This window comes from Dysidea avara, chromosome 5 (assembly GCF_963678975.1).
Source record: "Dysidea avara chromosome 5, odDysAvar1.4, whole genome shotgun sequence".
NCBI classification, from domain to species: Eukaryota; Metazoa; Porifera; class Demospongiae; order Dictyoceratida; family Dysideidae; genus Dysidea; species Dysidea avara.
Window position 1 is genome coordinate 5,645,330 of NC_089276.1, and position 144,179 is coordinate 5,789,508.

The window sequence follows — 144,179 nt, forward strand, 5'->3', positions numbered from 1 at the left end:
TTCTAATTCTGAAAGGAAAAAATGGAATTACCCCTAATGACAATATACCAGCAATGAACGAGTTCTTTGCGAAACTAATAGCGGATAGGAAAATGTTTTATCTAGCAACAATGTGAATGATAATTGGCTTACTTTTAAGAGCATCATACAGTGTATTAGATGTCCCAAGTAAATTTGTTCCCCTTCAGCCTAATATGTCAAGGAACAAACCACCATGGCTTAAGAAGAGTATTCACAAAGAAGAAATTAAGAAGAAGAAACCATTGTCTTAACAGTATGTAATAATAGAATTGAAAACTCAATAATCGACACGTGTTACAACCAAACTCCAATTACAACACACTCTCTCTAATTAAGGCACACAATCAAATTACTAGGTATATGTTACAACAACGATAATCACACATACATTTACAAGATCATGTTACAATTTTATCAATAATAATAATAATAATAGTTCCAGTTCACAATGTTACATTCACCCCCTCCAGATGAAGCTTGACCACAAGCTTATGGTCTATAATACTCAGGTGGTCTTCTATTTCTTTGGGGATAGCGTGGGGTCACAGTTTGTTCAGCTGGAGAGAGTACAATATGGTCAACTGAAGGAGGGGCCCAGTCTGTACACTCATGTCTGTTGTTGATGTCATCTAGTTCAGCGGTGTCAAGTTGGCCTGGAATACAACGATGTTGTAATCGATTAGTATGCACAACTCTAGTACGTCTGCCATCACAAATTTCTGCAGTAATGGGACTTTTCATAGATTTAATAACCCACTCCCCTTCCCATCTAGGATCAAGTTTCCCTGCTGTAGGGATAGACAACCAAACTGGGTTGCCTACAGCAAGTGCAGGTTGCTTGGTACGTTGGTCATAATGGAGCTTTTGTGAACAAGCAGCTTTGGAGATGTTAGTGTGGACAAGGTCTTGTAGTTCTGCAAGTCTGGCTTGAATTTGAGCCGGGTAAGATTGTGGGTCATAACCTAATTGTGTTGCCATTGGACATGGTGATGGATGCCTGCCATACAAAAGCAAAAACGGAGAAACTCCTGTTGTGGTGTGTTGGGATGTTCTATAAGCATACAATACATATGGCAGGTAAGTTTGCCAATCACTCTGTGACTCAACATATGTTCGCAACAGCTGTAGCAAGGTCCTATTGAACCTTTCTACCATACCATCCCCTTGGGGGTGGTATGGAGTAGTCCGTGATTTGCAAACACCAAACGTGTGTAAGACTTGTGTAAACATTGCACTTTCAAAATTACGACCTTGATCAGAGTGTAATATTGGGGGTGGACCATATGTGCTAAAAAACTTGATAAGCTCTGCTGTGATACAAGACGCTGTTTGATCTGGAAGGGGGATGGCATCAGCCCACTTAGTAAAATAATCCTGTATCACCAGCAAATAGCGATTATTATTCGTTGACAATGGCACTTGCAAGATGTCCACCGCTATCATTTGCCATGGCTGACCAATGGGGATGTTTTGTAATGGTGCACGTTGTGGCAAGGGCAGTTTTGACTGCTGGCAGGTGGAGCATTGTTTACAGTATTCCTCAACGTCCTTGGCCATATTGATCCAGAATGCATCACGACGTAAACGTTCAAGTGTCTTGTCTGCTCCCAAGTGGCCAGCTGTCGGAGCATCATGGTTACGGTTGAGGGCATCTTTCTTGAGACTTGGGGGCAGAAAGGGCACTGTGACCATCTGCTGCATAGGACTGGGTGAATACTGGCGGCATAGTACACCATCAATTACTTTGAGTTGGTGCCAAAGCTGTTTATACCTATAGAGTGCTGGTTTATTCCACTTTGCACTCTGTGGACTATCTGTCAAAGCCAGACGGGCTTGAAGAACAGTTGACAAGATGGCATCCTTAGACTGACTGGCATGGAGGTCCTCATGAGAGTAAAACGGTAAGCTTATGGTAGCAGCACATGGTGAGGTTGTAACGCGGGAAAGTGCATCAGCATTACTGTCTGCAGATCCTTTACGTAAACAATTGCAAAATCGTATTCCTGTATAGCCAGAGACCATCGACACAGCATACCATCCAGCTTTTGTGCTGATAGCCATTGCAATGGAGCATGGTCTGTATATAATTTAAATCGTCGACCAAGTAAGTAGTGGCGGAATTGCTTCAATGAAAACACAATGGCTAAGCATTCTCACTGAATGACACTGTAGTTGCGCTCTGATTTAGTGAGAGGCCGACCAGCATAAGCAATTGGGTGCCCATCTTGCTCTAAAACAGCTCCTAGATCAACTGCACTAGCATCTGTTTCGAGTATGAATTCTGCAGCATTTGGGCCAAACAAGGGGTAAGAAAGGACTGGTGCCTTAGTTAAACATTGCTTAAGCATTTCAAAGGCATTCACACAGTCACCATTCCATGAAAAGGTCATGCCATCATGTGTAAGAGAGTACAAAGGAGAGGCAATATTAGCAAATTGGGGAGTATATCGTCTATAATATGAAGCCAGGCCAAGAAACTGGCGCACCTCAGTGGGATTGGTTAGAGTTGGCCACGTTACAACTACTTGTACCTTGTTGGGATCAGGTGACATACCTGTACCTGAAAACACATGACCTAAGTAGTGCACAGTATTCATTCCTATGTGACATTTTGAGCCCCTCAAGGTTAAACCAGCATCCAGCAAACGTTTAAACACTATATCAAGATGTTCCTTATGAGAGACTTCACTTCGGGAATGAACGAGAATATCATCTAAATAGATGGTGACAAATGGGAGACCCTGTAGTGTTTCATCCATCAGACGCTGAAATGAACTGGGAGCTCCTGATAGCCCAAATGGCATTCTGCAGAACTCGTACAGCCCCATGCCAGGACCAGGACAAAAGGTAGTCTTTTCACGATCTTCAGGGTTGACTGGTAGCTGCCAGTAGCCACTATGCAGGTCAAGGGTGGAGAAAACCCTTGACCCTGCAAGTTTGTCATGCACCTCATCAGGAAGGGGTAAGGGATAGGAATCCTTTGTGGTCCGTTTATTTAACTCCCTATAATCAATGCATATTCTTAATTGCCCAGATTTTTTGGGGGACAAAAACAGCTGGTGCCATCCAGGGACTTTTACTACGCGTAATAATGCCTTCATCTAACATTGTTTGAAGTTGCTGGTTTACTTCCTCACGATACTGGGCTGGAATACGCCTAGGTGGCACTTTTGCTGGGTTGCCAGATGTAGGAATATAGTGCCAAGCATCCTCAGTATACCCTGGTTTGGTACAAAACAGAGTGTGGTATTGCTCAAGAAGATATTTAAAACCAGTGAGTGTGCATGCAGGCAGCTCAACATTTGGCGGGGAATTGTAATTAGGAACAGCACAATCATCTACTACATCAACCTCTGATTCTTGGTCAACTGAAGTGGCACAAACTTGGTTAGCATTGATTTTTGCTACTTCATATATTGGAACAACTTGGGCTATGGCCTTACTATTTTCTGTTAAAGCATCTCTCTTTTGGGAACTGCTACGTACTACTACTGGGGTTTGTGTAAAGTCCAATATCAATTCGTTTCTTTGCAAAAAGTCAATTCCAAGAATCACAGGAGCCACAAGGGTTTTTACTACAATAAACTCATGTATGACACATAACTCATCCAACTGTACTGGGGCCTTCACATGTTTTATGATCGGCAAACGGTCACCTGATGCTGTTACCAACTGAATTTGTCTTGCTGATGACACTTGAACAACATTACAAGCACCTTTCAGAGCATCAATTTGAATCAATGAGACTGATGACCCAGAGTCCAGCATTAACTCTACTGATGCACCTCCCAGCTTTCCCTTGATAAGTGTTGCTGTGGACTTAACTGCTGCTACTGTGATGATTGTGTTTTCATTGTGCATGTATAAGTCATTTGCAGGGCTTGCAATTAAGGACACCTGTTGCCCCTCATAGGTGCCCCATTGTCGTTTCCCTGATACCATCAATCCTTAGAGAGGTGGCCTAACTTGCCACAGAAGTAACATCATTGACGTCGGCAATCACGTTGAAGATGTCCCACTTGATTGCAATTGAAGCATCGAGGGTGACTTCTGGGTAGCTGATTTACTTTTGTTGTCAAAGTGGCCACTTGCTCTGTCAAAACTGCTATTTGCTTTCTCAGAAGCTGGGTTTCATTAGGTTTCTCTGCAAGGAGGCTTGGAGTCTTATCTGCAATAGTTGCCACAGGCTCAGAGTCAATTGTCATCAGTAATCTTGCACGTGTCATCGCCTTATCTAATGTGGTTACTTCGCCCGACGCTCTTAGCTGTCTTGCGATGGCTTCAGGAGTTCCTGCCAAAAACTGGTGTAAGAACAGTGGTAGCTGTCTTGCGATGGCTTCAGGAATTCCTGCCAAAAACTGGTGTAAGAGCAGTGGTTCCTTCGCGTCATTCGCTGCTTCTGGAAGGGCATGAGAGAGAAGCTTTCTTAAATCATGGACGTAAACTGATATCATTTCGCCAGGGCGGAGCTTCCTGCGGTGAAAGTCATCCAGCAAAACGAAACTTATGGGTAGCATCGCCTTTTCCATAGCCTTCTTTGTTACCGCGTAGTCATCTTGCTGTTCTTGTGTCAGTTCCAACCAAACCGCCAAGGCCTCTCCTTCAAGCAGCATCGGTAGCTTCTTTGCCTTTGTCACCGCCTCCCATCCATTCGCTCAAGCACAAATATCGAAGCGTTGAAACCAGTCTTCCACGTCCCCACTTGAAAATGGCTTGGGTAGGCTTATATGACGTTCGGCCATCCTCTGCTACCAGTGTAATAATAGAATTGAAAACTCAATAATCGACATGTGTTACAACCAAACTCCAATTACAACACACTCTCTCTAATTAAGGCACACAATCAAATTACTGGTATATGTTACAACAACGATAATCACACATACATTTAGATCATGTTACAATATTATCAATAATAATAATAGTTCCAGTTCACAATGTTACAAATACCTTAGTTCTAAATCACTAAATACTTTCCCACCTATAAGATGCAGAGAAATAAGATTAAACAGCTTATTTGGAAAGCCAAGACTGATCGTAAATCTTCCATTATATTTGACCTCAAATCCAATCGCATGAGTATATTAGGCAAAAGCAATAATAATTCAACACTATTAGCTCACTAAAGAAACCTGTCCCTGTGAATTAGTGGTGAGTTAATCAACAGTACATAAGGTACATGTAACTCACCATAAAACTTTATGTTCCACATTGTACACTGCTATATACAGTACTATATGTACGTAGATTTTACACCACATCTGTGTATTAGCTACAGTATGCACATGTACAATAGGTTGCCCCACTGTCATACATTATGTACTTGGTTATAATTATGTGATAATTATACAACCAAGTACTAAAGTTAATAAGAAATGCGATTAAAATTACATCATAAATAATAATAAATAATGTTTGAGAAAACTACAAGGCCTACGAACTTGGGGTTCGGATCACCAGTAAACAAAGGCACAACATAATAATCGGGAGTTTTCGTGCCAGTGATTGAAATGGTATGACAATTCTATTTAAGGCCGATCAAAACAGATGAGCATGTGATGTACGTTCTGATCAGTACCGGTGCATTTTTGGAACAGGTGTTAATCTAGAGAGTTGAAGCAACGAGCTGTCATCCATGAAAGTAGACGTAGACAATGTTAGTATCAATAATATTAGTCTCACTGATGTGTACCTCAAAACCATTTGCTGTTTTGTAGGTGATCAAGGTGACTTAACGCTGTCAGTGTTTTGTGGCATTAGAGAGAGGGTGCTTGCAAGATAATGTTGTAAGAAGGGTAAAGTAAGTCTGTTGTATTGTCTAGTACTATACAATCAAGATACTCTAATAGAGCAGTCAGTCACTTATTAAACTGTGTAATAAAACACACTTAATTGCTAAAAAGTCTAGCTCTCCATCCTAAAAATAATTGGTCCTATCATGTTTACAGAAGCCAAAACTTGCACAGGTCAATATACTCTAATAGAGCAGTCACTTACTGTAATATAGCAGTCAGTTTCATATCATGTACGTTTTATTCTCTTGCATAATGTAGTTAGACACTGTATTTGCCTTGTCCTGGTGTTAGGTTGTCGCGTAGGTACATGTACTTGGTTGTATATGACAGTCCTAGTAATTATACAGCCAAGTACTAAAGATTATAAGAAATGCAGTTAAAATTACATCATAAGTAATGAAATAAATAAATAATAAATAATGTTTGAGAAAATTACAAGGCGTAAGGCTTTGCACTCACCGGTAATAGAATCCATGTTGAATGAAGAGATAATTATATAGTGGGCGGGTGTTTTCATGCAGGTGATAGAAATGGTACGACGATTCCATTTAACACTGATCAAAACACCTTAGCGCGTGACCTGTGTTGCATTGCGGGTACGTGTTTGCTTGCTTATTGATCCAAGAGAGTGACGAATTCTAGATGACAGACTGGAAAGCAGATGCACAACAGGTTAGTGTTAATTAGTCAGGTCACACACACGCATGCACGCACGCACGCACGCACACACACACACACCAAATCTGATTGCTTACAAGCAATTTATTAAACACCGCCAGCTAATGGTAAGTTTCATCAGCCTGTTGGAGAAATGACGCTTGCAAGATAGCTAATGTAAAAATGCTGGAAGTAAGTCTTATAAAATACTGTACAATTGAGATACTCTAATAGAGTAGTCACTTTAGCACACACACTTTTTAATTACCATGTTTGGTTAGCTACCCTATAGTTCTACAAGAAATTAAAAGTAGCTAAGTTGGGTGTGTCCATCTTGCAGACGTGCTTAGATTAACACTATTTGTTTTAATCTTTTAGTTTTGTACTTTATTACTGTAGCTATATAGTATTATTACTGTAGTTATTGTATGCGGCCATTTGTACCAATATGTTGTTATACAACTAAGTACTGAAGATAATAAGAAATGCAGTTAAATTATGTCATATAATGTTTGAAAAAACTACAAGGCCTAAGGCTTTGCACTCACTGGGAATAGAATCCATGTTGTATGAAGAGACAATCGTATAATGGCCAGGTGTTTACATGAAGGTGATAGAAATGTACGACAATCAAGACACACGATAGTGTGTCGTGCGGCCCAAGAAGCCAGCGCGGCACACCATGGGGATAATGGCAGGAAGAAAGAAAATGTCATTTTCATACCTTTGTATCTCAGTGATTCCTTATCCGATTGGAACCAAATTTGCTACAGAGTAGCCCGCCAGCCAGGGGAGTCTACATTCCAAATTTGAAGGAAATTGCTCCAGCCATTTCCGAGATACGAGCTGCCAAAGTTTCGATTTTTTTTCTTAATTTTGTTTTTTCCGTCGTGTTTTTGCACACTTGCAAAAATTGCTATAAAACGCAAACGCGTACTCCAATCGCCTTGAAATTTGGCACACAGAAAGGGAACCCAAAGGCGAATCCTAGTATCAAATTTGGTGCAAATCTGATGAATGGTTCAGGATTTATGACCAATTATTCGCATAAAATAAGATCGATTTGTTGTCACGCCTACAGGGTAAACCGCTTCATGGAATGAGCTGAAAATTGCTATGTAGATGGAGTAACCATCGTAGGAGTGCCTTTTGGTGGTTTGAAAAGAATCGAGATAAAGACCATGCTGAACTCTCTACATGGTGACTTGTTTGTAGCAAACTTCTCTACAGAGTGACTTGTTTGTAGCTGAATTCTCTTCAGAGTGACTTGTAGCTGAACATTGTATAAACTATAAAGTGACTTGTCTGTAGCTGAACTATCTACAGGGTCACTTGTTTGAGGTTGGGTCTTGTGTCATATCTCCAACCCTGTAAAGAGTTCAGCTATACAAACAAGTTACTCTGTAGAGAGATCAGCTAGAAACAAGAGAGAGCTCAGCTAGAAGAAGTCACCCTGTAGAGAGATCAGCTAGAAGAAGTCACCGTCTAGAGAGATCAGCTAGAAGCAAATCACCTTGTAGAGAGTTCAGCTACAAAGAAACCATCCTGTAGAGGGTTCAGCTACAAACAAATCACCATGCATAGAGTTCAGCTAGATAAAAGTCACCCTACAGAGAGACCAGCTAGAAGAAGTCATGCACCTTGTAGAGAGTTCAGCTACAAAGAACCCACTCTGTAAAGAGTTCAGCTAGTAGTAACCCTATAGCGAGATCAGCTAGAAACAAGTCATCCTGTAGAGAATTCAGCTACAAACAAATCATCCTGTAAATAGTTCAGCTATAGATACAAGTCACCCTGTAGTAGGAGAAGTCACCTTGTAGAGAGATCAGCTAGAAACAAGTCACCTTGTAGAGACCAGCTACAAAGAAACCATCCTGTAGAGAGTTCAGCTACAAACAAATCACCCTGTAGAGAGTTCAGCTACAAACAAATCACCCTGTAGAGAGTTCAACTACAAACAAATCACACTGTAGAGAGATCAGCAGAAACAAATCTCCCTGTAGAGAGATCAGCTAGAAACAATTCACCCTCTATAGAGAATCCTGTGTAGAGTTCAGCTACAAGCAAATCACCCTGTAGAGAGTTCAGCTACATTTCAAGTCCCTTAGTAGAGAGATCAACTTCGAACAAGTCATCCAGTAGGGAATAATAGACATGCAATAAATATATGTATATAATTTGTAAAATTACTAAAATCAAAAGCAGTTGAAGTATTAAAAATCTGCTTTGTCTTTTTATTCTTCCTGTGGTAAAGAAAAAGGATAGGTTAAAAAAGCCCCAAAGCCACCTATGGCCGGCTTTGGGGTATATAAATACAAAAAGAAGTGATATCTAAACAAAAACAACCAAGCTGTAAAGAAAGGTGCGGCCCCTAAAGGCCATGGTAAAAAAGAAGTGAGATCCAAGGTAGCAGCCAAGAAATGGCTGTGATGGTAGGTTAATGGTAAAAATTTTAATAACAATAATTCAGGTGAATTTGATGCCAAAACACAAATTCACATGAATTGTCGTTATTAAAATTTTTACCATTAACCTACCATCACAGCCATTTCTTGGCCACCACCTTGGATTTCACATCTTTTTTTACCATAGCCTTTTAGGGGCCACACCTTTTTTTTACAGATTGGCTGTTTTTGATTAGATTCTATTTAACGCTGATTTAAACAGTTGGGCACGTGATGCCCACTACAAAGTAGAGGTGTACCGATGTGGGTTTTTGGCATGTACCGATATCTGATATTGATGCAACCAAAGAAGCCGATAACCGATAGTCGATCCGATATTTGCATTAATATTTTAAACAAACGAAAGTGTACATTTGCCTACCCTACAACAACATGTACATGCATTCATTGCTATACTCTGCCTGTGGTGGTATACAGCTTGGGTTTCTATTGTGCAATCCAGACAATTAGGCACCCACAAACATTTTTATGTATATGACTCATGAAGCCTAAAACGGATATTTCTGCATTACTCCGCATTCTAATGGCTTGTGAGAGAGCTGGTACAGTAAGTTTCCTTGGTTACTGTGACCCTTCTTTTATTACAAAGGTACTCTATAACTGCTTCATCTGTAAAGACTGTGGATTTCCAGCAACAGACACTAGAATCGCGTGTATTTATATGGCTTCTGGTAGTGTAGTGCTTGTTGCAGAGTGAGCAATAAGCCACTCAGGCACTAATGAGCCACATGAACAACGTAGAAAACCAATGCATAATCCGTTTATGTACAAACTATTACCTCTGTCTAAATATCGGTAGCAAAATCGGTCCTCCTGCTGTTCTGTACCGATACTGATATTGGTAAAAATGCCATATCAGTGGCCGATATTGTAGCCGATCCGATTATCGGTACATCTCTACTACAAAGCAGTGGTAGATTTGATGAGCGAACTACTGTTCATTTGTTTTTGAAAGTGTTGCCAGCTGGCACACAAAATTTCAAGTCGTTATGCCAGCTGCCAGTGGATATGCTCTTGTAAGGAGATTAATAGCAGTATGTTTGTACTGTCATACTTCCTTTACAGGATCTATGGTATTGTTTACTTGTATTTTATATATTTTCTGGCTTGCTAGGCAGTGCGTGGTGCATATTTTAATGTTTTCTTGTATTGTTTACTTGTATTGTACTTTCTGGCTTAACTACTAGGCTCTGGCTGGCTTGGCTGTCTTCAAGTCTGTCTTCCTTTATCTGGTTCACCTGGCTTGCATACTCTTAACTACTACAGTATTGTGTATCTCCTACAAGTTGTGTATGCATATAGTGTGTACCCATCACTGTGCCATTGCCATACCACTGATGAACCGTATTTAGCTACCGGTGACCTCTAATTGATGTTGATACTGTTCTGTATATTGGCTACATAGCTGAATATTTTTCACCTTCCTTGATGTTGCCAATAATGTATTGCTGCTAGGCCCGAGTCAAATATGCTCAAAATTATACCCAAAATGCTTTCAGGAATTTCCCCACAATTTTCACCCATTATGCTCTTTCAGTGTTCCCATTATGCTACTAAGTTAGCAACATTTGTTACAATTATCTTGAAACATTTTAATCAGTGAATACTCTATTAGAGTATTTCACTAATAATGTATAGTTCTCTCTTGTATGTTTTGTATGCACATATACTGTGTACACATCACTGTGCCATTGCCACACCAATGATGTACTGGCACTTAGCTACTGGTGGCCTCTAGTTACGATGCCACTATTGTGTTATATCTGTCACTATTGTGACATATTGACTCGGGAGTTGATTTGTGATCATAATTATTTTGATCGTGCCTTCACCATCTAGTCACATGCATAACCTCACCAGGGGGGTTGTCGTGTTGATGTATGTACTTGGTTGTATGTGACCCAGTCCTAGTGAATAGTCATAATTTTAAAACCTTAAAGAGTCCATTAAACATTCTACGTGTCTATAATTTATCAGTAAAATTAATAGGCATGCTTATGGTAGTATTTCTAAAGCTTTAAGAGTTATTAGTATGTATGTGTAACACTGTGTGTCATTGCAGGTATTAATGGTCAGACATACACAGTCACTATCATGAGAAATCCTACTGGAACACTGGTCAGTGGATCTACTTATGACTATCCCATATTGAGTAGTGTCACTCTGACATGTATGGTGACATCAAGTGATGGGTCAACATTTACAGCAACCAACTACCGGTGGGACACTACAGGATGCTACACTAACAGTCGTATTAATACTCCAATATGTTTTCCTCGTGGTCAGACAACACAAAGTATAACTGGTAATAATCTACTTGCAAAGGATGCTGGTACCATCACTTGTAGTGCTACCATTGGTGGTGTTGGTATGCGTACTAGTGGACCATTAACACTTCGTATATCAGGTATACATGTACATTAAATTGCATACAGACTTGGAATCAAATCGTAACTATTGACTACTTTGATATGTCATGGTTTGAATCTTACAGCGTGATTAACTGCAGCTAGAAATTTATGCAGGTAGCTATTTCACATGTACTCAGTATCTGTCTTATGCTTGCACCATAATGCTTAAATTATGCTTTCATCATCTGTGTACTCTTTGTAATAGAATGAACAAGCCATCTGTGTTGGCAATCACCTCACCTGAATTAAGCAATCAGAACTTCACCTAGACCTAGGATTATAGAACTTCACCTAGTAAGTATTTTTAGAAGTGGAGCCACCTCCTACTCTGACCTTTTGTGTTTATGCATTAATTAATTAATTATTAAAATTAATATGACATTTAGAAATTGTGGTCAATATTGGTATCAAATGAAAGGGTAAACTACAAGGAGTAATTTAACAGTTGAATCAAGTCTGTATGTCTTTTTGTTTAAAAGTTATGGCCAAGTTTCTATCATTTCATGTGACTGATTTTCATAATTAAACAACATATGGCACAGCTCAAGACATTTTCTACCAGTTCTAGCAGCTTTAAAGCCATTTTAATACCCAGTTTGAACATCCAAATATCTAAATATAGCTAAGACATTGTGATGTAAAATGGAATAGAACATCCTCTCTGCTAATGAGCCCTTGTTTGGTTAAAATGTAGCCACATGACTATATAGCTGTGACCTTAATGGTGACATATTCAAACCTTGTGTTTTTATATAGATTTAAGCATTGTAATTAGGATATGACTTGTATTTAATTGTAAGGTCAACAGAGCAGCAAGAATCATTTGAAGTGTGGTGTAACCAACATAAACATAAAAAAGTCAGTTCTGGTATACCACACTGTATCTGGAGGTCCTGGTCTTGATATATGTTAAGTCTCTTTGCATAGCAGATTTCTCACTGTATATAGAATCCCTGGTGAAACTTGCATCATAGATCTTTAGTTTGGACCATACCAACTATGTTAGGTGGCTACCTGTCCATATTCGAGATATGGCTAATCTCAACATGACATGTCCTGTAACTGCTTTGGAATTCAATAAAGACTCCTTTACCGTCCACAAAACCGTTTTTGTCCATGGCAATTGACCAGCTTATTGGCAAAACAATGCTGCTATAAAGTGCAACAGTGGAGCTATTGGTCTTACATAAAACTCTGAAACTCTCAGATGTTGGATGGTAGCTGGGCCTGAGCTGATAACAATGACTACAGAATTTGAAATGTGCATTGAAAAGGTGCATGAGAAAACCTCAGTAGCATTGCATCATGATCAGACAAAGAGTGCTCAAATAACATTCGCTAATCATGTAAAAAGTTTGATAGATGTAATGCAAGACATGAGGAACCCTTTTATGAAAGAGAGCAAAAATCTGTTAAGGCTGGGTAAGGGATATAATAGATGAAACAACAGCATCTGTTATTTGTCAGGCTGAGGAGGAATAATTTTGTAAATTACAGATTACTAGAGCAATCAACTACTCTCTCTGAGCCTATTAGAAAAGGCAAATTTCCCTTGTTTAGTTGACCTCCACCCAGAGAGAAATCAAAGGCTAGTCTCAAGCTACATCATTAAAGAGTGATGTTTCTCTCTAGGCTCTACATTGCTTGTCAGTCACGAAATGGTGATCTTGATGATTTCTTTCATCATGGAAATCAGGCATGTCCTCCCTCCTTGTTGATTGTTGGTAAGCTTAGACAAGGCACCAAGGCTGATCTCTTGACTTGCTTGGAGAATTGCATTAATGAAGACCCAGTTGTAGTATCATCACATCCTGATACTGAAGTTGCTATTCTAGATGGGGCTGTAATAGTAAATTTTCTTAAGCCTCTTACAGTCAAGACCTTTAATGACTATGCTGTCAAAGTCTTCTTATTATACTGAAACCAAATTGCGTCACGTGAGCCGGGTAGATGTTTGAGATCAATGCATTCCAAACAGCCTAAAATCCCAAATAAGACTAAAACGTGGAAAGGGTATTAGAAGAAGAGTAGAAGTATCAAATACTCTGCCAAAAAAATTGGCAGGAGTTCTTGTGTAATGATACAAGCAAGACTGAGTTATTCACTTTCCTCACTAAACCTATAAGTCACTTGGTGACTATCAAGCAAATAGTCACGACAACTGGTTCAGAAATTATGTGCATCCCCCCACAAGACAGTAGTCATCTTGCTCCTTGTGATCATGAAGAAGCAGATACAAGAATGATCCTATATATGGCAGACACTGTCAACAATTGTATTTTACTGCGTACAGTGGATACTGATGTGGTTGTCTTGTCAGTAGCAGCAGCAACAAAATTACATGTACATATAGAGGAATTGTGGATAGCATTTGGAACAAGAAAAAATTTTAGATACATACCTGTTCATGACATTGTTAAAACCATTGCCCTAGATAGTCTCAAGCTTTACCTATGTTTCATGCCTACACAGGATACAATACAGTGTCAGCATTTGCTACAAGGGGAAGAAGTCAGCTTGGGACACATGGATGGCATATGAGCAACCTTTGTAGCACTTTCCACTTTACCTAATGACATAAATGAAAAGGATATAGTTGTACTAGAGAGATTTTCAATACTACTGTGGTTTGGTAAACATTGATGAAGCTAGAAAGCAACTTTTTAGTGAGCAATGGATGCTATCCCTCCTACCAGAGCAGCCTGGGTACAACATAATTAATACAGCTGTATGCACAAGGAGGGCATTGCTGGGCACAAAACTTACCTTCACCAGAGCAGTGGAGATGGATAACTGGAAGCCATTATGGACAACTTTACCGGAAGCCAGCAGTTCATCCAGGGAGCTACTAAGTTGTGGATGCAAGAAAAGGAGAGGATAGTGCAAGTGCAAAAAAAATTTCTCTAAAACGTACTTCCCTGTGCCAGTGTGGTGGAAATTGCAATGATAACTTTATATTAGATTATCAACATCTAGAACCACTTCAAACAGTACGGTCATACTTTTTAAGTAGGGATCCCCAAAAGTAGCACACGCCACCCAAAATTCTGCCTTTAAAAATCATCATCCTAGAGACATCTTACACCATGAAAATTACCTTTGTGGAATAATATTAGTCCATCTAACATGAAATACAGCATTGAAAACAAGAAAATACTTTCCGGTGACTGGATATAGAATTTTTAAAAAGTCTCCAAAACTTGAAATTTCATCTCACTCACTGACCACAGTCGGAAGCCTAGAGCCCATACAAAGCAGCGGACGGTCACCATTTTACACCACAGCAACAAACTCACCAGTGGGATGTGCCTTTTGGGGTTCCGACGAGTGTGTGCCCTGTGCGCCTTGTCTTTCCTTTTTTATCTTCAATCAGGTTGGTTGTCTTCTTCATCCAACGAAACCACCATATCGAGGCGTTAATTTTCCATATCAACACTTTCTTTATTAAGCAGCATAATAGACACCACAAAATTATTTAAGGTGCTTAGACTACGCTACTGTACGAAGGTACCGGTACTCCACGATAGGTCACAAGATCATGCTCATTCTTCATTCTATTGATTGATACCACAATGACCACACCCCTTTTATGCTAGCTGTATTTGTGACCACACACCTTCAAGTTGGTAGGCTGATTCGAGATACTCTAGTCTAATAATTGATTGAAACCACACACCCTTTTTGGCAAGTACACATGACTCGAGATACTCTAATACAGCAGTAACCCTAATAGAACAATCACATGTTTAGGCCACTCCAAGAAATTCATTTCCTGCCTGCATGCAGATTCTTTTCCCGCATAGTCATTCATTATTGCTGTCAACTGAGCATTTTATTCATTATTTATCCTGTGGTTGCATAGCAGTAACTATTGGCATTCAGAAAGCCCATTTAGCTAGCTTTTCACTGTTCAGGTTCTTAGTTTAAATATTTCTACTGAATTCTTACCTGTAAGTTAGTTATGGATTTCGAAAATTAGTGAAAATATCTACAATGAATAATGGATAATGAACCGCCCGCCCACCCGCATGTATGTATTTTTGAGGTCAATGAAATGGAAAACAATGAATTTTCTTGGAGTGGCCTTATAGCTAGCTGTATGCTTTAACAAAAAAGCTTAACAAACTAGTATATTAAAAATTGTAAATTTAAACATGAAGTAGGGATCCAAGCGATAAAAAGTAATGAAACAAGAATTTTTTTTATTGTTAATTACTGTGTAGAACTCACAGAAAGAGTATAAACACACTACAGATAATCATACATAAAATCAGTCTGTTGGGAAGAGGTATAAGGATAAATCATCTTTAAATTAGTTTGAATCATCCAGTTCAACTAATGAATCAGGTAGAGAATTCCACAAATTGATAACAGAGGGTAGGAAAGAGTTTAAATATGTATTAGTTCTAGCAAAAGGGTGACAAAATGCTGGTTGTGTCCACGGGTAGGTGTTAAGAGGGGTATAAGTGTAAATGAAATGTCAACAAGATCATGTAATATTTTGTAAAACATTATAAATTTTAAGAAACTCCTTCAGTGTTTGAGTAGTGGCCACTTAAGATGTTTGAATGGTAGCTATTACAGCATAGCTCAGTGAGAAATCCCTACTTGGGAGTGGTATATCAATTATTTTGTGTTCAATGCCAAAGTAGGGATTTCCCACTGAGCTATGCTGTAATAGCTACCATCCTTGTTTCACTACTTTTTATCGCTTGGATCCCTACTTCATTTTTAAATTTATAATTTTACTATGCTAGTTATAGTATTTTTGTATTATACTGTTTTTGTTCACTGTGATAATTGAACGTGGGAAAATAGCCATAACGTTTGAACAGAAAGACATACAGACTTGATTCAACTGTTAAACTACTCCTTGTAGTGTGCTCTTTCATTTGATACCAATATTGACCAAAATTGTTTACAATCTCTAAATATCACTAAAGGTTGAAGTTGGAGGTGGCTCCGCTTCTAAAACACTTCCTAGATAAAGCTTTATAATCCTACCAACTTTCATGCTAGTATGTAAAAACCCACAATTCACCCAAATTTGTGCACAAATCTGCCTAACTGTTATTAATTATTACTTCCACTGCGATGAAACACATTACAGTTCAAGACACACAGTAATGTGTCATGCGGCCAAGAAAGCCAGCACACTACACTGACAGGAAGAAAGAAAGTGTAATTTTCACACGCATTCGCAGCTCCGTGCTGCCTTTACAAAATGGCACAATTTTTGCTGTGGACACATCCACTAATGTCAGTACTCCACATACCAAATTTCAACAAAATGACTTCAAGCATTTCCGAGATATGAGGCTTCAAAAATTGGCTCAATTTCTTCAATTATTTCTTATTTTCTTCCTCTTTTCACACACTTACAAAAACTGCCATAAAATGCTAATACCATATCTGATTACCATAGGTGGAGGGTATAAAGGCACATCTTAATATCAAGGTTGGCTGGAATACGATAAGTAGTCAAGGAGTTATCAGCGATCAATCATGAAAATAACACCACTATGTTGTCATGCCTACAGGGTAAACCACTTATAGGAAGAAGCTGGAAATCAGTGCATGGATAGGTTGAACCTCAAACCTTCTGTAGTTTGAAAGAATTGAGCTAAAAACCGTGAAGATACAACAAAAAGACCAACAGGGTTTAACAATTATGAGATCAAGATTAGCTAATAAAAAATAACTTGCCATGCCTACCAGAAAAACCGTTTGGAATAATGCTTTAAAAGTTGTTGTACAGATGGAATAATCATCTTAGAAAGGTTCTTCAATAGTGTAGAAGAATTGGACTTAAAGCCGCAGAGTCATGAAATCCAACTCAGTATACCAAGTGATAGATCAAGATACTCTAATAGAGCAGTCACCCTAATAAAGCAGTCAACTGTAAGAAGTAAATTACTCTATTAAAGCATTCATTTATGTCTTGTAGAGAATTTAGCACTGTTATAAGCCACTCTGTATGGAGCTTAACTACAAAAGGTCACCCTGTAGAGAGACCAGCTAGAAAAAAGCCAACAGGTCACCCTGCAAAGTGTTAAACCACATTTCAAGTCATCCTGTAGAGTATTCAGCTAGAAACAAATCACCCTGTAGAGAAATCAACTTGAAATAAGTCATCCTATATAAGGATCAGCTAGAAACCAGTCACTTCAGCTATATTTCAAGTCACCCTGTTGAGAATTCAGCTGGAAGCAAGTTACCTTGTAGAGAGATCAGCTAGAAATGAGTCACCCTATAGAAAGATCAGCTACATAATCATCTTGTAGAGAGATCAGCTTAAAAAAATCACCTTGTAGAGCTAGAAACAAGTCATCCTATGGAAAGATCAGCTAGAAAAATCACCCTTTAGAAAGGTAAGCTAGAAACAAGTCACTCTGTAAAGAGTTCAGTAGAAACAAATCACACAGATTGTCAGTAGAGAAATCAGGTAGAAACAAATCATCTTGTAGAGAAATTATCCAGAAACAAATCACTCTTTAGAGAGATTAGCTAGAAACAAATCACCCTTTATAGAGATCAGCTAGAATGCAAGTCACCCTGTAGAGAAATCAGCTAGAAACAAGTCACCCTATAGAAAGTACAGCTACATTTTGTGTTTCAGCTAGAAATAAGCCATCCTGTGGAGAGTTCAGCTACAAACAAATCTGGAGATCAGCTAGAAACAAGTTATCCTGTAAAGAGTTTAACTATGTTTGAAGTCACCCAGTAGAGAGGTCAGGTAACCCTGTAAAGAGATCAGCTACATTTCAAATCACCCTGTAGAGAGTACGGCCAGAAAGAAGTCAACCTGTATAGGGTAATCAGCCAGAAACAAGTTATCCTGTAGAGATCAGCTAGAATCAAGCCACCCTGTATAGAGTTCAGCTAGAAACAAATCACGCTGTAGAGAGATCAGCTGGAAACAAGGCACCTTGTGGAGAAATCAGCTTGATCAAATCACCCTGTAGAGATTCCAACTACATTTGTGACTGTCTCTGGGAAAACTGGTCTTATCGCCCATTTGAAAGTATTGAGAAACGCCGGTTTTAAATATTCAGAGTGTTGTAGCTCACCAATGATGGTAGCTATGCATACCAAATTTGCACACGTTTTACAACAATTTATTACCTTCCAGATCATCCACTGAAGAAGTACTCAACAGCTAAGTTTCCCATCATTTTAGATAGTTTTTTTAACCGAGGTTGGCTGTATCAGGCGAGCTCCAAAAGGGGTGGGAGGTGGGGGGCCAGCTCCAAAAGGGGTGGGAGGTAAATTCTTTTTTCTAGCTGATCTCTCTACAGGGTGAATTGTTTGTAGCTGCTCTATAGGGTGATTAGTTTGCAGCTGAACTCTCTACAGGGTGATTTGTTTGCAGCTGAATTCTCTACAGGGTGGTTCTTTGTAGCTGAACCCTCTATAAGGTGACTTCTTCTAGCTGAACTCTCTACAGGGTGATTAGTTTGCAGCTGAACTCTCTACATGATGGTTTCTTTGTAGCTGAACTGTCTACAAGGTAAATTCTTTTTTCTAGCTAATCTCTCTACAGGGTGAATTGTTCGTAGCTGAACTCTCTACAAGGTGACTTCTTTTAGCCGATTTCTCTACAGGGTGACTTGTGTCTAGCTGAATTGTCTATAAGATTAACTGTTGTAGCTGAACTCCGTACAGAATAACTTATAATGTAATATAATTCTATAATGGAGGAAGTTATAAACAAAGCCGAATGCTCTATTAGGGTGACTGTTCTATTAGAGTATCTCGATCTTGCATTTGCTACACATAGTTGGCCTTCGAATCATAACTCAGTGGTTTGTAATCCGATTCTTCTGTACTACTGCAAGGACTTTCTATAATGATTATTCCAACTGCACACCGATTTTCAGCTCATTGCTCTAAGAGGTTTGCCTGGTAGGCGTGAAAACTAATGGTTTTTTAAATCGATTGCATAATTGTGACACAGGTTGGGTTTTGTGTCATATCTTCATGGTCTTTATCTCAATTCTTTTCAAACCACAAAAAGGCACTCCTACGATGGTTACTCCATCTACATAGCAATTTTCACCTTCGAGCAGTTTACCCTGTGGGCGTGACAGACCTTCAACCTTATTTTACACGAATAATCGATCATAACTCCGTGAATGTGCATCACATTCCTACCAAAGTTGGTACTGAGATCCGCCGTAATGAGCCCTTTAAGTGTGCCAAATTTCAGCCCAATTGGAGCACGCATTCGTGTTTTATGGCAGATTTTGCAAAGTGTGCAAAATGAAGAAAAAGCAAAGAAATTAAAACGAAATTATGTTCGCTCGTATCTCAGAAATGGCTGGAGCGATTTTCTTCAAATGTGGTATGTAGACTCCCCTAACTGGCCGGCACTTCTCTAGCAAATTTGGTTCCAATCGGATAAGGGATCACAGAGCTACATAGGTGTGAAAATTGCATTTTCTTTCTTCCTGTTAATATACCCACGGTGTAGTGCACCGGCTTCTTGGGCCGCACGACACACTACTGTGTGTCTTGATATTACAATGTATAAAGGTACTTTGTTAGGTAATAATATTACAGTAACTGCTAGTTAGGTAACATGTTAGTGCAAGGTAATAATATTACAGTAACGAGTAGTAATGTGGTACTTTAGTAACACATTAAATGTAGTACATTATATTAATGTATTACATAACGCACATTACACCCAACACTGATCAAGTCATAGTATGAAGCGTATTACTGCATAATATGGCTACTCCCTTACTGTTAGTAATATCATTAAAAATTTGTACTGCTACCATAGTACGACTACAACTACCTTAACTTTATTTTGACGCACAACATAGCTAATAGGGTGACTTGTCACATAACTGAAAGGGTACTGTGTATAGGTGAACTATCTACAGGATGAACTCATCTGTAGTTGAACTATGTACAGGGTAACATAGAACTCTCTACTCTCTACTAAGTGAACTGTTTGCAGTTGAAGTATCTACAAGGTGTTATGTAGCCGAACTCGCTACAGAGTGACTTGTAGCTGAATACTCCACAGAGTGACTTGTTCGAAGCTGAACACTCTGCAGGATGACTTATTGTATCTGAACTAGAGCTGTGAAACTTAACCAATTAATTGACCAGTTATTTTTATAAATTCAATTATATATCAGTTATTTATTTCTCTTAACTGGATAACCGGTCTCTTAAATTTTAACTCAAAAATATCTGTACAGGATAAATAGTTTGCACTATTTAGTATCTCAATCTAGCATTTGCTACATAAGGAGCACATCAGTGCTGCAAAGGTGCATGCTTGCTCATGGGCTCCAGGTTACATGTAGTTGGTGTTCGCATTGTAACTTTAATGTGATCTCCTAAATCACTGTAAGGTCTTCTACATTGATTTATTTCAGTTATATAGACTGATTTTCAGCTCATTCCCTTAAGCGGTTTGTCCTGTAGGCAGGGTAACTAAACTTTTTTAGCTTGATTGCACAGTTGTTATACACTGTTGGTTATTACATTGTACCTTCATGGTTTTTATGTCGATTTCTTTCAAACCACCAAAAGGCACCCCTACGATGGTTACTTTAACTATGTCAACTGATTCCTTGAAGCGGTTTACCCTGTAGGCATGTCAGTAGTGCGGTCTTCTTTTACATGAGTAATCAGTTGTTACTCCATGAATTTTCATTGGATTTGCACCAAAATTAGTACTGTTATTGGTGTTTAGCACCCCTGTATGTGTGCCAAATTTTGTGTCAAACATCTTGATATGATGCATTGGTGTTTTATGGTGGACTCTGCAAAGTATGCGAAATGAAGAAATTCATAGAACAAACGTTAGCTGCTTGTATCCCGGAAATTACAGAGGCAATTCCTTCAAGTATGATACATGGACTCCCATACCTGGTGGGCAACTTTACAGTAAAATTTGTTCCATGGACTACATATGTGTGAAAATCACATTTTCTTCCTGTCAATATATCCAGGGTGCACCATCTTCTTGGGCCACATAACACACTACCTTTTGTCTTGATTATTGAGGTAATGTACCATCCCTTGGTTTACAATGTTTTAAAACCTGTTGGTGATATGGGTTTATGATGTACATAGTAGGTTATTGTATTAAATTGATCATTATAACTAGTACCATATCTGTACATATTAGGTGTTGCTGTGACCACAGTAGCAGCCACTGGTGGTCCTAGTGTGGATTTAGTTGACAGTAATAAAGTTACTAATTACATTACTCAACCTTTTGTGCTTGATGAAAATAAAGCAATTTTACGTTGTGCTTCTGGACTGGGACCTTCTGGTAATGATTTGAATACTGCACTGGGTGGATGGTACTTTAATGGAGCTAAAATACCTGTTGGAGCAAGCTGCAGTGGTCCTGTATTTGAAGTACGTGCAGCACCTGTTGGGAGATTTCCAGGAGTACTCAACTTATATCTGTGTGGAACATTCACTACTACTGTAGAAGGTGTTTACTCATGTATCATGATGAACAGTTCAATGATGGAACAGACCATGAGGATGGGTGTGTACTTTAGTGGAAGAAGTGAGTCACTTGATATGTACCCTATCACCTCATTGTTAACCATCTTTCATCTGTCTACACAGCTGCTCCAATGATAGATACTCCATCACCATCTACTGTAACAGTTTCTGCTGGAATGAGTACCACATTATCCTGTACCTCACGAGGTTCTCCCCCAGACACATTCACATGGAGGAAGGATAGTAATCCAATGCAAAATTCCACCAATATCACTCCATTGATGTATACTAATATGCTTGCAGTGTTCCGTGCTGACTACATGTTTACTGTTACAACAAGTGGAACATACACATGTACTGTGACTAATCCTTTTGGAAGTGATAGTGAGACCATCACTGTTACTGCTAGTAAGTTTTGTTTTGTATGAGATGTGTCTTAACATAGGGACGAAAATAGCAGATAATTTTGTGTGCCTTGGGTCTGCTACAGGACAGCTGTGACTGTTCTACATGGTATCCTAAAATTGTTCTAGGAAACTGTGTGTAACACTGTGTATATGTGTATCTTCTTATAGGTGTTCTAGTTGGCTTAGCCTAGAATATAGTAGTGGTTGTACTAAACTTTGAAATTTGGATAATAAGCAATGAATTGACCATTGCAATATCTGTTTCTATGCAACATTACCTGTCTAATATACCAACCTACTTTACAAGGGGAAATTTTGGTGCAAAATTGACTGTATCAGACAAGTTTAATATAATAGCATTTGGATTAGTTAATTGGACCAAAAGTATAGTATGTGGATTGGATAGTTTACGTTTAAATCTAGCATTGGTATGCAGAATATGCCAGAATGATAGGTGGTAAAAATATCAGGAATGATTTCTGAATAATAGGATAATTTTCAGAAACATATGATTAAACTTCACAAATTTTGCAATTGTCTTGGAGAAACTCTTTAACCCTTTGGTCCCGAGTTAATAAAAAAAAGTGCTCTGTTAAATGTGACCACCACTGTAGTGGCCTCATAACACGCATGCGTTCAAAGGTATGTATCTTGTAAATGAAATATCCTTTGAGGAAACGGTTTGTACCACATTACTGTGGTTTAATGGCCAGTTTCTTAAGCTCATCCAAACATTGTAGCGTGATCAAGCATGATGTAAGATGAATTGCATTGGAAATTTCGCTATTTCTAAAATGATAATTACGATGATACTACCTGTTACAACAGACAAAAGAAATAAAGAAGGGTTAGCAAAAGTGATAGATCTATTCATTTATGACTAGCTTAGTGCTACCCACGGAGGAAATGGTGGTCCGCACACGGATTAATGGGAGCCCTAGCATTGTACGTCAAAATGCATATTTTAAATTCTATTTTTTTGGGGCCAAAGGTTTTAACAATGATTTCAGATCAATTCTTAAAAATCAATATGCGTTTTGATGTACAATGCTTGGGCTCCCATTAATCCGTGTACATACCACCTATTCCGCCACGGTTAGCACTAAGCTAGTTATAATGAATAGATCTACAATATCATATAACTTTTGTTAACCCTTCTTTATTTCTTTTATCCATTGTAACAGGTAGTAATTATCGCTTTAGAAATAGCAAAATTTCCAACGCAATTCACCTTACATCACGCTCATTCATGATACAATTGTAATGATGATTAATTAGACTGTGACATAATATTGAATAATAAGTATGATGTAATCTTTTAGTATATAAGGCCAAGTTGAGTGTGGTTCGCTCTCTCTAGTTTTGTATTCATTACAGCTATACTTTTGCTTTAATTCATGATTGCTAAATCAACTTGAAGGTCGTTGTCGCGCGGGTAAACCTTGTTACAAGTGGCGTAGTTGGCAGGATAGCGAGAACTAGAGAGCAATGTCGAAGTCAGAGGGCAAACCTGAAAGTAGGCCAGTAATAGTTCCGGACTGCTTCTCGGGAGAAGAGTCATATGAAGATTGGATGGACCAATTCGAGAGTATTGCGGAGATAAACTGTTGGGATGAAGAACAGAAGTTGAAGTGGCTGAAGGTTCGTCTTAAGGGGAGGGCTTTGATGGCTTACAAGAAGTTTTCTGTAACTGCTCGTGCAACGTTTAAGAATGCTAAGAAAGCTTTACAGGAAAGGTTTGAACCCGAAAGTCGTAAGGATCTGTATCTTGCAGAGTTTCAGACGCGATATAAGGCGAAAACTGAGAGTTGGCCAGACTTTGGTGAGGACTTGAGGGTTCTGGTAGACAAGGCATATCCTTCATTGGATGATGAAGCTCGGCAACAGCTAGCACTTCAGAGATATTTGTCTCAGCTAGATAACGAACAGGTGGCTTTTAGTGTGAAACAGAGGAAGCCAAGAACTATTGAGGCTGCTGTCAGTATTACTTTGGAATGTGAGTCTTTCTTAATTAAGTCCACTTCTGCGAGAGCTGGAGCAGTGGCACCGGTGCGTGTTGAATCAAATGATAGCACTTTGTTGGAAATGATGACACAGTTAATGGCCCGATTGGATAAGCTGGAGGAACAATCATCTAAACAAGTGGCTCCAAAGAGGAGGGTAGAGGAACCCCCATCAGACCGGGAGACAACAGCAAAGCAAAGAGTAGTGGTATGTTATAGATGTGGACAGGAAGGGCATTTTGCTAGGGGCTGTGCCCAGCCCAAGAAGTCCTCGAGTCAGGGAAACTGACAACCCTTGGGGAGGCCGCCCTGGCCCCAAGGGAAATGACAAGGGCATTTGAATTGTTTAACTTTGCTGTGTCAATTGTTAATCCTAGCATGTCTTTCTCAGTTACAGCCACAATAAATGGTAGTGCAGTGGTATTTTTGGTAGATTCGGGTTCTGCCCTGACTATACTCCGTAAGGACACTTGGGAGAAGTGTAAAGAATCTGGACAGAATTTAAGGCCATGGAATCAGAAGAGGCTTGTGGGTGCGGAGGGTAGTCAGTTGCGGGTGTTTGGATCTGCTGAAGTGACTGTGGATATTCAGGGTGAGAAATTTCAGCTGTCAGTTGTAGTTATTGAACCTTTAGTAACAGAGGCCATCCTTGGTTTGGATTTGCTGTCACAATGTACTGTTGATCTGTTACATAAACAATTAATTACAGGTGTTGGACATGTTGTCACCTTACATTGTCAACAACAGAACATGAAACTGACAGCTGACCTTGTTGATGTGTATCGGATTGAAGCTGACCCTGGTGGTAGTGATGCAACATCATTTATGTGTAGTAATGTTGAGTCATCCCAACATATTGAGTCACCCCAACAGGAGAGTAATGTCAAGTTGTTTCAACAAGATAGTTTAACCAGTGATGCAACATCATTTATGTGTAGTAATGTTGAGTCATCCCAACATATTGAGTCACCCCAACAGGAGAGTAATGTCAAGTTGTTTCAACAAGATAGTTTAACCTGCCACAATCAGGAGGTGGATGATCAGTCTGTGAAGTCTTCGTGTGTCTTCTCTGTTAAGGTGCAAGATAATGTTAGAATTCCTAGCTACAGTGAAATGGAAATTTTAGCTTGTGTTAATTGGTGTACCCAGAATCTCAGCAGTTGTTATGTGTTAGAGAGTAATTTAAGGAATTCTGATTTGTTTGTGGCAAGAGCACTGGTGAAAGGTGGTAGTTCTGTATTTATACGTCTGTTAAATCCAACAGGGAAGCCTGTAACTCTATATTCAGGAGCCAACGTGGCCACTTTGTCTGAAGCTGTTGAAATTGTTGATAATCACAAGTCAGTGAATGGTATTAATTTAGATAGTGGAATATCTGTCTCCACTGTGTCGCATGATATTGGCAAGGAATTGTCTGCTCTTGAAGATATTTTTCAGGAATTAGTGGGAAATACTTCATTAAGTGATAATGAGAAGCATCTTCTGTTTACACTTCTGATGGATTATGCAGATATATTTGCTGTGTCAAAGGATCAGCTGGGTCGTACGGATATTTTACAACACGAGATTGTTACCAAAAATGTTACACCTATTCGTCAAAGATTTCGTAGAATGTCACCACAACAGAAAGAGGAAATGCGCACACTTCTAAATGATATGTTGGAAAAGGAGATTATTAAACCTTCAAATAGTCCATGGGCCTCACCGATAGTTTTGGTTAAGAAAAAAGATGGCACTAGCCGCTTTTGCGTTGACTATCGTCAACTTAACACCATCACAAGAAAGGATGCATATCCATTGCCACTAGTGGAGGATACTCTGGAAACTTTGTCTGGCTCACAATTGTTTAGCACTTTAGATTTGGCCAGCGGTTACTGGCAGGTAGAAGTGCAGCCAAAGGATAGAGAGAAGACTGCATTCATTACATCGGAAGGTTTGTATGAGTTTAATGTTCTTCCATTTGGGTTGTGTAATGGCCCGGCAACTTTTCAGCGTTTGATGAATATTTTGTTGGCTGGGATACAGTGGCATGATTGTTTAGTTTACCTTGATGATATTATTGTATTGGGCCGCACATATGATGAACATCTCCAGAATTTAATTAAAGTCTTTAACCGGCTCCGTGATGCTAATCTCAAGGTACAACTTAAGAAATGTTCATTTTGTAAGAAGGAGGTAAAGTTTTTGGGGCATATGGGTCATTCCATACCAAATCAACCAAAAAAAATCCCAACCCCTTCGGATTTTCATGAAATTTGGCATAGACATGGACTTTACGAAGAAACTTTCTCACACCAAAATTTGTCCCATTCTATTGATCTCCCTTTAAGATATGACCACTCAAAGTTTATTAGAAAATATTACAGCAGCTTACACAGGTTTAATAAAATGGCCATAACTTTGTCAGTGATTGTCACAGCACCTTTCTGTTTAAAGTTTTGGAATGCTTATTAAATTCTCTTTCAAGTGATATAGAATTCATTATAATTACTCAAAGGAAAAGGTCAAACCACAAAAATGTGACTTTTTCCTTTGATCTTAGTTTTTTCAAAAATGGATATTTTAATTGCTTTTATTTTTTGTTCAAATATTCTTCTAATAGCCTTCTTTCATGCCAGTAAGTTTGAAGTTGGGATGGCAAAGGGATCATGAGTTATGGCTACATACATAATTCTTATTGATGTTTACATGCTACAGGGGGTATAACTATGAACACTACTATAACAATACAAAGTTTAAGTTCAATTATAGTATGGAATCTCATCAGAATATAGTCAAGTTGTAATACACATACAGTTGGAGGCATAGTACGCAGGTATAATCACGAGATTAAACAGAAGTAGTAATACTCTCCATTGCTGAAGGCACACCAATTATACCCATGTTATGTATATTAATGCAGTTATGATAACTGGTGCAAATACCATCAAAAGTCCATAATAGAGATTTTGTACCATATATTGGGAAGTTTTGGTGCTTATGTTTGGTGAAGAAAATAGTTTGACAAAACTGTGAAACTTCATAAGGGTTGTGATTTGGTATATTAACCAAATTTTCCAAACAATTTCTCCGCTAAACTTTTCTGTTATTATTCTAGATCTGTATAGTGCTTGTCTGACATATACTTCATAAAGTCACAAGGAAGACTTCAGATGGGGAACAACACAGACATTAGCATAATAGCATTGCCTTGTCATCAGAGATACTATAGCAGTTTAGGTGGTAGAGTATAGACTGTCTGTGAGATCAAGACCTCTATATAAATTTACTCTGTATATCAGCATGAATTATCAAAAATGTATTGCACCAGTAACACGGAAAACTTCATAATATTTATGGACATCAACACAGACAAAAGCATTGTTGCATATTTCAAAACCAATAAAATAAATTTGTAAAAGAATACTTTCATTGTCTGAAACTTTTGAGTATTAGTGGGTTACATTCATTGCTGGACATACGTGCAGTTGTTCACCATCAGACACTGTACTTTGATTAATCCTTATTGACTGTACAACACCGACAGTGGTACTATATATGTCCAGCAATGAATGGAATCCATGCACTGATATACTAGAATACTTAACTTTATTTTCAACAAATCCTACCACTTCACACACTTTGTGTTGCTTTTCATGAACTAATGAACGAAATTTAGACCACTTAGCTTAGAATATCATATATTTAAAATTGATAAAATTATAAAATTTTAATCTGCATAGATTAAGCAGTATACGTATACACTATATACCCTATCAAATAAGCTATGCTAAGTAACTTTTGTACGTACAATAATAATAATAATATGTAAAGAAGTTGGATCCCTATGCAAGTATGTAGTAGTAGTTGATGCGTATTTAGCTTTTCACATAATTGCTTGCATGACATATTCTAAAGCGGTAATCAAAAACGCCATGTAAATTTTTTTGCTATACTGTAGGCAAACACTAAATGTTGTAAGTGTACTGTAGGATATCTTAAACTGTCACTGACTTGATGCATTTTTCATGAAAAATCAGGAGTTGTAGGTCAGTAATTTACACCTCATATTCAACTTGCAAAAATTCAAGAAAATTGGTTTACATTATCAGTGTTCAATTGTGTGTAACTACTCCAAATTTCATGGCCATAGCACATTCTATTACTGAGTTACAAAGTTAAAAAAAAAAACATTACCAGATTTTGGAACAATGCACTATTCCCCTCTGGAGTTTTCTTTGCACTGGCACTTCATGAAAAGTAGCTGTTATGTCAAACAACTTTTCATACAGATCTTATAAAACAAATTTTACATGTCAAAGGCACTATACGGAATAGCAGAGAAGTTTGGCAGGGGGGTTGTGTGGCAAAGTTATGAAAACTTAAACCCTTTTCCTTACCAAACTTACAGTGCCATAAGATAATTTACTACCAAATCTTCCCAATATGATTATGGCATACAATCTCTATTATGGACTTTTGACAATATTTGCACCAGTTATCATACAGTGAAACCTCTATAATCCGACGCTCATTGGGATAAAAAAAAAAGTGTGTCGGATTAGCAAGGATGTGGGATTATTGAGGTAGTATCACATAGAAAGTATTTTTGGTATACAAAACAATGGAAATACTCTGGATTAGAGAGGTGTCGGATTAGAGAGGTTTCAGTGTAACTGCATTGATATACATAACATGGGGTATATTGGTGTGCCTTCAGCAATGGAGAGTATTAATACTTCTGTTTAATCTCGTGATTATACCTGCGTATTATGCCTCCAACTGTATGTGTATTACAACTTGACCACATTCTCATAAGATTCCATACTATAATTGAATTTAAAAGTTTGTATTGTTGTAGTAGTGTTCATAGTTATACCCCCTGTAGCATGTAAGAATTACGTATGTAGCCATAACTCATAATCCCTTTGCCATCCCAACTTCAAACTTACCGGCATGAAAGAAGGCTATTAGAAGAATATTTGAACAAAAAATAAAAGCAATTAAAATATCCATTTTTGAAAAACTGAGATCAAAGGGAAAAGTCACATTTTTGTGGTTTGACCTTTTCCTTTGAGTAATTATAATGAAATATATATCACTTGAAAGAGAATTTAATAAGCATTCCAAAACTCTAAACAGAAAGGTACTGTGGCAATCACTGACACAGTTATGGCACTTTTATTAAACCTGTGTAAGCTGCTGTAATATTTTCTAATAAACTTTGAGCGGTCATATCTTAAAGGGAGATTAATAGAATGGGCCAAATTTTGGTGTGAGAAAGTTTCTTAGTAGAGTCCATGTCTATGCCAAATTTCATGAAAATATGAAGGGGTTGGGATTTTTTTTGGTTGATTTGGTATGGAATGACCCATATTGTTTCTCCAGAAGGTATTGCCACTGACCCTGAGAAGGTGTTAAAGGTGCTCCAGTGGCCAACACCATTAAATAAACAAGAGTTGCAGCAGTTTTTGGGCTTCGTTAATTATTATAGAAGGTTTGTTAAAGATTGTGCTCAGATTTCAAGACCATTATACCAGCTTACTGAACGTAATCGCCCTTTTAATTGGACCATTCAGTGTCAGGAATCATTTGAGGCATTACGTAGGGCTTTGGTGTCTGCACCAGTACTTGTTTTTCCTGACTGTTGCAAGGCATTTATATTGGACACCGATGCTAGTAACCAAGGTGTTGGGGCAGTTCTTTCTCAGGAACACAATGGTGAAGAACATGTTGTGGCATATGCGAGTCGCTCTTTAACCAAGGCTGAGAGGAGGTATAGTGTTACCCGTAAGGAGTTGTTAGCAGTGGTTACATTTCTAAATCATTTTCGACCATATTTGCTGGGAAGGCAATTTAAATTGCGTACGGATCATGGCTCACTGGTGTGGATTAGGAACTTTAAAGAGCCAGAGGGTCAATTGGCTCGCTGGTTAGAACAGTTGGAAGAATTTGATTTTGAAATAGTGCATCGCAGAGGCAAGTTGCATAATAATGCGGATGCATTATCTCGCCTCCCTTGTGATCAGGATGTGGATGCTTTGGTTGATCAGATGGTAGCCACTACATTCCTGTCATCTACTTACACCTTTCAAGACCTGAGAAACCAGCAGTTGGAGGACAGCCTTGTGGGACCCTTTCTGAGAGCTAAGGAAGCTGGTAACTTGCCTACATCTGCTCATGGAGGACCGAAATGGAGAAAAATGATACAGCTTTGGGATCAGCTGTTGGTTAAGGATGGGATCTTATGTCGACTTTTTGAGAATGTGGCAGGTACCAATGCAGTGGCCCAATTGATTGTTCCTGATAGTATCAAGAAAGAGATATTACATGGAGTACATGAAGATGTTGGTGGTGGGCACTTTGGGGTGGAGAAAACAGTTGCAAAGTTGAAGGAAAGATTTTACTGGCCGGGACACTTTAATGATGTTCAGAGTTGGTGTGCTACTTGTAGCAAGTGTATTGCTCGGAAAACTACACCACCACATGGTAGGGCTCCTTTGCAGCCTGTTAAGGTTCAGTACCCTATGGAAATGATTGCTGTGGACATTATGGGCCCTTTTCCTCAGAACGAACATGGAAACTGTTATATTTTGGTAGCTGAGGACTACTTTACCAAATGGTTGGAAGCATGGGCCATACCTAATCAGGAAGCCAAGACAGTTGCTTGTAAATTGTTAAATGAGATGTTTTATCGGTTCTCTTTGCCAGATAGACTTCATTCAGACCAGGGCAGGCAATTCGAAAGCAAAATCATTGAACAGTTGTGTAAACTTTTACAGATTCAGAAAACTCGTACTACCCCTTACCATCCACAAGGGGACGGATTAGTGGAAAGGGCAAACCGTACAATTTTGAGCATGCTTGCAACTGTAGTTGAAAATCATAAAGATTGGGAATCACACCTGAGGGCTACCTGTATGGCATATAATACCAGTATTCAGTCTACCACTGGATATTCTCCATTCTTCCTTATGTTTGGGAGAAAGGCAAGGATACCTGTAGACCTGTTGTGTGAAGTTGGTAAGATTGCAGAGAATGCTAATGACTTTGTATCTCAGCAGGGTAGGATTATGCAAGAGGCCTACTGTCAGGTGCAGAGCAGAATGGGACTACAACAAGATAGGCAAAAGGAGTTGTACGATCGTAAAAGGCATGGCAAGCCCTTCAGTGTGGGGGATTTGGTTATGTTGTATACATCTGTTGTTCCTCGTGGCTATTGTAAGAAACTGCATCGCCCATGGAGTGGACCTTTCAGGATTCTTAAGAAGTTATCTGATGTGACTTATAGGATTCAACGCTGCCAAGGTAGGAGGCAGCGATTGGTAGTCCATTTTAATCGACTGAAATTGTGCCCTTCAGATATTAGGGAGGAACCTAGTAGCATCGCATATGGTTCACGGAATGATGCCTTCGTCTCTTCAGCACCTGCAAGGTTGCACCACTTGGAGTCAGGGTTGAATTCAGAGACTGATTTGATGCTAGAGGATTCAAGTGATGATGACGATATTGATGAAAATGTACAGGGTGAGGATGATGATCAATTGACTGGTCATGCTGGTGATGACAGTGTGGGGAATGACAATCAACTGACAATTGCTTCTGAACAGTCTAGGGTGCTGGAACCTGTGGTGGAGGAACAGGAGACAGAAAGTGCAACTGTATCTCAGCAGTCAAGTGATGAACATTTATCTACAGAGGTTGTAGATGTACCAAGAAGATACCCTTCTAGAACTCATCAGCCACCTACTAGATATGATAATTACGTTCGTTGGTAGTATGCTGGGCATACATTAAAGGAGAGGATGATGTAATGATGATTAATTAGACTGTGACATAATATTGAATAATAAGTATGATGTAATCTTTTAGTATATAAGGCCAAGTTGAGTGTGGTTCGCTCTCTCTAGTTTTGTATTCATTACAGCTATACTTTTGCTTTAATTCATGATTGCTAAATCAACTTGAAGGTCGTTGTCGCGCGGGTAAACCTTGTTACACAATGTTGGATAAAGCTTAAGAAACTGGCCATTAAACCAGAGTGACGTGGTACAAACCATTTCCTCATAAGATATTCCATCTACGAGATATATACCTTTGAACGCATGCGTGTTGTGAGGCCACTACAGTAGTGTTCGCGTATACTCAAATAAGCAGTCACCCAATGCTACACAGCAATTTAGAAGTACCATTTAAGGTTACGGAATAATTTAAAATGCGTGGGTGGAACAAATTACAAAACCTGCTTTAAACCAAGCAGGGATAAATAATTTCAACAACTGTGTTGTGTTAGCAATACAACTAATTGTGCTTGTTTGTTTTTACTACAGAACAAAGACTGCTCTTGGGTGTGTGGTCTACAATAGAGCGATGTTTTATAAAAACGCATGCCAAAAACCAGACTAACAGATTACTGAATCCTTATAATTTCAACACAAGTGGCTAAACAACTAAAATATCTAGGTCCTGTGGAAACGATTTTTCAAGTTACTGGTTGTATAGATGTTTTATTAAACTTTTAGTAGTTTTTTTGAGTGAAACAAGCTCTTTGAAGGCTTGTATCTTAGTCACTGGGAAGAAACACAACAAAAATGCTTTCACAGGATCTAATAAATTTAATATACGGTATCAGGAAAATAATGTAGCAAAGCATGGTTCATACCCCGTTTCCTTCTGTGACACATTTTTAGAGCTTATAAATGGTTACGGCTTCACACAGACTGTAAAGTTTGCAACTAGAGGAAATAATATTTTGGATATTTTTTGTACAAATAGACCTTCCCTTCTTAGTGGATGTTACCCTATTCCCGGAATTGGTGACCACGAAGCGGTTCTTATTAAATCCTTGACCTCTGCTCAGACAGGTCCTCCAGTTAAACGTAGCATATATCAGTGGTCAAGAGTGGACATGTCACAACTCCATCAGATGACAGAGAATTTATGCTCCATTTTTCTTACTGATTATTATTCTCCATCTACTCCAATCAATAGTTTATGGGAAGAGTTTAAGAATGTATGTCATAAGTGCCTTAGCACAATTCCAACTAAACAAATAACATCTAGTGCCAAGAAACCGTGGATTAATCGTCATATCAGATCTTTATCTCGTCGTAAACATCGATTGTACAAACGTGCTCGCCAATCTGGTTTGTCATTAGATTGGTTACAGTATAACCTAATTAAAAAGGAGTCACAACAGCAATGTCGAAGAGCATATAATAATTATATTTATAATCTGGCCGGACAAGGAAGATCAGTTTCAAAGAAATTGTGGTCGTTTATCAAATCACAAAGGAATGATCACTGTGGTGTGGCAACTCTACAGGATGATGGAATTGTTTTTAGTGACCCACAAGGCAAGGCAGATTTAATCAATGAGGCTTTTACCACGGTCTTCACAAGTGAGGACACATCAACGGTGCCTGTTCTAGATGGCACACCATACCCAGAAATGCCTCCCATAGACATCAGTACAGAGGGCATTATTCATCTTTTAGAGAATCTTGATACATCTAAAGCTCCTGGCCCTGATAAGGTTCCAACTAGACTTCTAAAGGAACTTGCTTTTGAGTTTGGACCCATCTTATCTGTGATTTACAAGGCATCATTGGAACAAGGTCAATTACCTCATGATTGGAAGAATGCAAATGTGGTTCCAATATATAAGAAAGACGATAGGTCTTGCCCATTGAATTATCGGCCGGTTTCCCTAACATGCATATGCTGTAAAGTGTTCGAGCATATTATTAGTTCTAACATTTATAAACACCTGGAGGATAATAATATCTTATGCAATAATCAGAGTGGTTTTAGAAAGGGTCACTCTTGTGAAACCCAACTTCTATCAACTGTGGATGACTTTCTACAAAATCTGAATTCAGGCTTGCAAACTGATGTGCTGTTACTAGATTTTAAGAAAGCGTTCGATAAAGTTCCACACCAACGTCTGTGCCATAAGTTATCACATTATGGGATTCGTAACAATACCCTCAATTGGATTCAGAATTTTCTGACAAATAGAACTCAACAAGTGATTATAAATGGATAAAGCAGTAGCCCTAGTAATGTGATATCTGGAGTCCCTCAGGGGACGGTCTTAGGGCCATTATTATTCCTCTGCTATATCAACGATCTACCCGGTAATGTTAAATCATCTGTTAGGCTTTATGCTGATGACGTGTTGCTCTATCGAGCAATACATTCTGCTGCAGATCATGATATTTTACAACAAGACCTGCATTCACTAACACAATGGGCAAAAACATGGCAAATGACGTTTAATTTATCCAAATGTGAGCTACTGCGCATTACAAACAAACAAAACCCCTCAAGGTATTATTATCATATGGATGGTGAGGAGGTGAGATCAGTGCCTAATGCAAAGTATTTGGGAGTTATTCTGGATGAGCATTTAACATTTAATGAACATATTAAGAAAATTGTTAATAAAGCAAACCAAGTTAGGGGTTTTTTACAAAGAAACATTAGTTCTTGCCCAGCTAGGGTGAAAGAAGCCTGCTATATATCTATGGTGAGACCAGTTGTTGAATATTCTAGTGTTGTGTGGTCACCTTTTACAAATAAAAACATAAACTTAGTTGAGTCGGTGCAGCGTAGAGCCGCAAGATTTGTGACTGGTGATTATGGTTTTATGTCTAGTGTCACAGGGATGTTAAACTCACTTGGATGGACATCTTTGGAGTGTAGGCGAGAAATCTCACGGGCTATCATGCTTTTTAAAATATTACATAATGAAACATCCATTTCCAGTTACCACCTTCCTATGCCAATAACCACATGTACAAGAGGGCACTCTTACAGATTCAGACAGGTATCAGCCCACTTAAACATTTATTTGCACTCTTTTTTCCCTGCCACTATCAAAATATGGAACAGCCTCCCAGCTACTGCAATTGAAGCAACCAATGTAGATGGCTTTCAAAAAAGGATTGTAGACTATTTTTGTATTAATCCAGCTATATAGTCTAAAATGTTGTACATTTTGTTTTCTTGCATGTATCTGTGCTTTATACTCCCTAATGGAGGTCTGCACAGTATTAATAATAAATAAATAAATAAATCACTATGCCCCAGAAATACCAATAGAGCCTACAGCTTTTGCTGTATTTGGCAGTGGAAAACATGGTAGTGATAGCTGGAGCTGAGCAATGTATGGGCTGGCTTACTTGTGTTACTACAACAACTTGTAATGTTCCACCTACCTCAAACTACACTGTAGCTACATAAGGCCACTCCAAATGAGAGTGTAGTTTCCTGTCCTCCACCTGCATCACGTCTGGGCACCCTCATTGCATGTCATTATTGTCATTATTTTTCTTCCTGTACTGCTTTCTGGAAACCTCTCACGGAGCATTTTATTTTACATTGCTAAAAAGTACAATGAAACCTAAAAATGAACGGTTCTGGTGGTTGCTAGCTTGCAAAGAAGCAATTTTCATGACCTTGACATCCTCTCAAGATTGAGATACTCTAATAGAGCAGTCACATCTTTAGTAATGAATAATGATAATAAGCCTCCCGCCCACACCTAATAACAAAAACATCAGGATGGGAAACTACAGTCTTATTTGGAGTGGCCTAAAAACATTAAATATGAAGGGCTTCACCTTCATTTAAACTTTTCACGCTGCTAGACTGGTTTTATGGGCTTCTCAAAAAGTATCAATCGGCACTCAAAATTGTGAATGATTGCCTGTGACTATACCTTAAGTAGGAATCCTTCTGAAAATTTTGCACGCCACCCAACATTGCACCTTCAAAAATCATCCTAGAGACATTTTACACGACGAAAATCACCTTTACAGAATAATACTAGTCCATATAACAGCATTAAATATAACAAAACAATTGCAATTGGCTGGATATAGAATTTTAAAATATTGCCAAAACTCGAATTTTAGTCTCACTGCCTGCCTCAATGACCACAGTTGCAAGGCTAGAGGCCAAACGGAGCAGCACACAGTCACCATTTTACGCCACAATAACAAACTCACCAGTGGGATGTGCCTTTGGGGGTTCCAACGAGTGTAGGCCCTTTGTGCCCTGTCTTTTCTTTTATCTTATACTTGTCAGCAGCATATTTAGATGCCACAAATTATTTCAGAGCTGGATTTCAGAAGCGCTTCAGTCCTGGCACATCTGCAACTTCATGATTGGGATCCGGTTCGCAATAGGTTTGTGATCATGCCCACCAAATAAAGATCTAGGTGGACTAATAGCAACAGAGACCCAATCTCATAACAATCTAGTTATTTACTTGACAGTAAACAAGATCACCTTACTCCTTATTGGTCTAGCTTGCTGCACACCGCTTGGCTGACTCAAGATATATTCTAATACAACAGTCATGTATGATATAATAGTTACAAGTTAGATTATTCTGGTAGACATAGCTATTTTATAAGAAAAAGAAGCAAGCACAATATAAAATCATTGTATTATTGTTCTAAACTGGAGATGGGTGCCCCTCAGCAACAGCAAGGTCGATAGCTGGAGGCACACAGAGACACTTGGATCTAGAACATGATCCCCTGGCACACATTAGTGAAGAGCGCAGCAAGGAGAACCTCAAACTACAGCAAAGCTTGCCCATAACCACAGAATATGGGGAACTCCTATTTCTCACAGAGCAAATGGGCAAGATGTTTATAAGTGATGGTATCTGCCTTTCCCATACCTACAGATGTGGTAAATACAAGTGGACCAATGCAAGTTACATTGTACGTAACTAAACATACTAGCATAACTAAACATACTAGCTTTTTTTTTAAATTGTTAATTTAACATTGAAGTAGGGATCTAGCTATGTAATAAAAAGTAGTGCATAGCTAGATCCCTACTTCAATGTAGAATTAAAAGTTTTTTAAAATACTAGTATTAATGCTTGTTTCCCAATGCATTAATTAAAGAGGTGGCCGCTAAGTGAGGTTTCACTGTATAAGTTGTCCTGCATGTAAGACAGGTACCAACACTTTTCTTCATTCTTTATAGCATTAAAGGCATTGTATGGTACAGGGAAGATTACTATACTGTTAGATAGGGCTGAGCGATAGTGAAATTTTCACTGTCCGAACGATATCTGTTCACGATAGACGATAGTAAAACGATAGTGATAATTCACGTATTTCCTATTAGTTTCCTTCAAAGAGAGTTGTAAGGAGGGATGTACCCATGCATGTATTTTGCATAAGATATTAAACAGCCTTTTAGGCTGATTCTTGTTATTATTTTAAAGCATTTTGCAGATATTTCCCCATATTTTACTTGTTAATTACTGTCCGATAGTAAATTTTCAAGCGATATAGGCGATACCGATAGTGATACTATCCCAATATTCCGATATGCACATACTATCCCCCAGTCCTACTGTTAGAGTATATCAATAGTGGCAATTTATGCTTGCTAGCAATTGCTTTTATACAGTAGTATACAGATGTAATTGGCTACAGTTTAGGAATCACTCCATACTAGGGAATAATTTCTAGAAAAAAATAATAGGAAGCCTTAACCCTTTATTACCGAATAGCTAATATATTGCCAAAAAATGCTTGTTATGGGTGGCTTTTATAAATGGACCCATAATTCCTTCATCCTAAGGGCTACGAGTTGAAATAACCACCGATTTGTTGAGTAGGCCCAGACGTTTCTATATAATAAAGTTTAACACAAAGCAGTAAGAACGAGTATGGGAAACTATCAACACTTATAAACACACAAAAACACATCAAAAACAATTGTACCTGTTTAAATATCGATAACTTTCGCTCTGAGCATCATGTTGTGTTCTACTAAGAATAAAACTGTTCCTCGCGTGATAAGGATTCTAAAAATATACAGTATGATGCAACCCGGGGTTATAACAAGATGGCATGCTGCCATCTTTCGCTGCTATGGTGAAGAATAACAATGTGCCTATTTTCACTTCAAAGCACGCGAGTTATGTGTTTCCCTGTAAGGTTTTTAGATGTTTGGGTAGAAGGGAGAGAGGGCTTTCATATGGTATATAGCGTTCCATGTTAATTAATGGGTGGGGTCCTCACGTATCGCGCAAAGATCACACAAGCCATAAAATATCATTTCCTGAGGTTTTTCTGTGGTTTTATGAAATAACTTTGGTAAGAAAGGGTTAAAAAGCGTATTCTGATGGTCTCTACCAACCATGTAAGCATATACCCTCCTGTTATTGAAGCAGTTAAAGTGTAAGTTGAAGCAATTGCACACATCACTCATGGGTACAAAAAAAATTCTGCATGATACCAGTAATACACGTGCTATTGTACTAATTACATGGTAGCACCTAGGCAGGAATTGAAAGTTAATAACTGTGGGTTAAGGGTGCAAAACACCAGAGCTGTTTGTCTGTGGTATTGACACTCAGCTATTCTGTGAATGTGAGCATGTAGGGTTAGTTGAAAGTACGCGACCAAGAGTTCATAATACCTTACTTATATTATAAACTCTTGACGCGACTGTATCTATTTGTTGTTTGTAAGTTTTCAACCTAATACCATACCCGTTTCAGTGCCCATACAAAAGTCTCAATAGTAGCAGTGAAATTTATCCCGTATTTCACTGGTAGCAGTGAAAAAGTTGTAATTGCAATCTCATTGGCTAGAATTTATGTTAACAATGTAGCGCCAATCAGTGTTGACGTGTGTTTAGTGACAAATTGTGTACATAGCAACGCTAATGCACAGCATGTGTATATGCAGCGAGTATGGTATTAACTGGGAATAGCATAGGTAGCAGTGAAATTTGGGATAAATACCACGAGTGTTGTATTGGAAATGAGGATAAATTTCATGAGGCGAGTGAAATTTATCCCCATTTCCAATACAACAAGAGTGGTATTTATCCCAAATTTCACTGCTACCCATGCTATTCCCAGTTAAAATAATATATCATGCAAGTAATAGGGTGACTTGTAAGGGTGTTATGTGGGTGAACACTCTACATGGTGACTTGTTTGTAGCTGAAATCACTACATGGTGACTTGGTACAGTCTAAAGGGTGACTTGTTTGTAGCTGAACCCTCTGCAAGATGACTTTCATCATAGCTGAAACCTCTACAGGGTGACTTGTTAGTAGCTGAACTTTCTACAGGATGATTTGTTTGTAGCTAAACTCTCTAAGAGATTCAACCACTATAAGTTCAGCTACAGGTATCTGCCCTATCTGTTTTCCTTCCATTTAGGTATTGTTGTTTTTGTAGCTAACAGCACTACCATACTGTTTGATAATTGTTGAATGACAAACAAATAAATTCGTAAAGTTTTATTGACACAATTGATAGTATTGTATGTGACCAAAGCTACTTTACATCAATTGATAACATTGTATCAGTAGTTAAATTGTATGCTTTATTATTACAAAATGCAGCCTACTTATTTACTGCTGGTGGTTGTCACATACCTAGGCTACCAGGGCTATGGTATTAAAATGGTAATTTGAGAAGTATCTAAACATTTGATTTTTGTAATGAAAAGTGATGAAGCCTTTTACTTGTAGCTGCTGGTCCTCCTGAAGATGTCAAAGCTACAGTGATATCATCTCAGAGCATTGTAGTCACATGGACCCAATCCCCATCACCTGATGCTATTGGCTACCGTATCTCATACACTACTACTGCTTCATATATCAGTGTTAGTAGTAGGAGTGGAGACATGACAGTGAATGATCCTAGTACTACAAGTCATACCTTAACCAGTTTGGAGGAGAACACTCCCTATTCCATAACTGTACAAACAAGTACTAACAATGGATTTAGTGGCAATAGTGATGTAGTGTCAGTAACAACATGGACAGCTGGTAAGTGATACATAATATGATGTGAGATAAGGTCATGTTATAACTCCACAGTTCCTAGTTCACCACCACAGAATGTGATGGTAACAAGTGTTAACCCATCATCACTGAGGGTATCATGGGATCCACCAATAGAAATTGATCGTAATGGACCACTTACTGGTCACATGATCCAATACTACAGGGTTGGATCAAACAATATGATTAGTGAGACTATTCCCAGTGAAACTACACTTACAATATCAGGACTAGTTCCATTTGTTGATTACTCAGTGAGAGTTGCTGCTATGACTGTTAATGGAACTGGAACATTTAGTGATCCTCCTGATGTACAAACTTCAGGACAAGATCGTTAGTATATTATTAATATGCTTAAATCAATGCTTTTTCTTTATAGGTCCCACTGTACCAAGATCACTGATGGTGGACAGTGTTACTGATACTACAATGACTTTATTATGGATGATACCTGATCCAACTAATGGGATAATTACTCAATATCAATTACAATACAAAAGATGTACAGGTGGAAGTTATACTTTACTACAACCATTTAGTACTGAAGTTACACGTACAGTAACTGGACTAATTGTTAACACTGAGTACTGCTTTAGAGTAAGAGCATATACTGTTATATCATTAGGACCTAGTGAATGGACTGATGAAGCTAGGGGAAGAACTTGTAAGTCACATATGATACAAGTTATCATTGTCATCTGATACTATCCTGTAGATGGTCCTCCCATTAATGTTAATGCTGTGACATTGTCACCTCATAGTATTGAGGTCACATGGGATCCACCAGTAGCTAATGTTGATGATATTGATGGTTACATCATATCATATAATGGTGTGGAGGGTTTTGCTGTTGATGACAGTGTATCAATAAGTAGATCATCAACTAGGGCTACTATTGATGAATTAGAAGAGTTTGTCAGTTATGACATTACAGTACAAGCAGTGTATAATACAATTACTGTTTCTAGTACCAGCTCAGTGAGAGTGATGACTTGGTCAGATGGTAAGTATATTTGTAGAATTATCTGATTAAGCTTTCTGTCACTATCAAGGCAAGAGCCTTACCACTTTTTGGATATCTTCATGCAACCATAACTAAGTGTGGTGAACATGCACTACTTTGCATTTGCTATACTTATACCACTTTCACACCTCAGGGAAGAGAAGGTATATAAGTGGTATAATAGCACTGCTATTAGTGCTCAGGAATGCATTAACAAGAAATGGAGGTAGTATAGACAAGTTATATCCCTCATAGGAGGGATATAACTTGTCTATACTACCTCCTATTCTCATTAATGCATTCCAAGCATTCTGTGTGATCTCCTCTACTTTAATATAGCGACACTTCACAGGATCGATAGTGGGTTTTAGTTTTTGTAAAGTGAGCCAAAGCATAAATCATGGACTTGGGAAAGAAGTTATTTTACTGAATGAAGAAGGTCACAGGTTAGTTTATATTGAACGTGTTGCATTCAATAGTCGCCTGGAGATGTCCAGACACTGTGCATAGCGCTTAATTGATTTGGCCATTAGTGTTAATAGTATTCACTACTTTAGTTTAGTCATGCATGACTAGTAAAAGTAAGTACTTTAGTGCACTTTGTTTTGACACCTGGCATGATGTCACACACACACGCACACACACATGCACACACACACACACACACACACACACACACACACACACACACACACACACACACACACGCGCGCGCGTAGTGACTGGACGTGGTGCTTAATTGGCTAGGCCATTATAGCGCTGTAAACATATTCACTACTTTAGTTTATTCATGGCTAGTATAGTAAGTACTTTATAGTGCACTTAAGCTTCATTATAAGCTGTTTAGTTTGTATTTGGGCTTCCTGTGTTTAATTGCGTACCCACAATCGAAGCGATCTGCATGCTTGTGACGATACGCTTACATTCAGCCTCTCAGCAGCACCTTGTCGTTGCTCTTACGACGTTATCCAAAATCGAAATTCACATGGTCCCATATAAATACACTCGCAAAGCGTTCCTGCAGTCTCCATGCACACTTGCAGGTGAGTCACCCAAGTGGAATATATTAGTTGTAACATGGGCACTTGTGTTTTGCCTGAAATATACGCACTTGCACTCGGGCTGCGCCCTCGTGCTTGTGTATATTTCAGGCAAATCACTCGTGCCCATGTTACAACTACCACATCATACAGTATGATAGTTATTGTATAGTAGGGACCACAAAGAAGTAGGTGTGGCCCACGAAACAATATCACCCAAAACACAGCCTCAATTTCCTCTGACCACGATGAGGCATATTGGTTAGGTAAAACTAAGCCCAAACAAGCTTTCAGATCAACCCGAAACACTTTCAACGAGTTGCTATGGAATTTTAAAAATAATTAACAGAATTTTCTAGTGACTGACTGATGCCTTCAGATAAGCGTAACTCGATAACAGCTAAGGCTACAGGCTTGATTTTTTCACTGTTCGATGCCACTTCGGCCCGACAAGTGCCTTTTGGCATACCGCAGTACGTACAATGCATTCTTCATGGACTTACCAGTGTCCTCCTTTGTGTCCCATTCATCTTTGCTGACAGCGAAAAGTGTCAATTTGGCAATAGCACGTGATGGCTTCTCTTTGTAACAGAAAATGTCCGTATTTGTCATAGTGGCTATTTTGATAGCAGAGGTGCTTTTCAAACAGTTCTTGATTCGTACTGCTGTGTAACGGGTTGAACATAGCCAACAACGAAGCGTAGTGAATACTTCACTTTTCAGATGATAATTGATATATCTGGGGCATGTGGCACCATTTCTTTCAGTATGCGTGGATTGCAGAGGTGCTTTTCAAACAGTTCTTGATTCGAAATGCTGCGTAACGAGCTAAACATACCTGACAACGAAGCATAATGGATACTTCACTTTTCAGACGATAATTGGGGCGTGCAGCGCCATTTCAGATGCGGTATGCATGGGTTCACCAGTCATAATAATTATTTACAAAAAAAGTTAGCAAACAAATACATAGAAAAATGTGGAATTTTTAACTAGAGTAGGGACCATAGCACATCGATGAAAAGTACTGAAACAAGCTGGAGTAGTGCACGATATTAAATCATAGTAAAACAATAAGAAGTGTTATATCCCTACTGTGTGTTTCCATTATGGTATCTTGAGCACAGTAGGGATATAACACTTCTTATAGTTTTACTGTGATTTAATATCGTGCACTACTTCAGCTTGTTTAAGTACTTTTTATTGATGTGCTATGGTCCCCACTCTAGTTGAAAATTTTTTCTATTTTTTGTGTGTGTACATGTTAATATTGGTCTTCTAAATTGCTGGTGACTACATGTCATGGATAGTGTAGTAATTGATTACAACCTCCAGGAGTTGGTCCACCCTGTTATGACAATACAGAATCCAATTTTACCATCATGCTATCTTAGATGACATGATAGAGTGTTACATGAATAGACAGTCTACAAGGCAGCCCAAGATTCAAAAAGATGAATGTAGAAACATACAGTATATCTAAGCAAACTAATCTACGTACCTGGCTGTAATGGAGGTATATACTTGAAATGCAAAATACGTAGTAAACAGACTGGATTGTCCACATGGTTACTTCAGAGCCTATGATTCTCCATGTAAACTAGTTGAACATTGCGTCAAGACAATCTACTCTAAAGTGGTAGTGGCTCTATGGTGCTTAATATGCCACATAGTAATAATACAGCATCCAGATATGTGTACCCAGGAAAGACTTGCAGACCAATGCAAAACAAATGCTTGAAAAGCCATAGCCATCTTATTGTAGTATAGTGCGTCTAGTTAGCTATGTATAGTCACTTGCAATTGTGGCTCAAACATTGATATAGATTATTAGTTTGCTTAGGTGTTGGTGCTGAACACATTTTCTAAAGTATTGACACAATTTTGAAAAAAAAACCTACGTTACAGACTCTTTTCCAAAATTATAACCTTCAAGGGAAAAAACAAGAATGTGTGTTTGGTGGCAAGTGTACATAGTTATAGTAGCCATCCAAGAAAGCTGTCTAGATTCTAGACAATTTCATGTATCTTAAAAGTTTTCAGCAATGTGAAAGATTTAGTATTGTTTTTATGACGAGCTAGTTTAAAGATGCAAGGGTAGGTTGTTCAGCAAATGAACTGCATTCACTGAGCAACCTACTCTTGCATCTTTAAACTAGCTTGTCATAAAGATAATACTAAATCTTTCACATTGGTCGAAACTTTAAAAAGTGCTGGGAAAGATGTATGGGCATAATTATGTATGGGCTTAAACCAAAATATAACCATCACGTAGCCCCAGCATAGTACATTTACACTTGAATGTGGAGTTAGATTTCTTATTTTAATTGAATTATATTTGGCATTCAATATGTACAAACTTGTCAAATAAATTAGTAAATTGTACTGTAAGTTAACTTTTTCATGTATGCAATTTGCAATGAGTAGTCTTCTTTATAGGTCTAATGTTAATAGTCATTACCAAACTGCAAGGTGTGCATGAGCTATAGCTTGAGCCAAAATTTGTGTATTATTAACTAGTCCAAATGCCCGTTGATGCATTAACCACAGCACAGTTGTGAGCATGCATCTTAAACATCAAGACACACGGTAGTGTGTCGTGCGGCCCAAGAAGCCGGCGCGTAGCACCCATGAGTATATTGACAGGAAGAAAGAAAACGCAATTTTCACACCTCCGTAGCTCTGTGCTGCCTTGATGAAACAAGACGATTTTGGCTGTGGACACTCACTCCAACTTCAGCACTCCACATTCCAAATTTGAGCGAAATTGCTTCAAGCGTTCCCGAGATATGCGACTTCAAAAATTGGCTTAGTTTCTTGGGGGTTTTTTTCTTCTTATTTTTCTTCCTCTTTTTGCACACTTACAAAAACTGCTATAAAACGCGAACTCCATATCCGATCGCCTTGAAATTTGGCACACAGAAGGGGGGTATAAAGGTGCATCTCTGTACCAATTTTGGCTGGAATACGATAAACAGGCAAAGAGTTATGAGCGATTATTCACAAAAAATAACACCAATATGTTGTCACGCCTACAGGGTAAACCGCGTATGGGAAGAAGCTGAAAATCGGTGGGTGAATAGGTTAACTATTGAACCTCAAACCTTTTGTGGTTTGAAAGAAATCGAGCTAAAAACCAGGAAGATACAACGAAAAAACCAACAATGTGTAACAATTATGCAATCGAGATTAGCTAATAAAAAACGACTACTTGCCACGCCTACCAGATAAACCGCTTGGGGTAATGCTTTGAAAATCGCTGTACAGATGGAGTTATCATCTTAGAAAGGCTCTTCAATGGTGTAGAAGAATCAGACTTAAAGCCACGGAGTTATAACACGAAATCCAACTTGGTGTAGCAAGGGCGAGATCGAGATACTCTAATAGAGCAGTCATCCTAATAGAGCAGTAATCCTAATAGAGCAGTCATCCTAATAGAGCAGTCACTCTGAAGAGAATTCAAGAGATCAGCTACAAACAAGTCACCCTGTAGAGAGATCAGCCACAAACAATTCACCCTGTAGAGAGATCAGCTAGAAGAAGTTACTTTGTAGGGAATTCATGCAACTATAGAAAGAGATATTCAGCTAGAAGAAATCACCTTGTAGAGTTCAGCTACAAAGAAACCACAATGTAGAGGGTTCGGCTACAAACAAATCGCCCTGTAGAGAGATCAGCTAGAAGAAGTTACCTTGTAGAGAGTTCAGCTACAAAGAAACCATCATGTAGAGAGTTCAGCTGCAAACAAATCACCTGTAGAGAGTTCAGCTACAAACAAATCTCCCTGTAGAGAGATCAGCTAGGAGAAGTTTCCTTGTAGAGAGTTCAGTTACAAAGAAACCACCATGTAGAGAATTCGTTTACAAACTAGTGACCCTGTAGAGACATCAGCTAGAAGAAGTTACCTTGTAAAGAGTTCAGCTACAAAGAAACCATTCTGTAAAGAGCTCAGCTGCAAAAATAATCACCTGTACAGAATTCAGCTACAAACAAATCACCCTATAGAAAGATCAGCTAGAAGAAGTTACCTTGTAGAGAGTTCAGTTACAAAGAAACCACCATGTAGAGAATTTGTTTACAAACTAGTGACCCTGTAGAGACATCAGCTAGAAGAAGTTACCTTGTAAAGAGTTCAGCTACAAAGAAACCATTCTGTAAAGAACTCAGCTGCAAACAAATCACCTGTACAGAATTCAGCTACAAACAAATCACCCTGTAGAGAGATCAGCTAGAAGAAGTTACCTTGTAGAAAGTTCAGCTACAAAGAAACCATCATGTGGAGAGTTCAGCTGCAAACAAATCACCCTGTAGAAAGATCAGCTAGAAGAAGTCACCTTGTAGAGAGTTCAGCTACAAAGAAACCAGAGTTCAGCTACAAAGAAACCAGAGTTCAGCTGCAAACAAATCACCCTGTAGAGAGATCAGATAGAAGAAGTTACCTTGTAGAGAGTTCAGCTACAAACAAATCACCTGTAGAGAGTTCAGCTACAAAGAAACCACCATGTAGGGAGTTCAGCTAGAAGAAGTTGCCTTGTAGAGAGTTCAGCTACAAAGAAGCCATCATGAAGAGAGTTCAGCTACAAACAAATCACCTTGTAGAGAGTTCAGCTACTAGAGTTCAGCTAGAAGAAATTATCTTGTAGAGAGTTCAGCTACAAAGAAACCATCATCTAGATAGTTCAGCTGCAAACAAATCACCTGTAGAGAGTTCAGCTACAAACAAATCTCCCTGTTGAGAGATCAGTTAGAAGAAGTTACCTTGTAGAGAGTTCAGCTACAAACAAATCTCCCTGTAGAGAGATCAGTTAGAAGAAGTTACCTTGTAGAGAGTTCAGCTACAAAGAAACCATTCTGTAAAGAGCTCAGCAGCAAAAAAATCACCTGTACAGAATTCAGCTACAAATAAATCACCCTGTAGAGAGATCAGCTAGAAGAAGTTACCTTGAAGTTATAAAGAAACCACCATGGACAGTTCTGTAATAAATATATGTATTATATATATAATTTGTACATTTACTGATAAAATCAGAAATATTTAAGGTACATCTGCTTCATCTTTTCTTCTTCCTGTGGTAAAGAAAAAAAAGATAGGTTAAAAAAGTCCCAAAGCAGGCCATAGGCCGGCTTTGGGGTATACAAATACAAAAAGAAGTGAAATCTAATCCAAAACAGCCAAGCTGTAAAAAAAGAGTGCGGCCCTCAAAAAGGCTATGGTGAAAAAAGATGTGAAATCCAAGGTGGCGGCCAAGAAATGGCTGTGATGGTAGGTTAATGGTAAAAATTTTAATAACGACAATTCAGGTGAATTTTGGTGCCGCTTGGTCAATTGACACAAAATTCACCTGAATTGTCGTTATTAAAATTTTTGCCATTAACCTACCATCACAGCCATTTCTTGGCCGCCACCTTGGATTTCACATCTTTTTTCACCATAGCCTTTTTGAGGGCCGCACTTTTTTTACAGCTTGGCTGTTATGGATTAGATTGGTATTAACTGCCACTAACTGGTCTAAGAGACCACTCAAATTGCACACATGCAAAAGTTAACTTGCAGTACTATTTGCTAATTCATTTGACAAGTCTGTACATATTGAATGACACATAAAATAGGAAAACTAGTACTAGTAAGTGCATTTCGCTCTATATTCAAGGGTGTGATATACTGTAAATGTACTATATTGGGGCTACTTGATGGCCATTTTGTTTTCAGCCCACGCATAATTAGGTTTGGTGGGCACTCCTTCTAATATTCATAAGTACACCATAAAGAACTTGTATACCAAAAATGGTGCTTTTATCCACTCCGTAACAATAATAATACTTTGTTAAGCTATCCTAATATATTGCCATATGCTAGAACAAAAAAAAAACTGAACAAAAATTATTAATTTAAGTAGAGATTCAAGTGATAAAAAGTAGTGAAACAAGAGATGAGTGACTGCATAGCTTGGTGGGAAAATTCCTACTTTGGCATTGAACAAAGTGGTTCTCAATGTAGGGATTTTCGCACCAGGCTATGCTGTAATACCACCATTCATTTCTTGTTTTTATCGCTTGAATCACTACTTTATTTATGCACCTGTAACTTTTAAATATACTACAGGTTTTTACAATTGAATTCGGCAACTTTGCAATTGAATTCGTCCCGTTTGCAATTGAGTTCGTCGCTTTTGCAATTGAATTCGTCCCGTTTGCAATTGAATTCGTCAGTTTTGCAATTGAATTCGTCCGTTTGCAATTGAATTCATCGCTTTTGCAATTGAATTCGTCGCTTTTGCATTTATATTCATCGGTAACAAGAATGGCAGCTGGAGCAAACACGAAAACATGGTGTAGCAGCTGCTACAAGAACTTGTTCAAGTTCAACAGTAGTAAACAACTCTATATAAGGCAATAATTCTTCCTCTACAGCCTCTCCAGCAACATTCCAAACTCTACTACGCCATTCGCGATGGGTGTGGTCACTCGCGAGCAAGCTAATTAACTTGTCAGACAGCTATCAGCTTTGCATACTACCAGCTTCAATTACCTTCTAGTGTCTCAAGTGTAACTCTCCAAGGCATAAATAGTTCATCTCTTAATGAACGGGTTGGTTTCTTGGAGCCGTTTTGTTTAAGACGAATTGTAATGCAAATGCGACGAATTCTATTGCAAAACCGACTAATTCAACTGCAAAACCGATGAATTCAATTGCAAAACCGACGAATTCAATTGCAAACGGGACGAATTCAATTGCAATACCGACGAATTCAATTACAAACGGGACGAATTCAATTGCAAAAACCTGTAATATTATTACTTTTTTGCATCAATAATGCGCAACTTTCCATTGGCTAGTATAATATGCAACAGATTGTTACCATTGTAACGCATTGTTGCATATAATATATACTACGCACCCAGGATTGCATACCGCTGGTTTTTTCCAACTGAACATATGTACCTTTGTAGTGTTGTTCCAGTTCTCATTACTGGAACTAAAATAATTCCAGTTCCTGCCCTTTTTATTCCAGTTCTAGAACTAGAACTGGAACTGGAACAATAATCTTGCTTTCCTTAATACTGGAACTAGAACTATAATTTTGCTTTCCTCAAAACTGTAACTAGAACTAAGAAATTTTATCAAGATTTGGAACTAATACTGTAACTGGATTTGGTCATAACCATACAGTTTGTGCCAATCAGATTTTATATGTTTTTTACAAGACCAACATTTTTTCTGCTGACAAAAAAAAAACACAAAATGTAGTATATAACTTCATAAAAGCTGTATGCATGTGCTAAAACACTGCTTGAAAAAACTGATTAGCTGCAATATTAGAAGAGAATGTCAAATGCAATGCTGGCTCAGTCACTTTGTTATGTTTTGGTTCATGCAGTGTTTGATAATTAGTTACAGGCCTTATAGTATACCACCCTATATATAGTGTTAGTGTTATATAGTTGTTTGTCTAATAATGCTGATAACTACAGTATGAGCTACATACATGAAACAATTAAATCTGGCAAGACTAGCATGTAAGTGAGTGTCCATAGTTCGTTATGGGCTTTTGGTAATACTTAAGTTAAAATAAGTGTTGTTCTAGAAATTGAAGAATAATTCTAAATGCCATGGTTCCAGAACTGGAACTAGAACTGTAATTCTAAAGGTTATGGTTCCGGAACTAGAACTGGAACTGTAATTGTAAAGATTATGGGGGTGGTATATTTAGTGGAATGGCGGAAACAGCAGAATCATCGTTTACAGATTATGGACAGCCTTAGAACACTCATGACCGGTTAGCTGCTCACTGTTACGTATATATAAATACAGCTACATAGAACTCAGCACGATTGAAGCACATGGTCTTTGTAGCACCGATTTTCTATCTTCTTGCAGCTTAACATCATCTGTGCCAATCAATTCTTAGAGTGTAGTCATATCTCATACCTCATTGATCATCAACACTCCGTATTTTGAAGCACATGTTACTGGAGGCGCCTTCAAGGGAGGCACTTATAATTGAAAATCTACAAACACCACCCCGAGAAAATAGAGTATGGCCATCCAAGACTAAGCCTGACCATTTAACACCAATGATTCAAAACGTGGTAATCAGTTACATAAGTTAAAGAACATTCTAGAATGCTCTTATCACGTGTTTGGTACCTATAGCTATAAGACGCTTCATGTAAGTAACATGCGCTTAAAAATACAGTGTGTTAATTGGAAGTTGATGATCAATATATCATTAAATCAATTGATGAGGTTTGAGATAAGACTACAATCTAGTAATTGATTACCATAGATGATAGTAAGCTGCATGAAGACAGAAAATCAGTGCCATGCGCTTCAATCTTGGTGAGTTCTATGTAGCTGTATTTATATATTTAACAGTGAGTAGCTAACTGGTAGTGGGTGTTCTAAGGCTGTCCATAATCTATAAACGACAATTCTGCTGTTTCCGCCAATTCCGCTGTTTCCGCCATTCCGCTAAATATACCACCCCAAGATTATGGTTCCAAAACTGGAACTAGAACTATAATAACTAACTGATACTGGAACAACACTATACCTTTGACTAGATTGGAACTGTCTTTTTTTTTCTTGTATATGTACGGCTTTGCTACTCAGATCAATGGCTAAGTGAGCAAAGAAAGTTTCAGAATGGTATAATACACACTTATGAATAGCTCATGAACAAATAGTAAGAAAGGCTATATGGTTTTTATCTAAAAATTTCTTGTAGACTTGTGGATAAGCAGATAGACAATATGGCGCCTTCAGTATTTTAGGAAGCACACTACTAATTCCTGTGGCTTCACATACAAATGATGGTTTCCTCCCTTTTACATCAGATGTGTTTGTGCTACCTTAAAGTCAGTTAGTTAGAAGCACTGACTATAAGACTCAGTCGGGTGTAGTCTTTTAGGCCAAAAAGTAGGAGAAATTTTAGCAGGTATGTTATTACACGATAGATATTATACTCTGTACCTTTGAAAATGCAGACAATTCCAGTTTACAAAGGTAGGGAAGCCATCATGCTAGCTACAGTGAATTTGAATCCACACCTTTGGCAGTCAGTGAAAAAGAAATGGAACACAAAGGATGACAAAGGTAAGTCCATGATGCGTGCATTGTACATACTGTAGTATGCCAAAAGGCATGTCTTGGGACAAAGCAATGTCAAACAGTGAAAAAATCAAGTCCATAGCCTTAGCCATTATTGAGTTGCGCTTGTCTGAAAGCATTAATCAGTTAGTCAGTCAGTCAGTCAGTCAGGGTAATTTATATTTTACCTGGTGGGTGGGCAAGACCGGTTTGAAGGCTTCTGAGCCAATGATTGACTTGCCATAGACAAAACCAGTTAATAACCAGTTTCTTGATACCAGTTCACAACACTGCTGTGCTGTATGATATTCATGGTATGGAGAATATACGGTGGCTGCAGAGGCACTTCTCCTACTGTTCACGCTATGAAACGGGTTAAACACATAGCAAAGCAAAGCGTAATGGCCACTTCACTTTCAAGTCAGTAATTGCACACAAATTGTCTGTATTTTTGTGGTGACTGAATTGATTGCAGAGGCGCTTCTATTGTTCTTCATTTGCATTTGTAATGCTGTGTAACAGGCTGGATATGGCTGGATATAGCTGAAGGCGAAGTGTAATGGCCACTTTACTTTCGAGTCAGTAGTTGGTAGCTGGGACACGCGTTCAGATGAAAACACTAACTCTGGCACTCTCATTTCTTTTGATCTGGTATGCGAGGGTTCATCAGTCATAATGTTACAAAAAAAGTAAACAAACAAGTATATGGAAAATTAGGAATTTTAAGTTCGATTAGAGATCATAGAAAAAAGGTAGGAAAATAGGGGACACCTGCAGATATACTTGTGGACATGTACGTAATTCAGTCATGGGTATAGACTGAATTAGGGATTAAATGTTCACTAGTATATCTGCAGGTGTAGGTGACCTCCCTTGTTTCCCTACTTTTTTCTATATATCGATCTTAAAATTTCTATTCTTTCCTTATACCTGTAATATATCTGTGGTTTATACATGTGTGGCTGTGACTGCTTTATTAGAATATCTCTCAATCCCATGTCTAGTTTTCTACAGCAAAACAGCAGCTTATTGTGGTGTATTCTGATCTTTTGGTGCATGGGCATGGTCAGTTCATACAATTGTTTTACAAGTGCAGCTACATGTATCTACTCCACTTATAGTTGCTTCAAATGGTTTTGTGGTTTCTAAATATGCTTTTCTAAAGAACCTTGCATGAAGAAGACATCAGCATGTAATTGAAGATAAAAAGAAAGAGAAAGTGCAGATGGCAGAGACACACATAAGGCACATGCCACCGGTAAGTTTTTTTTTTGTGGGGTAAATGGTGGCCATGCGCTGTTTCGTTTTGCCTCTAGCCTTGTGACTGTGGTCTGGCAGGCAGGACAGACAGACCAAAATTTAATTTTGACAATCTTTTTAAAAGTCAGTATCCAATCGTCTGTGAGTGTTTTCTTATTTGAAGTTAGATGCACAAAGATTATTCCGTAAAAGTGATTTTTGCCACATATGATGTTTCTATGATGGTTATTAACTGCAGCATTTTAGGCTGCACCTGTTATTTTAGAAGAGGGGAACCCTACTAAGCAGTACTATTGTACTTATGACCACACACATACTGTATCAAAGAAAGAATGGTGCTAGACATGCCATAAAATTTATATCCTTTGTATTCAGCTATTTTCAGCCCATTACACAGCATTACAAACAAAGAACAGTTTGTGAAGCATCTCTACAATTAATCCAGTCAATATTGAAAATATGGACAATCAATGTGATAGCTAGTCAGTCAGCACAGCCACAGGGAAGCCATGACACACAAAACACCTTGTGAAAAGAAATGAGACACATAGGAGGGCAAAGCTAAGTCCATGATACATGCATTATACACACTGTGGTATGCCAAAAGGCACCTATCGGGTTGATGTGGCACCTAGCAGTGAAAACCTTGCACTCATAGCCTTAGCCATTGTAGAGTTATGCTTGTCTAAGGAAATTAGTTAAGTTAGTTAGTTAGTTAGTTAGTTAGTTAGTTAGTTAGTTAGTTGGTTAGTTAGTTAGTTAGTCAGTTAGTTAGTCAGTTAGTTAGTCAGTTAGTTAGTCAGTTAGTTAGTCATATAGTAGAAAATTTCGTAGCAACTTAATGAAAACATATTAAATCTTACTAAAGGCACTTTTGGGCTTGTCAAAGTGCCATGAAGGTATTGCAAGGCTACCTACGCATGTCTTGTGTAGTTATTAACTCTATAAATCTTTCCTCATTTGTACAGACAGTATCAGACATTTACTACTACAGGTTGAATTTAATTATTTATTACTTTTAGAGCCTACTGGTCCACCACGTAATATTGCATTGATGGATACTGATCCAGCAATGTTGTCTGTAACATATATACCACCAGAGGGAAGGCTACGTAATGGTGACATCACTGGATATAGGATCAGATACACCAGAGTGGACAGTGGTGAATCAGAAATGATAACTGTTGGTGGTGGTAATACTAATGGAGTTCGTACATCAGTCATACCAGGATTAGAACCTTTTGCCAACTACTCAGTAGAAATAGCTGCTGTAAATGTTAATGGAACTGGACCGTACAGCGATGTTGTAGTGTATGGAATATCTGGACAAGATAGTGAGTGAATTGTTTTATTGTACGTACTTGATTTCACTGATCGTGTACTACTCAGGACCTACTACTACTCCACTTTCACTAATGGCAAATCCCCAGTCAAGATTTGTAACATTGTCATGGATGGCACCTACTACTCCTAATGGGATCATCATACAATATGAAGTACAGTATAGTGTTAACAGTACAACATCACTTGTTAACTTCACTCATACACTGATGGATACTGTTGGAGGATTATTACCTGCTACAATATATACTCTACAAATAAGAGCATATACTAGAGTGGGAGCTGGACCATTTAGTGATAGTATTACTGTAACGACTTTACCAGAACGTAAGTTGGAATGTACATTTTCTTTACTGTCATTGCATTATTCAACAATCTCCTTAGCCCCTGGTCAAGTTTCTGGTGTCACTGTACCAGTAGAATCCATAATAACTTCTATGTTCACATTAAATTGGATGCAGCCTATGGTAGTTAATGGCGAAATTACTCACTACACAGTGTTCTACCTGCCAGTGAGTGGTCCCTATGGTCCTATTATGACCAGTAATAGGAGGAAGAGACAACTAGCACAAGATGGAGAGTTTGTTATGGACTTTACTGGAACTTCTGGTACACTAACTAATCTTAATGGATCAGTGACATACAGGATTCAAGTGTCAGCTATTGCACTGTACAATGGAATAGAACTAATGGGAGACCGATCAAATGAAACAAAAGTTGTTACACTTGAAGGAAGTGAGTTATTTTAATATTGGCTGAAGTGATACTTTGTCAACTTAAAAATGTATTTAGCACTTCACTAATTCAGTGGCGTGGCCTAGGTGGGCACGTGCCCACCCAAATTTCTCTAGAAGAGTGGCGCCCGCTCGCGTCTTGTTATTACGAACAAGACACAAACAGTGCATACCTTGGTAGCGTGATAATTTCAATGTAAATCAGCAGTTGATATTGGTATAAGTTAATTACGTGATCTAAGTAGTTTTGGTGTTTTCTATTTAATGTACAGCATCACGTGATCCAAATTTTGGGCAGGGAAGAGAGGAACGCGAAGGAGGAATCCACTTGTATTTTTCACATCTAGACTATTGAATTGTGAGCAACAACTGCAACACAGATGCTCTTTTTGTGGCTGAGTGAAGTGACCTAAAGTGATAGACAAAAAATGGTGTGAAGTGGGTTTAAGGTGAAAATTATTGCAATTGGTGGTTGAAATAAGCCATACGATTATCTCAAGAGTCAAGCTGGAGTATAAAGAGTTGTGTACAAGTATACAGATGAGTTTAAAAGGAGACCAAGACAAGAAGGTGTGACTTAGTTTTGATTTCTAGCTTCTCTGTCATATGCAGTAGCATTAGACTAGTGAAATAAGCTGCAGGAACAACACCGTAGCGTATTATTAGATAGCTAGATACATATACACTTGTGAAGTAGTTTTGTATGTAGAGTCCACTAAGGATGGACTCGAATTTGTGCTAGTTAATTGCATGGGGTGATGAAATGTGTGAGTGTGCCCACCCATCTGTGGAGGCCTGGCTACGCCACTGCACTAATTTAAATGGCCACTATATCCAATTTGTTTGTACATAGATATTTAAACTGCTACAAACTGCTACAAAGAACGTACTATATCATACAGTACGCTAATATGCTATCACCAAGGAACAATGTTGCTGACTAATTACAGTACTGACAGTTAGTTAATTCATTGGTAGCATATTTCACCTATCTAGCAGTTGTACTGCTTCACATTTGACGCGTAGCTGAAGTGACATTTGTTGCTGAATGGTTTAGTGATATGTACATAATAGCCTTAGTTTATTGGTGAATCAGCATGTGATGTATGCATGCCAATTCAACTCAGTTGTTACCCTTTTATTCAGACTAGTGTAAAAATGATTTAAAAAATTAAAACGTGGGAATAGAGATCGCTGAATAAAGTAAAGAAACAAGAGTCAAACAAGCCAGCATGTTTAAACACACAGAGATCTCTATTTGGACTCAATGGATATGGTAGAAACTAAGGAAAAACAGTAGTTTCTCCATAAATTAAGTACTGAAAATGCTTCTGTATAAATATTTATCACACAGTACGATAGTACTGTATAGTAGGGACCACAAAGGAGTGGGTGTGGCCCACAAAATAACATGACCCAAAAACCAGCTTCACTTTTCCCTGATGACGATAAGGCAGGTAAACTAAGCCCAAGTAAGTCTTCAGATGCTTTCAACAAGTTGCTACAGAATTTTTTTTTTTTTTAAACATAATCACCGTAGATTCCCTAAAAATTCGGCAAAAATAAACTAACTAATTCCGCTTATGTCTGGCCGAACAATTAGGAAAAAATGTACCAACCTGGTGCTATTGTCGATTTTTAGGGATCTATCCCTAATACAGTCTGCACACATTATTTGCGATCCGTTTAGCTACTGCTTACTTTCTGGATTTCTTCTACAGGGACCAACAGGAACGCCTCGATACGAAACTGACAATACCACAACGCTCACTTGGCCGCAGTGCTATATACTATGATTATCCACAATGTCATTACTACATCGCTTTTAAATACAATAATCCAGACTTAACATTAAGGATTTCAACAGGTAATAAAAAATAGAAACCATAGCTAATCAATAATGTTATTAAACTATCTCATGATAAATCTCGCTACCAGATGCTGCATAAAGTGTTCCATGGCTTAACAAAGTGTTATCTGAGGGTGTATCATGTTACAAGGAAATGTAGTACCGTATGGAGGGAAACTTTGGCGCCATTAAAATTTGGCGAATGACCATGAATTCGCCTAATTTTCCCCATCCAAATATTTTGGTGACGAAGAAAATAGCAAACCAAGCCTCAAACTAATCAATTTTCTACTCGACCAAGAGATAGTGGGCAAGTCATTTTGCTAGAGCCAAGCCTGCCTCGACTACCCCAGCTAGTTACTGTACACGTGGTATCCTCAAACTTCATTCCCTGTTCATTCGAGGTCGCCTAGTCCAAGGTGCACCTCGAAACGGGTGTGACAAGTAGCGAGTCCTACCATATTAAGTACGATATTCACTATTCCAGAGGGTGTAGATCTACTGTCTATATAGCATCACCTTTTAGTTTGTAGCTGACTCCAGGCGCCGAACCACTGAGAGGCGTGGCACTCCGGTTCTCGCTTCAGGCACAGCGAACAGTGATCTAATTAATTTAATAGGGCGTGTGCTTTGCTAACAATTCACCAAATTTTGTTTCGCCAACAGTGATATTTTGCTTGATTTGCCAAATTTTCCCCCCTCCAAAGTTTCCCTCCGTACGGTATTTTATTTTGTGAACAGAAACGAAGATCGTTTGGCGGTAGCTGTGATGTCACACAATGATACCGTTGGGCATGTTCCTTGAACAATTTCACACTTGGTGCTTCATCCAGCATTGAGGTAGCATATTGTGTGAGATCACTGGGAATCTTCAGTACTCAAGAGACCTTCGTCAACTAGTACTCCAAGTGCCGAACAATTAGTGTGCTAATAATTAGAAACTTTCCTGCGTTTGCCGAAATTTAGAGCACATTGTATTCAAAGCAAGGGGAGTGCCAAATATTTAGAGATGCTGAAATTTTAGGGAATCTACGGTAAACAGAATTTTCTACTGACTGACTGAGCAACTGACTGAGTAACTGATTGATACCTTCAGACAAGCGTAACTTGATAACGGCTAAGGCTACAGGCCTGATTCTTTCACTGTTCAACGTCGCTTCGACCCGAGAGGTGCCTTTCTTCATGGACTTACCAGTGTCCTCCTTTGTGTCCCATTCATCTTTGCTGACAGCGAAAAGTGTCGATTTCGCGGTAGCACGTGATGGCTTCCCTTCATTACAGAAATCGTCCGTATTTTTCATAGTGGCTACTTTGATTGCAGAGGTGCTTTACGAACAGTTATTGATTCGTACTGCTGTGTAACGGGTTGAACATAGCTGACAACGAAGCATAATGGATACTTCACTTTTCGGACGATAATTGATATCACTGGACATGCCCATTTCTTTCTTTTAATGTGGTATGTGTGGATTGCAGGGGTGCTTTTTGAGCAGTTCTTGATTCGTAATGGGTCTAACATACGAAGCATAATGGATAATTGATATAGCTGGGGCGCTCAGCACCATTTCTTTTGTGGTATGCATGGGTTCACCAGTCATGATTATAATTTTACAAAAAAAAGTTAACAAACAAGTACACAAAAAAATTTGGAATTTTCAACTAGAGTAGGGACCATAGCACATCAATAAAAGTACTGAAACAAACTGGAGTAGTGTACGATGTTAAATCACAGTAAAACAGTAAGAAGTGGTACCTACTGTACATTTCCATTATGGTATCTTGAACACAGTAGGGATATAACACTTCTTATTGTTTTACAGTGATTTAATATCGTGCACTACTCCAGCTTGTTTCAGTACTTTTTATCAATGTGCTATGGTCCCTACTCTAGTTGAAAATTCCAAATTTTTTGTGTACTTGTTTGAGACCAAATAGAGATCTCTGTGTGTTTATCATGCTGGCTTGTTTGACTCTTGTTTCTTTACTTTTTTCAGCTCCCATGTTTTAATTTTTTTAAATTATTTTTACACTAGTTTGTTTACTTTTATAATAGTATTAGCTAACTATTAATGTACACGATGACTGACTTGATACTGAGTAATATCAAACACCACCAGTACCTCTAATTATCATGTTAGGTATCAGTGTTATCAATGTTTCCTTACTACTACTGAATGTATACTTTGTACTATACAGCTTTGATATATCCAACTATAGGCAACATATGTGACCCGGTCTGGCAAAATCAGTCATCACTTATGTAGGAATTTATGGAGATTTTTCTGAAACTTACAAAATTGTTATATATACACAGAAATGGAGATACACAATATGAAGCAAACACATGTATTTTCCGGCTATAAGACTGCTTTTGTCAGACTCGGTCACATATAGCATGCTGTGGGTAGCAGTGGTATGGTTTCAGTTAGGTGATCACAATAAGTCAAGTACCCAGTGGTACACAACAACACTGCTGCTCTTAATATACTGTGGTTAATAAAATCTAGGTAATAATAAGGTTTCCAAATTAACATGTTAATGTGAATAGATTGGATACTTATTAACACATATTAACACATTGGTTACCCTTGCAGAGACTAAGTCAGAAGAGTGAACCTAAAAGAAGCAAATTTGCTTGAAAGTGCATGTTAACATTGTAATGTGCATTTTAAAATAGGTCATGGACATGAAGAAAGACATAGGAAGGAAAGTTGTGTAGTTTTTATTCCCAAAAAGTACTCACATTTTGCTATAGCCCTGTGGAAAAAATAAGATGAACAAAATGGCTCAAAATGGCAGATTTCAGTTCTTTTTAAAAGTACTTTTATCGAGCCCTTTTGACTTCGTTTTTGCTAGTGAACCAAAATTTCTTTCAAATTAACTTCTAAGGCTTCTTTTGAGATTAGAAAAGATTTTTAAGGTGGTGTTTAGTTGAGTGTTCTATTAGGATTTTGGAAAAACATAGGCAATCTCTATTATGAACCACTACTGTGGTTCATGACAAATAAGTGCAAAACTGAAGCTGTGGACATTCATTCCAGAGCGATATGTCAGCGTTGGCCAAATTCATAGTCTGGTATTGTGACTTCCTGTAGTGACACCTGTAGCATATGGTTTCTTTTGACTATTAGTGGCCAGGCCAAATTACGACCATTTGTAAACCAGGTCTGATTTGTGCCACAAGTGGAAGTCTTTGATTCGCCCATGTGCCATATGCAGTCTTATATTACAACATGAAAGTGGCATTGCGATTGACGACAGTTGCCACATTTTATCGCTTTTTAACAGGTAGTACACATCTGTTGTTAGGAAATTTTTAGCCTTCTCTTGATGTGGGGTCCGAATAGAATGTCACTAAATGGAGTTTCTTGTCTACGTTATTTGCAGGAGATTTAGTACCACTCAGCACTAAACCTCTCCCATGATACCTGCAGAAATGGGTACTACAGCTAATGTTAATGCTTACCTCCTAGGTAACGTTCAGCACTAAAAATGTTCCCTACTGTAGTGTAGGAAGCTTATTAGCTAAATCTCTTCTACATTAGTGTCTGGAAGTTTTACTAAGAGCCATTACTCTGGAAGGAGGTGCGTACTGCATGTCGTACTGCATGTCGTACTGCATGTCCCACTAGGGAGTAAACCAGATGAGACTGGAACTGCTCCCTAGCTTGCTTATCCAGTTTAGATGAGAATTCCAAACTTTTTGTTTAGGAAGGGTAAATACTAACACACGGCCTTATTTGTGGATAGAGGAAAGTAAACTGTTATACACGTACAATAGAATTGGGGGTGTTTAGTCTTCTTTTGAAAAATATGCTAGCTACACTATTGTAGGAAGTATTTAATGCACCTGGTAATTACTGTTTTACGAGTGGTCTAAATCTCTCCCACCTCTAAATAATGTAAACAAGAAACTTTATTTAGTGATACTTTATCCACGACCTGTCTGCCGGCTGCTGACTTAGTGGCATGATGAAGAAAGAATGCTGATAGATGGACAAATAGACAGACCAGCTTTTCAGATGCTTGACTGTTGTATTAGGGTGAGTGCTCTATTAAGATATTTCAATCTTGCTTGACCAGTTTCTGGAAACCTCAGAAATCCTCCTCCCTGCAGCAGTTTACATGAGTGAAATTGTTGGGGATGCTAGAGCATCCCTATTTCCTCAGCAAGGGAGAGAATGTACTGTGAGTATTACACAATTCCAAGAGATTTCCTAAATGTAGTAGATGATTTACATATATTGAGTTACATTTGTGTTTTATATAGCTCCCACTGAGCCACGTGATATTGTTGCTACTAACATAACACAATCAAGTATATTCCTCACATGGAAGAGACCTGATCCTCCTAATGGACTGATCATCAACTTCACAGTAAGTAGTGACAATGTCATGTTTTGTAGTAGTTGTACATGTATCTTGTGTAGGTGTCATATATTGCTATGGTAACATACTTCAATCAAGATACTGGTCAAACGAATATGTTTAATGCCAGTAATTTTACTGGTAATGAACTCAATGATGATAATGTTTCAGCTACTATAAATATTACTGATCTGAGACTTGGTACAAAGTACCAGTTCACTGTTGTGGCTTATACCAATGTGGGACCAGGATCTGAAGCAATGATCACAGTGTCTACATCACCTGCTGGTAAACAATTACTTGTACGGTACTGCTCAAATGTAACGTCGCACTGCTCAATTGCGAGTGATTAAAAAACTTGTTAATTAAAGAGCGTGACACCCGTTTCCTTCACGAGTATTCATCACATACGATTACGTTTGAGCGGTACCGTATTGTTGTTACATATAATATGAGGCTCTGTCTTATTAACCCTTACTGAAAGTGCATTGTCCAGTGAACTGGATTTTACATATGCCTTTCAAAACGAACTGTCATAGTACAAGAGCTGTTAAAGCTATCTAAAAACTATAAACACCCTTTTACCAAGAATAAATAATAAAAGAGAGTGTAGATCACGAACCATCCTGCACCTCGAAAGTTTTCTAAGTTCTCTTCTCCATTGTGTGAGCTCCTGTTGTAGCGTTAGTCGAGTACTCAAGGCTGTAGCTTCTTACACTTAGCAGATCGCCCATAGCATCTAAATATACTTCTTCCTGTAAGCGCATGATCACGATTTCCTACTAGCAACCATACAAGCACTCTCTCACTAAGATGTAACAAAGTGATAGCGCTGATACCAGAGATTATTCATTGTTATGAATATAGTTTCTATAAACCATTTCCTTTCCACGCGAAGCCTAAAGTTGGGTAAACACACTGTGTAAACAACATGGCTTCATGCTGCTGATAACCCATAGTTTGCAATAGACATTGCAGCTACACAGTATCTGACTTTGTTGTTGTGAATGATGTGTGTGTGCATACAGAGTAGCTATTGTACAGTCTACAGACTAACTATAATTATGATGTAGTATGTGAAATAATGACTAACTGTATATGATCAAGAGTGTATGATAATAAAAATAATGTTTTTTTATTATTATGTACTCTTGATATGATGTAGTATGTGAAATAATCATACAGTATGATAGTAACTGTATAGTAGGGGCCACAAAGGAGTAGGCGTGGCCCATGAAATAATATCACCCAAAAACCAGCCTCGAGTTTCCCGTACGATGATGAGGCAGTATTGGTGAGGTAAAACTAAGCCCAAACAAGCTTTCAGATCGACCCGAAATGCTTTCAACAAGTTGCTACAGAATTTAAAATTTTTTTTATTCAACGGAATTTTCTACTGACTGACTGAGTAAGTAAGTAACTGACTGACTGACTGACTGACTGACTGACTGACTGACTGACTGACTGATGCCTTCAGACAAACTTAACTTGATAACGGCTAAGGCTACAGGCTTGATTTTTTCACTGTTCAACGTCATTTTGGCCCGACAGGTGCCTTTTGTCATACCAAAGTACGTACAATGCATTCTTCATGGACTTACCAGTGTTCTCCTTTGTGTCCCATTTATCTTTGCTGACAGGAAAAGGTGTTGATTTGGCGTGAGCACGTGATGGCTTCCCTTCGAAACGGAAATCGTCCGTATTTTTCATCATGGCTATTTCGATTGCAGAGGTGCTTTTCAACCAGTTCTTGATTCATATTGCTGTGTAATGGGTTGAACATAGCCTACAGCGAAACGTAATGGATACTTCACTTTTCAGACGATAATTAATATGATTGGGGCACACGGCACGATTACTTTCTTTTTGTATACGTGGATTGTAGAGTTGCTTTTCGAACAGTTCTTGATTCGAAATGCTGTGTAACGGGTTGAACATAGCTGACAACGAAGCGTAATAGATACTTCACTTTTCAGACGATAATTGATATAGCTGGGGCACGAGGTGCCTTTTCAGATGCGGTATACGTGGGTTCACCAGTCATAATAAAAATTATTTACAAACAAGTACACAAAAAAATTTGGAATTCTCAACTAGAGTAGGGACCATAGCACATCGATAAAAAGTACTGAAATAAGTTGGAGTAGTCTATGATATTAAATCACTGTAAAACAATAAGAAGTGTTATGTCCCTACTGTGCATTTCCGTTATGGTATCTTGAGCACAGTCGGGATATAACACTTCTTATTGTTTTACAATGATTTAATATCATTGACTACTCCAACTTGTTTCAGTACTTTTTATCGATGTGCTATGGTCCCTACTCTAGTTGAAAATTCCAAATTTTTTCGTGTACTTGTTTACTTTTAGATGCCACATATTGTTTGTGGGAAGCCGTATGTATTCATACATGTTCACAGCATAGATTTCACTGTGATATACCCAATGGAATGGATACAATACAACATACTCTGCACAAACTATATTACGTATCTCTTTTCTGACATTACATCTACTGTGCACCATAATTATTCTCAGTGTAATAATTGTAGTCCATGTACCCTTGGAAAATCTGCATATGATTCTTATTGTGTACGATATTGGCTGAAATGATAAATGCACAAACATTGAATGTTTAATTTATATTTATATCCTTGTCAGAGCTCCATGTGTGTCTGATAACAACAAAGCTTACACTGAACTTGACAGCCACTAATGTAAATTGCTATACGTATCTACAACAATTATTATCAAAAACAAGTTGAGGTTGTGCTACATCTAAAACCAGGTGCCCATGCAGTTAATACTATCCCATTCTAACTAAATAGGCAACCATGTATATAATTTGGTTTATATTCATGCTATTAATTCAGCTAGATAATTAGATTTGTAAATATTGTAATTCAATGCATTTTGTAATTCATGAATTATTTAGTAATTCGGTAATTACATTGCTATGCACTCCTAAGGAAGCGTATCTATAACAAACCACTTTAAAAGCAAACTACTCACAGAAATATCCTCTCAACTGTTTTATAGTGTGTCTATCGTGTTTTCTCACACAAATTATTTAGAGAAAGCCTCGAGGCTGCCCTTCATTTTTGTTCACATAAGTACAGGTAATTCCCCTCCTTTCAACTCGAAGGATGCGCTATCTTTGGTAGCCTAAGAGGTCTTCAATGTTGTTTTAAAGTTGTTAAACATCTATAAAACCGAAAGGGAAGACTGTTCACGAATTATATGAAGAGTCACCATACTCATATTTCAGACCGCTGAGAAGAAACCACCTCAGAGCAAAGTTTATGTGTCTGGAAGTTTAATACAGACTTGATTTAGCTTTCAATTCTTACATATTGGCTGCTTTTTACCATTTTTAACGTTTTTGCTCACGTGGATGCATACGGACAAACAAATGTAGGTAGGTACACACACTCACGTTTTTATGAAAACAATTTCAGTAAACCAGGCACACACCTGGTTTAAAAACAAATTCATTACTGGATTAAATCCATCAAGGACCAAATTAAATGACACAGAATCAAAATAGGGATTTGTGGTTTACAATTACCACCTCAGCGATCCCTTCTTGTTTCATGGCTTTTTTCAGCGATCCCTATTCCCCTTTTAAATTTTTTATTCATCTAGTAGAAGAGCATTTCATAACTTTTTTCCAGTTGAGGAAACAAGTGGCAAAGAACTATCTAAGGTAATGCTACAGGAATAAAAAATATGCAGCTATTGTCCAAAAATATTCTTGGTCAGGGATATGGGCTATTGTGAAATGTTTAGTTAAACGCCATGGCATTTATTATCTTAGTACATAAAATCGATACAAACCTGACCACCACTTGATGCTCAATAATGCACTTGTACACTAATCACATGACTGTATCGATTTGAATCACACAATGGAAATCAGGTTATTGACAGTCACTGATGTTGATGGAGAGAATGGAATTACTTTTTGTGCCCATGACTACCACAATAGCTACCTTCATTTTCGTCATCAGCCTTGTGATGAGCCAACAAAAGTAAGTTGAGACCTTGTGGATAAATCCACAATATTTCATATTAAACAGTAGTCCAATATTGCATCAGCAAGTGACTTTTCTTCACTACAATTTAAGTTCTCTGATATGTCAATGAAGGCATCATGCATTTCATTTGCTTGACAAAGAAGTTTTTTAAAAATGTATTGATATGGTGCTTTAATATACTCCATTTCTTTGTAGATTCAGAAAGAAAAATGTTACAATTCTACAAATATATTTTATGTGCTTTCACATTAGCAAACCTATCTTTTGCTTCTGAACAATCAATGTCATCACCACTTTATGCTCAATTGATAGAGTGGCAAGGTTTGTAAGTCTTTTTTGTGACATGCTGGACCAAAGATACATTTTTATGAATTTAAAGTTTTTTGAGTAGCTTCTTTCACCAGATCAAACAGTCCCAGGTATCATCAGCCAAATGCAGAGTTCAATTGATGTGTTGGTAAAAACATCAGGTTTGTTTCTGTGGAAGTACTGCAATAGTTCATGAGGTGTTTTACATTCTTAATGCACCAAGCTGACTTTTTTGGGTTTGCACAACCAAACATGGCACTTGAAATCAGTATTGTTATTATGAAATCTATTGTGACATTCATGAGAAGTTTGCATAATGTAGTGTTTGTTTCTTAGCTAGGAAAGCCACACAGAATGTCGGTTGGATGAACAAAGGGCTTTGGGAACCATAATTTATCAATATTAATTCACATATTAGAACACTTTATATCAATACTGAGATGTTGGGGTTGAATGGGTTGAACTTTTCTTTGAGAACACAAGATGCATGACCAACCTCCTCTGGTTTCTGCAGTGTGCTCCCCAGCTATAACTGCGCTACATGTGATTTTGCAAAATCGTATCCTTATATTCCTTGATCATCTTTAATCTTTTGCAGACTTTGTCACAATTTTGAGCAGTCATCATCCACAGACTGCAAATACTGTGACACGCAGTAGCTCTTCCAGTGACAATTGCAATCATTCCATGATTTATAACATCATAGATATGTTCCGTGCGGATAAAATTAGCAAAGCATCATAGCAACGAAAAGATACTGACCTCTGTGTATCTATAGAAATGCTAAAAGTGCAGTCAAGTGGCTTAGTAATGTCAAAAAGGGATTGCAAGTGCCATGGTTGACACCAGAGAAATAACCAAGAAACTAGGTGTAAATCCTTTGAACTAGGCTAGTAGAAGATAGGGCTACGACGCATGACCAGTCTTCTCTGCAGAAACAGCAGTACACATATCAGAGCTATAGCACATTTTGAAGCCATATAAAAGCTTTGCCCCGCTATACAATGAAGGGAAGTTACAAGAATCTAAACTACTTTGCAAAGATTGGCATGACCCTCTACTCTACAGAAGCTAAAGTACAAGATTGTACCTTGTTTAGATCATGTGCTATACTCCAGCCTCAAAGTTAACCCATTCATTGTTCGTTTCCAAGATACTGGTTGCTATTCAACAAACTTGTGGAAACTCAGTACTTGGATTTGTCATTTCACTTCTTTTTTTCTTGAGTTATGACACAAGCAATTAGTGTCCACGAGCAAACTTCAACTTCTGGGACTTGTAACTTTGTGCTAGATTGCAATGATTATAAATCCATGCGCTAAAAGTTTGCAAACTCATCACCGATGGCCCACCAAAAGTTTGCTAGAGATCTGACTGTCATGGATTCCAGAATGTAATGTTTTACAATACTGTGTAGAACTTGCATGTGTCAACCAGTTATAACAAATTCCAACGAACTACATATGCAAACTTTTGATATACTGTATAGCAACAAAATTTGGAAATTTGATGAATCACCACCCAACCGCCAGTTTTAAATTTTGTTATTTTCATACCTTGTGTCCTGCACAAATAGTCAATGGATACAAAATGCTTAGGACACTAAGATACCAAAGTAGTTTTTTTAAACACAGCTGACAACCAACTGATTGAAATTTATACTTAATAAGTTCAGTGTCTAAGAAAAGAGCCTGCTGGCCTCTGTCTCTCTTGTCATCATTTTGTGTGCTATTAATTGCCCACAACTTTCTTACATCCTTAAAAAAAGTTATATCGTGTTGTCCAAAGTAAACTCCTAAGATAGGGTATAGATAGCTCTGTTTGTACGAAGGTAATTCCATGTGTATTAGTGGTGTGTGATATATTGCAAAATTATCAATATTGCGATAATTTTTCAATATCATTATTATATCGAATGGTACTCTACAACTTCATGCCATGATTTCTGCAAACTTAAATATGGCACATTTTCACTCATCAAGCCACATTAGTGAATTCTTTTGTCACTATCTATGCTATTATTTAGCTCCTCCTACACCTATCACTCCACGAATACCAAGAACTACTGGTACTACTTTAAGAATAGACATACCGCAGTCATCTGATGTGAATGGTCCTATCATGTAAGTGATTTGTATTGATTTCCTTGTATTGTATACATTTATTTTGGTAAATTTTGGTGAAACGTAATTAAAAGGTTAGGGTATATACAAGCTGAATTATAGGAAATATTGCGTTACTTGTATTGTTATTATGATAGTTATTATGCTGTTATTGTGGTGATTGGTGGAGATGAAACCAGTAGTACAAATGTGGAGGATATTGGTCCTTTTAATGAGGAGGAAGCTGATACAGCTAACAGTAATGGTCAACCTTACACCTATATTACTGGCATAGTAGAGACTAGTGATATCAGTATCTATCCTCATCCTTACATAGTGGGGGACGAGAGTAGGTCAAGTATTGGTGGTGTAAATTATGTCAATGTTCGGTTGCAATCCAACACAATGTATATTGCAATGGTCAGAGCCCATACTGCCAGTGACATGGTGAGTTAAAGAGTGCAACTATGTGTATGAAGCCGGTTGTCAATATTATTATATTCTGTATTGTCTGGTATTGTACATACTACATAGCAATATCATTTGGGTCAGATTTAAATGTAAGAAATAAGTTGGTTATAAAGGTTTATACTTTTCCACTGAATTATGTCACCTAAATCAGTCTCACCTTCCTTCAAAACAACTTTGTATTGGTTTGGTTTAATCAAGCCCAAGTGTACTTCAGAGTGGCCCAAAACACATCCAATAAATACTGTATGTCTACAGAATTTTTGCATGTACAGCAATTATTATCATTGTTTTTTTCCCTTACAGTTTTCTACTAGTGCACCTGTGACTGCTACTAGTAAGTGCATAGACTGCTTATGTAATTGTCTCAGCATGCGAACCTGCATAGTTACAACAACAATATACATTGAAATAGCATCTCTTTGAACTAATTCATGGCCTGACATACTCCAGGGGTCACCTTGATTCTGGGGTATTGGATTGAAGTAATCACTGGTATGTCCAACTGTTCAGCACTTGTCAGCCAGTGCTGGGAGTGGTTGGCAATAGGTACTATATCTCAAAGCTTGATTCCTGTGATGATTTGAGTAATTGTGTCAACTCTGTAGGTTTTGAAATTGTGTAAATTTTTAACTCTATAGGTATCTAATTTAAAACTATTACTGTGTGTAGATTTCTACCACATTTAAGCTTGTTAAAAAGATACAGTCATTAGTACATTGCTTGGTTACTCACTGTACCTACAAAGATTACAAAAAACATTTTGGAGTAATTTTTTTTTTCGTTTCAGATGTAAAAATAAATGTATGGAGCTAAATCAAAGTTTGTGGCTTTGTTATAGAGGTTTTCTATTGTGTCCTTTAGTTTGAGAATTGAGAGTGTTTTGTCCCCTGGAAAGCCATAGTCACCAATTTTGAGCTGTAAACAATCTCTATTAGTAGCCTATAAATTCTAATCATGCATTGTTTTACTGGTAATCGCTTACATTTGCAGTGCTTGTGAACACTAAAATCCTTGATGGTTAATGGTGTCTGCATGATTTTTTAAGTAAAATTGTGCTATTTAATATTATTGAAAAACAACATAGGATGCATTTTGATGATTAAATAATATTGCTAGTCTTTTAGTAATCATAAGCCATTATTGTTTGATGAGCAAAAATGACTACTAATTTGTGACATGCATGTAGTGAAGGTGGAATGCCATATCAGCAGTTGTGTTGTGATAGGTTAATATTATGTGAACACTCTTTTGTACATATTTGTATTTTATAAACATCTTATTGTAATATAGCCTCTAGTGGTCCTCTAGTGATGATGGCGGTGGTGGCGGGGGAGGTGGTGGAAGTGGTGCAGCAATAGGTGCTGGTGTGGCTGTGGCTGTTGTTGTTGTTGTGGTCATAATAATCATCATTGCAGTGGTATGGTATATGAAGTGAGGAATCCTTGCTTATATAGTTCTATATTAAGCTTGCTTTTAAAAACCAGGCGTCGCAATGGAGAATCTACATTTTCAGGCAAAAAGGACTTAGAGGAGAGCAGTGTTGTTGCTCTAAAGGATATGACAGATCATGGAAAATCAGCTGGTTCCTGTAAGCAAACTATGTTACACCATCCTTTCTGTTATTTCATGATTTTGTCTAGTCGAGCCTGAAATTATTGGACTACCCAGTGATCTGATGGCAACTGAGGGACAGTCGTTTACTTTTCCATCTCACGCGACTGGTAAACCTGCACCAGATGTCTACTGGTATCTGAACAGCAAGTACGTTATAGATATACAGGTTCAATGCATGTAGACTAAGTACATAAATGCATTAACACATATACTAGCATTTTTTTGATGCCATTGTTTTCAGCACATGTTCTGTCTTTATGCTTTAAAATACTTTCAGGACACCTTGAATTATTAATGTTGTTTGTCACTACATATTATAAGATCTTTAGATTGTAGCTTGTAAGCTGTATAGCGCGTGGTCCATTTTTCGTTCATGATATCATACAGTACAGTAGTGCTTATACTTGTCTTAAAAGCATTAATTATAATGTCTTTCCCTGTGAGTACAGTGCACAGGTATATATATACGGACACTCATGTATGAAACATCGATACAGTAGGACCTCCATTATCCGAACACCTTTGTGCCAGCCGAATCACAAAAGTGTTCAGATAAGTGAATTTGTGAAGCCCATTGATTTATATACAGAGCTCTGTTGAACTACTCTAATAGAACTTACACCTGTGACAAAATACTCTAATAGAACAGTCACTGCTACTGTTCGGATAATCGAGGGTTCGGATAATCAAAGTTCGGATAATCAAGGTCCTACTGTAAAAGTATCAAATAGCTTTATTTAAACATTTTATTTGATGAATGAAAAGCACAAAAAGTACTTGAGTCCATTGAAAATTGCAACGAATGCATAAAATGTGTGTAGATGTGCATTACATTTATATAATCATCAACTTACCTTTATGATGCTATTAGGGATATGACAGAGAACGATGATGTTGAGATTAGCAGTAATGGTCAGTTAACATTAACTGTAGTAAGGACAGATCATGAGGGTGAGTGGAGATGTCAGGCCACCAGCAGTTCTGGTAGCAGTGAAGCCAGAACCTATTTGACTGTGAAGTCCACCAAACGTATGTGTACACATGTTCATCACAGAGTATGAATTCAGCTCTTTCAGCTAAACCATTGCCCTCCCCAAGACCAGGTCGCAGACACAAGCCCATACCAACTGGTGAATTCGGTGTGCATGTTAACATGCTCCATGAGAATAGCAACCAAGGGTTTAAGGATGAATATGAGGTTAATCATTCTTCAATTTGCATGTTACTTTATACATTGGATTATTAGTCATTCTACAATGGACAAGACATGTCAACGGCTGTCGGTAGTGCACCATCCAATAAATTCAAGAACCGATTTGCTAATATTGTTGCCTGTAAGTCGATGTTTATAAAAGTATATTACAAATAGGTACCTTGAGTATTGTGTTTTAGATGATAACAATCGTGTTGCTCTTGCACCATGTGGACAATACAAAGATGATTATATAAATGCATCTCCTGTGGATGTAAGCAATGAATAATTGGTATTGTAGTGTTTATCACAATTGTGCTTGACAGGGATACAAACATCCAAAATATTTTATTGCAGCACAAGGTAAACTATTAGTTTGACAATTTACATTTTCATGTTCATAACAAATGTAAATTGTATGTGCATTCACGTGGAGCTGCAGTTAGCACTGTGTATACTGCCCTATAGCTCCTGTTAACAAGACACTTGCTGACTTTTGGCGACTCATTTGGCAAGAACATCCTCCAACTATAGTGATGGTTACAAACCTTAAAGAAGGAGAAAAGGTAGCATGAATATCTATTTTTGTGAAAGTAAATACTCTTAATTCTTTGTAGGTGAAGTGTGTTCAGTATTGGCCCAATGCAGTTGGGGAAACACTCACATTTGGACCATTGAGAATCCACATGTCTGAAGAGTTTGAGTTTGCTGATTACATAGTTAGGACAATTGAACTGAAGGTTAGTTGTTTCATTTTTTTATAATTTTTTTTTACAATATGTTTACGTGCATAGAATAGTGAGCAAAGAAACCGTCTCCATGTGGTGACCCAGTACCACTTCACATCATGGCCTGACCATGGGGTACCAGAATATGCTACTGCCATGTTGGCGTTCCATAGGAGAGTCCGTGCTGATCATCACAGCTCCATTGGCCCCATGATGGTCCATTGCAGGTCAGCATTTGTGTATCAGCCAGTATGTTTAATTTGTTGACTGGCCTTATTGTCCTACTGTAGTGCTGGTGTGGGTCGTACTGGTACTTTCATTACCATTGATATTGCTCTGGAGCAAGTGAAGGCAGAGGGGGTGGTGGACATTTACAACATTGTTACCAAGCTGAGGCATCAACGTCCACACATGGTGCAAGCATTGGTCAGTAACACTTGTAGTTGTGTTTGTTGCTTACTTCTCATTGTAGGAGCAATACATGTTCATTCATGATGGAATCCTTGAGTCCATAACTTGTGGTAATACACAAGTTAGTGCTCCTGATCTACAGAGAATGGTGACGAAACTGAGACAGAGAGATCCACACACTAACCTCACAGGTTATGAGCAGCAGTTTAAGGTTGGTACAGTAACATGCATGTAGTGTGTTTACATTATCAGAACAGTATGGTTGAACAATGGTTCGGTTCAACTATGGTCCAGTTGTAGCTGCTGTTCAATCACACTACACAGCCTTGCTTGCTATAATACCCAGTTCTTATAAGTTTATTGTTATTATTATTATAATTACAATCAATGCGCTTACTGAAAATGGAAGCAGCTCTTGTCATTCAAGCTTATTTATTGCTTTTCTTTGATCTTAAGAAAAGCAGTGGAAAGACAGCATCCAGAAAGCATAATGTGAGTCAGAAGTTATGAAATGGCAGCTGACACAACAACAACAACACACAGATAACTGTAACTGTTTGTGCTTTTATTCTCACATATCGAATAATGTTTCTGGGTTTTTTCCTCAAAGCATATTGAGCTTAAAAATTATTTTTTTGAATCTGCCTACTGGATAATTAGCGTACCGTGCTGTAATCAAATGGGCTGGCATGGTTAAATCAGGCATGGTACACAAGCTGTTCACATTAAACATTTATTCAGCTGTACCACTCTGAACTGTGCTACTGAGCTAGTATTGGTAATGGTATTGTTTTATCACTACAAAGGAATTCTTATATAGTCTAACTACATGTATATATGTGTAATTCTTGGTTAGGTACTTAAACAAGTCAGCCCAAGGGTAGAGGAACAAGTGTCAAACAGTGCTATGAGAAACCCTGACAAGAATCGTCCTAATCATTGTTATCCAAGTATGTAATTAGCTATCAAGAAAGGTGATGCTTTATTCTGGCTTTTTTTTGCAGTGGAGAAAGGACGAGTGATTCTCAGGAAGGAGAAACCAGATTACATTAATGCTGCATTCCTCAAGGTAAAGTATATTGTTTCTCTAGGCTGTGCACTACTACTGTTATCATCGAATTTGGCAGTTCCCTATAAAAAGCATACTGGCTCTAAATATGTGTATTATTTTATCCAGGGCTACAAGCAGGACAAAGCATTCATAGTGGCGCAATCTCCAATGCAAAACACTGTTAGGGATTTTTGGAAGATGATGGTTGACAGGCAGTGTGCTTGTGTTGTGATGCTCTGTGAACTGGAAGAGGGTGGTCAGGTCAGCCATACTTGTGTTGTGTGTGCAGAGGTACACATATGGTACTGCCCAAGCGCAACGTCGCACTCGTTTGCATGCGCAATTTTGCTTGAGATTTTAAAAATCACTGATTAAGGGGCATGGCAACTGTTTCGTGAGCAAAATAGCTGCCACGCTGTCTTGCAAGCGAAACATTTGTCACGTCCCTTAATTAGCGATTTTTAAAATTTCGAGCAAAATTGTGCATGCAAGTGAGTGCGACGTTGCGCTTGGGCAGTACTGTAGATAGTATAATTTTAATGCCTAAATTGAGAAATATATAATGTAACACTCAAAGTGTCAAAATGGTTCTAACCATACACTGCTATTATAGTTTCTGAAGACATGTACTATAGTATTATTTTACAGGAGGTATGTGCTCCATATTGGCCAGAAACTGGATCTTTCACATACGGAGACATGGTAGTTGCTAATATCAATGTAGTCGAAACTAAAGAGTTCACTACAAGAGTGTTTAAAGTCACAGACAAAAAGGTTTGTCTTGGTGTTTGATAAAATTAATTTCTAGAACTTTTTTCTTCTGCAGGCCAATGTCACTCACCAAGTAACCCAGTTTCACATGCACAGTTGGGGTGCCTATAAGTCACCTGCTAGTAATGCTGGTATACTGGCGATGATAGAAGAGGTTCAAAAAGTGCAACGTGGAACTGGCAACAAACCAATTGTGGTGCACTGCAGGTATATACATCAGCTAGCAGCACGCATGCATGATGCATACATACATATATCATATAACACTGCTCTATAGACTACCACAAATTCAATATGGAAAAAACAACACTCGGCATAGGCAAGGCAAAGCCGATACTAGTGCAAAGCCGAGTGCTAAGACCATGTCCAAACATAATTTTCTTTTCCATACTGCACAAGCCTGGTGTTTGTTTAACGTACTAAATTAATTGCTAGGAGTAGCAGGAGATTCGCTATTAGTATGAGAGTATTCCCTAGTAACAAAGCTAAGGGTGACATTAACTGGCTTAGTTTGCAGCTTTTTTGACATGTTATGATTTTGCCAAGTGACTAGCTTGATTTGGGACTAGAGTAAATAACAAGAGTAGTATTATTTAATAATATCTTTACTGCCATTATTTGTCATCATTTTTAGCAATGTTCTTGGCCGTACTGGTACTTTCTGCATCCTGTTCACCATACTGGATCGATTTAAAGTGGAGCAAGTGGTTGATGTAGTGCAAACAGTAAAACTGCTGCGAATCAAAAGGCCTGGTATTGTGGAGGATTTGGTAGGTTGTTATTACTAACACCAAGTATTAATTGGTTATTTACTTTATACGTAGGATCAGTATCAGTTCATTTACAGCACAGTTTTGCGTTATCTTCAGTCGTTTGATACCTATGACAACTTCAAAATTTAGGGACACTATTCCGTTTTTTGAATCACAGCAATCTTGCATCATCTTGTATTATTATGTACATATAGTGTTTTCTCTAAGATTTGTACAGTAGGCTAGGTGTGACAGTTTATCCATATTACAGAACAGTACATACATCGTGTGCTCTATAGAGGTTTGTATTAATTTTTGTGCATTATTAAGTTCTGACAAACCAACCTAAGTCTGTCATGCTATATGCAATGGAGAGCCGTGTGACTATAAATAATGTATCCATATATGTGTCCATATTTCCAGGATAATTTTTAGCTGAAATTTTACTGTGTAATAATACCTTCTCATGTTTTTAACCGATCACTTAGCTACAGCTGTATATCAAGCATTAGTGGTGTGTTAGGGGTACAATGTGACCAATTTTCAAGTTAGTATACACCTTATGGCCTGTAGGGTATCACCAAGTATATCCTTAGAACAATGATATTATTTCTGGTTGGCCACCATATTCACTTACTGATACGAGGTATTGTTGACTGTTCTGTTAGAGTGTTGACCTGATAAAGTGTCTTGTAGCCTTTCCTATTGCATGTACTTGGACGTACATACATAGCTACAATTGCAAGGCAACAACATGCATCTATGAATTTATACTAAATTAGGTCAATACTTACACTGTTGTAGTACGGAGGTGGGTATTTCATGAACAATGCCATAATATTATTATGATGTAAGAAAAGGAGTGACAAAAGAATAGTGTGATCCTATATGCTCTTTCCAAATTTCATACAAGATTGTAAGTGACAAGAACTGCTGACAGTGAGACTGTATACGTAGGTATTGCAGTTCGCTAATACTCTGTAATTAATTTTATGACATTGCATATTTCCAAATTTACAGTGTACAATGACTTGGACTATAGCTACGTATACTGGTGTGCTATACATCCAGTGGACTGCATACACTGATTCAATTAAGCAGTGTTAGAATGCATGGCAGGTATTCTCACAACATGGTACTCAAGGAAGCACCAAACAATAGTATAGACATGTAGATGGTTAAGATACACATGCACTGCATGTAGCCTTGTCATGTGTACATGTAGCAGTGAAAGTTACTTCATCACTATTAATATGGACCCTGGTAGATCCAAGGAGGGGCACATACCCCTCCCCCCAAACAAATACTAGATCAAGATACTCTAATAAAACACATACAACACTATTGATAGGCCTGCGTCGAATATGCCATAGGCTGGAGTGCATAAACCACTCTACATCATTTTCAGTCCTGAAACATGATATAGCATGGGGGACCGTCCCCCCCCCAGACCCCCTGCTCCATATACCTATTACCCTGGTGCACCCCCTTGCCAAACCCTGGACCCATACAAGACAGTATTATGACTGGTTGGCACCCTATTATATCTTCTTTTTTTTCACACCTCCTTTTGTATGCACAGCTATAAATTATGGCCAACGTTTAACTTTGCTGAATTCAAAATTAATATTGTTGATTATCTCGCTCAAGAAGCATCACATAATTATATTGATGAGCTAATTCACAACTTCGGTATTATTCTACTTAGCTAGAATTGATGCAAAACACCTGATGTAACCACAACATACGTACACTATAGGTACAGTGGGACCTCCATTATCTGAGCACCTGCTAGCTGTGTGCCACTTCAATCAAAAGTGTTCAGATGAGTGATTAGTCCAGATAATTTAATGAAGTCTATTCATTTACAATGATAGAGGTTTGTTCAAATACTCTAATAGAACATACAATACTAGCTATATGCTGCTTAATAGAACCACAAGGATATATCATTCAATATTAATTTTGGAAAACTAACTAACCCTAAACATTCCTATACAATGGCAGGCAATGTTCTGGGGGAAGTGTCTGAGGGAAAGGACCTTGCAGTCATAGTTGATAAGGATTTAAAATTTCACTCTTACCCTGCTGCAGTGGTGAATAATTAGCAAACATTAATTGGTTTATAATAAAGAACTGTTTTATATACCAACTTTATCCACTGATATGCTTTTACTAAGCTCTATAAAACAATGGTTTGTCCTTGTGTAGAGTACGTATATATGGTAACTTGATTATACAGGGTCCCTTCTTTATTACAGTCTATCAGTGTTTATTCTAGGATTTCTCCTTTGGGGGGGAATCAGGAATTTAGGGGGTGACCAGGTGAAAGTCTATTATATAGTTGTCCAAGTTCACAACTACGTAGCTATATAAAATAGTTAACATGACTGTCTCACGAGTGTTGATTTTTGTGATTGGGTGAAGCCAGATCCTATGGTTGATAGAGCTTGAGCATGAGTGTAGTAGTGATCACATAATGCTAGGACAACCATGTGGACCTCATGTATACTGTACATATTCTATTAATAATATAATTATGCACTGCATATCAAGTGTTGAATCTACAATTATTGTGACCCGGTCTGCGAAAAGGGCTCTTATAGCCTTTCCAATTATCCATGTTTGGCTAATCATAACTCCTAATCTACTAAAGCTATCACCATGTAATTACACCCACAGCTACTGCCAGGTTAGGGTTGTTGAGTGACCAAATTGTAGGCTTGTACCATATTCACCAGTCAAGTTATGGGTTACCATATATATGCAATTGGAAAGGCTATAAGAGCCCTTTTCGCAGACCGGGTCACAATTTGTGTGAGACCATGATCAGAATTGACCATCATTGTACATATGATACCACAAAGCACTAGCAACTTACAAGATCTTCATGGTTGGATGTCTTCCAAGAAATAATTCAAACTTGAAATTAAACATTTCATGGTTATAAGCAAAGCAAGAAAATTTTTAAACATCAGGCTTTCTGAGATTAAATCTGGGGGTATTTGTGCTGGCTGTGCATGCCAATTTGAAAGTAGAATTTTTTACAAATTACGCTTTCTGAGATTGAATTTAAATTTGAGAGTTAAGCTTGCTATTTTTTCTATAATTATACTGGGTAAACTTGGGTTCTCAGATATTGAATGGCCATAACTATTATACATGCATGGATTTTTTTAGCTGTATATTAGGAGGATTTTAAAAATTAAATGATCTGATACTGAATCTGAGTAAAGGTTGCATTCATAATTTTAATCAGGGAAAATTTTACATATTAACTACGCTGAGATTGAATCTGAGAGCATTTTTGATAAGTTTTGTGTGTCACTTTAAAAGTCAGCTTAACCAAAGTGTAGTGTAGTAGTTGCCCACAATTTTAGGGAGTGAGTCTGAGATTTTAGGGGGGGAAAGCTCCCCCCCCCCTAACAGTCCTAGAATGAACACTGGTATACAATATAGAAAACATTCAATGAAAAGCAACCAGAATGATAATGGTGTCTAGTATTAGAAGCTTGGAGTACCAGGAAATGCTAGGCTTTGAAGTTGTCATCATTGCATGAGTTATCGAAGACACAGTATGATGTAACTTGTTATCCTTTCAACTAATAGCTATCCCTTTTGGAACTAGAGGTCACAATTTGAAACTATTGAAGTCAGAGTCAAGATCAGTTATTAGGAAGAATTCATTTATAATAGACGAGTGATTAATTCATGGATTAATTTATCAGTGAAGTGGTCAAAGCAGCTACGCCTACAAGTGAAAATTTTTGATAGACTAAATTCTCATAATTATTTATGCATTGTTAAGTTCTAAGTAATATCTACTGGTAAGATAGGCTGTAAACCTTAATGTACCTTTTTTAAAATAATGATACAAACCCGCTGATAAAAATACTCTAACAGTCACTGGAGAGAAAGAGAATAAACGTCTTAATGAATAAGACAAAATATACATTACAAGCATACAGGGGCCTAGACACAGGGGTACCATGTGCTGATGGATCAGTACAGGAGCCCTGGCAAGACTTACATTAACTAAAATTAAATTACAATACACCAAAATATATATGTAATACTTAAAGTTTACCTACGGTGGTCTAAAAGATCCCAGTCCAGGGAGGCTCTAGAATTAAAAATTCTGTAAGAACAGGACACAGCAATGCGAGCTGCCTGTTCAAACAAGGATCTTACAGTTTTCTTTGGCACTTCACAAGCAGTAGCTACTTGAGCAATTGTTTCTGACAAAAAAAGTGGCCTAAACAACCAATTTCAATGGGAACAAGGTTGACGGTTAACCCAGAAAGCTGGAGGTCATATTGCAAGGAGCTATATCGATCTTCCTTTCTAGCTCTAGCAGCAAGAAGATGTTGCTGGGTATTAGTTGGTACTGTCAATTCAAACAATTAAACAAATGGAATCATTAGAAACCAGTACCAAGTCAGGCCTGCTGAGGGTGGAGGAAAGATTAGTTGGGATGGTACTAGGGGGGCTGGAACTAGCAAGATAACCTGAAAGGTCAGCGTAAAGTTTGAATATTTCAGGTAAATGCTGTTGGAGCCCATGAACAAGGACCTGTAAAACTGAATCATGTCTCCAGGTATACCTGCCTTGATCTAGAGCAGCAGGACAGCCAGTCCAAATATGGTTTGTTGTGGGTTGAGGAGCCTGACAAAGAGCACATCTAGGATCAGTAATGATGTTCCATCTGGCCAGGTTCATAGGGGTTGGTAGAGTGTCACAACCAGCACGTAGCAGGAAGGACAGCTGTTTTTCAGGGAGGCCATACATCAATCTCTTCCACAGAGGACAAGCTTGCTCCAGAGTTACAATATCTAAAAATTTATTTTGAACAGTCAATGGTTCCAGTTTTGATTTCCAATATTCAATGTGAGCAGGACGTAAGTTGTGGCGTGCATGGTTCTTGAAAGTTGCAGAGTGAATGTTGACAACTGAAGCCTTAGCAGCAGATAAATAGTCAAGGACATGCAGTGGAAGAGATATCAGATCTGTTAGCTAGAATAGAATGTCGCAGCTCCATAATTAGTGGATCAACTGACCGTTCAATAGCCAGAATGTATGAAAGCTTAGCTGATTGTTTCAGGTGTGGTAAAAAGGGGAGGTCCAACACATCCGGGTGGAAAACAGTTCCAGGAGTGCAATTTCTGGGGAGGTTCAACCAATTTTTCACGAATTTCAATATTGATGACTGTGCTGAAGTAATAGAAGACACAGTAAGCCTCTCAACAGCTAAATGAAAATGTAGAACAGAAAACACAAAGTTTTTTTAAGATCCATATCTTATATTCTCCCCGAACAGAACACTTATCGACGGATTGTAAAAATTGTAAAATCTGTTGCTTCATGTTAGCAGAAGCTACCGATTGAGCAATAGTTGGAGAAACACCAACACTGCGACCCAGAAACTTAGTACAATCCACATTACAGATATTAATGGTATTCCCAGCTGCCATTGAAAATACAGTAGAGGAAACCATATGATGACCATTAAAGTAAAGAGAAATACACTTTGGAGGTTGAAATTCAAAACAAATGTCTATTGCCTTTAGGACAAGTGACGATAAAGCCTGCTGAGACTTGACATCTTTGGAGATGACAGTCAAGTCATCAGCAAAACCCTTTGCTCTATGCATTGATGAATAACAAATCTTAGGTAGAGTAGCAGCAGCACTAGTAGAGGTTGATGGTTGGGTATTAGGTTTATCAGAACGATGAACTTTGCGATATCTGCCTGCATAGCACCAAGAGTTAATAATATGGGAGCAAATTTTGACAACAAGCAGTATAGATGATTATCACACAATAATATTTAATATCAAACATAAAAAAATTAAAAATGAGATAGGGATCATAATTTATAAGGCAACTGCAAGGCAGAAGTTAGAGCCAAAAGTTATGTTAGCACTATATATTATACTGATGAATCCCTCCCATATTATTAACTCTTGATAGCACCATTCCACAGTGTGAAGATCCACAGACTGTTCACTATCACCATTATCATAAACTAGATCACAGGAGCCATCACAATGATAATAGGTCACGATTGCTCTGTACCAACCAGATGGTGAATCATCCGAGGAATCAGACCATAACACATAGATTGTACTAATAGAACAGTCACTGGTACTCGAGGGTTCGAATAATCAAGTTCGAGGTCCTACTGCACATGCCAGGCACATGTATAACAATCATGTGATCACTGTTTTAGCAACTAGCTATAGTGTCGTGCCTAGCCGGGCCCGCGCTAATAGCTGCATGGGCACGAGACTACTTAGCAACCTGAGGCCATCCATCACGTGATTCATGGATTCACCTTCTCCATCGCTGGAAGGTTCCTTGAACGAAGAAGATGTTTCAATTCACAGGAAAGTATTGATTGATGGAGACAACGAGGAAGAGAGACAGGTAAAGGAAGTTTATGAAGGGTAACATTAATTTTGAAGACAAAACTAAGGGCGCAAACCCACAGGGCACAGCTGAAGAACAGCCTCCCTTGGCTGATGCTGTCTCCCCTGTAATTACAAATACAAACTAAAAACAGGTAAAATTAATCCACCTTATTTGTTTGTCTTGATCAGGTAACCGCTTGTGTTCTATGGCAAGGCCATAAGCTGGGATTTAGCTGTTATGATGCGGACACGTCATACTTGCATTACATGCCAGATGTAGCAGAGACTGAAGACTTCGGATATCTTAGCAGAGGTAAAACTATAAACTTTGTGTTTCATAACAATAATAATGAAATATGATATATCACAATAATATTATCATAATATTGTAATAATACACTGCATTTAATTAGCCAAAACTGATTTTCACAGTCAGTCTAGTTCCTGGGGAGAGGGGGGTTCGCAAAAAATCAATAATATACCAAGAACCAGTTGCTGAATAATACCATATCCAACTGTGAAGACCATGTTCTTAGTTTGCAGATTCTGCTAAAGTTAAAACCTCCTTTAAACCTGGAACTGATCGTTGTCTGGTCTTCAACCAGCCTTTCTTCTACAAATAAATTACCAACTACAATGAATTTGCTTTGGTGGAGTATTCAACGTGATGCTAAATGTATTTTATGTGATTCTTCATGCCCTACCGCTGCTGATGTTTACTAGTTGCTTTTGTCTGAGCATAGGTATACATATTGACATGGCTTAGTGCTTCATTCTTTTTATAGTTTTACCAATTTTCAATTTGTATCTGTGAAATCAGTGTGTTGGGAACAATTTCCTATTAAGAATGCGTATATGTATAGCAGCCTTCACTTTATTTGTCAAGACTTGGTCTCAGTGAGACAATTTCTGGATAGTCCCTCAAAGCTATGCATCACAGCATCCCAGAGTATTATTATGGCACAAGACTGCAGGTAGTGGCTGTGCCCTAATTAGAACTAACTTAAATCTTGTGCTTTAATTTTTAGATGTATAGCATATATCTTTGACTGCTCTCTATTAGAATGGTTACTTGACTGCTCTATTAGAGTATCTTGACTGTTTCAATGAAATGGCTATAATGGATGTCAGTTAAATAACTTTGAATATATACAATAGTTTATAGAACTTTGCGTGGGCAAGATCAAAGGAAAAAAGTGTACTTTAAATTTCATAAAGTAGACTCTCAGCCGGCCAACTGTTTCATCGACCACAAAGAGTGCTTTATTGCACCGCAAAGGGTGCTTTATTCGTTCAATAAAGCACTCTTTGTGGGCAATAAAGCACAGTTGCCCACGTGCCTTAGTGTAGGCTAATAGCCTACGGGGCTCGCGCCAGTACGACTAATCACCCAAGCCGGTGAAGGCTGATAGCCTCGCCGCGCTGAGTGATCAATCACCCCAGCCAATACGAGTTCCACCACTGGATTGCTTTTATAGACATACCTAAATGCTTCAATGATGGTAACGTTGCTGTTACGTTTGTTAATGTAAACGGACTAGTCCTGGAGATATCACGGAAATACTTCACCATGTGACTCACAATAGAATCGATTGTGGGTTGCGAGCAAAAGATGCGATGAACGTCTACCATGCCAAACTATGGTGAAATACGTGTGAGTTACTTTGTTAAACTAGTTTGTGTACGTTCAGGTTGCTAATAGTTCGTGCAACGCTTGTTAATTACGAGTCCTAGTGTATGGTGAAGTTACACGACTAGAAAGTTCCATAAATCATTTAAAGCGTAGCCTTGCTCGTGCTATATGAAAAATAAAGTACTCTGCCGCGTACCTCGTACTTTATTTTTCATATAGCACTCGCGGCTATGCTTTAACATATACATATAGGGAAGGGCCACCAACAGAATATAGTAACTGGGAAATTTTTCCCTGGGACCCACTGCCCCAAGGAGGTCACCTGGACCTAATTGCACATTATAAACAAGATACTCTAATAGAACAGTCACCAGTCAAGAAAATATTTAGTTATTGTAGCTACACTAATAGACTGTTAAAATCAGTCACACATTCAGGATTTAGTGTTTAATGGTGGTATGTACGGTACTGCTCAAATGTAACGTCGCACCGCTCAATTGCGAACTTGCTAATTAAAGGGCGTGGCACCCGTTTCCTTTGCGAGTATTCATCCCATTTCGTATGGGATGAATACTCGCGAAGGAAATGGGTGCCACGCCCTTTAATTTTTAATTAGTGAGTTTTTTAATTACTTGCAATCGTGCGGTGTGAGTGAGTGTAACGTTACGTTTGAGCGGTACCGTATTTGGCAGAAACTCTACTACAAAATTCAAGCTCAAGGTATCCTAATAGAGCAGTCACCCTAATGCAACAGTCAAATAAACAATGATTATACTGTGATGAACCAGTGAAATGACTCTTGTATTCAATCTCAGAAGGTCTGATTTTCAAAGTAAATTCCTGGGGGGGGGGGGGGGGGGAGCCCCCTAGATTGCTCACACACAATGGTGTTATGCATACCTTTATATAAACACTTGTTGCATTACACTACTAAGCATCTATGTAGCTAAGTGCTCAGAATCTAAAAGGCATCCTTCTTTCTACTAACTAGATTTGTACATTTGTGTAAATGATCCATATGGATCTGTTTCTGGACGTTTATGGGTATGCAGGCTTGGTATTATTCAGATCTAAGTCAGTTTCAAAGATTTTGATAAAAGCTTCCTTTTAAATTTAGCTCAGTAATAGTCTAGCTAGCTCTGTAGCTTTGCAGTGTTGACTCTATTCAGCATAGCAAAGAGAATTTAGGGAACCTGGGAAAAATCAAGAATGTGGGGAACTTTATAACTGATATAGCTCTGTGTGTGTGTGTGTGTGTGTGTGTGTGTGTGTGTGTGTGTGTGCGTGTGTGTGTGTGTGTGTGTGTGTGTGTGTGTGTGTGTGTGTGTGTGTGTGTGTGTGTGTGTGTGTGTGTGTGTGTGTGTGTGTGTGTGTGTGTGTGTGTGTGTGTGTATTACTCTACTTACTGCACAATAGATATCTTACTGTTGTAGTACAATATAATGTAATAATTACTGTCTGTATAGTTCTACTACAGACAGGCCCCACTACAATACTGACCAGCTGTAAACAAGATGATCACCTCCAGAAAGTATTACACTCATATGGTAAGTGTTACTGTGTTGTAAATAGTCCTATTGATACTGTAAAATTGTTGACAACATGCTATATTACACCTCATAGTGTTATGGTTTTATGATACACTATACAACTATGTATCTATGTTCCCTAGAATGTATACATATAAATGTTGTCATGCTCTAGTCACAAACATGTAGACACTGAACAGTAGTGCAAAATTTAGTACTGAAATCACTTATGACAACTTTTGTAGATTATACCAATGTGAAGCTTTTGACCACCAAATTCAAGTGCTTGTATAGTAGAGGCTAGTAGCATGAGTGTGAATGTAATTGGCTCATGGGGCGGAATTCTTAATACCACATGGCGAAATGGTCTCATTCTTCACATGAAGAGTTTGATGACTAAAGTATAGTACGTAGCTATCCCTTTAGCTGCTAATATACTATATACAGTGGTAGCTTTCGTGTAGCTTATTCTGCTATCTGTTGTCACGAAAAAAACAGACTATTTGTCATTCCACACATTATAGAATAGTGCATTTGATTTTGCAAAGAATTCCATCGTATTCACTATATGCGACTGAATTTGACAAAACAAGGCTTCGACGCACAAAGCTTTGTTAGGAGATATGGCGATTTTAAGGAATCATTGTGTAATAACTTCCCAGTGCCTACAGCTGTGCAAACAAAATTTGCACCAATTGTTCATCTGTTCACTAGCTATCACTGAGTGGGTGTGTACATTTCTGATACCCAAAATTTGCCCTGTTTTGAGCAGCTTTTTTCGAGCGGGTAATAATATCAGAGGTGGAAGTAATAGGGTGGGAGGGTGGGGGAGGACGGTGGTCTTAATATACGGGTATAAAATGAAGTAAGAAGGCGATTGGAGTCCAGAGGCCAAGTTTGGGCTCTCCATGGCCCTCCATGGCCCTCAAATTACTCCAAATTGACTGAGAACACTATTGGCGAGCTCTCTGTGAAGTCCCAGCTCACTACACACCATTATCACAAAGCCATGGCCATTTAATGGTGCCAATCTCACACTCGTGGCTTTGACAGGGTCGGAAGAAAGCTGCTACAGAAACCAGACTTGTCAGTGCTGATGGAAGTACAGTGTGAAATATGATAGTGTGTTAGACCAGCAATCCATTTCTGGTAAAATCGTAAGTTTGATTTTGTGTGTGTGGAAGCCTTGTTATGTGAAATCCGGTCACATATTATTCCAATGTTAGGGAGCTCATCAACTGGCCTTAATGGAGAGGTGGTCTTTCTATACACATGGCTTCTAAGATAAATTTCACTGAACAATGTGGTACACTACTTAGTCACCTGCCCCATGTTCTTGGTACACACTATAGATAATTGTTCCAGCAACCAGTCTATAGACAAAAGGCATAAAAATGTACATTTACAACTGTGCTATGTATCATGTAAGCTCCTTACTTCTTATTTTTATATAATACTTTTTGCAAAACATATAATATTATATGTGCATGTGCAGCACAGCCATCACCAGATGAGGACCTGCCAAGCAAGGCATCCGTTGAAATCTTACCTAGCTCTGACTTCAGTAAGTGATGACACTATCTGTTGCTTTGCTGTTACTATTGTAACTGTGTTAGTGTTGGAGGCAGCCAAGAGGCGAATTCTATCATTGGCTAATTTTCCCGGGGTACCAGCACACTACACAGATGAGGAGAGACAGATATACATCACATCAGTCATTGCCTTTGAGAACCCCTGTATGGTATGTGAGTGTGTAAATGGAGAGTACTAATGGTGTATATGCTTCAAATTAGTGATGTTAAGCAGCTTATTGCTATAATTATTCTTCAGTTACCTCCCTGTTACAATACACACTGTACTAGGAAATTATGCAGTTTATTATCATAAGGTGAGGACACTTGGTGCTCTACTGAAGTACATGGACAAGAAGAGGATTGGAGTGGAGTTGGAGGGAGTTAATGTGAGGGTACCCATACTGGCAGTGAAGTCATTCTCACTGTAAGGAAACTAACATGAGACCATGCAATCATTGTGTATGTTACACAGGGACAACTTGATGGTGGTGGATGATAACTCCTACAGGTAATGTGTGTGTAATGGGTAATGTGTGTGTAATGTGTGTGTAATGTGTGTGTAATGTGTACAGTTGAGTAACTGTATGCATTTACAAATCCTTAAGGTTACGGGGATACTGAGCGACTGTCAAACAAAAATTTTATTATGTAATTAAGGCGGGCTTGGTGTTGTTGTGTTGTGTATCAGCTGGTAACAGGCTTAAATTGTTGGGAGAATCATAGCATGCTGACTGGACAGGTACAAGGTACAAGAAAACACACGTAACAGTACAAGATAACATAGAAACAACACACTTAGCAACTGGCGCACCTGTAAGCGCATGCGTAGTTTTGCTGACTAATGGCGATATTTTCCTGAACCAAAAATCAGGACTGTCAAACTAGTTGTTAACATTTTGTATAAACAGAATACTAGTCAGCTTCTTGTCTAGGTCCTGACGCCATTTGTTAGAAATAATGTTTCTAGTGCTTGTGATATCAATTTAAAAATTAATTTTGTGATCAGTGTCTTGCTTTAGGCCAAATTGTAGTCATATTTCAGCAACTATACACATTATTCACAAACCCTCTTGTCAGTCCCTCACAAGTGATGTTCTTCAAACCTTAGAATTGTTAGTAAGTTCTCATGGTTCTTCATTGGTCTGATTTTTGGTTCATAGTTTTCATTAATTGGCATGGGGGACAACTCATGTTTCCATAACAACATTTGAATTCCATGTTGATTAATGAGAAGTTAAGAATGCATAAATATTTGATAACAATGCATTAAGAAAAATCAAACCCCTAATCATGAAAAATGATTGATACTGTACATGTGGGGTTTACAGTATCCCGTAACCTTAAGAGATATGATTGTTACAGCATCTACAGAAGGATATAATTTGTTAGGACTACTTGTGGCTCATATAATATTATTCTGTGAATGCTATCCCTGAAAGCCTGTGAATACAGGGAGTCAGAAACATGTAACTAAAATGTGAAGAATGCAGAAAAAAATACACAGTGTAAAGTCCCAGTAAGGGAAATTTGGGGATGAAGTTTTGCAGACAGTACTAAATACAGCCCGCACAATTTTTACACATGGTCACACATGTATGCAATAAACAGCCAGATGTGATAATATTCCACTATAAATTTGCTTTAAATTTTTTTCATTATCTGTACACCATAGCAGTGTTTTAACTCTGTTGTGTGTACATCACCATATCTTACCTCTAAATAAAATATTCAATGGCAGATCCAGCATTTGGCATTTAGAGCAAATTCCCCCCTCCTTTTAGATGCCAGTAAAGCCAAGAAATACTGAAATAGAATGCTTGAAAGGCTGACATAAATCTCCTCTCTTTACTACAAATTCACATGAAACCAAACACAAACTGTCTTTGTGTGCATAGTAAGCGCCTCTAAAAATAATTATAGTTTGGCATGTGTTTAAGCAGCTTTTAAGACTTCACAACCTTCTACAATAGTAAAATTCAACAGTGAAACATTCATCAATTACAACAGACTGTATAGCTAGTTATATACTAGCTACTCAGAGTGGCTGCCCCTTTTAATGGTGAGGATCTGAACTTGTTTGTGGCCTTCCACTTGCCAGTTCCTGGATCCACCCCCTTGCAATACAAACTGCTAGTTTAACTTTTATGCATTGTAGTGCTCTGCAGATATTCCAGAAAGAGTTACATCCATCAGTGTACAAGATTGGCAAGGGAGGTACTAAAGAGGGACTGTCTTTATTTGGTATGTTGTTTGGTTTGTAATTCTAGCATACGGTAACTTTTTGCATAAAATCAATGATCATGCTATTCACGAGTTGGAAATTTTGTAGGTGTTTTATTATGGATGGTTAAACTTTTCCTGTTGAAAATGACTGGTAAATGAAAATTGGAAGTGTTCAAAATCACACAATTTGTGAACCAACTGCTTATGCGAATGTTTACCCTATTTATTGGTTACTAACTGTAGCTCATATAATGGCTGCCCCTGTTTAGTATCCATGTTACAATATTGAATTATAAATACTGCCAAGCAGCTTAATTTGTATTAAAGGTATACTGACAAAAAGTGCTGTTAGGGCACGTGAGCAGCACAAACAGGCAACAGAGTTCCGGTCATCACTTTTTGTTGATGAGAGGAAACCAGTGAATTAAAGCTTTTCAGTCGGTCACTCTATAAATGCTGTGACCTTTCTACAAGCCTTGTAGTAGCCACCTTCAACGTTTAGCAGCTGCATACTTCTTCAATGAAAAATTCTCAATGAAAATTACAGTATAACTGGTAATATATAATTGCCATTAATTTTTTTGTTATCTGTATTCAGTTTCTACTACTTGTATTTTCAAACACACGGCAAATCAGTTAGTGCACATCAGTGTATCTATCTGAATCTAAAATACTTATAGTTTATTATTCATATTCTGTATACATTTACTTTATGTATGTACTGTTATAGGAATTGCCTACAAGACAAAGTCTCCCGTTGGTAGCAAACTGTTACGGTTCTGGTTCCTTCGTCCACTGAAGGACATAACCACATTACAGCAGAGACTGGACACTATTGAGTTCTTACTACAACCCAAACATGCTGACCAGCTGTCCTCCTTCCAAGAGTACCTCAAACATATCCGGCACATTCCGGTATAATATATGTGACTATTCAAAACAGAATCATGAAACAGTGACTGTTCTATTAGAGTGTTTAATATATCCAGAATCAGGAATGGAATAACTAAACTTTTATGCTACTCCAAGCACCTTGTTGGTCTTGCAGTTACATATTATCATTGTACTTTACTAACATTTGTGTATATTAAGACTAACTGAAGCCTATATTGACTTGAAAACAAATTAATAGAGCGGTCAGCTATTGTATTATACTCAGTAACCAACTGCTATGTAAATATCAGAGTATTCTGTTTATTGTTGGCTGGATTCTCCTCCTGTATTTAAAGTCAGAATACATATGGCTATTAATACTAGCTAGTTATGAATAATCACACCAAGTATTCTTAGCTAGTTTTAATGCGTAAATACTGACTATTTAGAGGAGAACCCAAGAAAATGCATGGTAGTTAGTGACTGCTTAATTAGAGAATATTACTAACAATTGTTATGTTAGAGTAATTCAACTATGATCTTCAACAACAGCAGGTCAATATAAGCCTCACATCAGCTAGTCAGCCTACTTAATATACACAAATGCTAGTACAATTAGCATACGCAGGTGCAGTATTGGACAGTGAGCACAGAAGTTTAGTCATTCCATTCCGCTCTGTTCCATTCCTGATTCCGTAATGATTTTTATAATTTGCCAGTATTTTGTGGTCATTAACAGGATCACAAAGTGGTGACTAGCTACACAACTTTAGAGTATCTTGCAATCCAAAATATTGATAGAGCAATAAGGCCATATTTGGTTGTTTCATGGGCCAGACCGACATCACAGATTTAAGAATTTTATAGGTACAAAAATAACTATAAATTCTGAGCAAAAGCTGCAATGTAGCTGGAAATATCTTCTCAAAATAAAGGACAAAATGGTTACAGTCTCTACTTTGTGATCATAATAATAAGCACAAATACTCTAATAGAGCAGTCACTGAGGAACTTAAACAACACTGCCATTATTGATTATAATGAGACTGCACAATGTATATGTGACCTTTTATTTAGAGGATACTGGTCAGAATGAACGCAGCACAAGCATCCATTGGTGACTGGCTAGCTCTATACAAGGTAGGAGAACCTACACAGAAGAATCATATCCATATTTTATATACTGTACTTCTGTACACAGACCACATACAATGCTATACACATTGGGGAGATGTGCAGGACTCTACCTAAGGAGATAGCCATCTTCAATAAGGTAGTGTAGTATCGTCTGCTATAAAGCATCTATGATGACACTGTTAACAGATTGCCAAGTCATTCAGTGATGAGCTCTACAGAGTAGCCAGCCTCATTAGTAAAATTGTAAGTGTATGAATGTACTTGTACTTTGTGTTTGTTGTATAGGTGTAGTGTATTATTGTATGGAAAGTTTTAATGTGTGAACCATTGCTCATTCACCAAATTTATCTAACTTCCTTTTGTTATACAATAATAGCGAATTTCTCTCTACACAATAAACTGTATAAGGTATGAGTCTAGTTGATGCTCCCCTTAAATTCCCTAGCTTTATTTTACATATTATGGTGGTTACAGCTTGAATTCCTGAAATCAGGACGTCTCTGTAAGGAGAACACATTCTTGTGGTCCTAAAGTTGACCAGTATAATCGATTTGTCTCATTTCTACAGGTTGATTTTGATGAGTCACGGATTCAGCAGCGGTTTGTGGTCCAACCAAATATCAACCCGGAGTTGGATGAGAGTAAGAGCCATATACGCAATGCATACACTGTTTGTCTTATTGTAATGACTGCCGTGTTGTTGTAGAGAAGCGTATTTACCATGGTCTACCTGACCTGATGACTAGGGTAGCTAGAGAAGAGCTAGATCAATTGGGAGATGACATTGATGAGTGCAACATCATGTACCTGCCACAGGTATACCACTGTAGGGGGGAGGGGGGTTGATGTGCACATAACACAAACTTGTGATCAAATATATGTGCAAGTACACACAGGTGCAATCTTCCTCTAGTTTCTACATACTTTGTATGTATTATGTTGTTATAATACTATTGTATACGTATCCTAAAGAGCTCATTTTGTTTACTATTTGTTTATATAAGGGATTATATATTTCCAAAATTATGACTAGCAATCACTTGACACATCATAAAGATAAAGAGCTCCAGAAGGATCCCTTGTAGGTCACAGCAATACACTCAGGCACACAGTGGTAGTGATGCACTGATAAGAGATTTTGCCGATTATCCAATTAGCCAATATTAAATTCACAAAGTAGCCAATACCGATAATCGATCCGATGTTTATGTTTACCAAAATTTCACAAGTATTTTATAAAATTGCCATTTTACAACTTTATTTTTGTCTTATTTTTATGAAAACAATAGCATCAGGGTCAGTAAAATTAATCAGCTAAATAATCTGCTAATAATTACCGATACTGATATTGCTGAAATTTGGCCGATAAACCAATTTACAATTATTTACCGATTAATCGGTGCATTACTACTCAGGCAGTAATTTCGTATACAATTACAAATTTGTATTTGCTATCACTTTCATTCTTTGTACAGCTGGGGTACTTGTTAGCTATCCCGTGCAGTCAGGGATCTGAGAGGATGGAGGTAGATGAGCTGGAGTTTGTGGTATGTACCAGTGAACAGTGTTAGAGGTAGTGATGTGATTGTTGTGTTGGTAGTTCTTCTCTCATGGAATGGCTTACTATCGATCAGAAAGAACTAAAGGTATGCACGTGTGTGAATGGATGGTATACTATGTTGTGTACTGTTTCACAGAGCTGGACACAATGTTGGGAGACACTCAGTTGGAAATAGTTGGTAAGATATCACTTGAGTGTATAGCTCTACACATGATCTGTTAATCACAAATTTGATAGATAGCTAAATGAGCATTACCTTAACAGTTCAATAGATACAGTTTAGCATTTTAGATAGAGAGAAGCACTGACAGTAAAACTATTGATTATATCATAGTAAATATAAGACAAGACAGGTGAAGTCTTCGCTGGTTTTCCTTATGAAATACAGTAACACACTTGTGACCAGATAACAAAAATTATTACTCTCTGTCTATCCAACAGATGAGGAAACAGCCATAATGCATCGACTACAGTCCACCATTTTGGAGTATTCTGAAGCATTGCTGTCTGTAATGGACTGCTGTGCTGAACTGGACTGGTAGGTAACTACTGATGTAGTATTAAGGGCTGAACAAGAGGCTTGCCGATACTGGCCAATAGTACATGTTAGACCACTGTATGAGATTAAAATAAGCTCAGCCTCAAATTGTAGTCAGCATTTAAACTGCTGCACACAGTAACCATTGCACTGATTCATCCATAGTTTGATAGCACTGTCTTCACTGGCTAAAGAGAACAACTACTGTAAGCCACAGCTTACTGGTGACATCATGATACACATCAAACAAGGAAGGTACTTGAACAAATGTGACTGCTTTAATAGTGTGAATATATCTGATGTATATTTCATATTGTTTATACGTACATAAAACCTGTCCCTGTGTGTGTAATGCACAATCTGCCAACAATACAAAGTTAAACTGATGCATTTTTTTAGCTTTTCTCTGCCAAAGATAGTTCTTCCAGAGTGCGTGGTAACCATATATATACATGTGGCCAAAATGATTTGATACTGGCCATGGCATTCATGTTAGTAAATTTCAATCTGTCTCTTGTAGGTCACTCACTTCACATGCTTCCTTCTTGTTTTACCATTAACAACAAGTATACAAAAAATTGAAATTTTCAACTAGAGTAGGGACCATAGCACATCGGTAAAAAGTACTGAAACAAGCTAGAGTAGTGCACGATATTAAATCACAGGAAAACAATAAGAAGTGTTATATCCCTACTGTGCTCAAGATACCATAATGGAAATGCACAGCAGGGATATAACCCTTTTCATTGTTTTAATGTGATTTAATATCATGCACTACTCCAGCTTGTTTAAGTACTTTTTATCGATGTGCTATGGTCCCTACTCTAGTTGAACTTTTATAAAATAAAATTATTATGACTGGTGAACCCACGCACACCGCATCAGAAGAAGAATGGCACCGCGCACCCCAGCTATCAATTATCATCTGAATAGTAGAGTATCCATTACGCTTTGTGGTTACGTATGTTCAACCTGTTACACAGCAGTACAAATCAAGAACTGTTCAAAATGTACCTCTGCAAATCAAAGTAGCCACTATGAAAAATACAGATGATTTCCGTTATGAAGGGAAGCCACCACATGCTACTGCCAAATCAAACACCTTTCACTGTCAGCAAAGATGAATGGGACACAAAGGAGGACACTGGTAAGCCCATGAAGAATGCATTGTACATACTGCGGTATGCCAAAAGGCATGTGTCCAACTGAAGCGACATTGAACAGTGAAAAGATCGAGCCATAGCCTTAGCCATTATTAAGTTACTCTTATCTGAAGGCATCAGGCAGTCAGTTACTAGAAAATTCCGTTTAATAATTTCCGTAGCAGCTTGTTGGAAACATTTCGGGTCAATCTGAAGGCTTGTTTTACCTAACTGCCTCATCGTCATCAGGGAAAACCGAAACTGGTTTTTGGGTGGTATTTTTTCATGTGCCACACCCAAACTTTTTATGGTCCTTAGCATGTCCTTTCTAATCTGCTATATATATATATATATGGTCATCAATGGTGAGTACAGTGCTATTAATTTTATATCACTCATGTTCCAGACACTGAATCTTGCTGAGGTGCATCCACTTGTGACAGCACCCTAGCACAAATTACCTGCATGTCTTCATTGCTGTCAAAATCTTTTATGAGTAGCAAAAAGTCATTTAAGGTTAGCAAGAATGGTGAGTTGTATTGCACAGAAAATGTCTTTTCAGTGCACTAAACAGATTACAGATTGGAAAGGCTTCTACTGTACATTCACAAAATTAAAAATTAATAGTTTGTAACTCATCCATGCTTTAAACTATCACTGCTATCCACTAGAGCCATCAATTTTCTACTTGAGTGCCATATTGGGTGTCAGATTATAGAGGTTACAGTGTTGTAGATATCCCAGTCATACATATATACTTCAAACAAGTCATTCACTCATATATACTACACAACCTCATTGTTGCAGGCATCCACTGCAAGAACTCTGTGTCAGTCCATTTGTACCCAATGATACCTACTGTGACCTAGAAAATGGTCGTATGAAGATCCTGACAGGTCCCAATGCCAGTGGGAAGAGTGTCTATCTCAAACAGGTACTTTTTATGAGTGCAGTGTAGTGTGTGTGCGTGCGTGCGTGTGTGTGCATAGCCAAGTAACTAGCTATAGAGAATCAGCCTGGTAATCGAAAGTTCCAGGTTTATTGCCTGGTTATGCTAATTTGGTGTTGTTGTTTCCCTGAGCAAGAAACACACATTGCTCCAGTCTCAGCTGTAAATGGACAATATCTGCAATGTGACAAAATTTGATGTCATAATTGACAAAATGCTTGTGTTAGTGTAGGGGTTTCAGAGTCCTCGGCACACAGTATTCCAACTGAATGTTGTCTGTAGTTTTTATGGAACGAGGAGATAATAAAGATAAGAAGTCTACAGTACACATACCATGACGATGCAAAATTTTGATGCACCACAGTACGTACAATGCGGACTTACCAGTGTCCTCCTTTGTGTCTCATTCATCTTTACTGGTAGTGAAAAGTGTCAATTTGGTGGTAGCACGTGATGGCTTCCTTTCGTAACAGAAACCGCCCACATTTTTCATAGTGGCTACTTTGATTGCAGAGTTGCTTTTCGAACAGTTCTTGATTTGTTATGCCATGTAACGGGTTGAACATAGCTGACAACAAAGCATAATGGATAATTCACTTTTCATACGATAATTAATAGCTGGGGTGCACGGCAACATTTCTTTCTTTTGATGTGTTATACCAGTCATACTAATTTTATTTTACAAAAAAAGTTAACAAACAAGTACACAAAAATTTTGGAATTTTCAACTAGAGTAGGGACCAAAGCACATCGATAAAAAGTACTGAAACAAACTGGAGTAGTGCACGATATTAAATCACAGTAAAACAATAAGAAGTGTTATATCCCTACTGTGCTCAAAACACCATATTGGAAATGCACATGTACAGTAGGGTCATAACAGTTGAAAATTTATTTTTTTATGTGCTTGTACTATATGCACCCTAAAGTCCCCACAATAGCACAGCCATTTTGTCTTGTGATGTCACTGTGGTTATCATACATTGGGGACCTGGTGGCTTGGTGTCAACTGGTGAAGTACCCCACCCATCAATGGATATATGGATTCCTGGTGTTTACTGGGGAAGCAAATGCCCAAATATCCTTGTCTTGTTTAGCAATGTTGGGGCCGTTGTGGACTACATGAAACCTGGACAGTCCTCCTGCGGGTTACTAGCCCTGCCCCAGGAGGATTTTCCTACACAAGGCAAGTGCCAGAGTGGTGCACAGGAATCCCAGTGATGCTTTGCTGGGTGGAAATAAGTGTGTTTCAAACGGCTGCTGTAGGCTTTAGCTTTGTGTGTATATATGTGTGTGTGTACAGGCGTAATACGCACAGTGTGTTTCCTTCCTACTCTTCAGATTGGGCTGATAGTGTTCCTAGGACATATTGGTAGTTATGTACCAGCTGAAGCAGCCACTATTGGAATGGTGGATCAGATATTCACCAGGATCCATACCAGAGAGACTGTCTCTGTGGCCTTGTCCACATTCATGATAGACCTAAACCAGGTACAAATGAGTCTTTTAGAATACAATAACACTAGATCTAATGTGTCTATTATGTGATTTGTATATGTGGTGTGTGCTTGCTGTGCTTGTATGTGACTGTGTTGTATCACACTCAGCTAGTGTAAATTACACATGTTAATGTACTAGTACTTTGTAATCTTTTGTAGATATCACTAGCATTACGAGAGAGTACAGAGAGGTCACTTGTCATCCTGGATGAGTTTGGAAAAGGCACTGCCACTGTGAGTACATAATTATCTATACATCATTTAGGTATATAATCTTTATGCTCAGTAAAATTTGTTTGATCAATCTTGAACAATTAATTGAGTAGATATAGAGAGATAAACATCATATAATTTGACAATTACATGTACAATATAATTACAAGGGGTCGGGAGTCTAGTCTCAGGTTACCAAGTTACTAAAAAGTAATAATAACTGGAACCCTGGCAAGACAAAAATATAATAAATTGTAGCTACTTATAAAACTAAACAATTATACATGGCATGTTATATCAACACTTCAACAGATCAACTACATCTCATGATGCAGATAAATATCCTGTATGGACAGGAGATGGTAACATGAGCTGCCTGCTGAAGTATGCAACATATTGTACTCTTCAGTAGATGGCATACATTGCTAAGCTTTGTAATAGTCGCTAGCATGAAATGGCCTAGACAGCCAACTTCAATTGTCACAAGATCAACTGAAAATCCAGCATGTTGAAGGTCAAGTAGCAATGAACCATAGCTTATAACTTATGTATATTTGCCTATTTAATAGACATTTCTGTCAAAGAAAGATTTTTACAACTACAGTATGCTAGATATTGTTTTGGGTGACCTGTGTATTAACTGACAGAAGGCTGTTGCAAAGTGCCTTATGGTTCTTATTTCTTAAATGAATACAGGCTTATAAAATAGTAGGCAAAGAAGGTGGGTCACCTACACCTGCAGATATACTAGTGAACATAATTCAGTCATGGATATAGACTGACTTAGGGATTAAATGTTTACTAGTATATCTGCAGGTGTAGGCGACCTACCTTGTTTCCCTACTTGTTTTTCTATAATGTTTGTTTACTTTGTTTGTAACATGGTAACATATACCTGGTGAACCTGCGCATACCGCATCAAAAGAAAGGATGGTGTCAGAGTTAATGTTTTCGTATGAAATCTCACCCCAGCTATCAATGACTGTCTCGAAAGTGAAGTGGCCATTACTTCACTTTCACCTATTTTCAGCCAGCGTTACAAACAAAAAAAATAGTATTGGAAGTGCCTCTGCAATCAATCCAGTCGCCATGGAAAATACAGACGATTCCCATTTATAAATGTAGGGAAGCCATGCATCGCGCTACTGCAAATCGACATCTTGGGCTTTCAGCAAAAAGAAATGGGACACAAAGGAGGACAAAGCCATGATGTGTGCATTGTACGTACTGCAGTATGCCAAAAGGCATGCCTCAGGACAAAGCAATGTCAAACAGTGAAAAAATCAAGTCCGTCAGCTTAGCCGTTATCGAGTTACGCTTGTCTGAAGGCATCAGGTAGGCAGTAGAAAATTCCATTGGAAATTAAATTGTATCAATCTATTGGAAGCATTTAGGGTAATACTGAAATAGAGCTGTGAACTTGATATTCAAAACTGGTTAACTGGTAACCAATAACTGGCAGTTAACCAGTTAACTGGTTTCTGTGTGATACAGTAGTATTGGCAGACATAATGATACTCGACATGCCTGCTGGAAGCTTTAGGGTGGTACCAAAGTGTCCATCAACATCCTATTGTACAATAACAGTTACATATTTACACATGCTTTGAGGTTATGTTATGATGTTAACACTTGTTAGCAGGGATAATTTATGGTTTACCAAGTGGTTTAACCAGCAATTGGCTGACCTAGACAATACTGGTCAATAACCGATTTTTTTGCGTTTTTTTGCATACCGGTTCACAGCACTATACTGAAGGCACTTTTGGGCTTTGTTATACCTAACCAATACTGCCAAGGTGCCAAGATGGTATTGTGAAGATGGTTTGGGGTGATATTTTTGGCCAGAAAAACCCATGATCCCAAACCCCCTAATGTTCAGTACTACCGTGCTGTGTGCTAAAAGAACATCCTATTACTCTTTACAAGTTTATATAATGTATTGTGTGACTATTGTATATATATATATATATATACCAAGTTTCTGCCAGTCAGACAAGTAGCTATACCTCCTCCCTTGCACATTGTTAAGATGGTGTATTGTCATTCCTAGGTGGATGGGTTATCATTGTTAGTTGCTTCACTACGTCACTGGGTATCCAAGGGAACACAGTGTCCAGCAGTACTGGTCTCCACACACTTTCATAGTGTCACTCAACAGAAACTACTTCCCACTACTTCACTATTACAATACCAGGTGATGACTACATGTGGTGTTATCTAACAGCTAGAGTTCAGTGGTACCAGACAAAGTCAATGATTATACATCAGTTGAAAAACTCTACCTGAATGTTTAATTAAAGGCAGCAAGTTTTGACTAAATTTGGAAACCAAAGCTTATAGCTCCTAACTCTGTAATCACTTGCAGCTAGTGTATACACAGTTCTGTGTACATTTTTAAGAATGTTTATGACATTAGTGATAATGCTGGAATTGGCCAGTAGATTTCTGTGTTGTACTTGATAAGGTATATAGCCCTGGGTGTATACACTGAAGTATAGTGCACACAAAGCCCAATTTTGCAACACTGTTTCACTAGTGAAAGGTATACAAGCATCTTGTAAAGTAATTTAAAGCTGTAGTAAAGTTGCTATGTAAGAATTTTCCGAGTATATAGAGCGTTTGCAAGCTACTGAAAAGTTTAAGAGTGCTCTGTACAGTTTGCATAAGGCTTCCCAACTCACATGGTAAAACAGGTTACTTTTACATTGATGCATTAAGGTTATTAATTAGTCTGTGGCTTATTACTGAATTTTTAGGACCTGTGTGTTAGGCAACAGGCACGCCCCTTGCTATTCTACACCCTTATGTTTAAAATAGAACTAGTCTGTCATTTTTCACCCAAAAGGCATGAAATTTTTGGATGAGTTACTGTAGTAATTTTGCTAATAAGAGCGCTTGCGGTTTTTTGATAGCATCTTCGGGTGACAAATAGCATGGAAGTGAAAAGAAAGGTTGGTGGCAGTGTCAAACCGGAAGTTGAGTGTCTGATGATTGAGAAGGACAAAAATAAAAACACAATAGTTTGTATTTTGTATAGTGTATCATGAAAGTATCAAGGCTCTAGTGTGTAAACTGTAAGATTATATAGTTCTAGTTTAAAGGAAAAAATTATAACTCACATCCTGCAGCAAATTAGTAGTTGGGTTTGGACTAAAGTGTGCTCTAGTGTTAGCTTACATCCAGTAAGAAAGTACAGTGTATTTGCCCAAACCATTTGTGAGTTATGGTAATTTCATAGGAGCCATACATGAACTGTACGGAACACCTTAAGACTAGTCAATATGCATACTCATGTGCAAATCTGTATCATTAACAGCTATAAATTAGCTGAAAATGTTGAACTGAATTTTCCATTATAGTGTATGCAGAAAAATGACTATTAATGTATTTTGTGTTACTATTCTCCCAAGTAGTCATTATTGCCACATGCTGGTGCTACTAATGTTGTTTTACAGATGATGGAAGTTTTAAGGGATGGGTGTGAGTTAGTCTTTCTCTACCAACTGGTCAACGGACACTCCAACAGCAGCTTTGCATGTCACATAGCATCAATGGCTGGTCTGCCACAAGAAATAGTAGACAGAGGCAGTGAGGTTTGTGATAAGAATATTTTCTCTGTATGCATTGCATGTTTGTAGGCCTGCATCAAATACCACCACATAGAGAGAGAAATGTTGGCAGGGGCAATTTTTTATATACAAATTCGCCAAAATTTAATCTGCCAATTACTCGTAGCACCTGAGATTAGCATCTTTATAGCTAAAGATTGAGCTTGAATTTGCCAAATGCAATTTAACTTGCTATTCGCCAAAGTTTACCCTTGCCAAAGTTTCCCTCTATACAGTATATATGCCAGCATAAATAATAGGGTTATGCTATATAGCATATTAGGTGGATATTTCATCGATACTTCCTAATAGAGCAGTCAATAGCACTCAAATGCATTGTACATAGTTCCTTAGATCGATACTCTCTAATAGAACAGTCACTTTGTAGTCAAATACTCTAATAGAGCATTCACTGATATTTCAAGATACATGCATATTGTAAGAAATGTTGCTAACCTAGGAGTATAATGCAAGCATAATAGGAACACTGAAGAGCATAATAGGTGAAATTTTGCAAAATTCATTTTTGGATAAAATTTTGAGCATATTTTACTTGGGCCTACATGTTTGTCGAAGGTCTCAGATTTGGTACGTCAACGTGAACCAGTAGGAAGAAAGGATGTTAGCAACTTTGAAGAGCAACAACAAAAGTAACTCTATACTAATACAAATTACCTCATCTTACTTGCTGTGTTAGGTGTGAAATCATTGTGTCACAGTTTCTAAATATGGATTTGGACAATGATGATGTTGGTGCCTTCCTGAAAGATTTTGTTCTCCCGACCACAAATGAACTTGTTTAAGCATTTTACATAGTGATATCTCTTAATTCTCAATGTGGAATCATGTAAGAGAATTTGTAACTTTCAAGCCTTTTAGTTAATACGCCTAGACATGCTTGTGCACAACAGTCTTGCATCTTCAGCTTAATCAATTATGTGTACCCCTACTACTCATATACATAAGTTATTTGAAATGTGCTCTAGCAGCATCTTCATAATAAACAAATGCCAAGTGCATGTTTTAGCAGTGTATTATACATGTGAAAAATGTGCAAGCAGATACACGTAATAATAAAAAATAATACAAAATACTATAACCAAAATAAAAGAATACGACAATATTCAATACCTAACAATTTGTTCTATGATTAGATAAACCACAAAGGGAGTCATCTAAGGGAGTCATCTAAACACTAAAGTTAGAGTAAGTCTCAAACGACTGCATGTAGCGAAGGACAACTTCAAAGATGAACTGGTACATCCCCTACAAAAAAAGTCTCTTAATAAAATTTGCACATATATAATAAAAACTCTTATGTAGTTCCTATTATGGTAAAGCTATGGTAGGTCTTAGTCACCAGGTGAGAAACAAAATTCAAAACAAAAACTTTTGGGAACAAGTTAAATCACAAAAAAAGTTGCTGTACAAAGAAATCCCACCGTCTGTTAGTTCCTTGGTGCCTCACGTACCCTATTTTTACACTCCAAAACTTTCCATTTTTTATTTTCTTTGTTTCATACTCTAAATTATTCCTGGAATCTATGCCAGGCTTAGGAAATCAACACTAGTTTTTGGTGTAGATAAAATGGCTATAATACAGTGGAACCTCTCAAAACAAACTCCCCAAAATAGAAAACAACTCCATAACAAGGACAAAGTTTTGGTTTCAACAGGTCTGGCTCCATACATTTTTACCAAAAAAAACACCTGTATTACAGCTAAAGACTGTACCTTGAATAATTACACAACAAGTCCTTAGAGAAGTGTATTTAAACAACAAAACTATTTTACACACTTATAAGAGGTATATATCCTACAATCATATTTGTAAAGCGATCTGATCACTACTGAAAACAGAGTGCCCTTAAACTATCAAGGCACAGTGACCATGCTTCCTAGAAATTTTTTGCTGTAGACAAAGCAACCACACTCCTTAATCTATTGTATTATCTATTCCTTACTGGAGATAAGCAGCAAGATCAAGATACTCTAATAAAGCAGTTACAGCTAAGTACTCTAATAGAACAGTCACACATACATAAGCTTACAAACTAGTCCAATAAATTCTTGATTTAAAAATTAGGCAGAACACTAATGTAGTAATTATCCCACATAGCTATGTTGTGAAACCATCGTTCATGTAATCTTGTTTCACTACATTTTATAGCTGGAACCCCACTTTATTTTTAACCGAACCATTATTATTACTAGTAAATTCCTTAACCCAAACGTATGTGTCTTAAGGACATACGTACAGCAAATATAATTAATTTCAAATCTCACCAAACTGTCCACAGCTCCTGGCCTATTGATACGGAGTGATTTAACCACTTGGAAAATATCAACACACTGCTCTGCTTTAAATCGTTCCAGTGTTGTATAAATGGCACAGAAGGTAGAACTTCGACCCAGTCCATTACTGTGTAAAACATTTACACACATAGAACACATAGTGACACACAATACTATCAGTACCTGCAGTGTACAACAATGGGTTTGTTGGCAGTGCTACGCTGAACTTTCTGCACTTCTTCAAGCATTGATATCAGTCCAGTACTATTACTAGGAGGCTTATGAGCTATCCAACCATGATACTGAAACTGGGTCACCTGGTGGCTCTTCTTGGTCTATTAACAATAATACAACAGCATGTACTTACAACAAAGTTGTGAGCATGCATATGTTTGTAGTATTAAGTGCTTTAAGAATACCAACCAAACAAAACAGAAGCCATACTTTTTAATTGTATGTTTGTGTGTGTAATCTACCAGGAGTGCAACTAAACTTGTTAGCCTAATTTATTACCTTATTATCAGTGATTTTCATTGTTCTTGTGGTAAAATGCTTAGCACTATTACCACCGGTTAACTCAACATCCATATCATCAAATGTATTCACACCAGTACGGGGCCAGTAGCATGCACACACCTCCTGTAAGATTGTACGTAATACTACTGCATGTACTTATAGACTGTGCTGACCTCGTCATTTTCCAATAATTCACATAACATTATAACAGTTGCAGACTGTTTATCACTGATCATTTTCCAGAAGTCTCTAATGGTGTTTGCCATTGGAGACTGAGCTATGATGTATGCCCTACTCTGCTTGTAACCCTGTATAGCAAAATGTAGTCAATCTACCAGAATATATTACATCTTACATCAGCATATGAGGCATTAATATAACTCTGCTTTAACGGTACTCGGCAACGCTCCACTGAAATAAAACAGACATATAAGTGACTGATTATATATCATCTCAATATACCAGGTAAGGAATGGCCAGGACGATTTTTGTTTGTGAAAGTATTGGCAGAAGGACACACCACATCTTCAGCTCTGGGACTGACTTTGTTTAATATCTACAGATACCAAGATCAATACAAAGTGTGTCAGTAAAAGAAAGTAGTCTCTATACTAACTTTGAGTTCTTGCTCATAACCAGTTAATCCAGTCATTCGGTCTTTGCTCTTCAGTTTAGCCATTGCCCTCATTACATTCGGTGCTTCAATGCTAGTGTCACCACAAGTGATGAACTCCAGTACAGCATCATGGATGAAGATGTACTGCTCCTGTTCATTCAATCACAACTTGAATATACACAAACACAATGTACATGTGACCTTACCAGAGACTGCACCATTTGAGGACGTTGGTGCCTCAGCCTGTTAATGACATTGTGAATGTCCACAACATTCTCATTTTTCACTTGTCTCAGTACAATATCCAGAGCAATGAAGGTCCCAGTCCGACCAACACCAGCACTAAATATACAATGGTACTCTAGTATGTCACTTAAAATAAATCACAATGCACTTTTGTTAATGGGAAAATAGGTCAAATAGATATGTGTGACTAAGTTAACCTCTACAACAACATGCAATAATATACTGGATGCTGATGTTAAAAGCACCAGTTTTTAGGTGGCTATAAACAGCAACTGTTCAGTGATGTAAAGGTAGCCAAATTAATGCTACTTTGAAGAGGTAGACAAGATGGTTTTTGGTTAAATGTCAGAGCACACAAAAACTGCTCCAATTTAATTATTACTTTTATGTTTCTATTCTGGTATTATACAGCATGGTGGTATGTATAATAGGGATCATGAAGGACTGAGCTTTTCCAGCCAAAAATATCACTCTATATAAACCAGTCTTGATTTCCCTTCATGACAACTTGGCATAAGGCTATGGGCTTGATTTCTTCACTGTTCAATGTCACTTCGTCCTGAGATGCACCTTTTTGCCAAGCACAATCTGTGCATCATAGACTTGCCTTTGTCTTCCTTTGTGTTCCAGTTCTTCTCACTGACAACACAAGGTGTCGATTTGCGATAGTACGATGTGGTTTCCCTACGGTTGTGTTGGCTGTTATGCTGTATTTTCCATAACGACTGGATTGATTGCAGAGATGCTTCTCATACTGTTCTTTACTGTGTGACGGGTTGAACATAGCTGAAAGCAAAGTATAATGGTCACTTCACTTTTGAGTAGTTGGGGCTCACAAACTGTCTAATTTTTGTGGTGACTGGATTGATTGAGGAGGTGCTTCTTCTACTGCTCTTCATTTGTAGCACTGTGTAACAGCTGAACATAGCTGAAAGTGAAGCATAATGGCCACTTCACAGTAATTGATAGCTGGGGGCGCGTTCAGATGAAAACATTAACTCTGGCACCATCCTTTCTTTTGATGCGGTATGCATGGACTCACCAGTCATACTAATGCTACAAAAAAGTAAACAAACAAGTATAAGGAAATAATTAGTTTGATTAGGGATCATAGAAAAAAGTAGGGAAACAAGGGAGGTCGCTACAGGTGTACTGATACCACTATTTTACCGATACTTCCACTACCAGTACTGGTACTGAAATTATCTGCCGATATCAATACCAATACTAAGTAATGAAGCCTAGACAAGTTTAATACTGAGTGTTTCACTGTTGTGATATATACATAGCTAGCTATTAAAATATCATAGTGATTGTGCACTTTGATTGAAAAGTGTTTGATTGAAAAGTGTTTGATTGAAAAGCGATGATCTCAAGTTTCAAAACATTCATATATCCTAAACAGATTACTAATTGCTGCTTGATTTGAGGTAGTTTTCTTGTAAACTCATTAATTAGGTAATTAATTGTGTGGGCAGCCAATAATTCTACACTGTTTGTTGCAGCCTTGCAACCAAACGTTTTCATGAAAAAGCAAGCCAAGTAGTCATAAACTTACTTCTGTTTTGAGAAACAACTGCACTGTCATTTAATTACAAAGGATTCACATGCTCTAATATATTAGAATACAAATGGAGCAAGTATAGTAATACTTGGAAAAGAGTAACAAAGGCTTTGTATTCGCTACTTTGTTAGCCTAACTAACTTATTTGCTGCTGGAAATTTAGCAAGAGATGGTTGAAGCTATAATAAATATGTTAAGTGTTTACTGGTGGTATATCTGTAGCACTGTATTACCAATACCGATCCGATACTGATATCATTATTGGTACACCTCTAATTAGTCTCGTCCCCAGCCTCCCACGTGCTTGATCACGCGAAAGGTCGTCTGGTGACATTAGTCCAACTTCTTGGCCCAGGAACTGCGCATTAATAAAGTATACTCCATAAAAACTAGCTTAGTAGCTGTCTAAAGGTCTTTTTCGCCATTGATTGTTGTTCTAAGTTGAATGCTAAACTTTTCATTATCTTAAAGGAGTGTTACTTTATAGAAATCGCTGGAGTGACTAATGATTGCCGATTAAAACTTTATGTACGAAAACCTTCTTATTCATTTGAATGTAAGCATGAATGAGCACAAGAAACATGCTTGTAGCAATATTCCACTAGGGCCAAGAAAGTGGACTAAGTCACCAGACAACCTTCGCGTGATTGAGCGCGTGGGAGGCTGGGGACGAGATTAACCTCTAACCTACCTACATAATCCATACTTCATGCAGTCTATACCCATGACTGAATTAGGGATTAAAAGTCCACACTAGTTACAGACCTCTCCTGTTTCCCTACTATTTTTCTATGATCTCTAAGCAAACTTAAAATTCCTAATTTTCCTTATACTTGTTACTTGTAACACCATAAAGAATGTACATAGTCAGGCATGTAACTATATAGGATTCCCTGGAGGGTGGGTTGAGTCTTGAAGTGACAGTATCCAGAAAACTTCTTCTGATTTTCAGTATTGTAAACTTTAGTAAGATTTTTAAATTTAAAACCTTAGCAGGGTTAGTCCAAATCATCCAACTCCTTAGCTACACCCCTGATAATAATAATAAGTAACTAACAAATGCTATTGGTGGCAAATCAGATTGCCGAACCCAAATAATACTAACCTGCAATGCACCAACATAGGATCTTTAGTAGTGCTGTGGAAATCTCTAATCCTTCGATAAAAACTCAACATTCCAGTAGCATATTCTGGTACTCCATGATCAGGCCAAGCAACGTAATGAAACTGAGTTACATCAAATGATTCTCCTGATTTCTGAGTATTGTATAAAATATTTAAGCAATACATCTGACAATGCATGTATTTACTGCATAGCTACCCATAGCAATACATTGCCTGTATCCCAGTAAAACAACTCAATACATAAAAACAGGTATACTATTTTGCAAAATTCCAATGGTGGATATAATAATCTGTATAAGTGAACAGGCCTGCAAAAACAGGGCATGTGTGCACAAGCTACACCCTTTGACATAACAGATCACATCTCAGTATTGGCATAGAGTATCTCCAGTCCATCATAAAAATTTAAGTCCTGAACACTATGTAACCATGGGATAACAGTATAAAAAGTTATGAGTTGTGAAAGTTGCAAATTAATGTGTCCTTTTTGCAGGCTCGGTCACATAATATTGCAGATTTACAACATATTTATTATCCTTTAAGAACATCAATGGTAACTGGCTGCTATACAACAGAGCTCTATTATGTGGCAGCATACATTTGGTGCAAATGGAAAAACTTACCGTAATATTAAACTTCCTAATAAGATACTCAGAGTATCTATTCTCTTCCAACAGAGATAGTTTGAAAGGCTTGAACTCAACTTCTCCACCAACAGTTTCAGGCCAGTATTGAAAACATTTCAACTACAACAGTTAACATCCAAGTTTGTAGAATACTATACACAAACAAACAAGTGTACCTTTTCTCCTTCTTTGATGTTAGTCAGCATAACAATTGTTGTAACACGTTCTTCCCAAATCACAGACCAGAAATCAACAACAGACACTTTTAGAGGAGCTAGAGTATGTAATATGGTACCAAGTTTAGACAATCAAACAAAATATATATATCAAACCTTGTGCAGCAATGAATCGTTTCCTCTTCTTATAACCCTAACAGTGACACATTTAATGTAACAGTTTAACACTCTACTATAAACATACATCAACTGGAGAAGCATTGACATAGTCATTTCCACTATCTTCATAAGAAACAAGCTTTACTCGGTTACTATCATCTGTAGCAAACAGAACAATCACATGCATGCACATTCATACACAATCACGCGGAAGTTACATACACATGTATATGTATGCATGTATGAGTATATCTGATAAGCTATTGTTGTTATTACAACAAGTAGTTTGCCTACACCTGCAAATATACTAGTCAACATTTATTCCAGTAATGGGTATATATAGCTACAGGGATTAAATGTTCACTAGTATATCTGCAGGTGTAGGTGACCTCCCTTGTTTCCCTACTGTTTTCTATTATCCCAAATTGTTCCTCATTTTCTTTCTACTTGTTTGTTTACTTTTTTGCAACATGATCATAATTATGACTGGTGAACCAGCACATACCGCATCAAAAGAAAGAATGGTACCATGCTTAATATTTTTGTCTAAACCCACACCCTAACTATCAATTAAAAGTGAAGTAACCATTGTACTCCATTTTTAGTTATGTTCAAAAAGGCACCTGAAGCAACATTTAACACTGAAAAAATCAAGCCTGTAACCCAAGTTATGCTTGTCTGAAGGAATCAGGCAGTTAGTGTCAGTCAGCAGAAAATTTCACTGAATAAAAATAATAAAATTTTGTAGCAAACTTATTGGAAGCACTTCAGGTCGTACTGAGAGTTCTGCCAAGGCGATATTAAGGTACTGTGAAGCTGGTTTCTAGGTGAAATTTTTTTTGTGAAAAGTTGCAAACCTCTGTGATCCCTAATATACAGTACTACTGTACTGTATGACAATACTGAATAAATTATTGGTAAAAAAATTGAGTAACCAATAGTTCTAGATAACCTAATCTATTTTTAAACGAATGAATTATACCAAACTGCCAATTACAATATTGTGCATGCTTTATTCATTCGTACATGGAACAATATTGGCAAATCTGTTCTTCGGTTTGTGTTCTCTTTTAGTTCCCACAGTTACCGGCATGTCATGACCACTGTATAGCATCTGTACAAGAGAAGTATAAACAAAACGTATAACAAAGTAAACTACATGTTACCTTAAACCGTGATTCAAACTGTGCATTAAAGTTGTGATGCATTCCTTCTACGTGAGCTTCAAACTCGTTAATATGGATTGATTTGTCTGCCATCTTGTGTAATGGTAGAGGAGATTCAGTACCACCATATTCTATAGGCAATATTTAGTAATATGATGAAATATGTATACACATACCAACAGATCATAATCAGTACTTCACTCTATGACTTTATTGCACATATAACTAATCAAACTACACATCACCACTGTTAGAACACTAATTACATGCCAGCTTGTACAAACTGTTGTTCGGGAAGGTATAAAAGCCGGAACGGAACGCACCCCCTCCTTTAATTATTTTTTTATTGTTATAATTACATTTTGTGTTCATTTTCTACATGTAGCTAAATGATTTCACCTCAGATCCTATCGTTGACTTCTACACCAACTGCATCAGCGATAATTTATCTCCAAATAGTGCACTGTTAATAGCATGTGACCGTAGCACGTTCTGCCCTGCTCAGTTGCGTTTTGGTGACGACGGATAGAGAACAGCGGTGATAGACTTTGACGTACTTAAGTGAAGATACAAACTTAAAGCAACAAAGTCTGCTGAATAGCTACAACTTAAGTGGAGATTGTAGAAGTAGCCGCCAGCCTCGTGCAAGCAAACCCAAGTTCAGTACTGTACCTCCAATGTTATTAATTGTATAAATCACACACTTGTATGCAGTGCTGTGCAGTTTATCTAATTTAATTTAGCTTGAACAGTGCAATAGCGAAATACAATGATGTATCGAGTCTCGTACATTCATAGCTATGAAATGATGTCATATTGCTACCGCCATAGACTAGCCATATTAAAGGTACGTATGGTATATGTTGTCTATGGCCACAATCGGGGAAAAGGAGGATACCGGCGATGAATCATCATACTCGTCGATAAGGTAGCTGTCATCACTGTTCAACGATAGGATTCAGCTGAGGTGAAATCATGTAGCTACACGTAGAAAATGAACACAAAATGTAATTATAACAATAAAAAAATAATTAAAGGAGGGGGTGCGTTCCGTCCCGGTTCCATTCCGTTCCGGTTCCGTTCCGGCTTTTATACCTTCCCCTGTTGTTCTTACCCATAATAGGCATTTTTACTAACACTTGCATTGTCTGCTCAATGGTCCCCTCAGAGTTAGTTGCCTGACATTTCCACTCTCCTTCATGTTGTTTAGAGGCCTTGGCCAAAGTGAGTTGACCATCTTCAGATATTGTAACATCATCATCATTAGTCATGTCCCTATAATATGAAGTACAGTTCTTTAATTAGACAATGAACATCCTAACTCTAAACAGATCACACAAGCAAAACATATGCATACAATTTGCTTGCAAGGTGCCAAAAGCCATTGTATTGAACAAAACCACATAAGCACAATCTGCCTGCTGTCTAAGTACATATAAACAGTTTACACTATATGGCCAATTGCTATCCATTAATTTCTCAGTACTATATACATACATACCTGTTGTTAAGATACCAGTACACCCAAGGAGTTGGTTGACCAGACACATAACATGGGAAGGTAGCAGCAACACCTTCTGTTACATAATGTTGTTTAGGCATATCAATGATCACTGGGACACCTACAGAAAAATTAAATAAAGCAAATATTACTGAAATCAGTTTAAAGAGCATCACATGGATGGAGTTTTACAAAACTTGGGCTTTGTCTTGTGCTATATTAGCCTCTTGACCCCACCATGCTCTATATTCCATACTCATACATACGTCCCAAGGGCTGTAATTTTGAGCATAAATGATGCTTTAAGTGTTATATTGTACTTCTTGGTCAGAGTATCCATCAGATTGCGTACCCGAACTGCTTCAATATCTGGTAATCAGACTACCAGTAAGTGTCCTATTTCTAGTTGTAGAACCAACTGATAGGATTAATCAGGTTAGTTTTAGTGATATGCATGTGATCAGTTGTGCTGTCTAAGTGGGATTGTTCCTCACATAGCTGTTCTGCATAACTGTACTGTAATTGCCCAATTATATATGTTCATTACTGTACTGTATGACTCATACGGTATAGTTATGTGGCTAATCAGTACTGTATGGACAATATGGTATGAGGTGGCACTTTGATTCTCCTATGATTGAAGCAATTAGGGCACTTGAGATGAATGCTCCAAGCAAAATGACCAGATAGAACAATATAGCACCTACAGTAAAGCACTGCCTATGCTTGTGTATATGAAAAATACAGCACCCTGTGGGTGTCTTGAGGCTAATATAGCACTCGACTTCACATCGTGCTGCATTAACAACACACTTCCTTGTGCAGTATTTCCATACACATGTGCACGGTGCTTTCACTATAACATATCTACTAATGCATGTAACTAGTATTTTATAAAATTGTTAACTTAAAAATGAAGTAAGGATCTATGCAATAAAAAGTAATGAAACAAGAGATGAATGATGGTGTTACAGCACAGCTCAGTGGGAAGTCTCTATTTTTGCATTGAACAACTATATAATAGTTAATGTGCCAAAGTAGGGACTTTCCCACTGAGCTATGCTGTAACACCATCATTCATCCCTTGTTTCACTACTTTTTACTGCATAGATCCCAGCTTATTTCATTTTTAAATTAACAATATTTTTAAAATACTAGTTTGTCTAGTTTTTTTGTTGAGGCACAGCTAGCTAAAATGTAACTTGTATTAGTCCACTTGTATTTTCCACATCTGTAGGTATGGGGAAGGCAGATACCATCATGCATCACTTATAAACATCTTGCCCATTTGCTTATTGAGAAATGGAGTTCTTATATTCTGTGATTATGGGCGGGCTTTACTGTAATTTGGGATTCTCCTTGTTGCGCTCTTCAATAATGTGTATCAAGGGATCACGTTCTAGATCCAAGCGTCCCTGTGTACCTCCAGCCGTTGACCTTGAGGGGCTCCCGTCTCCTTTAGAACAATAATGTAATATACTAATTTTATATTGTGCTTGCTTCTTTTTCTTATAAAAATAGTTACGTCTACCAGAACAATGTAACTTGTAACTGTTCTATCATACATGACTGTTGTATTGGAGTGACTGTTGTATTAGAGTATATCTCAAGTCAGCCAAGGGGTGTGCAGCTAGCTAGACCAATAAGGAGTAAAGTGATCTTACTTACTGTTAAGTAAATAGCTAGATTCAAGAACAGTTGTCGACTGGAATAACTTGCCAATCTCAGCGATTGAGTCAGAAAACATTAACATATTTACTAACCGATTACTAGACAATATAGCTGTACTGTAATCATGTGTATTTTCCTCGGGGCATTACTACTACCTTGGTGCATTGGCATGCCATCTGCCCAGTATCAATAAATAAATAAATAGATTGTTAAGAGGTGTGTGGTCTCATACTCTATCGCTATTAGTCCACCTAGATCTTTATTTGATGGGAGTGGTCACAAACCTATCGTGAATGGGGTCCTAATCGTATAGCAGACATCTAGCAAGTGTACCTCTTATAGACTGAAATCCAGCTCTGAAATAATTCTGTAGCGTCTAAATATGCTGCTGAAGAAAGTGTTGATACGGAAAATTAACGCCTCGATGTTGTTTCATTGGATGAAGAAGACAAGCAGCCTGATTGAAGATAAAAGAAAAGACAAGGCGCAGAGGGCCTACACTCGTCGGAACCCCAAAAGGCACATCCCACTGGTGAGTTTGTTATTGTGGCGTAAAATGGTGGCTGTGCCCTGCTTCATTTGGCCTCCAGCCTTGTGACTGTGGTCAGTCAGGCAGTGAGGCAGTGAGGCTAAAATTTGAGTTTAGGCGATTTTTTAAAAACTATATCAGGCCACTTGTAAGTGTTTTGTTATATTTAATGCTGTATTATGTACCATAAGGACTAGTATTATTCCGTAAAGGTGATTTTCATTACATAAAATGTCTCTAGGATGATTTTTGAATGTGGAATTTTGGGCAACACACAAAATTTTCACCGTGCTCCCTACTTAAACGGTACTACCATACTGTTTGATAGTTGTCATAAGATAAAATTGTAAGGTGGAGTCATTTATAATGCAAAAACTATCATAATAACTAAGGTTCAAACAAATAGTAGTTTCCTATATTCAAATATTCGCTTAGCTGTTGCAGAATTATTCGGATACTTGGTGTAAGGTTTCATTGCATGAATGCAATCCAGTAATCAAGGCGGCCACCACCAAGAAGCCTATAAATAACCACCAACAGCTTTGTGGCTTCCATGAATACATCACGGAGAAGAAAGAAAAACATAATGTAGTGCCTTTTCTGAAAGGATTACCACAGTGACATTGTGATAGAAAGTGTGCAGAAGTGTCTGGAGTAAGCCACAAATCCATATGAAGTCCTGCACTTGGTGATTCACCACGACATTGGTACATCTTCACCGAATAGTGGCTGGCTTTAATTCGATTTGTCACCACTGTCTTTTCCTTTTGATAGCATGTCTTAATTGCTAAAAGCTAATCATGTGCCACTGTATAAATGATCACATGCGCATAATCACTGACTGATTTTATTATTCGGATGCAATGCAAACAAATATTAATCCGAATTTTTGGCTATTCGTTTGAGCCCTAATAATAACTCTAAAAACCAATCCTATAACCTAACGTTTATAGCCTGGTTTCCCTATCTTACCTCTTTACAATTACTTAATTACATGATACTAATGCACAAATTCTTACAGTATGTAAATTAGTGTAATACAAACCATTTAAACATGACAGCTGTACACACACATGTAATTTCATCAAAGCACTTACGTAAAACTGGTGACCTTTTTTCCGTAGTCATGGACTGAAGAGCACTGCCCTTCTCAAAAGAAGTGGGTTTATCAACGATGTCTTGTGAATGAGAACGACGTCGTCTATGGCACATAACAGTAGCTTCCAACAACACAAACATTCACCTTTCCCTCACCGTATCATGACCACAACAAACACTACTATGACAGTTATCACAACAACAGCTAAGATAGCTCCAATCACTCCTCCTGCTATAGCCCCTCCTGAACCACCACCACTGCTACTGCCACTGTTACCATCTCCAGATGCTGTACAACATGTAATTGTTTTTAAAATAAAAATATAACCAAAGTATCAGACATGGGGCCAAGTACATGAGTACTTATACTTAAGTACACTTAAGTACAGATTTGAAAGTACTTGTACTTTACTTAAATACTTTCTTAAATTCCCCAATGTACTTGTACTTATACTCAAGTACTTTGCTAAGTACTTGTATGTACTTGAGTACTTAAAGTACTTGTAAGTACTGCAAACATTGTACATAGTTTGTACACAGTGGGTATACAATGAGAATATCAAAATTTTATGAAGGTGTAGTTTACAACTTCTTGCAATTCTTCTACTGTCTTCCCCAACCTTACTATGTATCATGTTGCCACGATTAACGATGTCACCAATGCTGTTGTTCAAGTCAGTGCGTTTTAAGAGTTTAATATAAGAGAGAGAATGGTTGACAAAAACCAACCCCCCTAGGCACACTTACATACTACAATACACTGAATACAGTGTATATTTTACTACAGCAAAATGTGCTTGTACTTTACTTAAGTACTTCCAGCATGTACTTGTACTTTACTTAAGTACTCTCTTGATTGCTGCTGGAGTACTTGTACTTGTACTTAGAAAATTCTTGTACTTTACTTAAGTACTTTTAAATGTACTTGGCCCCATGTCTGCAAAGTATCCTACGTACTTACCCATCACATTTAGTGTAACACTACCAGTAACCATTACTAGTGGACTAGTGTTGATCACCACCTCACATTGGTACTCATCATTTGTGCTCAACTGTGAGATGGTGTAAGTATCTGTGTACATTGCCATGTTTCCAGTTGTGGAGCTAACATTGACTCCCTCCATCCTCTCAACTTCTGTACCATTCCTAGTCCATATAATATCCACTCCACTGGTGATACCCCTCACAGCAGTCACATTACATGTTAATGTTAGTGACTGGTTAACTATCTGAGAGTTGGGAGCATTGACAGTCACACTACTGGGACGGGGTACTGTAAAATAATAACAGTTGTGGAAATTGCATAAATATGTATAAGCAAAGAATGCATGAATCCACAATGTACAATAATTTACTTGTAAGAGACTCAATTTCAACTGATTCTGATCTTCTGGCTCCATCTGCTGTCATCACATTACATGTGTATGTACCATCATCTCCCTCCATCAGGTACATAAAATTTAGTTCACTCATTAAATCAGTACTAGTGATGGTCACTCTACTATCATCTGTAATGGTGTCTCCTCCAGGTCCCATCCAACTGATTGTTACTTCATTCAACCCCATTCCACTAGCTGTACACTGAATCATTAGGGAATTACCTACCATTTCTCCTTGTGTGGGACCAGATAATGATACGTCAAATGGTGGTACTGTGAAATAAATATAATATGTAAAAGTATTAACATTAATGTTATGGTGGGTGAGAGATAAATATTTCATCTTTAAAAGTGCCATATAATATTCCTATATAGCATGAACTAGGTAATGTTTGGCCCCTATGGAAAACAATTTCAAGTTTCACAAACAGCTTTTGTAAATTACACAAATTTTGTGAGAACTACTACCAGGCACTCATACAATAATAAGGTCATATCCAATCAATATGTTTACTCATGAGTGTTTACCAACTGTGTATTTTGTATCCATCCATATTATGTTCCCAATACAACACTGGTATAATATTACTGATCAAGACACATGATAGTGTGTCGTGCGGTCAAGTACAGCCAGTGCAGGTGCGCGTCAGACAAGTGCGTATTTTACAAGAACCAAGAAAATGCTGTTTTCACGCATCCATAGCTCAATAATGGCTGGACGGAAATTAACCATTTTTGCTGTGGAAACTCCTGAGGGGTGGGGCATCTCCCATTCCAAATTTGAGGTGAATCCACCCATCCATCACTGAGATACGTGCCTTCAATATTCGTCTTATTTTCTTCATATTTTTCTTCTTAATCTTTTTCTTTTCTTCGTCTCGCACACTTTAGAAAAAATCGTAATAACTCACGAATGCTTTGGTCAATATACTTAAATTTGGATGGCAGTAAGAGCGTAATACTGTACATTTACAGTCCAATTTTGGTATAGATCAGACAAAGAACAAAGGAGTTATACACAATTTTTCAAAATTCCAAAGGCAATTTGTTGTCACGCCTCCAGGGTAAATCGCTTGACAGAATAACTTGAAAATCGGTCTGTACATGGAGTAACCATCATAGTGCAAACCTTTTGTGGTTTTAAAGAAATCGCACTAACAGTCATGGATTATAACAAAAATGCTAGCTATATGTAAAAATCGAATGATCGAGTTTTTAGTATTACTTACCACGCCTACCAGGCAAATAGCTAATAGAATCAGCTGAAAATAGGTAGAGAGGTAGAATAATTATTTTAGAATTATCTTTCAGTAGTTTACAAGGAATCAGATTAAAAACTACTGAGTTACACTATGAAAGTCAACTAGGTGTAACAAGTGTGCGATCGAGATACTCTAATAGAGCAGTCACCCTAATAGAGCAGTCAGCTAAGAAATAAATAATTGCTCTCTTAAAGCATTCATTGTATTGTAGAGAATTTAACATTGTTATAAGCCACTCTGTATGGAGCTTAACTAAAAAAGGTCACCCTGTAGAGAGATCAGCTAGAAACAAGTCAACAAATCACCCTGCAAAGTGTTAAACCACATTTCAAATCAACCTGTAGAGTACTCAGCTAGAAACCAGTCACCCTAAAGAGAGTTCAACTATATTTCAAGTCACCCTATTGAGAGTTCAGCTGGAAACAGGTTACCTTGTAGAGAGATCAGCTAGAAACAAGTCACCCTGTATAAAGATCAACTACATAATCATCCTGTAGAAAGACCAGCTGGAAACAAATCACCTTGTAGAGAAATCAGCTAGAAACAAGGCATCCTGCAGAGAGATCAGCTGAAAACAAATCACCTTGTAGGACTAGAAAAAAACAAGTCACCCTGTGAAAATGATCAGCTAGAAACAAACAGAGATCAGCTAGAACAAATCACCCTGTAGAAAGATCAGCTAGAAACAAGTCACACAGACTGTCAGTAGAGAGATCCGCTAGAAGCAAATTTCTCAGTAGAGAGATCAGCTGGAAACAAATCACCCTATAAAGAGATCAGCTAGAAATGAATCACTCTGTAGAGATGTATATCAACTAGAAACAAGTCACCCTGCAGAGATTTTGGCTACATTTCGAGTCAGCCTATAGAAAGTTTAGTAGAAACAAGCTGCCCTGTAGAGAGATCAGCTACAAACAAGTCACTATGTATAGAGAGTTCATGCAGCTATATATAAGCAAGTTACCATGAAGAGAGATCAGCTGGAAACAAATCACCCTGTAGAGAGATCACCCTGTAGGTAGGTTAACGGAAAAAATTTTAATAACGAGAATTCTGGTGAATTTGTGTTGCCTTCTCCTAGGATTCGGCACCAAATTCACCTGAATTGTTGTTATTAAAATTTTTGCCATTAACCTACCATCCCAGCCATTTCTTGGCCACCACCTTGGATTTCACATCTTTTTTCACCCTGGCTTTTTTGGAGGCCACACCCTTTTTTTACAGCTTAGCTGTTTTTGTATGGATATCACTTCTTTTTGTATTTGTATACTCCAAAGCCAGCCTGTGGCCAGCTTTGTAGTTGTCTTTTTCTGCAGAAAGGAGAAGACATCAAGACCTGAATTCTACAGATACTTTTTTATAATTTTGCATTTTTTTACAAAAATTAATACTGTATGAAAATTATCACATGTCCTCTCTCCTACAGGTAAACTACTTTGTAGTAGAAATCTCCACAAGGTAACTTGTTTGTAGCTGAAGTCTACAGGGTGACTTGTTCGTTGCTGAACTCTCTATAGGGTGACTTTTTTTGTAGTTGAACTCTCTACAGGGTGATTTGTTTGTAGTTGAACTCTCTACAGGGTGACTTATTTGTAACAGAACTCTCTACAGGGTGATTTGTTTGTAGCTGAACTCTCTATGGGGTGACTTTTTTGTAGTTGAACTCTCTACAGGGTGACTTGTTTGTAGCTGAACTCTCTCCAGGGTGACTTGTTCATAGTTTAACTCTCTCCAGAATGACTTACTGAACTCACTACAGGGTGACTTATTTGTAGTTGAACTCTCTACAGGTGACTTGGCTGTAGTTGAACTCTCTTTTGGGTAACTTGTTGTTAGCTGAACTCTCTACATGGTGACTTGATTGTAGCTGAATGTTCTAATAGAAAGATTTATTATGAAGCTAGATGTTCTATTAGGGTGACTGCACTATTAGAGTATTTCGATCACGCACTTGTTACACCTAGTTGACTTTCATCAGTGGTTTTTTATCTGATTCCTTATAAACCACTGAAAGCTTGTTCTAAAACAATTAATCTACCTCTGTACCTATTTTCAGCTGATTCTATAAACTAGTTTGCCTGGTAGGCGTGACAAGTAATACTTTTTTATTAACAAAACTTGATGATCAGACAAAGAACAAGGGAGTTATGCGTGATTTTTCAAAAATTCAAAAGCGATTTGTTGTCACACCTCCAGGGTGAACTGCTTGACAGAATTACTTGAAAACGGTCTGTATATGGAGTAACTATAATAGTGTAAACCTTTTGTGGTTTGAAAGAAATCGCATTAACAGTCATGGAGTTATAACAAAAATGCCAACTATGTGTAAAAAGCGCATGTACCAAAATTGGACTGTAAATGTGCAGTATTACGTTCCTACTGCCCTCCAAATTTTAAGTAAATCGACCAAAGCACACACGAGTTATTATAATTTTTCTAAAGTGTGCGAGACGAAGAAGAAAAAGAAGAAAAGATTAAGAAGAAAAATATGAAGAAAATAAGACGAACTTTGAAGGCGCGTATCTCAGTGATGGATGGGCGGATTCACTTCAAATTTGGAATGAGAGGTGCACTAGATTCCACGGCAAAAATGGTTAATTTCCGTCCTGCCATTATCGAGCTACGGATGCGTGAAAATGGCATTTTCTTGGTTCCTGTAAAATGCACACTTGCCTGTCGTGTGCCAGCACTAGCTGTACTTAGCTGCATGACACACCATTGTGTGTCTTGATATCTGGAGTCAGCCAAGGGGTGTGCAGTTAGCTCGACCAATAAGGAGTGAGGTGATCTTGTTTATTGTTAAGTAAATAGATTATTAAGAGGTAGGGTCTCCATACTGTCCACTATTATCGTTCAAACGTAATGTCGCCTCGGAGTGCAGGCAATTAAAATTAAAGGGCGTGGCACCCATTTTGCTTGCAAGTATTCAACCTGTTTCATTTGGGATAAATACTCACGAGCAAACTAAGTGTCATGTCCTTTAATTAGCTAACAAGTTTTATCACTTGCATTCTCACGAGATGACATTGCATTTGAGTGGTACCTTAGATCATTATTTGGTGAGCGTGAATGCAAACCTATCACGAACTGGATCCCAATCATGAAGATAATAATATCTAGCAAGTGTACCTCTTATAGCGCCAGGACTGAAGTGCTTCTGAAATCCAGCTCTGAAATAATTCTGTGGCGTCATAGAGGTGTGTCTATAATCTATGGTGGCATCTAAATACGCTGCTGTAAGAAAGCGTTGATACAGAAAATTAATGCCTTGATATGGTTTCGTTGGATGAAAAAGACAAGCAGCCTGATTGAAGACGAAAGAAGAGACAAGGTGCAGAGGGTCGTTGAAACCCAAAAGGCACATCCCACTGGTGAGTTTGTTATTGTGGCGTAAAATGGCGGCCATGCGCTGCTTCGTTTGGCCTCTAGCCTTATGATTGTGGTCAGTGAGGCAGTGAGACTAAAATTGGAGTTTTGTGGATTTAAAAAAATTTTATATCCGGCCACCTGTAAGTGTTTCGTTGTATTTAATGCTGTTTTATGTATTATATGAACTAGTACTATTCTGTAAAGGTGATTTTCGTCACATAAAATGTCTCTAGGGTGGCAGAATTTTGGGTGGTGTGTGAAATTTTCACCTGGATCCCTACCTTAAACAGTACAATCGTACCATTTGATACACCACTGGATTCTCCTTGTTCATTGGGAGTAAGACAACCTTTGTTTCCTGTTTGTACAGATGAATTATGGACACTTATTTAAAATGCGGTAGAAATAAAGTTTACCATCGTCATTTTATTGTTGGAATGGCCTGCTTCTTTGTCTACATGGAGATGTACAGGAAAACATGATTGATGTGTCAGTTCATAGGGAACAGACTGACCATCTTTGTAGATTGTTTCACTTGTGAGTTATAATCAATTAAATAAGCATCTATAATATATTTGCCATATTGTTGCTGTACAAATTGAGTTTATTCCTTGTTCCAACTGTCCAGCACTATTACTCCAAGACTATTCACCACAACAGTGTTGGCAAGTTACTTGGTAAAAGTAACTAGTTACATATTACTTGCAACTGAACTATTTAGTTACAGTTACATACGTATTACCCATAAAATAAAGTAACTATAATAACAAGTACACGAAAAAATTTGGAATTTTCAACTAGAGTAGGGACGACAGTACATTGATAATAAGTACTGAAACAAGTGCATAGGGGTAGTGAACAATACTAAAATACAGTTACATTTTGGAAGGCTCTGTTTCCATATCAACATGTAATGAGCATAATTACAAGGTATAACGGTCATTTTGAAGTTCACGTGACAACGATGACATCACTACACACAGCTCCTATAAAAGGTCCACGTGTTCACACTTGCTCAGCTTTTTACTTGGCTGTAACAGCAAATACTACAATTTGTGTTACAAGAACGAGATGAGTGACAACGACAATTCCACAGCGAAGACTATTGCCGAACTCCAAGAAACGATGTTTCTTTTTCGGAAGGAACTGCAAGAATTGAAGAGCGGAGCCACAAGCGTGGCCACCAATCCGCCACCGTCTAGCAACCAGCCGCCGGCCGCGTTAGGTAACGCATTGAATACCGGCAACTCTGGCAACCGCTCGGGCGGTGCTCAGAGAAAATGCGGTCGAGAGACCGACGAGGAAGAGCCAGACACCGACGAAGAGTTTGACGCCGAGATTGATGCTGACTCCTTTCAACTATCTGAGGCCGGCGAAGCTTTCCTATAGACTGCCTTCAGTAAGAGGATGGACCGTAAGAACCGAGCTCAGCGAGTAGAGAAACTAGGGACGCCCGATTGCCGCTGGACGAAGTGCCCTACCTTGGACCCCGTCGTTGCAGCTAACCTACCTAAAGACACCGTAAGGAATGATCTACGAGCGAAGCAACTACAAGAGTACTGGCTAGATGCAGCATCCCCACTGATTGCGGCCCTTGAAGATATCCAGGAAGATAGAGCAAGCCTTCAAGAGGCCACCAAGGCAATGCAGGAAGCCTTGTATTTCCTGGGAAATGCCTCGCAGCACCACGCGGTGCATCGCAGACAGGCTATACTGCAACAATTGAATCCCCAGCTCAAACCTCTTGTTAAGGATGAGGACTTTGTGGAGGCTCCACCATTTTTGTTTGGAGAACATTTTGCCTTGGTGGCAAAAGAGCGTCTGGAGGCAGCCGCTGTTCTCAAGAAGTCTGTGTGCTCTACCAACACCAAACAGCAGGGTCTTTACAAGAGCCACCCCCAGAAAGGTGCCTGGGGTCGCCGATTCCGAAGTGGCCAGGATCACTCACGAAGCCGGAAGGGACATGGAATGGGGGCCAGCTCAGCAAAGCCTGGTACCTCCCAAGGCAAGAAATGACTAGAGACTCCATACCCTGCGCCACATCACTTAAATTTAATAAAATGTGTTCAACCTATGCAGTTATCAACACCTTTGCATGGGGTTCAGCCCAGTCAGCCAGGGTCACCTCAACACCTAGAGGTGTTGATTGCCAGTATGAACATGGGCATAACATGCCCAGCACTGGCAGGGAGACTGCCCAAATTTCTGGAAAACTGGCAGCAGCTTACCCTAGACCCTTGGGTTCTCCAAGTAGTGAAGGGCTACTATATCGAGTTCACCACAGCCCCTCAGCAGTATCAAGCCCCCTCAGAGATACACACCTCAGAAACAAGGTGCTCTCTGATAGCGGAGGAAGTGACAGAGCTCCTGTCCAAAGGGGCTATAGAGGAAACTCAAGCAGGTCCCAACAGCTTTATTTCTCAGATATTTCCTGTAGAGAAAAAAGGTGGGGGGTACCGTCCGGTGGTGAACCTCAAGGAGCTGAATCGATTTGTCAAAGCAGAACATTTCAAGATGGAGGGGCTCCATCTTCTTCCATCCCTGATGCTACAGGGAGACTGGATGGCAAAAATTGGACCTCAAGGATGCTTATCTGCAGGTCCCAATTCACCCAGACCACCACCAATTTCTTCAATTTCAATGGGAGGGCAAGACCTACCAGTTCAAGTGTCTCCCATTCGGCCTATCAGCAGCACCCAGAGTTTTTACCAAGCTGCTAAAGCCAGTGGTAGGACTACTCCGACAGATAGGAGTAAGAATGATCATTTATCTGGACGACATTCTTTTACTCCACCAGAGCTTAGATCTACTAGAGATCCTTGTTTCCCAAGTATGCCAACTTTTCGAGGCACTGGGGCTCTTAATAAACAGGAAGAAATCACTTCTAGCCCCAACTCAGCAGATAGAGTTTTTGGGGTTCCAAATATGCTCCCTGACACTCAGAATTCAGACACCATCAGAGAAACTCCGAAAGATCCACCAGGATGCTCTCCGCCTACTAAGCCAAACCACATTGTCTGTGAGAGAACTAGCAAGGTTTGTAGGGAAAACATCAGCTACAACCAGAGCAATCCAAGCAGCCCCATCGCACTACAGGGCCCTACAGAGGCCCTACCACCAGACACTCCCCAATTAGCAGTGGAGAAGTTCAGGACCCAGGTAGAGTTATCCCCTGCAGCAAGAATGGATCTGACCTGGTGGTCAGAGCAGGCCTCACAGATGAATGGGGCACCGATTCTCCCAGCAACTCCAGTGCTAGTGATAGAATCAGATGCATCCAACATGGGATGGGGGGCCACGAACGGTCACGAACAGACAGGGGGACTATGGTCTGTAGAGGAAGCAGCCCATCATATCAACTATTTGGAACTGATAGCAGTATTTCTGGCACTGAAAACATTCACCAGGGATCAGAGTCAGTGCACAGTCCTGTGCAAGTCCGACAATGTAACAGCAGTGTCATACCTGAATCACAAGGGCGGACTACACTCCGACCTTCTTTGCAAACTAGCAGTGGAGACTTGGGAGTGGTGTCTAAGTTGGGGGATTACACTAATAGCAGAACATCTCCCGGGCCTGGACAACACAACAGCGGACTGGGAATCCAGGACAAATCGTGACCGGAGCGACTGGAAGTTCAATTCATCAGTGTTTCAGGTGCTCCAGCAACAGATGGGACCACTAGAAGTGGATCTGTTTGCATCACGTCTCACAGCACTACTCCCACGTTTCTACAGTTGGTGCCCAGATCCGGAGGCAGAGGCCACAGATGCCTTCACACAGAATTGGGCTCTACACAGGGGATATGCCAACCCACCTTGGTGCCTCATCAACAGGTGCCTGGGACAAATAACCCAACAGGAAGCAAGAATGGTGCTAATAACTCCACGGTGGACAACTCAACCTTGGTTCCCAGTAGCCCTGGGAATGCTCAAGGACTACCCACGCTTACTTCCCAACACTCCAGATTTAGTGACCCTGTCAGTGGGGAAACGGTTCATAATTGCTCGGGGAATCCCACAATTGATCGCATGGCCCATCTCCGGAGTACCTTCTCATCACAGGGACTTTCTACAAAGGCTTCAGAGCTCTTACTCTCTTCCTGGAGATCAAAGACTAACAAAAGTTATAACTCCTTGTGTTCCAAATGGATTTCTTGGTGTCAGTCAAGGGATAGAAATCCCTTTGAAGGACCTGTGAGTGATGTGGTAAATTTTCTGGCAGAATTGCACTCTCAGGGCTATCAATACCGCTCACTTAACTCATACCGGTCAGCAATATCCTCTATTCACAGCAAGATAGAGGGTCACCCAGTGGGTGAGCACCCGCTGGTTTCAAGAGTACTAAAAGGGGCATATAATGCTAGACCGCCACTCCCACGATATAACACCTTCTGGGATGTAGGAGTTGTGCTACAGTACATTAAGGGTTTAGGGCAAAATAGCTCCCTTACCCTACGCCAAATTTCCATCAAAACAGCTATGCTGCTAGCTTTAACCAGGCCATCTCGCTCAGCGGATCTGGCTAACCTGGATATCAGTGCCCGCACCTACGTGGCAAGTGGAGTAATTTTTAAACCCCTACACCTTTCCAAGCAGAGTCGAGCTTCACGTCCAATGGAGAATTTCTTTTTCCCAGAGTTTACACAAGACCCAGGCCTATGCCTTGTGCAGGCCCTAAAGGCCTATGAATCTCGGACAGCTGCATTTAGGAATTTAGATGAAAACACTACTCAGTCTAAACTGTTTCTTTCATGGATTGGAAAGCATGCTCCTGTGACCAGTAGCACTATTGCTAGGTGGCTTCGTACATGTTTGCTTGAAGCTGGTATTAACACATCAATGTTTAAAGCTCATTCAGTCAGAGGAGCTTCATGTTCAACAGCAGTATGGTCTGGGGTGACTATAGGAGATATCTTAAAGGCTGCAGACTGGTCTTCAGAAGGGACCTTTCAGATGTTCTATCACAGAAATAAGGATTCAAGAGAATCATTTGGAATATCAGTACTGACGTCTGCAGCTTCTTCAAACTTACATGTTGATATGGAAACAGAGCCTTCCGAAATGTAATTTACGAATGGCTCAGGGCACGAAGTGCCTGCATGCTATTTGTGATTACATGAGGAAGGTGAAGTTGAAATATCAACATGTCCACCCCCCCCTACATTATTTGTGCTAATCTTATGTGTACCTTTTAGATCAGCTAGAGCTGACTACTGAGGTTTTTAACTTCATAGGTCGTTTAGATAGGTACAACCTATATAGTTGTAATTTCAAGCAAGCATACACATAGCTGAGAGGTTGACTTCTAAAACGCCGAGCAAGTGTGAACACGTGAACCTTTTATAGGAGCTGTGTGTAGTGATGTCATCGTTGTCACGTGAACTTCAAAATGGCTGTTATACCTTGTAATTATGCTCATTACATGTTGATATTTCAACTTCACCTTCCTCATGTAATCACAAATAGCATGCAGGCACTTTGTGCCCTGAGCCATTCGTAAATTAAATAATAAGACGTGTTATATCCCTACTGTGCATTCCATTATGGCATCTTAAGCACAGTAGGGATATAACACGTCTTATTATTTAACTGTATTTTAGTATTGTTCACTACCCCTATGCACTTGTTTCAGTACTTTTTATCAATGTACTGTCGTCCCTACTCTAGTTGAAAATTCCAAATTTTTTCGTGTACTTGTTTGTTAACTTTTTTTGTAAATAATTTTATTATAGCTGGTGACCCCACGCATACCACATCTGAAAAGGCACCACGTGCCCCAGCTATATTAATTATCGTGTGAAAAGTGAAGTTACCATTACACTTCGTTGTCAGCTATGTTCAACCTGTTACACAGCATTTTAATCAAGAACTTGTTGAAAGCATTTCGGGTCGATCTGAAAGCTTGTTTGGGTTTAGTTTTACCTCACCAATACTGCTTCATCGTTGTAAGGGAAAATCAAGGCTGATGTTTGGGTGATATTATTTTGTGGGCCATGCCTACTCCTTTGTGGTCCCTACTATACAGTTACTATCGTACTGTATGATAAGCCCTACTCTACCTTTTACACATTCGTTAGCTAGTATAACTTTGTTAACAATGATGTTACCAAATAAGCTATGCTTTCTTTGTACCTGTCATAGGTTAGCTATACAATACACATTGATCATTGTAGTGGGAATATGGTGGAACACAACAAGTAATTGTTGCACATAAGGACGATGCTGCTGGAGCGACTGACAACTGACAAGGAATTGTGACAAAACATAATATGCAGGGTTTCTATGAGATTATGCACTTAATACATTATTATTCATGCATTGAATTAGAAGTTTTGTATATGTGAGTGGTTCAAGTAAAATCCAAATTTTATTGCCTTATGTTGAATCGGAGAAAAACGGAGTTAAAGATGATGCAATATTATTATAATTATGTCATCATTTTTGGTCCAATTAATCGTATGAAAAGTTTTTCCGCGTGTCACACGACTGAAGTGATGGATTCAGGAAACACACTTAAATGCAAGAGCAAGAAGTCAACTCATGCCGCTAACTGTTATCTTGAAGGTTGATCTAGAGGCGCTTACGTTTTAAGAAAAGATATCGCGAAGGGCTTGGAACCGGCAACCTAAGGAAGCCGAAGAAATGGCGGGAAGTCGAAAGTTGATGGCGTTTGTGCCGATTGTTCTAGTTTAACAGACTTACATGATATATTCCACTCTTTTGTGTCTTCTGGTAGTGAATTGAAAAAGCGTGCGAACGCATATCCAAAGACTCGTGGATCAGTCTACCGCAATGTTAAGGAGCAAAACAAGTTCTTAATGAAGATGGAAAAGGAAACTACATTTATCATTGTGACTGTGTTAAAAGTGCTTTCGGTATTGGTGTAGCACGATTGACTCGCATTCGTAAAGTTGTGCAGAAGCAACATTCTCGGCCATTTTTGCAAGTGGAAAAAGAAAAAGTTTCGAGATACAGTGATGTGGTTTTACCGCCTGGCTGTGACACAGCTGCCTCCACTTGGCTTCTTTCCCAGCCTGAAAATAGTGTTGTTACTTGTCGTAATGATCCAACATGGCATGGAAATGCAGGGAAAAAATCCAACAATGCCAAAAAAGAAGCTGTATTGCAAAAATTCCTGGAGTTTGTAGACTCCAACTCAGCACCAAATAGTCATAAAGAAGGAAGTCATGGAGCAACCTACTACTTTAATCCAAAATTTTCACTTTTGCGAACACCCAACACTAATGATGCACAGTATGAATACAAGTGCAACCACAGTGTTCTCTATGAGTTGAACCGTACTTTAGAGGAGGAAGGATTGAACACAATATCTGTTGGCACGTTTCATTCATGGCTTAAACAACATCGACCATATGTTGGGATATGTCCTACTCAGTCAGATTATTGTGATAAATGCAAAGAATACAATGAAGATATCGCTAGAGCACGACAAATAGCTAACCGACTGAAACAGAGCAGAAATTCTAGTGCAGAATCTATTTGTGAGCAAGAGCAGTCTATGAAACGTTACATAGCTCTTCTTCAGGAACATAAGGAAGAAGCTCAAGCTGGATTAGAGTATTATTGAAGTCTTATTTCGGATACTAAAGCTGCGTACATGCAAATTAACTTGTTGCAGCAACAGGATCATGATACTGAGCAATCGGCACACTTAGAAGAACTAAAGAAAAGCTTCTGTGCTTTTGTGAGTGCAGACTATATGATGGGGAAAAATTTGCCTTACTGGGGTGAGTCTGCACAACCCTCCAAGACCTATTATATGATGAAGCTGGTTTGTGATGTCTTTGGTATTGTTGACCATGGACCCAACCAGCAGTATACCTACTTATGTGATGAAGTGGCAGCTGGGTCCAAATCAACTGATCATACTATCACCTTTTTCCAACACTTTATCCAGACACATATTGACGATTGGGTGCATCATATTTGCTTCTGTCTTGCTAGGATCTGCAAAAATCAATACTTGGTAGCTTGGGCTTGAAATGGTACAAGAAAACAAGTTTGATACTGTACGTTTCATTTATCTCGCAGTGGGCCATACTAAGTTTGCACCAGACCGTCTGTTTGCCTCTATTGCAAAGACCTTTTACAATTCAGATGTCTTTTGCATGGAAATGCTGGACAAAATTGTACAACAGTATGCAGTGAGCCTGTACTTACCTCAAGTCAAATCGGACAATGGAGAGCATCTTTAGAACAAAAGTACCCAGGAATTCAAGGAATTTCTGAAATGCATGAGATTTCCATTTCCAAGATGTCTGGGAAAGTCACAGTCTTGCATCGCAAATTGTGCTATCGAGGTGAGTACAATGTGTTGTCAAATTACAAGCCCCGAAATGACCAACGTGTGCCTGACCCAATATCCTACAAGCCCATTAAATTGTCGGATGAAAAGTTGCGCCAACTTGGTGAGCAGCACAGGAAGTACATAAAACAAGATATTCCTGACTATAAGCTACCAGCATTCCTTGAAGAACCTCATTTACCTATAGTAGCACAAGCAAGTAATACTTCAGAAGGAAAACGGCACTGTACTTTTGCTGGTTGTGATGGATCAGAGCATGTCAATCCAAACCGTAAACGACATTTATGTGTGAAAAACTGTCCCTTGGCAGCCAAAAAAGCTTGAAAAAGAAAGACTTTGTTTTAACAAAATTTTTAAATTTTGATTTTGTAGTACTTTTTACACTGTTTGTTTAATGAACTGTACCATGCAAGTAGTTTATTGAAATGATTCAATATGTTGATATGACATTGATAAAAGACTAAAAATCGAATTGCATTAAAAAAATGAAATTTGAAAAATGGCATTAAACTTTGGATTTTACTTGAACCACTCACATATGCATTTTACACTTAATAGTGTTAACAGCTTTAGATAGTTATTTGACTATTCCAATCATGTATGTATATGGTTTTGCTGACTTGTGTAGACAATAGTAAGCACATGCAAGGATACATAAAGAAGTGTTAATACTGTAATAGCGAAGAATGTGTTAGTCACAAAGAAATACATTTAGAAACACGAGCAGTTAAACCTAGCTGCTAAACAACAAACACACTAATACTAAACAAGATGTCTTACGCGTGTATCTTGTCGATGACGTACGATAGATCCTGTATAAACCAAATGTCAAATCACAAACGTATTCTAAAAGTTTGGTGCGATAACACGTGTATTCACAATGATTATGGAAGCCCTATTGATATGGAAGCCCTACTGATGAGCAATGGCCACGATAAAGAAGGATCAAAGGAAAATCAGTAAGCAATAGCACATACATTGTAGGATATTTAAAATACTAAAAGTTTCATCTCCATGAAATTCGAAGCATTTCCGCCAAAGAAGTAAGGCTGTAGCTGTAGCCAATTTTCCGCTACGCTTCAGGCAGGCAGGCAGGCAGGCAGGCAGGCAGGCAGGCAGGCAGGCAGGCAGGCAGGCAGGCAGGCAGGCAGGCAGGCAGGCAGGCAGGCAGGCAGGCAGGCAGGCAGGCAGGCAGGCAGGCAGGCAGGCAGGCAGGCAGGCAGGCAGGCAGGCAGGCAGGCAGGCAGGCAGGCAGGCAGGCAGGCAGGCAGGCAGGCAGGCAGGCAGGCAGGCAGGCAGGCAGGCAGGCAGGCAGGCAGGCAGGCAGGCAGGCAGGCAGGCAGGCAGGCAGGCAGGCAGGCAGGCAGGCAGGCAGGCAGGCAGGCAGGCAGGCAGGCAGGCAGGCAGGCAGGCAGGCAGGCAGGCAGGCAGGCAGGCAGGCAGGCAGGCAGGCAGGCAGGCAGGCAGTAGAAAATTCGCGAAAATAATTATTTTTTAAAATTTTGTAGCACCTAATCGAAAATGCTTCTGGTCGTTCTGAAGGCATGTTTGGGCTTGGTTATACCAAGAGTTCATAATATAGAGAGGGAGGGAGAGTATCCAACACTGTATTACCTGGTCAAAACACACTGTGTTCAAAGATTGTGCAATGACTATCAGCACCAAAACTTATTAAATCACTACTGAAAGTGTGTTAATTCTATTAAAGCAAAGCACTAAGAATGCTTCCCTTTGATAAATCAACACCTATCAACGCTCTTCAGTAGGTGAAGCCAGGTGACGAATTTGTATGGAATTATACTGAAGTATACTGAAATATTCAGGATATGATGCAATCTTTGAACAGCAGTGTGTTTTGACCAGGTAATACAGCGTTGGACACTCTCCCTCCCTCTTTATATTATGAACTCTTGGTTATACCTGACCAATACTGTCAAGTGGCCGTGAAGGGTTTGCAAAGATGATTTTGGCTTGATTTATCTTCGTAGACCACACCCACATCTTCGTCGTCCCTACCATACAGTACTATCGTACTGTATGATATTACATATTATATTACTTTGTGTCCACAGCCTTAAGCTGTCATGTGTGAAACTACCACCTTATCACGTGACATGATTTCGTTGTAGGGCAATGTGCAAATCTTGGTTATAAGTAAGAAGCTGGTGAATAAGCTTCATTCAGTAGGCTTCATTACTTCGTTGTGGCTAAGCGTTACTCAGTGGATTACTAACGAGATTAGTAACTTTGTTACTTATAGTAATAATATTATGTAATATTAGATTCGTTACAGTAACTACCGTATTTCTATAAATATAAGCTGCGAGAAATTTTCATGAGTTAAATTTTCGTGTTAAAAATTTTTCACCAGTGTCCTCAAGCGACGAAAATTTTTTAACAATGAATTATGTAGCTTTATTAATTCGTTAAAATTATACTGTCCTTTTTGTATATAGGAGAAGCAGAATAACAAGCAGTGAAACTTAAGTGTGGAATCTCCATTCCATGGAGGCTGCACCCTGAGAGTTGTCCGCTGGTCACAAACTCAAGCCGAGTGGACTGGAGTGGATTTGCTGAACTATAGAAGCTCATCCATGCAATTTACATATTCGTATATATATACTTCATTTAATGGGTCCTGTAGTAGCTGTCTATCATATGGCATGGCATCATTGCTAACGCTATCGCTGGCGGCGAAATCCCCAGGCGAGGACCCAGCGGAAGCTCTCCCCTGGGATGCAGCAGGCCATTCTTGTTTTATTAAAATACTGCAGCAAAGACATACTCTTGAAATGCCAAGGGCCAAGCTTCGATACAGGTGGCCAGAAAGCAATTAACCGAATTTATTCAACTTCTCTATTATTACGTCGGTAAAAATGTTTTCGCGTAATTAATTTTCGTCGGATGCTAGCTTCGACGAAATATTTTTAACAGTATATAAATATAGAATACGGTATATTTCTTAGGTAACACATTACATTTGCAAGTAAAGTAACTTGAGTTATATTACCTGTTTTTAGAGCGTATTTCGTTATATTACTTAGTTACCACAAAAGTAATAATATTACGTAACGCGTTACTCCCAACACTGTACCACAATAGGCTGAAACTTTGGCTGTTCACTCCTTTGTCACTGTATAATGCAGAGAAGCAATAAAATGGAATTTGAGGAATGTGCAAAAATGGCCTGGTTTTGCTCAGTGGGTCACATATTGTACTACAATTCAATCGCACATACAAGGCTTCTTTAACCATGTATGTGCTATTTTTTAGTCAACCTAAGTGCCATTGACAACGTCAAGAACGCATGCTTGGATTTAGCTATTATTACAATGTAAAGAGGTGGCTTTTGCAAAGATGTAGTCCTATAAAAAGGTGGTCTTTGTAAAAAGTGGCCATGAATTCTTTTATTCTGTGAATGCTATCCCACTAGGGACCTGTGAGAAGAGCCTGTTACTACAGGGAGTCAGAAACATGTGGCCGAAACATGAAGAATGCAGAAAAAAATCCCAGACCCAGTGGTGACTTGATCCCCCACAACATGCAGTCAAGGCATGCGCCAGAGGAGAAAATCTGGCCATGAAGTGGTCTTATCAATGAGTCATTAAGTATGCCTTAGCTAACTTTGGAATGTAATTACAATATGGCCTTTGTATACTGGTGTTCTTTGTAAAAGAGGTGGCCACTAAGAGAGGTTGTACTCTTGGATATAGATATACTATGATTTGACCATTTCCATGTTCTATTTTTGGTTTGCATTTCTACTACTGTCATCACATGATTACTGCTATCAACACTATAGACTAGACTAATAAATTATTTAGCACCATAGTCAAATACCTTGATCACCAAGCTTCCAAAGTGAGTGTTTAAATGCACTAGTAAAAGCTGTCACCATGTACTCCAATATAGAGCTGTGTGACTATACATAATATGAGGCCAGATATGCAAAAGGGTCTATACATATTAGCCTTTCCATATTTCCAGGCTTTTAAGCTTAAATTTGACTATCTCATGTTTTTAACTGATCACTTAGCTACACCAAGCATTAGCAGTACGTTAGGGGTACAATTTTAAGATGGTACCTTATGGGCTGAAGGGTATCATCAAGTAGCTACAGGCATCTGATTTTTGTGTATATCCTTCAAAACATGAAACTAATAATAATTACTGCAGCAATTTTTGATCACCATTTTCACTTACCAATGCAAGGTATTGTTGACTGCTCCATCCACACACCCACACCCACACACACACACGCTTGTTATGATTTCAGGAGAACAGTGCGCACATGCCCTAACTGGCCACAGATCAGTTGTTGGCATGCATCTGGTTTAAAATCAACAAACAAACTTTATGGTAGAGGTGTACCGATATGGGTTTTTGGCATGTACCGATATCCGATATTGATGCCACCAAAAGAAGCCAATAACCGACAGTCGATCCGATATTTGCATTATAGTTAAAAGTGTACATTTACCTACCCTACGACAACATGTGCATGTATTCATTGCTATACTCTGCCTGTGGTGGTATACAGCTTGGGTTTCTATTGTGCAATCCAGACAATTAGGCACCCACAAACATTTTTATGTATACTCCCATGATGCCTTAAACGGATATTTCTGCATTACTCTGCATTCTAATGGCTTGTGAAAAAGCTGGTACAGCAAGTTTCCTTGGTTATCCTGCGACCCTTCTTTTTATTACAAGGTACTCTATAACTGCTTCATTTGTAAAGACTGTAATAAGCTTTGCAACAACAAACACTAGAATCATGTGTATTTATATGGCTTCTCATAGCGTAGCACTTGTTTCGGAGTGAAAAATAAGCCACTGGCACTAAAGAGCCACATGAACAACCAATGCACAATCCGTTTATGTACAAACTATTGTTATTGTATAAATATCAGTAGCGATATCGGTCCTCCTGCTGTTCTGTACTGATACCAATATTGGTAAAAACTAACCATATTGGTAGCCGATATTATAGCCGATCCGATTATCGGTACACCTCTACTTTATGGCACTGTAACATGCTATAGTGTGATTAAGCAGGAATCCATTTAGGTTTACGAGGTGATATGGGACACCGGTGTGAACTCCATTTCCACACTGGCATTTCAAATGTTTGGCGATAGATAAAAATGTCAAATCTTTTATCTAGAGTGCATATATTGTCCACTATGAATTAGCATTTTGTACTACTTCAACCACAAGTATACGCATGGTGGAGTGTTGCTCCTAAGGTAACTTACCAACATTAACAGTGATGGTCTCACTATCACTTCCAATAGGATTAGTCACAGTACATGTATATGTTCCACTATCACTTGTAGTAACACTATTAATGGTATAGTCAGATTGGAACACTGCCATACTATCAGTATGAGACACTGTAGTAACACTAGGAGATGGTGATATTGGAGTGCCATCCTTCCTCCATGTGAATGTGTCTGGGGGAGAACTTCGTGAGGTACAGGACAATGTGAGGGGAGAACCAACAACAACTGTTACAGTAGAGGATGATGGAGGGTCTATCATTGGAGCAGCTGTGTAGAGAGATAACAATGAGGTGATGGGGTACATATTATCAAGTGACTCACTTCTTCCACTAAAGTACACACCCACCCTCATGGTCTGTTCCATCATTAAACTGTTCATTATGATACATGAGTAAACACCTTCTTCAGTAGTAGTGAATGTCTCACATGAAAATAAGTCAATTCCTCCTGGAAATACCATATCATTTGTTGCACGTACTTGAAATACAGAACGACCACAGTTGGCATCAACAGGTATTTGAGCTCCATTAAGGTACCATCCACCCAGTTCAGTACTACGGTCAGCACCAGAAGGTCCCAGTCCAGTAGCACAACGAAAAAACGTATTACGGTCATTACTATTAATTGTAAATGGTTGAGTAACAAATGAATAGTCAGTAATTTGATTCTCAGCAATGAACATGAAAGGTCTAAACATTGCAATACCTAATATGTACACAATCAGATCAATTACATAATTATATATGTACACAAAGTATGAATATACAAACAGTAATTATCTACTTTTATCTTATTCCAGTGGTAGAATAATTATTTGGTAAAGCATGCTTAGCAGTTCCAATGATGCATCTCACATTCAAATGCATAAGTAACCAAGTTTCACCCTTAAAGCATATTTATAGGTTATTTCAAAAGCCATTGGATTGAGTACAACCAGAGAGCATCACCAAATTTACAAAAAAACCATTTCAAACTAAACGAAGTCAAATCTAACATGCATTATTTCACATCTGATTTAGTGCAACTTTTGTTTTACCTGTGTACCAAGCACCTTTGAAACTGAACTTATAGCAAGACAAGAATTTACTAGGATTTTTCGGTTGACGATCAAGAATTTTATTATTTTTATAGGTGAAATGAAATGATCAAGGTGAAATTTTGACAATCAAAATTCTTGATCCAGGTCACAAGTATATCAACTGGTGGTATGGGAGTAACTACCCCTTGAGAAACCCTCAAGCCATGTAGTAGCACCCTCAATTCAATTGGGCACCACAACACAAGGGCTTCATGTTATCAAATTCTGAGCCTGTGCTTGAAAGTCTAACCAACTGAAAAGATAGCATCTATTAGGTACAGATAATAGCATCTGAGAGAGTTAATCAGATTTTAAAATCAGAGTACGAGTTTAACTGAAGGTTAAACAGTGTTAACTAGAAGGTTATTCTTTATGTTCATATAGCACTGTTGATCTGGAAATATGAACAAGAGTACACAGTGCAGTCACGTGCACCAACATAGGGTGGGCAGGAATTTTGAGGTGCCCGCTAACTGGTTACTTAGTGACATTCGACAGACAAGCTGTAGTGAGCTGGGAAGCTGCTTTTCAGTCAAGAATTACGAACCTTCTTACTTTTCTTTGCCAGCAGAACAATTCTTGAACTTCAGTGGAGGCGTTTACACTAGAAACAGTGCGGGACAGTACAAACGCGGACCAAACTTGCGTTTGTTATTCACAGGCACATAACTAACTCACAAGCCCACAGACACCTAGGCAGGTAGTTAATATGCTGGATATTTGTTAGAGTTTGGCGTGAGTGCACGCTTGCCTACTGGTGGGTCCAGTGCAGAAATTTGGGTGGCGCCTCGAGGGGCTAGCTACTTTGCATTGATTGTGACCTTTTGGAATACCGGTAACTCAGAAATATTAAAACTACACTTCCTGATATTACAGTGGGAAACCAATGGATATTAGCAATTTAATGTGGGAGGAAATTCAAACAAGAGCACTCTGTGGTGGAAAGTAACGTTTAATTACAACTGATAGAATGGGATGTTCATAGCTACAGCTTAATACTCGTATAAATACTTTTCCAGCAATCTAGACTTCAGTTGCTATGCAAGACCAATCAGGGATGGATCAATTTATCATGCTACCGACTGCAGCTTACTCACATATTACTGCTTCAGAAACTCCACTTGATTGAAGAGGAAGAAGGAATGAGAAAAGAACTTTGTGTACCACTGTCCATTGGAGGTGCCACTATTGTATGGCTGTTCTCTTCTTTCTAACGAGGTATTGTGTTTTTTAAGAGGGTCAGTGCGCTAGCTGTTCTCAGAATTACTGGTATATTGTGTACTATATGTTATTCAAGTGTTAGGTGTTACTCAAATGGGACTTGGCACACTTGCCATTATATTGGGACTGGCATGCTTGCCATTAATATGTGTCACAGAAAAGAGACTGGCATGTTTACCACTATATATGTTACTCAAAAGGATCAGGCACACATGCCATCATGCATTGGTTACTGGATGTTGCATAAGATGGACTGACACGCTTGCCATTCTGTGTTGTCCAATAGTGTGGCACAGTCTTGCCATCTCATACACAGGTGTTCCTGGTCTATGTGTTCAGTGGCATTAGGCCCAGGCTTTGAAACTTAAACCTCCACTCAACTAAATCAGTCATATAACTAAAAGTGATAGAAATGTCTCCCCTGACCTTTCGTTAGGAAGAAATCACAAACACATACCAAAATGTATATAGAACAATTGAACAAAGCTCTGCAGTTGCATAAGCAACTAAGCCAGTAGCTATAGTGGCTTTCAGCTAGGCCAGATTTTTTAATGGGTCATATACAGTGGTTCCGAACTCATTGGGCCCTGAGTGTGTTCAGATAATTGAAAAGTTGGGATAATAGAAATCCATTCATTTATATACAGACTCCTGTTCAATTACTCTAATAGAACACACACTTTAGACAAAATACTCTAATAGAACAGTCACCTCCACAGTCTAGATAACAAGGAAATTCAGATAATTGCTGGCTGGATAATTGAGGGTCCACTGTATCTACAACACAACTCATGTTATATCATGATGTACTCTTACACATTATGGTGTTTGTATATATGATAGCTCATCATCTTCAACTACGACAGTTGATTAACTGGTACACTTGCCGTTATGCATTACTCAAGTGGGATAGGCCATTTGTTATTCGAGAGAGACTGGCTCACTTGCCATTGTGACATTAGCTGTTATGGTTCAAGTAGGACTGGAACATATATGTTGCTCAAGAGGGCACGCTTGCCATTATGTGTTACTTATATAAAAGACTGATACATTTGCCATTACGTGTTACACAAGAGGGACTGGCACACTTGCCATTATGTGTTACTTATATAAAAGACTGATACATTTGCCATTACGTGTTACACAAAAGGGACTGGCACACTTGCCTTATGTGTTACTTATAGGAGGCCAGTACACTTGCCATCAGGTGTTACTCAAGAGGGACTGGCATTATGTGTTACACAAGAAGGACTGGCATGCTTGCCATTATGTATTACTTATTTAAAAGACTGGTACATTTGCCATTATGTGTTCCACAAGGACTGACATGTTTGCCATTATGTGTTACGTATTTATAAGAGACATTTGCCATTATGTGTTCCACAAGAACTGGTACACTTGCCATTATGTGTTACACAAGAGGGACTGGCACACTTGCCACTTATAATAGACTGATACACTTGCATATGTTACACACGAGGGAGTCTGCATGAGGGACTGGCATGCTAGCCAGCATGCTTTACTCAAGAGAGTGAATGGCATGTTTGCCAGTATGTGTTATTCACCTTGTTTTATGCATTACTCAAGAGGTACTGGCATGCTTGCTATTAGGTGTTGTTTAAGTGGATCATGTGTGCTTGCTATTATGCATTTTTGGCATGCTTGAATGCAATGTGTTGCTCAACAGGCTGGCATACGTACGCTTGCCAACTATATAAGATGCTATGTGGTAATAACAGTGATAGGAGTATCTTACATCTTAAAAACATGGCATGTTTACTGGAAAGGGAAAGCAAAAGTTTCTAGTCCAGTTGATGACTGTCACTCAGTTGCAACAATCCATCATATCATTTTTTTTCTGCAAATGTTGTTCTCTACACAGAAATTTTGATGACTCCACCCTGTGCTTATCTCATATCACAAATTGTGGTACTCATTTATGTGAGAGCTCATTATCTTCAATCACTGACAAGCCACTAAGTATAAGGATACTCTTCATCATTTTAGCAATTACTTCATTTACTTTATACACCTTATGTGTGGTGATAATGGGTTGTTATCCCGCAGCTGTGTTCTACACTCTTCATAATTGAATCACTATCATACAGTCCTTAGAAGGATAAAGGGGCCTTATGTTCCACCCTTTTAGGGGTGTGATCATCATTTGGCTGTCCACTCTCCCTAATGGATTGTGTAGATGGTTGTTTTGTGTTTATAACGTATGTACTTCCCAGCAACCAACTCACTTTTCTCCACCTTCTTTGTATATATATACACAACGATCTACACAGACAATGCTTTGGATTTTGATCACATACTGATTGATGGCAACAGGATTCGACAATTGTGACCAGATTTTACAAAACCGATCCAAATTGCACATCAGACAAAATCAAACTAACACCACCAGTGGATAGCTACACTATCATACTAGTAGTTTTGACACTCAGTACCACTCAAACTACTCCGGGCTGGTTTCAACAAACGTCTTTTCTGGGGAGTTTGTAGAGCTCGAATGGCGGTTTTAGGCCTTGTGAAGGAACTGGCTTGGCAAGAATCAGTGGTTTACTGGTGGACAGCCTGACAATGTTGGCCAGACGTTTTTCTGTGGATTTTGCTACATATCAACCACTAAGGAGACAGCACAGCCCTGTAATCTCGTCTCTGAACTACAATTGTGGTCTGCCTCCATTTTAAAATCTAACCCTTGCCCACCCCACCACCCCCCACCCCACCACCCCTTTGTGAGCACTCGTGATACTACATCGCTCATCCAACAGCTCAGATTTTCTATCTTATTTGGGGGGAAACTCTACAAGCAGCTACAAGTACTGGAAGTGGTCTGAAAGGTAACAGATTGATGCACCTTTAGTGTAAATTTCATACGCGTGTTTGCTATCCTTGGAGAGTTATGCTGGTTTGAATTCTTTAAAACCGTTTATTTTGAAACTTCTAATGTGCAATTTGGATTGTTTTTCCAAAATCCAGTCACAATTATTGTCATCCTAACAGACGCATGTTTTAATACATCAAGAGCTTCAGTAATTGGATATTTTACGAGTCAGTTTCACTATGATTCTATTTACGTGATAAAGCTTTGAAAGTTTCAGTATGGATTATAGAATTTGCACATGTGATCTCAGCATTGCCATGCACTTAAAGACCCTATGTTCATTGTTATATTATATTATACTAGCTATTTAAAAAATTAAAAATTTTAAAAGGAAGTAGGGATTGATATAATATACATGATACAAAAAGTAAGGAAACAAGCTCAAAAATGTTACAGATGAAATGAGAAATCATCCAACAGTAAAAAGGAAACAAGATTAGACATCTACTTGCTAAAATGAGACACACTTTAATCCCTATACTTTGGGCTAGCATCTTGAAATGAGACCATCAAATTAGCCAAAAGTAGGGATTAAAGTGTGTCTCATTTTAGCAAGTAGTTGTCTAATCTTGTTTCCTTACTTTTTACTGATTTCAACTATAACATTTTTGAGCTTGTTTCCTTACTTTTTGTAGATTATACCAATCCCTACTTCCTCTTAAAATTTTTAACTTTTTAAATAGCTAGTTTGTTTACTTTTTTGTCTAGCTAGCTAGCTATATTATACTCTTTTAGCTTTCCACATAGTATAAAATCACTTGAAGCAGCTATCTTTTACCTTCATACACAATAAGCGCCTCTAAAATAATTATTGTTTTGTCCTTTAAAGCTATTTACAGTAACTGTTAAAAGCTTCAGTTGCATTACTAATAGTGATTTACAGTAAAACATTGCTGGAGAACCCACCATTAAAAGTGGAACCCTCGCTTTTAGAAGTCTTGATCTTGAGGTGGATCCACCCCTCAAAGACATTATTAGCTAGCTACCTCACAAAAAGCTAAACTGGCAATTAAGACTATATAAAACAACTACCCAGCGTTAATAAAGGCTAGAGACAACTCCTTGGGTACTGCACCCATTCACCCTCGTCTTATGCACAGTTTGGGTTGTGGTACTATTACATGCCACAACTATTAATTATCTTTCGAGAAGAACAAAGAAATGAATAGCAAACAGCATGGTGCAGTGGACAGAATGTAATTGGAACAACAGATTCGTGAATCCGCCATCATTACCTCAGCTGTCTGAAATCTCTGGAGCAGTAGACCTACATACAGCAGGCAGGCAGGCAGGCGGGCGGGCGGGCGGGCAGGCAGGCAGGCAGACAAAATCCAGGTGAATTTCAAAATTTTAAAGCTCACTGTACATTGAAATATTTGACTTTTCGCTTCATTTAACCAAGGTACAGCATCATTACAGCAGTACCGATGTATTCCAGGTGGCTTTTTCGGTAAAATTTATTGCAAGACTGTTTTTTAAGGTGCAAAAATCCACGAAACCATATGATTTCTTACCACCCCTACTTTATAGTACTATCGTACTGTATAATGAAAGCAATTACAGCTCTTCACTATCATAATTATATTAAACATTCTTTGACTTAAGCTCCACTAAAAGATACTGAAACATGTCTGGATGCTACAAGTGATTTTCACTCTTCCAATCCAGTGTTCGCTGGAGAAATGAAAATTTTCTCAATAAACACCTTCACGGCACATAATGGTACTGGAGTGGAATGCTGACAGCTCAAGTCTCTTGTATGCTATTAATGCTATATTACGGTGATGTGATAAATTTGGATATCGGACATACATAATAGTACAATGCTACTATTTGAATTTTAATTGTGGACACAAGTATAATATTACTTTAAACCTTTGCTGATTTTTTTTTCTACTTTTATAGTGAAGGATAGTGTGTTGTAAGTGGTCTTGTACCTCAAGTTAGTTGTTCATTTAGTCACTGTTAGCCAGTGTATCTTGATGGTTTAGTAGTTATCGTCTTTGTAAATATCCACTAGTATGAAGTGATGAAGTATTTATCTTCATTACAGTGACAAATGTGACACTTATTTACAACACCGTCATACATTATATTCTAGTTCATTGTCATCATGTTTACACCTCCTTGGATCCCTGGTTCTATCCACAGTCCCCAGGTTCAACCTGAGATGAAACACACCAAATGGTTTTCCACTCCCTTGAGCCCAAGTCAAGTCTGGTGAGACACTCAGTGGATAAATAACTCGGTTCAATGCCCTTGGACCTGTTGGAAATGGCTTTCAGTGGTTTTGAGTTACCAGGCGTGTACAATGTCAAAGGAAGACTCAACCTTATCCCATTGCTTGCTCAACTGATGCAGCTGCAGTGTGCCTCAGCAGATGTCCAAGCAGGAATTCTTCCCCACTTGCCTGATGTTACAGCAACAATTATATCAGTTTCACACCACAAAATTAATGGCAAAGACAGTAGCATACATGTATGTCTCTGGCTCCATAACATGGCTTCCTTATGATTATATCATATTGAGCAGAAAATTTATTGTAATGCTAGTCATGTGAATATAAGCTGTCATAGTAAGGTTTAAGCAGACCAAGCAGTACCATCAAATGGGTTTCATCCAGCGTACTAAAAGTTATGGCAGTATGTGAAGGTACTTATTTAATGGGTAGATTGAGCATCCACCATAGCTTCTGTTCTGATGTGACAGACTTGTTTGTTGGCTGTGTATATACAACCTCATCTATGGGTATGTGACTTATTCAATGCAATGGCTTGCTTGTATGGGTGATGCCAGGTTCCACATTGTGTCTACTCATGTGGGTAATTAAATGCTGGCATCATTAATGCCAGCTTAGGTGGGCTGTTTACCACAAGAGTTTTGTTAATGAAGATTTGTAGTGGTTGAATTGTCTCCCAGATCACATGAGCATCTCACGTGTGCCCTAAACCAGGAATATGGTTAGCTACACAATAAACAATATGAGACAATTTAGCCATTCCACCCTAGCACACCTATTCCCCCACATGAGCCTCATATGTATTCATATAATGGTGTTGGTTGGTCATAGAAACCGCAACTAGTTATTTATAATCATTAAATTGTTATAAAAATCATACCTGTACTCAAACTAATGCACTCTTTCCCGATGTGCATGGCTACACAGAATCTACAAATGTTAACTTATGGATAACTATTTGCTCCAGATGGTAAGCAAACAGATGATGCAAGCAGAGCTGTAGTGACCATGAAGTCTGTCAACTCTATCAACAATGGGACCAACTGCAAATTTACCCAATCTGGACACATCCAATGCAATTCTCAGGAATCATGAGAGTATCCTGGCTCTCTGAGCCATTTATAAGTTATATTTCCACCAAGATGCCCACCAATTTTTTCAGCATGTCTTCTTGTAAGACTACTGCAACACAGGAGAGGACCCTTGCAGAATATCAGGGCTGGCTACCCTATTGAAACCATAACAACATGGGACCCTTTCCTACCAGCTCCAGAGGTAATAAATATTCCATCCAAAAACAGCTTATAGCTGTAAAAAAAGTGCGCATCCAAGTAAAGCAGAGTTAACTGCAACAAAAAGTAATGATATCCGATTGTAATGCGGCCATGTGCGAGGTGTGCAAGTTGTAAACTTAATATTAGCTAATCAGATAATACAATGTTATTGTTAAAGTGTTAATGAGAATTATGTGATGCTGCTAGTTTTTAAGTGTGTGAACATCTTCATAAATGCCACACAAATTCAATTCTCAATAAAGCAATGTGTATAGATTCTCTGATAGCAATAAATAGTTTGAGTTTGGCCACCTTTCCTTTGTTCGTAGCATTGCCGTATACAGGAAAGGCAGCCAAACTCAAAAACTATTTATTGCTATCAGAGAATCTATACACATTGCTTTATTGAGAATTAAATTTGTGTGGCATTTATGAAGATGCTCACACACTTAAAAACTAGCAGCATCACACAATTCTCATTAACACTTTAACAATAACATTGTATTATCTGATTAGCTAATATTAAGTTTACAGCTTGCTCACCTCGCACATGGCCGCATTATGATCGGATATCATTACTTTTTGTCGCAGTTAACTCTGCTTTACTTGGACGCGCACTTTTTTTACAGCTATAAGCTGTTTTTGGATGGGATTTCAATACTTTTTGTTAGAATAAGCATGCACTGTTGATAACAGTAGGTGAGTTTCCATGGTTTCGACAGAAACCCCAGATTACAGTGACAGAATATTAAAATATAACTGTAATTTTAGTGGCCAGGGCCGCCCACATGGGGGGGGTGGGGGGTAACTGGGGTATTTTCCCCCGGCTCCAGCCTGAAAGGGGCCCCAGGAGGCCCCATCAGAGGCCCCTTGAATACCTGTTTAAAAGAAAGATCGATATACTCTAATAGAGCAGTCAGGATCTAGATACTCTAATAGAGCAGTCGCAGTATTCTTCAGAGGAGCAGTGTAGCAAGTTAATTAAGGAGATATGATTGGTGATGGGAAGCTATTGTCATTGTCAGCATGTAATGAGTTTTTTTTTTTTTTGTGGTCTTCTACTTACAGTTAAGCTGAAGTTGTGATTCATTCAGAGTGGAACCCTTCCTTGCCCCTGGGCCCCTCTTTAACTCTTTGCCCTGGGCCCCTCTTTAACTCTTTGCCCTGGGCCCCCTAATTTCTCTGGGTGGCCTTGTTAGTGGCATGCAACTGCAACCCATTTTAACTAGTAAACCCTTAGTAACACTTTGCCTTTCATCTTGTACTGCATTAAAACGATCAAGATACTCTATTAGAGCAGTCACAAAACAGCTGTAACACAGCAATCAATATTTAGCATAGTTACAACTTCTGCCTAGCATCGGATTGTATAGTTTAAATTACTAGCTACTTACAGACTTTACAATAAAAATATAGCACTTGTAGAAATGTGACTGTTCTATTAGAGTATCTCGATCTACTTCAAGCATTGACTAATTCAAGCGAAGAAGCGAAATGAAATGAGAATAGTAAATAAAAGGCAAGTATGTACAGAGACAATAGAGGGGCACGTAATTATGTCCTGTTGTAAATAAACGCCTTTAAAATTTATATTACTGCTAAATAAGCGCACCCGGAATAGGCTTGCGAGGCTGTTGTCTCATTGCTTGTCTTCTCTTGTTAAAGGGATTTAGTCACAATTGGTGAGTTTAACTATACATGTATTTGTGTTGTAAAACTTAATTGTTAAAAGGCGATTAGCACATATCATGATAAAACATGTATTTGTCACTGCTATATTTAGAGGTTGTAGCGTTTGTATATCTTAGTATCTTAATAAATAATCTTCCATGATCACTAACCACTAATAGTACAGTGAAAACTGGTCATTATTCAGGCCGTAGGGACAAAATTTTCTGACCCAGCTTATTAAAGAGGTGGCTGCATTTTACGGCCTTAAAAAAAGGTGAGAAGCATGCTTGTTCTAACTGGCTATAGAGATGGATTTAGTGTGTGACAGCGTATGAGACAGTGAGTGCTGGCAACAAGGGGGCAGCCAATCTGTTAGAGCACCAAAGGCACTGCTTCAGACGTAGGCAGTTGGCTGTCAGCCCAAAGTGTAAAAGTTTCACTATTGGTCCTTATAAGCTCCTGATGAAGAAAGTGATGAAGTCATTATCTATAGGATATATATTTTTCAGAGTATCCATTTCAATTCTACAATATAGTAGCCAAGCATAAGATGAACATAACACAGCATTCCAGTGGTTTAGTAGTGACCACAACACTGCCTGAGTTAAACTGTGGTGAGATTTGAGACTACCAGAAGCCCTGGAATGCCTTCAACACATGAAATACCAAATATCTAATGCCTGGCTTTCATCCACAGTGGACCTGTCTTCGTGGCCACTTGTACAGATGGGAAACAGCTGCCACACAGTCTTGCGAGTGAAACAGCTAATTGCCACACCCCTTAATTATCAATCTGTAAAATGTTTAGTAAAATTGTGTGTGCGAGCAAGTACGATGTTGTGCATCGGCAGTGCCGTGTATATGGTTGCTGCCTAGCAGTGACACATCATGAGTATTGAAGTCACAATGCGTTACTGTATCATCCATCTAAATACAATCTCTGAATGTGTCATTTTGTGTAGAGAGCAATCTTCCACAAGAAGTGACCTGCTGGTTTCAGTGTATATTGTTAACCATTAATATTGTTCACCATTATGAACTGTATGTACAGTGAAACCTCACTTAGCGGCCACCTCTTTAATAAGACCAGCTCATTATATTGGCCACCTCTAGTAGGTCCCAAATATAGCTAAGCATTACTTATGACCTCATTAATAAGGCCACCTTGCTATTCAGGCCAAATTTTTTGGTCCCACAGCTGGCCATATTAATGAGGTTTCATTGTACTTATGTGAATTTTTATTTTTCTTAACTTTTCTTCAGGTTTACTGATGGGCACCATGAAGCATTGTTGACTGGTATGTGTATAATGTGGTGACTTGAAATGCTAAAACAGTACGTAGCATGTCTTGTATGTACATGTAATGTGTTGTAATGTGTTCACACATCCACACATCTTAAAAATAAATATAATTGTTTTCTCTATAAATAGTCAGTTCCATTGTGCCAGTGGGTCATAAGTGGGTGTACATACTAGAGATGCAACAATATCCTCCACTTAGTGTTGTTTGATAGTGATGCAATGGAGACTATGTATTGTTGCATTTAAATACTATACTATTATATTGCAACTCTAGCACGTATTTATAACAGGAATGTTTGTTAACTGTTTAGACATACTGGAGCCACACCCACTCATCTGGATTCTACAAATGGAGTCATACCAACTTGTTGTCATCGTACTTACTTGTTACTCCCATTGTGTTTGGATGAATATTCATGCCATCATGTGAGACTTGCTACCATGGCGGGCCACTGGAAAACATTTGCATAGCAGTTATATTACAGTCATTATTGTACAATTCTTAC

At 38.4% G+C, this 144,179-nt stretch overlaps 5 protein-coding genes across 5 annotated transcripts; 3 read left to right on the forward strand and 2 right to left on the reverse strand.

The window, feature by feature from the left end:
* The first annotated feature begins 5,009 nt into the window (after nt 1–5,009).
* On the forward strand, nt 5,010–41,048 carry LOC136256564 (receptor-type tyrosine-protein phosphatase S-like). The gene is made up of 9 exons (XM_066049543.1): nt 5,010–5,100; nt 11,001–11,345; nt 21,503–21,895; nt 21,958–22,242; nt 39,752–40,051; nt 40,103–40,399; nt 40,446–40,730; nt 40,782–40,985; nt 41,035–41,048. Exons 1-9 carry the CDS (start codon nt 5,010–5,012, stop codon nt 41,046–41,048), a joined length of 2,214 nt encoding a protein of 737 aa, XP_065905615.1.
* LOC136256701 (receptor-type tyrosine-protein phosphatase S-like) lies at nt 40,944–74,540 on the forward strand. Its single transcript, XM_066049686.1, has 29 exons — nt 40,944–41,069; nt 53,483–53,794; nt 53,850–54,128; nt 54,186–54,536; nt 60,655–60,761; nt 60,815–61,040; nt 67,126–67,222; nt 67,360–67,648; nt 67,976–68,006; nt 68,974–69,103; nt 69,157–69,260; nt 69,313–69,433; nt 70,158–70,315; nt 70,363–70,484; nt 70,533–70,620; nt 70,679–70,752; nt 70,805–70,841; nt 70,947–71,044; nt 71,096–71,218; nt 71,273–71,433; nt 71,497–71,632; nt 71,679–71,828; nt 72,474–72,567; nt 72,622–72,686; nt 72,795–72,929; nt 73,317–73,442; nt 73,495–73,646; nt 74,074–74,209; nt 74,264–74,540. The coding sequence occupies exons 1-29, from the start codon at nt 41,054–41,056 to the stop codon at nt 74,339–74,341; spliced, it is 3,996 nt and encodes a 1,331-aa protein (XP_065905758.1). The 5' UTR covers nt 40,944–41,053; the 3' UTR covers nt 74,342–74,540.
* A 5,955-nt stretch (nt 74,541–80,495) lies between these two features.
* Nucleotides 80,496–99,886, forward strand: LOC136256565 (mutS protein homolog 5-like). The gene is made up of 26 exons (XM_066049544.1): nt 80,496–80,617; nt 80,791–80,914; nt 83,701–83,781; nt 85,259–85,327; nt 85,380–85,504; nt 85,652–85,761; nt 85,810–85,845; nt 87,493–87,578; nt 88,291–88,475; nt 89,511–89,573; nt 89,635–89,706; nt 89,757–89,813; nt 90,139–90,211; nt 90,277–90,386; nt 91,046–91,117; nt 91,171–91,216; nt 91,268–91,309; nt 91,573–91,669; nt 91,835–91,924; nt 93,619–93,745; nt 95,102–95,251; nt 95,419–95,493; nt 97,526–97,669; nt 98,931–99,068; nt 99,660–99,733; nt 99,781–99,886. The coding sequence occupies exons 1-26, from the start codon at nt 80,516–80,518 to the stop codon at nt 99,884–99,886; spliced, it is 2,454 nt and encodes an 817-aa protein (XP_065905616.1). The 5' UTR covers nt 80,496–80,515.
* A 159-nt stretch (nt 99,887–100,045) lies between these two features.
* On the reverse strand, nt 100,046–107,703 carry LOC136255359 (receptor-type tyrosine-protein phosphatase alpha-like). Its single transcript, XM_066048104.1, has 16 exons — nt 107,573–107,703; nt 107,433–107,520; nt 106,492–106,565; nt 106,404–106,440; nt 106,248–106,345; nt 106,069–106,191; nt 105,426–105,577; nt 102,717–102,852; nt 102,511–102,660; nt 102,357–102,450; nt 102,250–102,305; nt 102,068–102,202; nt 101,892–102,017; nt 101,562–101,713; nt 101,370–101,505; nt 100,046–100,349 (listed from the first exon to the last, which is right to left on the reverse strand). The coding sequence occupies exons 1-16, from the start codon at nt 107,663–107,665 to the stop codon at nt 100,272–100,274; spliced, it is 1,728 nt and encodes a 575-aa protein (XP_065904176.1). The 5' UTR covers nt 107,666–107,703; the 3' UTR covers nt 100,046–100,271.
* An 807-nt stretch (nt 107,704–108,510) lies between these two features.
* Nucleotides 108,511–135,244, reverse strand: LOC136256566 (hemicentin-2-like). Its single transcript, XM_066049545.1, has 11 exons — nt 135,238–135,244; nt 135,005–135,070; nt 132,316–132,699; nt 131,968–132,261; nt 113,727–114,023; nt 113,333–113,644; nt 112,528–112,660; nt 112,371–112,474; nt 109,074–109,194; nt 108,668–108,847; nt 108,511–108,553 (listed from the first exon to the last, which is right to left on the reverse strand). The coding sequence occupies exons 1-11, from the start codon at nt 135,242–135,244 to the stop codon at nt 108,511–108,513; spliced, it is 1,941 nt and encodes a 646-aa protein (XP_065905617.1).
* Between the last annotated feature and the right edge of the window lie 8,935 nt (nt 135,245–144,179).

What these genes read in the sequence shown, in the direction of transcription:
- LOC136256564 (XM_066049543.1), top strand. Translation starts at nt 5,010, where the DNA reads ATGCAGAGAAATAAGATTAAACAGCTTATTTGGAAAGCCAAGACTGAT. An exon ending in AGTAACAACATGGACAGCTG is followed by an intron (nt 40,052 to 40,102) that starts GTAAGTGATACA and finishes ATAACTCCACAG; the next exon opens with TTCCTAGTTCACCACCACAG. An exon ending in ACAAACTTCAGGACAAGATC is followed by an intron (nt 40,400 to 40,445) that starts GTTAGTATATTA and finishes TTTTCTTTATAG; the next exon opens with GTCCCACTGTACCAAGATCA.
- LOC136256701 (XM_066049686.1), top strand. An exon ending in TGGAAAATCAGCTGGTTCCT is followed by an intron (nt 69,261 to 69,312) that starts GTAAGCAAACTA and finishes GATTTTGTCTAG; the next exon opens with TCGAGCCTGAAATTATTGGA. An exon ending in ATATTTTATTGCAGCACAAG is followed by an intron (nt 70,842 to 70,946) that starts GTAAACTATTAG and finishes ACTGCCCTATAG; the next exon opens with CTCCTGTTAACAAGACACTT.
- LOC136256565 (XM_066049544.1), top strand. Translation starts at nt 80,516, where the DNA reads ATGGATTCACCTTCTCCATCGCTGGAAGGTTCCTTGAACGAAGAAGAT. An exon ending in CTTCGGATATCTTAGCAGAG is followed by an intron (nt 80,915 to 83,700) that starts GTAAAACTATAA and finishes CTGTCTGTATAG; the next exon opens with TTCTACTACAGACAGGCCCC. An exon ending in CCTTTGAGAACCCCTGTATG is followed by an intron (nt 85,505 to 85,651) that starts GTATGTGAGTGT and finishes TATTATCATAAG; the next exon opens with GTGAGGACACTTGGTGCTCT.
- LOC136255359 (XM_066048104.1), bottom strand. Translation starts at nt 107,665, where the DNA reads ATGGCAGACAAATCAATCCATATTAACGAGTTTGAAGCTCACGTAGAA. An exon ending in ACGATTCATTGCTGCACAAG is followed by an intron (nt 106,346 to 106,403) that starts GTTTGATATATA and finishes TACATACTCTAG; the next exon opens with CTCCTCTAAAAGTGTCTGTT. An exon ending in CCTATGTTGGTGCATTGCAG is followed by an intron (nt 102,853 to 105,425) that starts GTTAGTATTATT and finishes TTGTATATTTAG; the next exon opens with TGCTGGTGTTGGTCGGACTG.
- LOC136256566 (XM_066049545.1), bottom strand. An exon ending in TGTTACACTAAATGTGATGG is followed by an intron (nt 112,661 to 113,332) that starts GTAAGTACGTAG and finishes CATGTTGTACAG; the next exon opens with CATCTGGAGATGGTAACAGT. An exon ending in GGTAAGAACAACAGGGGAAG is followed by an intron (nt 108,554 to 108,667) that starts GTATAAAAGCCG and finishes TTCTACGTGTAG; the next exon opens with CTACATGATTTCACCTCAGC.